Source organism: Coloeus monedula, assembly GCF_965178545.1.
Source record: "Coloeus monedula genome assembly, chromosome: 10".
NCBI classification, from domain to species: domain Eukaryota; kingdom Metazoa; phylum Chordata; class Aves; order Passeriformes; family Corvidae; genus Coloeus; species Coloeus monedula.
The window spans coordinates 25,979,193-26,101,088 of record NC_138790.1 but is presented as its reverse complement, the minus strand read 5'-3'; the positions used below and the strand labels follow the sequence as shown (position 1 = coordinate 26,101,088).

General features: G+C 51.1%; 2 protein-coding genes across 9 annotated transcripts; both read left to right on the top strand.

Moving 5' to 3' along the window:
- Positions 1 to 1,740: 1,740 nt before the first annotated feature.
- MBNL1 (muscleblind like splicing regulator 1) lies at positions 1,741 to 75,706 on the top strand. 8 transcript variants are annotated; one of them, XM_082288105.1, is made up of 9 exons: positions 1,741 to 1,878; positions 18,259 to 19,164; positions 51,771 to 51,941; positions 53,962 to 54,162; positions 60,028 to 60,285; positions 62,087 to 62,240; positions 68,347 to 68,441; positions 71,471 to 71,545; positions 72,405 to 75,706. In XM_082288105.1, the coding sequence occupies exons 2-8, from the start codon at positions 18,991 to 18,993 to the stop codon at positions 71,525 to 71,527; spliced, it is 1,110 nt and encodes a 369-aa protein (XP_082144231.1). In that variant the 5' UTR covers positions 1,741 to 1,878; positions 18,259 to 18,990; the 3' UTR covers positions 71,528 to 71,545; positions 72,405 to 75,706. The 8 variants fall into 8 exon arrangements, with proteins under 8 accessions (XP_082144231.1, XP_082144236.1, XP_082144237.1 ...); XM_082288106.1 differs by lacking the exon at positions 1,741 to 1,878 and adding an exon at positions 2,051 to 2,131; XM_082288112.1 differs by lacking the exon at positions 1,741 to 1,878 and adding an exon at positions 67,622 to 67,657 and having other exon boundaries at positions 18,168 to 19,164.
- A 24,085-nt stretch (positions 75,707 to 99,791) lies between these two features.
- Positions 99,792 to 105,943, top strand: P2RY1 (purinergic receptor P2Y1). Its single transcript, XM_082288245.1, has 2 exons — positions 99,792 to 99,926; positions 100,395 to 105,943. Exon 2 carries the CDS (start codon positions 100,463 to 100,465, stop codon positions 101,552 to 101,554), a length of 1,092 nt encoding a protein of 363 aa, XP_082144371.1. The 5' UTR covers positions 99,792 to 99,926; positions 100,395 to 100,462; the 3' UTR covers positions 101,555 to 105,943.
- Positions 105,944 to 121,896: the final 15,953 nt, after the last annotated feature.

Sequence of the window (121,896 nt, the reverse complement as noted above, 5' to 3'; positions counted from 1 at the left end):
AGGAAACAGAAATCGAAACTAAACGTTTAAGGGAAAAGGGAATAACTGAGTTTTTTTGGAAGTATATGCAGTGAGATGTGCTCAGCCTTACCAGTAAGATGCCATCAGCCTTATCAATAAGCAGTTGCTTCATATGCTAGAATACTTGGGAATAAAATACTAAGCAAGATGTCTCCAGGAATCATCACAAATATTTGTAGGTTTTGGGTGTGAGTTTGGCTCAGACACTGCTGCTGCCTAGACAGCAAGGGACAAAGTCAGAGAATGCTGCCACTGACTTTATTGAAATGGTAAAATAGAGAGAACTGCAAACCAGTTTTCAAAGGCACAGGACACTTTTATGGCAAATGGCACAAAAATAAAAGAGAAAGGATGAACAGTGTAGGAGGTTATTGTGAGCCTGGGGAGGGACTGGGCTGCTGCTGTAACACAGAAATGAGATCAAACAGTGTAAACCTGTCAGGGCCAGGGGAAGAAAGAGCTGGAAGAGGGACCACAGAAGGTCACTTTATCTGTTCCCTTGCCCCAGGCACGGTGGAAGGTACCTGAATCACTCCTCCAGAAGAGTGCCTAACCTTGATTTAGTACCTTATCAGTCCTTTTTTCCCCTCTCAGTCCAGCCTTATTCTCTCTCTCCCTACAGTTTAAGCCCATCTTCATGTCCTCGCTGCCATAAATACAAGGAAAAAGTGTTCCTTGCTCTTTATAGTGCCCTTAAATTTCAGGTTATCATTGCTGTGCTTCAATCATTCTTGGTGCTGCTTCCAGCTCTTTCCATGCTTTCACCCCCACTGCTGTCCGTGGAGCTCTCATCCCACTGTCCGTCAAGCCAACACCGGTGGGACTGGACCCGGCGTTCCCCATGCCCCCATACATCCCCTTGCCTGGCAGCCCGCCTGCCTCTGCACATGCTTAGGGGTGTGTCTCTCTCTTTTTCTGTCCTCTGGGTTAATGCAGAGAACAGTAGATAACCATCAAGTTTATAATGACTTTTTATAGGCAAAACAAATCAAATGGGTTCTTTCTTAGTCGTCTTTATCAGCTCCTCTTGCCATGGTAAGTCGCGTTTTTAAATCTCATAATTTTTGCCCTTCCTTCGAATCTTTTCAGTTTGCTTATGTCTTTCCTGAAGTGTGGTTAGCACTACAGTGGCTTGATGAGCCTCCTTTGCACGTGGCCCTGTGTGCGTGTCCTAGCAGGGGACACACTGGTACACCTCTGGCTGATCTAGACTGTTTGTGTCTCCTTTTCTGCACTCTCCTGTCAGTGTCACCCACACGGCAAGACCGATACCGGCCCTGTGACACGGGGCAGAGCTGACCTGTTGCCTCGGTGATGGGCCTGCAGCTCTGGAGGGACAGAGAGCGGTGCAGGTCCTCGGGGTGGGTGCCGGGGGAGCCGCATGCCACCCCCCGCAGCAGCCTCCGGGCTGGCCTCGCTGGGGCCACGCCGGCAAAACCAACCGCTCTGCAACGGCTTCTCTTGCTAAGATGAAGAAAGAGCGGGAACCGGGAGCAAAGCAGGCTCCTTCTACCTGCTTTGGGAAGCAAATCTTTAGAGGATCGTGTCGTCAGGGACGGCGTTTGGGGGGTCTGGAGCAATCGCGCTGGGTGTTCTGCGGACACGGCCGGGCCGCGGGCAGCGCTGCCCGCCCCTAGGCCGCCCCTGCCGTCCCTCCCCCGGCCGGAGGCGGCGGGGACGGGCACGTGTGCGGGCCCGGGCTCGGGCTCGGTGACTCATGAGGCGCCGGCCGCTCCGCCGCGGGGAGGATGAGGGAGGGCGGCCCCGGGGGAGGGCAGCCCGCCGCGCCGCCGCCCCGCTCCGCGCCTTCCCCTCGCTCCCGCGGTGCCCGGAGCGCGGAGGCCGCACCGGGACTAGGTGAGCGCGGCCGGGCCGGGCTGGGCTGGGCCGGGCCGGGCCGGGCCGGGCTCCCCGCGGGCCCGGGGCTGCCGGCGGGGCCGGGGCCGGGTGGCGCTTCCGGGCGGGGCGGGGGCGGCGGCGGAAGCGGGGCCGGGGCCGGCGCGGGGAGCCCGGGCCGCCGCTGCCTCCGCCCGCCGCGCCGGCGGCACCGTCAGCATGAGCCGCTGAGCCGGGCGGGCCGCGCCGGCAGGGCCCCGCCGGCAGGCCCGGGGTGAGTGCGGCGGCGAGGCCCGGGGCCGCGGCACGGCCCGACGGCGGGGGGAAGCGGGCGGCGGCCCTGCCGGGGCGGCTCCGCGGGGAAGGGGGGCTCGCTCGGCTCCGCGGGGAGGGGTGGGAGCGGTGCCGCGCTCGGCGGCCCGGGAGCAGGGGCCGGAGCGGCGGCCGGGGCGCGGCCCCGGTGCCCGTGCGTCCTTTCCCCGGCGGTAGCGCCCGGCGCGGGGGCTCTGCACGCGTGTGCCCGCCGGGAGCCCGGAGCCCGCGGGGCGAAGGGCGGTTCCGCGGCCGCTCGGGAGCGCCGGGCCGGGGGCTCGGCCGTGGGTCGGGGCTGCCCGGTCGGCTCCGCGCTGCCCCGGGCAGGCGGGTGCGGGGTCCGTAAGGGTCGGTACCGCGGTGAGGGGTCTGCAGCAGGCGGGGACCCCGAGCAGGGCCGGCGGTGCGGGTGCAGCGCACGGCGGTGAGGGCGGCATCGCCCTGTGCGCACTCAGCGCACGGCCTGGCCTCGGGAGCTGCCGCGTTATCATGGGGGAAAGAGAGCTTTTTGTTTTCTTTTTACGGAAAGTTCTTGAATTCAGAACTTTGGTTTGCGGCTGCAAACAAGTCAGTTTGTTAAGACGTTGGTATAATGGAAGAGAAAAATGCAGGAATGTTTGTGTAAAATGGTTGTCTTGGAAAATATGTGATTGTTTCTTTTAGAAAGAAATAATTTCATTTGATGATTTTTTTTGAGGTGGGTAATATATGCCCCAGAGCAAGAGAGAAGCAGGACACGGGTGACAGAGATAATGAAGTGCGGGAGAGCAGGTTCAGGGAAGGGATGTAACGGGAAAGAGAGACGGGAGTAATGAATAGTAACGGTGCATAACTTAACTGGGTTATGTCTTTTTTTGGCACTACGGAGAAAAGGTTCTAATGAAACGACAACACATTCCAAAGTGACAAGGAAATGATTTGCATAGTGAATAATTAACCGATGGCACTTGTTGCTGCAGGGGAAGTTTGGGGTGAGAGCTGAGGAGAGACTGCAGGCTCTCCTCGGGCTGGCTGCATGTGACACTGACCCTGGGCAGGCCCACTGGCATAGAACAATATTATGATAATTTAAAGTAGATAAAAGAGGAAGAAATGAAAGGCTTGGCAGCCTCATGCTCACTGCAGTGGTGACAGGACCGCTGCATGTGGAAGGCTGGGATGTGCCACTGCAGGAACCAGAGGTGTTGGGAGTCTCTGCCTGTAGGGTGCTGCAGGCTGAGCTGGAAGCACTGTCTGGGAAGTGTTCTGGGGTGCAGGGTACCCAGCAGCTCGTCTAGCAGGGACAGGGGTGCTGGGTGACGCTGAGCTGAGCTTGATGGTTGCAGTGTGTGCTTCTGGAATTGAAATGTTGTGAGGCCTGTGTCTCTCTGCTTTCCTTAGCTCATGCCAGATCAGGCATAGACTGTAACACTATAGATTGGAATTGGACTTCACTGAGTTTAAAAGGCCTGGGTTTAAAAGCTCAGGGCTTCTGAGCTGCAAAACTTCTCCAGGCTTAATTAAACCAAAAGCTGTTTAAATGGAAAAGTTATGGCAATGACTGAACAGTCTATGTTTCACAGTCTCCAGGCTCGCAAAAATTTAGAAAACTTTTTGCTCTGTGTGTTGGAGTTAATAGTAATTGTGGGGTCTGCCTGGTTTTTATGACACATAAAAGTCAGGATGGTGCAATTGTCATTTACTTGGGCTACTGAGGAAAAATATACAGAAGCAGAATTCCTGGTCTGATGTATGAGAGTGAAAGTAGTGGGGTGCGTTTATTGTCTCATTTCCTTAAAGCCATAATTGGATTAAATTTATTCTGAATGGCTGGAAGAGGCTGAGTCTGTGGAGGCTTTGTGGTACTGTGAGGCACTTGAATCAATGGGCAAAACTGGGGCATCCTGTGAGGAATCTGTAATTTCATGTCAATCAGCAGCAGTGCCAGAGCTGCCCTGTGAACCCCTGGGCTGCAGTAAAGAGTATGTCCACGGTTTCTATCCATCCCCTGCTCAGTGCCAGCCTTCCCTGCACTGGGAACAGCCTGACTTTGTGTTTTCTTTTCATTTACCCACCAAATCCTCCTCTCTGTTCACTGTCTCTGGAGTGTTGGGAAGCACAGCTGTGCCATGTGCCAGGATAGGCATGAGCTCTCTGTTTTCTGGGCTGAAAGCAGACATGGGAAATGGCCAGTTCTGGTGTATCCCACAGCTGCCTCCAGCCTGGTCCCCCCTGGATAGGTGTCTGACGACCTCCTTCACCCTTGGGGCAGGAGGTGTTAGATGGTTAGATCTGGTGGATTAGCAAGGTAATAGATAGCGTCCATCTGCAGAACTATCTACAATGAAATTTAGTGGAAGCAGGGAATTTCTCTGGTGTGTTATTATCTAATTGTGGAAGTAATCATAACTGGGAGCAGTCTTTACTGAAATGGTTTTCTGTAGGCAGTCAGGCCAGGGAGTTGTTCTTTGGGTGCCTGTCTGTGGCAATGTACACAGGCTGAGGGTACAGGGGGAGCTCCATGAGGGACACACAGCTCTTGGTGGTGTGCTGGGTGGGCCTATAAAAATTTCAGTTTTGGCTGGTTTTTCTAAAAACTGGAAATGCTGTTGGTCTGTTTTGCTTTGGAAGTTCTACAGTAGAATCAGAAATAAATATTTGAATCAAGTTGCTTCAAGCCTTAAATGTAGACATTCCTGTTCAGTTGTGGAGCAAGATAAATTTTGCTTTGCATTGCTGTACCTCCTGAATTGTTCTACTGTAGTGCTTCACTAAGTCTCAGGTGCTGTTCATAATTTTTTGGTATTACTAGGTAATTACTGAGTTATCTATACTCTCCTTCCTATAGCAAAGCCAAGGATTGAATAACATTTTTAGACACATCTGTGACAAATATCACACACCGATGAGCATTTGGAAGTAGTAGGTGCTGCTGTTGCTTTCTTTTAAAACCCGTTTGGTTGGCATGGAGGTTTCTGGTGCTTTTCCAGTTTGTTTGTCTTGGGACCACTGTAAATGCTCCTTAGCAGAATTTCAAAATTTCATCTGTGGGGAAGATCCTGCTGAGGAGAATCTGTACTGCAGTCCTGCAGTCTGTCCTCCGAGGGGTCTGTGGAGGGCAGGTGAATGCCCCATTCCATGGCCTTGGTGTGATGTCCCAGCCATGTCCCGCTGCATCCCTGTATCAGGTGCTGCTCTGATTTCCCTGTCCTTGGAGCCACCTGTGTTGGAAGCCTGGAGTATAACTGTGGGGTCCAGGAGATGGTGATGGATGCCAGCAAACAGCTGGGCACACATTGGCCTTTGGAAGGGTGCTGCCCCACAGGGCCAGGGTTTGGCTGCCCAGAGCAGGCAGGCTGTAAAAGCCGCGTGGTTTGGGCCTCACTGTCCAGGAGGGTTTCTGTGGCCACAGGAAGGTTCTTACGTGTGTGGTGTAGATGAAGATCTCACGGCCAGCTCAGATTAAATCATAGGCTTCCCTCTCTGTTTTTATTTCCTTTGAGTACTTGTTTTATTCTGGTGCTTCAGCATCAGTGGGGAGGCGGTAGTGACACAGGGATGCCTGTAATTAGGGGGATGAGCCTTAGCACCTCTTGATTCCTAAATAGTGGATTATTTCTTCTCAGGATGATTCCTGCTCAGGAACTGGTGGATAATCTGCAAACATCACTTTTTTGACTCTGAGGAAGTCACGCATGTTGGGTTATAAAAGGCCTTGTGGTAACTCTCCGTTACTTTGAAAGGGTTAATAGGTGTTTTCCCCAGGCATATTTTCAATGGGAATGCTGTAAACAGCATGTTAGCTGGGCCAGCTTGTTAAGGTAAAACTGCAGGAAAAATTCTGTTCCCATTTGTTATGATTTATGTTCATGCCAAGGATGATTTTTGCAACTGTGAGTTTATCAGCAAATTCCTGCTACTACTCCTGTCTGGAGGGAAGGGAGAAGGGGGGATCTGGCAGGGTTCAATCTCTTCTCTGGGAATTCCTACACTTCAATGTGTCCTGCTGTGCCCAGCCCTACACGGGGGGCTCTCCTTTCCCATGCATGACTGGTGGTCTCCACTGTTTGTGTGCCTTAGGGATTAGAGCAGTTACCTGTGATTATTATTACTTTATTTAATTTTATTAACAATTATATACTGTAAACTTAGTTTCCCAAGTAATGCAGCAAAGTAAACAACATTTCTTTCCTCCTACCCCATAGTTGTTTACCAAAAGCATAAACATGTAAATATGTTTGAATGCTGTCCTCTGTGACATTTGGAGCCTGCTCTGCTGTGAATATGTGCAGTTGCAATTCCATAAGTGTCAAAGAGAGTTCCCAGCAATTAACAAGGAAAGAGAAGAGACTATTAAAACCGTGTTGTAGTTGTGATGAAACTTCAATACATCCCAAGATAAGGAAATACATAGTTAATGTGCAGAGTTGCGAGGTGAAGGCTTTGTGTGGTTCCTGTGGGGATGCTGGAGCCCACTCTCCCTTCAGCAGTCTGTGCAGGGGGAATGTCCTCGTCAGTACTTTGCTCAGAGAATAAAGCCAGTGACAAATGTTGGTTTATCCTGATCTGTGCATTCAAAACCAGCAGTAAGTTCTCCTGTTCTGAAGATGCTCTGAAGTCTCTTCAACAGCTTCAGAAGCAGCGACAGGAGAGTGACAGCAGCGCTCTGAGCTGGGGCAGGTCGATGTATATGAGGTTACCTATGCCCATTGGGCAGTTTGGGGGCTGGTTTGATGTGTGCTGACCTCGGGGTGAAATCCCACTATCAGGAGAACTGCTTTTCCTAAGGGGTCAGTTAATTTTTTTAAATGTCTACTTTCTGTTAACTCCTACCCTGTGAAATACTCCATGTTGCAGATTATATGCATGTAGTTGTTATAGAAGAGTATTTTTATCCAAAACATCTTTGTTTTATGTAGCTGGGAAGAAATAAAAGTTTGCAATAGGTATAGTCTATCCTCAGTAAAATCTAACTCGCGTTCTCACAATTCAGCTTGACTAAGCTTGAATTTTTGAAGGTAAATTTGCTGTTGCTACAAATTAGCAAGAGCAGCCGCAGTGTGTAAGGTGACAGCACTTCTGTCATGAGGGTGCAAAATCCTGCAGTTTGAGTTCATTTTGGTTTGAACCTATAGGTTGTACAGGAAAACTGAGGCAGCCAGGCCTGAGGAAAATGCAGCTGGGCCTGAGTTTTGTGTAGCCAGATTATAATTCCCATAAGGCAAGTGCATGACCAGCGTTAGCCCAGCCTGGGGCATGGGCCCGCTCAGCCTGAGTCTGTCTGTCCTTCCACACCCCCACTATCTCCTGGAGCTGCCCTGATCTGTGATAAAATGTATGACTCCTGTGTGCTCATGGGACCTGTGCTTTGGGCTAATAGGCCAAATAGTTGTTTTCACAGAAAAATATTTTGGTACATAAATATACAAGCTGTATATGAGCAGTTGAATCGAGTGAATTTCCGCACGATAAAAAGCAGTAAGTACTAGACAGGTTGAAATATATTCAGTCCTTTGGTGTTTTGAGCAGAGCTTCTGCACAGCCCGCCGTGGTTAGCCTGGCTGGGTTGGACTCCCTTTATCAGTCCTTCTTGTGAATGTACAGGTGGCAGTTCCAACGTCTGCAGAGTGTCCAGGTTTTCCTGTGGGAAGCGTACCTTGCTGTCCTCCCTGGGGCAGGCTGCTCTTGTAAAAGGAATTTCTTTTCCCTTATGTAACTTGTTGGTAACGTTACATCCAGAGTCGGCTCTTGCAAAAGTGCGTCAGTCTTGCTTGCAGTGGCACAGAAAAAACTTACCAGAGCGTGCACTGAATTCCCCCCTTATCTCTCTATAGCACATTTTATGTATCTTGTAGTGAGATGTTTTGTTTCTACAGTTTCAGACTCCGTGTTTCAGAAGATTAATAGACTTAGCAGCCCTGTTTGCTCAGCTTAGCAGCGATAACAATGTAATAAGTCATGAGACGGTCGCAGATCATCTGGCAAGGCAAAATATGCCTTGGACTTCAACTTGGAGCAGGTATTATTTGCAGAGAAAAGTCAAATGTTGAAAGCATTATAAATAGCGTGTCCTGACTTGGGTGGCTGTGGGTTCAGGTCTGCCTGCAGAGCCTGCACAGGAGGCAGCTGATGGCATCTGCATTCCCCCTTCGGAGGGACCGGGGAGAGTGAGGGCAGTGTTTGTACCGTACATGGCTGGCATTTACTGCAGCACGTCCGGAGCCCTGGCTGAGCTTGGGCGCAGGCTGGAGGAGCAGGGCTGGGCCCCAGGCTCCCAAATCCTCCTGCAGCGGCTCCGCGGATTCCTGCTGCGTTGCTGCCTCCCGCGCCAGCAAGTCCAACTGCGAGCAGTGAGTAAGGACTTGGGAACCCAGAGCATTTTTGGGCTCTGGGCCCAATCCTGCTTCCAGAGAAGTTAATTGGAATTTTTTCCTTCTAAAAAAGGGAGAGCAATCAGAACTGCCCAGCTTGGCCCTGCAAGGCCTCGGCGCTCCTCTCTGTGTCATGTGTAACCCCAGGCTGCCCGGTTGCCCTGGGCGGGGATGGGCTGTGGGCAGCCAAAGCCCCCTGTGGGGTGTGCTCCTGAGGCTGCTGGAGCTGTGGCGCTGCAGTGGCGTTATCTGCACTGCAGTGACAGTACCCAGCACTCGAGGAGATAAGCTTTTCCTTTAAAAGTAAGTAAATTGCTGTGGGAGCACATGGAGTTTGCTGTGTCAGTTGGTTCTAGATGCACCCAAGGTCTCAAGCCTTTGAACTCCGCACTCCCCGGGCACCGTGAAAGAGCGAGTGGGCTGCGGAGCACGCTGCACCAGGCACGTGTGTCAGGTTTTCCGAGCAGGTTGCCAAGCTGAAGGCACAGGCACCAGGCCTGGATTGGCCATATAAAGTAGGTGTCTGGGTGTGCGCAGGCGCCGCGAGCCGCTGGCAGAGGTGCTGTGCAGGGCCACCCACCCTTCCTCTTCCTCGCCGCTCACTGGCTCTTTCAGTGCTGCCTGTGCCTCTGGCTTCCAGGGAGGGAAGGTCCCGTCAGCTGCACGCGCTGATAAACACGGCAGGGCTTTCTTGGGAGAAAAAAACCTCTCAATTTTTTCTTCTGTGACTCTCTGAAGCTTGGAATAAAAGCCGAACAAAAATGTGTATTCCAGTGTGTGGAAGAGTTTATTAGTGCCTGGGCAGCTTTCTTGACTTTGTGTGGCCACCCCTGGTTTTCAGTGAAGTCTGTTACTCTTTACCTGTAATTTTATATAGGAATCCTTCCATGCTCCGAACATAGGCACAACTTCAGTGGACTTTGAGCCTTCTTTCAAGCAGTGAAAAATCAAAGGTAGTGAGTTTGTGATCCCGATAATGTAATTATGTATGTTTCAGCTTTTTGATGTGTAGCAGTTAAAAATGTTGTTCTGGGAGTGCAGGCGCTTGCTGTGGTGCTGGAGCTTTGCAGGCTGCTGGGGAGGAAGTCTATGGGCAGATATCTTGTTTGCTGCTTATCAGCGTTTTATTGAGCTCCTGTATTTATGTGCAAATATATTCAATAAATAAATCTTAAATGATGTGATTTTTGTTGTGAAAAGTAGACACAGCTCTGTTCAATTCTTCTAATTAAATACAGCTAATGGTGGAACAGAAATAGCATTAGAACTTCTTTCACTCATTTCTCTGCATGACCGATAAAATTATTGCTTTGGATTTGTTTTGTTTCCTACAACTTCTAAGCATGCTGTCTTTAATCACCATTTTTATAAAAGCTAGTTTTTCTTAAGTCATTTCAGAAGCTGTTTTCCAAATATGCCATGTTTTTTGTGTAAGGGTAGAAATTTAAACTTTCATTATTGGTGTTTTAAAGTGGCTTTTAGAAGTAGGAGGGAAAATAAAGGAAACTAGTAAACTTCTGAGGTTTTTCCAAAATTCCTTCATTGCATTCAATTTGGGTAGCTTGCACTGGTGTGTTAATGAAAAAGGGGACACACTGAGGAGAACCCAAGTAGAGGATAGGGTATTCCATGTGAGGAATACTGTGGGACAGTGTCAATGGCACCACTGCTGTCACGTGCACAGGGACGAGCCCAGCTCAGGAGCCCCTTTGTAACTTGTGCCCTGTGTGGTGGAAGCTCTCCTGGCTGAGGTCGTGTGCAGCAGAGGCTGTTCTGAACAGGGGCTGTTAGAGGGTTGTTTCTCATGGTTATTGTTAGCTGTGTACATATCATGATTCAAAATGAACAGGCATAACAGTATACTAAAGCAAATACTGATTAAAAACTTGTCGCAAAGATATTTTCCACTTCTTTCCTAAAATAAAAGTCATGTAGTTTTTATTACTTCTTTTTAATACCAGTGACTAACTTGGAGCTTTTGCTTGGTATCTGGAGACACATGTATTTATTTAGTTTGCATGAGGTTGGTCACGATCCAAAATTAATCACATCAATAAGTGTTTCTGTGCTGCTGAGCCCTGTATATGTAGGGATCTCTATTAAGTCAAGGAAGGCATCTCCTAAACTGGTTTCATTTTGCTGTGTATGGAAAAATTATTTTGTATTTAGTGGTAACAGTCATCTCTGATACCTCAGATGATGACAGAGCAGAGAGAGTTAAAAATCCCATTCTCTGTGGTTTAGATTCTTATGTAACTAATGAAATAGATTATACAGGTTCATTGTATTTTCTGAGAAGTTGTACAAGTTTTTATTATCCTGGAAGGATGTTATTATAAACATAAATTAAATATAAGGCCAGAATGTATCAAAACGTCGAAAATGCTCTATTTTGGGTCTGAGATTCCCTGAGAAAGACAGCTGTGAACATGAATGCAGTCGGCTGTGTCGCCTGTCTCACAGTGGATGCTGGAGTGTTTTCCAGGACTGTCCTTGCCTTGTGATTCATGTTGGTGACTGGAGTCGGGCAGTGTCGTCATTGCACTGAGCTGGCAACGCCTCCCTGCTCCAGGTGTCCCCAGCATGGCAGTGCTGCCACTCTGGGATACTGGCATGGTTTCAGAGGTGTGGGACTCCCGGCCCTTCCTGGGGATGCTGTGCCTGGCGCTGCTCGGCCATGCTGCAGAGCCAGTGTGCTGGTTTGCCCCTTCAGCAGCACTCCTTCAGTCCAAACTGAACTGCACTGATGAATCTGCTTTCCCTCATTCCTGTGTAATTTTCTGGTCCTTGGGGAGAAGCCTGTGATTGTCCCTGCATTGCCATAGCTCACCATGACTGAGCTGAAGTGACCAGTTCTAAGAGCTGCTGCAAGCAGAACTCAGTGTAACAAGTTCCTCATTAGCTGGACTCATGTCCCTTTTTGGTTGCCCTTGAGTCAGATGCAAGATGGAGCAATCCACAATTACCATAACTCCGATGGGCCTGGCTGGGAGTGTGCCTGTTACGCAGCAGGCAGAGAGCAGCAAGGTGTCCCTGTGGAATTGTGCCCCACTGTGGTCCATGTGTCCGCAGGGCCAGGAGAGCTGCTGGCACTGTCACCGGGAGCGGGACGACACACCAGCGTGGAGCAGGTGACACGAATGGCCTGTTCTATTCCTGGTAATTAGGTTCAGATTTAATCTTGCTACTTAATGTGATGTGTGCAGGGATGTGGTGGCTGCATCCAGGCTCCTGATTTGAAGTTACTGTCCTAACAAAGTGGTTGTCATGTGAACAGGCAAGAACTTTGAAATCCGGAGTTTTTGCTGTGGGCAGACATGGGAGGGGTGGCCCAGCCAGGGATGAGTTAGTGAGGCCAAGGGGAGGAGCTTACTGTCTGGAGGAAATGCTACTATTCATAAATTAATAGTGTTAGTAATAACCATGAGTATGTCCTGATCCATCAGGTGCTGACTGCAGTGGTCTCAGGACTCCTTTTTCCCATTGCTTTATCCCTGCTGTCTCTGGGGAAGAAAAAAGCCACCCTTTGCACCAGGGCCACATGGCAGCTGCATTAGGAAGGGAAGTGAAAATCAATTAATAAGTGGAAGCCTGAGCAGTAATAAGGTGCTGGTCTGTTTTCCCTTGCAGTACAGGAGATGTTCAGGCATTAGACCCGCAAGAAGCCGGGGTGGGTGTCTGCTGCACCTCTCACCAGTGAGAGCTCCTCCAGGTCACTTCTCCCTGAAAGCACAGGCATCAGCTGAATTTGATGTCAGAGGGAAGCAGTTCCTTCCCTTCCTGAGTCATGGATGTGGCTTTTTTTTGTAGTGGTTGTTATTACGGATGGTGCTAATCATCATGTTTATATAAATTCATACACACGTGCAGTTAGAAATCACCTGTCACTATGGGAGTGTTTCTGCCTCTCTGCTACTGCTACAGGTGCCTCCCAGCTTTGAATCTCAGCTGTGGATCTCATCCTGGGCTTTCCCATATGGCTGTTCTTGAGGACAACACCCAGCACCCGCTCCCACTGAAACAGGCACGATAATGAGCATGAGAGCCATACCTACATGGTGCAGGAGAGAGTAGGGAAGGTTTTACAGGTGAAATGGTCTGTATTCGTGCACCCTGTGCTGCCCCGGGGAGACGCTGGGGTCGGGGGGCCTGGTCCTGGGCTGACCCCGCTGCTGTGGGTCATCTTGCTGCTCTCCTGCCTTGCTTGGCTTGTGTACATTTGCAGTTAATCAAACAACATGTGCAAGAGTCGGATTAATAAATAGCTTGTAGTTTTTGGAAGAGTGCATAGTTGATTTATTATGGCCTCTCAAATGTCTTTGTATAGAAACAACATGTTTAAAATTACTACTAGAGCAAGAAAATAAAACTGATTTTAATAAAGCAGGTTTTGGTTTTTTCAATTCAGTTTGCTAGTTCTTGGAATTTTAAGTTAAATCACTAGATTACTGTTATTTTTAAAGATAAACAACTTCTTTTTAGACTTGCTTGGGCAATGTCGCTTCTTCTATGGTTGGAATTACCTGTGCCAGGATAATACAGAACTTCCTGTTCCTAAAATACATTATGTGAATGTTTTGGTAAAGGAATTACAGTGTAAATATGTTTTTGTTACCAGAAATAGTATTTGCAACTTCAGTGGTGGGTGGGGATGGATATGTAAATGCTTTGTAATACATAAATTGATGAAAAGTGGATTAAAGGGAGAGTAGTCCTTCCCCATTTTGTGTCCCTGGCTTAAAGTTGCAAGAACAGAGTAACAGCTTGTGTGCCGCGTCCTTGTCCAGGGAGAGGGACTGGCCTGTGCCTGTTCTTGCTCTTAAATACACATCTAGCTAATGCTGCCAAACTGTGAATCCTGCGTGTCTGTGAAGTCTCAAATTTTGTAAAAGCAATTGATATATACCCCAGGTTATTAAAAAAAAAATTCAACAGGCATGTTTCTTGACTTGAAAAATGTTTAAAATTACAGCAGGAGCAGTTAATCCATAACCGACTGCTCCTTAAAGGAAAGAGGGTTTATGGAATTTGCAGTGTAACTTTCTGACTTGAAAATAGCATTACTGTAATCTAAAGTAAGAGAGGATTGGGCTGTGGGATTTGTGTGTCAGTGCCCATGTGCTGCTGGTGGGAATTGGTTTGCAGTTTGATTAGGGACGGAAATCTTGGAGCAATACCTGATTTCTGCACATGGTTGGGGCATGTAGTGTACAACATGTTGTCTCTTTTTCCATTATTTATCAAGTTTTCATGAACCAAGTACACTTGGGTGTGTTAAATTCAGATGGAATGTCACAGTTAGGTGGTTCTGCTAAAACAGTTTCAGAAACTGTGAAATAGACTCAAGATAAAACCACGTCTGATGGGGATGTGCCGGAGGAGCCACTGTAGTCAGTGGGAGGTTGCACCAGGCAAGTCTGTCAGAGCTAAAACAGTACAGAAAAAACCTTTAAAACACTATTAGTAGTACTAAAACTATGTGTATCATGCAAAATATCTGGGTCATAGAAGCAGTGTTGGCAGTTATTTGATGAATCTGGCGTGGCACTTAGTAGTTCAAAGCTAACGTGTGCTTCTAGTTTTACCTGGCTCTAGGTCCCAAGTTGCTGGGCTGGGGAGCTCTGAAATCCAGCCCAGGGTACAGTACCCCAGCAGTCCTGTTCTGTAGCTGGCTGCTCTTTGCTCCCGTCCTTGCACTCTCATTTTTTCCTGAAATATACAAAAATACAAAATTGAAAGAGGAGTCGTCTTGCTTTTCCGTGCTGTCCTATGGGAGCAGGGGGTGCAGCCCTGAGTGTGAGACAATTGGGTTCTTCAGCTGTAGTTTACTAAAGAGTATTTTCCTTTATCCAATCCTATACTGTTATGTGACAAGATACTAATTAGCTCATTGTTTCAGCTTAATTTTGTGACAGTGATATAATTATATCCCTCAATTGTGCCATGGAGTAATTGCTGTATCTCTTCCAAATTTTATAGTGAGATATGTTACTGGTAAACTTTGCGTTCAGCAGAGGTGTTTTATAAATACTGTAAGGCAGTCAGTAATTTTGTGTTCCTTGATTTAAAAGACAGCCATTTGGCAATTTCAAGCTTTGAGACTGCCCTATCAGTGTAAATAGAATATTGATTTTATTCCATTTCCTATCTCATTAGAGTCATCGTCATGAGGATGAATTCACGTTGTGTAATTATCTGTTCTTGCTGACAGTTCTCATGTCACTGAGACTGGTGTTTTCAGCTTCCACTTTCTCTAAGCATAAAAATAGCATTTTTCCCTGCCATCTTCTCCTTCAGTGTTGGGCTTTTTGCCTGCCCAGCTTTCTGTATCTTTCTTTGAGAGATGTGTGTGAAGTAAGATAGAGAAAACAGGGATGTCCAGCAAACCCAGTTACAGGAACAGTGAAAACAGTGGCTCTTTGGGAGCAATTCTCAGTGCAGGGAGACACCTTATTTTTGTGTCAAAGATGGTAATGAGGAGGAAAAATTCATCATTAACCTGTCTGTACATTTCTTTATAGCAATAAGGGGAAGTAATAGGAGTCTCTTCTGTGTCAGATTCACTTTCTTGGACATTTCCAGATAACCTTTCCATTGATTCGTGAGGCTGTTTCTTAATCATTTTCATTGACCCAGCTCAGGAGACAACGAAGTCATCTCTGCTACCCTCCTAAGGAATGACTTCTGTCTCTTCTGAGAATCACTTTTTAATTTGCTTTCAATCCTTGTATTCCTGATATTCAATGAAGGCAATGTTCTGCTTTGGCCAAACCAATGTTGCAATATTCCCAAGACAAGTAGCAAATGCTTCCAAATTTCAAAAGGTGAACCTTAAAACCCACCTGTGGATCAGAAGAGTCTTTAGTACTGGCTGGTCTGCTAGGTGGGGTCAAGAAACTGTCAACCCCTAAATCAATTTTAATGAAATAAAACCCAAAAAGTTCAATCCTTTTCCTGTCCTGTCCCTCTGGTTCTCCCTCTGGATTTGTTGCAGTCATTCCCATCTTACCAGAGACAGCCCAAAGGAGACATCACATGTATCAGCTGGGTTTTGCAGACCGTGTATCTTCTAGCATGTGAAGCTTACTGGGGACTCCTCAGTGACTTAGTGAATATCACAAGAGAATTTCAAAGTGAGGGGAAAATAGTTCATGTAGTTAAAAAAAAGATAATTCTATGCTAACATCTTCCTTTATTTAGTGGAGATATTGAAGATAAACCTCTGGTCTGACATCAGTCTTTATTTCTGCTCCAAGGCTATTTTTAAAGCTGACATTTCTGGCTGTTTTCAGGTAGATAACAAACTATGACAACACTTTTTCTTCAAGTAACTGTTTATACAAAATATACATCTAGTATTTCTTTTTGTTCTGAAGATCTACCTTCGAGGCATCAGCTCCTCTGAGTAATATTTTTCTTTTTGTGGCTGGCAGCCTGAAGAAGGAAGGGTGGAATTCAAGCTCAGTGCAGTCCCAAGTGTGTCACTGACCTCAGCAGGAGCAGGATTTCTCTCCGAGTGAGTGACTGTCCAAATCCTAACAGGAAACTTATCACAAACGTAGGAGTAAAACATGGTTTGGGGAGTCTTACCAGGAATATTTCTCGTGTCAGTACATGTGAGCACAAAAGCTAGTTTTCATCTGTTTTCATTTTGGGTGCTGCCTTCATGGTCTCTTTCATTTCTTGTTAGGGGTGACTACTTGTTAATGACAATGAAATTAAATATCTTGTTTGGAAACAGTGGCCTTCAACTTGCATTGGCTTTAGCGAATAAAATGCATCAATTTGCTGCTCTAACTCTTCTTGGTGTTTGGAAAAATCAATGCTTGGTATGGATTGGTTACCAAGCTGATGAACAGGAGAAAACCCTGCTTAGAGCTGTTCCACAGCTTTGTGGCAGAGCCCTTCTTGCCGGCGTTGGCAGCGCCCTGCCCTGAGGGTCTCACAGGAAACAAATGTTCCTAACAAAATAACACTCAGAAGTTATTTTGTGCAGTGCAGGAGTGATGGTGGGAGGATGCAGATCCAGCTCTTGTCTGTGGAGGACAAGTTGCAGTGCACCTCGACTGAAGGCTGGGAGATCTGTTTAGGCTTCCAAAAGCGCTCTGGTGTGCTGGCAGTCCTGCATGAGGCTGCAGGGGTGCCTGGTGGATCTGGTGGACCTGCTGGCACGCGGCCCCTGCAGCATGTTCTCTGCTTTCAGATCTCTTGGTGCTAATCTGTCATGGCTGGGAAGCGTGGCGCAAGTGCAACAACCAAACTGGTTTGCCCGGACACTTGTTACAGAATAAGTTTTCAAGACCTAAGTCATGAATATCCCAAGCACTGAGGAGTAGTGACTGCTGGTGCGGGATGACCCCCTACTTCAGTTTTAGGCAGTTGAAGCAAATGAGTATCTGTGTTTACCACGAAGACACTTAGTTGTTAACTTGTGTTTGCAAGTAATTATGCAGTTGTTTGTCTCTTGCTAGCAGGGATTAAAAGTGTGGCATGATTTCAAGTGTCCTGACAAAGAACCCAGGGTGCCTGTTGTAATCTCATTAGCTCTGTTAGGAGTGTTTTCCTTCCCCTGCAGTTGGTTGTTCTGATCACTATGCCTCTAGAAAAAGACTCCGTAGCTTTTTCTCATCTGTTCGTTTGCATCCACGCTGACAGCATCGCTTGCCAGGGTGTGATTCTGGTGACTGTGTCAGTGACCTGCATTGGAGGGTGGTGGGAAACAGGAAGATGATAAAGCAGCATCTTTAGAAAGACAGGGATGGGAATAATCTTCCCCTTAGCGCAGGTGGAGGATGCTGTTGGGGTTGCAGTGCTGGCAGGAGAATTCCCGTCGTTGGTGTTGTCAGTGTGTCCCAGGCAGTGCCACGAGGGTCCCTCTGCTCCGTGCTCTGGGCTGAGATGCTCAGGTAGGGACAGGAGCTGCAGCTCATTATACTAGATTCGTATTTGCAGGTGGCACCGGGCTTCTGTGGCAGAGCTGGGCATCTGAATCGCGGCTTGGAGGGAAACCCACCCAGCCCACCGAGGGGGAAGGTTTTCCGTCGTTCCCGGGTGTTTTTGCGGCGGCCCGTAGCGCTCCCGCAGCACGGTGCCGGGCGGGTCGCTCCGCAGAGCGCTCCGCCCGTCGGGCAGGCCGGGTCGGTGTCCCCCGAGCTCTCGGCTGAACGCGGGGTGGCCCCGGTGCCGGTGGCCGGGTCCGAGCGGGCGGTCAGGCGCCGCTGGGGCCGAGCCGCTCCGGGGTTAGCGTGTCTCGGGTCTGTCCTCACGCCGGGCGGGCCCGGCGGGGCGGTGCCGGTGCCGGTCCCGTTCAGCCGCCGGGTTCCGCACGCCGCTACAGCCGAGCCGCACTCGGGAAGCCGGGCGGTCAGGCGGCGGCGGGCCCGAGCCGCTCGGAGGGCCGGCGGGTGCTGCCGGCGGGGCGGTGCCGGTGCCGTTCCCGGCCGGGTTCCACACGCCGGTACCGCCGGGCCGCACGCGCGTCCCCCGGCGGGCGCGCTCGGGGCAGCGCGGCGCGGCCGGCGTCTGACAGGCGCGACCTTTCATAAGACGGCCCCCGCCATTGGCTCCCTGCCCGGAGTGTCGCTGCAACGCTCGCCGCGATTGGCCCGCCGGCGGTGCTGCCGCCCGGCCCCGCGCGGGGACGCGGCCCCGCCGCCCGCAGCCGTGAGTGCCCTGCGCGGGGCGGCGGCTCGCGGGGCGCCCGCGCCGCCCGCTCGTAACGTGTCTCTTCTCTCTACAGGTTGGTACTAAGAAGTGCCTTTCCTGACGTCGCTGCTGCTTGGGACCGCTTCTAGAGCAGCCGCTGCTTTTGCCTTGCTTGCTGCCAGCTAGACTGCGACGACAGCGCTCCGCCGCTGCCAGCCCCGCGCCCGCCGGGAGGAGGGTCCGGCGCTGCTCCCCCGCCGCCGCTGCACTGTGCACTAAAGTGTGCCCCGAAGGTCAGAGCTCTGCTGCCCGAAAGCCAAGGAGAGGAGGAGAAAAACCCCAGCCCAAACCCAGTGTCGGTCGTTGCTCTAAACTGCTGCATCTGTCTATGCCAAACTAATCGATCCCGATTGCACCGCAGAGCCCGCTGCGAGCCCGCTGCCTGGAGGCACCTGCCAGCCGCCGTCCCCGGGAGCAGCTCGGGAAGCGCTGCCAGAGCCCGCCACGTTCCCATGCTTGCAGCGGCCGCACTCAGGACGGGATGCTGAGCACGCGGGGCTAGTCCCGGCCACTCTCCCGCAGGCGCACCTGGCTGGCGGTCCTGGCCTTCCCCCGAGCCCCGGTAACAGTGCCACGCTCTGAACTCTGGTGACACAGCTCTTCCTCGAGATTGCAGCCACCCCGTTTTACACGTACTTATTTTAAAATAGGGAGCGGGGGGAAAAAAGTGTTCTGGAGGTGGCACTTTCATCATTTCCAGTTTATCAGTTCAGCTACTCGTTTGCCCATTTTTATTGGAAATTTTAACTACCTGTAAAATCTAAAGATGGCTGTTAGCGTCACACCGATCCGGGACACAAAATGGCTAACGCTGGAAGTGTGTAGGGAGTTCCAAAGGGGGACTTGCTCGCGACCAGACACGGAATGTAAATTTGCACACCCATCGAAAAGCTGCCAAGTTGAAAACGGACGCGTAATCGCCTGCTTTGACTCATTGAAAGTGAGTAAATATTACATTATTTTCAAGGATGTGTGGTTAATGAAAGAAGCAGTTGTAGCTACAGAAACCCTGCAGCCGAACAGGAGCAAATGCTGGCTGCCAGCAGTGGGGTGTTTTGCTGATTTTATTTTATTGATGCTTGTCGATTTGTGTTGCTGTTTTCCTCAGGGGAAGGGGAAGGATGTGGGGAACGAAGGGAAAATACATCTGGCAGGACTCAAATCCTTCAATATGGCTACAGGGGCTCATTCTTCGCCTCCAAATTATTCCCCGCCTGTAGCTGGAGTAAAGGGCACTTCACGTAGAAACAGCAAAGTCACTGTGAGGATTCTTTGTTTTTAATAGCACAAACCACGTAAGCAATATGAGGATTTGTTTCCATCTCGTAACTACCAGCGGGTTGTTGGTGTCTCTGGACAGCTGATGGTGAACCTTAGAAGAGTGTTTTCCTCCCTGGGTTATTCGGGTGTCTGTGAGCACCCTGCATGCCTTTCTGTGGTTGGCACTGGTGTGGTTATCCCATCTTTTTCCCAAGTGCACTTGCTTAAGGGAAGGACAGCACTTAGCAAAAGGCAAGGTGCCTCTGGACATGTAAACATGGTGGGAGCAGAGAGGGTTTTCAGGAGGCACATCCCAGCTAGGCACTGTAAACGTAGGGCTGTTGTTTCACTGTAGCTGTAGTTTCAGTGATAGGTGTTAAATGTGCGGGCCCCAGCTCCTTCCCTTGATTTTTCATGATTTAAATAACCTAATGTATAAAATACCCATACCGCAAACAGCAGAGAATTAATTCAGTGGAGTCATGAAAATATCAAAACTTGGGAAGCAGAAATTTGTCTGTCAGTTTTTTCTACAGTGTAATTTTCTCTTCCTGGGCCCCGATCCCAGGAAGCGGAGCCGAGTGCGTGGAGCTGGCTGCTGGCACTGCCGTGCTCGGGGAGGGAGCTGGAGCTGGAGCAGGAGCAGCTCCTGCAGGTCATGGCCCAGCCGGGCCCCGGCGCAGTGCGAACGGGGCAGGAAGTGGGTTACAGCGGGTTTGTGTAAATCCTGCAACGTCCCGAGCTTGAAAATTTGTCTCAGGTCAGGGGACAGGGTAAAGCTTTACAGTGCTCTCAGGCCTGAAATACCCACCCCATCACCCCTAGCCATGGCTTAACTTGCAGATATTGAAAGGGTTTGTTTCTGTGTTGTTCAGTTTATTTTTAAATACAGCAATTACAATGCATGCAGGGGTATTAAAGTGTGTAAATAAGATGTTTTTATGCATTAAGCACGTGCTGGAGGTAGGAGCAGAGCCAGGGCTGCCAGTGCCAGTGGGGAGTCCCAGCCCCGCGGTGTCATCGCGAGGATGCGGTGCCACCACGTGTGGACGAGGTCGGCGGCGGCTGTGCGGCCTCACTGGGGGGATGACGGTGCTGCCAGAGCACAGGCCTGGCCCCGGAGCCTCTAGCCTGTTTCTGAGTGAGGGGCTGTGGGAGCCACGGTGGGTTTGCTGGTGCAGCAACACCCGCAGTGTCCCCCGTTTGGTTTCCCAGCAACGTGTGTCTGGCCACCGTGGCCCGACCCCACTGGCCTTGCCCTTCTCAGCACAAGGATCTGGCCGAAAGGCTGGAAACCAGCCACTGGAGTGAACCGGACATGATGCCAGTGGTCACTGGAAGTACCCTAGTATCTCAGCGCTGGATGGGGGTGCTGGTGGTGCTGGAGCCGGGCGGCAGCGTGGGCTGGTGTCTGTGTAAGAGGGGATGGACCGGGGCCTGGCCTGGCTTCCCCGGCCCCGGCAGTGTGACTGGCCCTTCTGCTGCTGTCAGCAGGGCTCTTCGCTCCCTTTTTTAATGCAGGAAAGGCTGACCTTTGCCAAGCACTGCAAGGTCCGTGGGTGATAACTGTGGGTAACGTTACAGCGTTGCTGCGGATCCTCGGAGGAGAGGAGTGTGCTGCTGCCCTGTGGAGTCAGCGCAGTGGCCGAGCTGGGAGCTGGGAAAGAATCTGCTGTTTAAAAATACACTGCTGACCAGAGCTGTTTACTTGTGCTCATGCTAAAAGCTTTGCCAGTGGCTGAGCTGCTGTGTGCTGGAGAGGCTCCCGGGGATCTGGCCATCCCCTCACTGCAGCCCGGGGCAGGATCCCGCCGTGTCCCGCCGTGGGCCTGGCGCCTGTGGCTGCCGGTGGCTCCCCAGCCCCTGGGCAGGGGTGGTTAGTTAAGTAGCTGTATCGTGTACGAGAATACCCTGAGTAAACAGAAAATGGAATATCTCCCTTCGGGGAATTCCCAGTCCAATCCCCATTGCTGAAGCCATTGCTCAGTTTTGGTTTTGTTTCAGCTCTGCATCAGTTTTGGTGTGTGCTGAGCTCAACCAGCACTAGTCACTGAGTTACCTTATCTGCAATATCCCAAACTTTAGATGTTCTGCAAGAACAATTTAGGGAAATGCTGCACCAGCTCTGTCTGGACCTTATAAGGTCAGTCAATACTGTAGTACAGATTAAAAAAGGTTTTTGGTTAGGACATTCAAAAGTAATTTTTAATTTTTCAGTAATTCAATATGGATGTAATGTCCTTGTTCTTTACTAAAATAGCAGTATGCTGAAAAATTAACCTTAATGTTAAAATATTTGATTTCTTATTAATGTATATAATACTAGTATTAATTAGACAGCTATTCTTGCATTATCTCTTGGACATAAGACAGATACTTAGTCACTGAATTTTTCTTTACAAACTCCTGCATCTTGGCAGGAGTTGAAATGAGGCGACCTTTAAGGTCCCTTCCAGCCCAGCCCACTGTGTGATGCTGCGATCTGTCACTCCGAGACTTGGTGTGAGTGCCTTAGGGGTGACTGCTGTGTGGAGCTGACGTCAGGCAGGTGTGAGTGCTGCAGAGCTGCAGCCCCTGGAGCAGGACTTCTCTGAGCTGGAGATGGCCCGTGTGCTCTGCTATATTTAGAACATAAACAGGCAGAGCAGATACTTGGAGGGGACCCTGTGAGTGGCAGTGCCCTTCGCCTCTGGCCCTGGCCCAGGTGTCCTCTGCGGGCGCAGGGGCAGAGCACACCGAGTGCGCAGCCGCCACAGCCAAACACCATTGCCCTGCCCTGCCCTGCCCTGCCTGGAGGAGGCAAAAATAGATGCCAGAAGTGAAACTTTAAGCTTGGGTAAAGCAATTAAAAAAAAAAAAATTATTTCCCCTTCCACTGAAATGAAGGCACAAACTGAGTGTAGGGCTAGAGCAAGGAAAGCAGTGTTGCCTCCCGAGGTTGTCTCCTGTGCTGTGTGGGAGCAGTGGCACAGGGCTCTGGACACCGTCTCTGGTTGGGAAACACGTCCTGTGGGTGCACCTGGCTGCTCCTTGTTACCTGCGAGCAGGAACACGCAGCCGCTGGCCCGTGTTAACCGGGAGCGTGGGGAGCAAAAGGCAGCCAGGCCCGTGGCTGTGACCTCTGTGGTGCTGCAGGAGGTCATGGCTGGGACAGCCCCGGCGAGATGTTATCATCCTGCTGCCTAATTGCTGCTAATGAAACCTGCAAGGCTGGCCTAAGGGAGCGCATGAATCAAGATGAACGTGTGTGGGATAATCTGGCCCTTAGATATTAGCAGGATAATTTTAAACCAAGAATGATTATGTAGTGTATTCAAATTATGCGCTGGAGCGGCTGAGTCAGCTCCAGCTCTGGCTTTGCCTTGTTTAAATGCCGTAGGATTTTTTTCCTAAATTTGGATGCCTATAAGCCTGTTAGACTGTCTACAACAAAAATAAGCTCGAGTTCCTAAATCAGGAAACTGGTTTGCAACAGAAATTTGATTTTTACCATAATTTTGAAACATTTTTCTTTTTTTTTCCTTGGAAAAATAAGCCTAAGTAGAACTCGTTTCTGAAATTACGTTAGCTTCGTCAGATGTTCCGATAGATGAGTCATCCGTGTTTCCTGAAAGCTGAGATAAAGATGTCTGAACAATGGGGAGATGGATGTCAAATGCAAATGCAGATGCCGAGGCCGTGCGCTGGGCAGGGCGGCAGGGCAGGGGCTCGGCACGGCTCCGCACCGCCCTTCTGCGGCGTGGGGGCTGCTGTGTTCCCAAACCTGCTGCTTCGAGCTGATCTGAGCTTCAGCGGCCGTGGTGAGCAGAGTCACACACCGTGGCTTTGGAGATAACGTGCGCCACGGGCGCTGCAGCTTCCTAATCAATTTTTGCTCTCTTAAGTTATGCTCCTGCTACGGCAGCTCCTTCATGTTCAAGCTGGGTGTCCCACTGAAGTGTGAAAGCTTTTTCTACTCTTTCTTCAACAGCTGGAAAGTCTTAAACTTCCACATTTCTCTGCTTTTTTTAAATTCTAAGGAAAAGCTGGAAACTAGAAGTGTAAGTCACTTCACTGATGATGTGTGAGGTTGAAGCTCTGGTGCCTTGTGTCTGAGACCCACTAGCACTTGTTATGATAGTATTTTATCTTCTGAGTAGAAGTTTGTTTTTTTTTTTTTTAATGAAACTCCTGAACTCTGTAGAAGTGACTGCCACTTTTTAGCAAGAAGGCATAAAAATATATAAGTGTAGTAGTATTATTATTGCTGAAATTGGTGAGCATCTTATTTCTTCTACCTCAGAGATGTAATTGGTAGTTGTTCAAGTCTCTCTATTTTGTTGCTGCTTAAAAAAATACAGATTTTTTTGACTTGTTCCCCTTTGTCTGACACCTAAGGGTGTAGAGTAAGAACCTTCTTTTTCATTTAATACAAAGGAAAGAAAATCCTGTAAGCATATTGCACTAATCATGTTGAGAATGGCAGATCATGGGTCTGATTCTTCTTTAATTTAGGTGAAAGAAGAAACCCAGAACATTTGAGCAGGTGATTCTTGGGTGATTTTACATGTGTGGTATCTGGCATCCCTGGAGCACGAGGCAGTGACAGGACTCTGGGTGCAGAGATGAGGTGAGGCTCAGGCTGGGAGGCAGATGGACACATGGCTGATTCCAAGGAAGCTCGTAAAGCAGTAACCCTTGGCAAAAAATGAAAACATAAACAATGTTCAAATTCCTACGGTCTGATTTGCCATTTTTCTCCTCTCCAGCCTGTGCGTCTGCCAGCAGGCTGAGCTCCAGAAGAGGAAGCAAAGGGAAAGCAGCAAATATATCGGGAAAATGGGGCAATTGTTAGGCTGAGTGGCAAACAGTCCATTAGCAAACCAAACAATTGAAAGCACGTGTGTTCCTCTGTGGGAAGATAGATGGTGTTTTGAAATCTTATCAGGTCCTCGGACAGAAGAGTTACAACTAACTACAGCCTTCACAGCTCATTTTACAGCTTCAGCTCTGCCTCGGCAGAAAGAAATTAAGCAGAAATTAAAACATTGCACTGCAGCATTTGCACTGTCATTTTTTAAAGGCTGTGCGTTATAGAAACCAGCGTGGGCTTCTGTTACAGTCAGGAACTCTGCTGGGTATAGTCAAAATCAGTAAAATTCTGAACTGGTTTGTAGGGAAGATGTAAAGAGGCATAAAATAAGAAAACCTCATGTCAAGAACATTCAGACATTTGTCCCAAGTCTTAACTGAGTGATCAGGAGCAGCCTGTGAGGCCTTTCTCCTTCCCAGGATGACCCCAAGTGTCTGTTTTTCCAAATACAGATGCCTTGTTGCCAAGGCTCACTGAAATTTATTGGAAGCAACAAATTACATTCAGGACCGAATGATCACATCTGTTTTCTGACTTTGGAGAAATGCTGGTGTTTCTTTGTTGGGACCGTAGAGCCGTATTAGCCCAGCTGGATGTTATTTAGGAACTACTGCCCCGGGTGCTGCTTAGGAGTCTGCGCTGCCTGTCAGGAGCTGCTCCCGTGTCCGATGCCTGAGAATGAGCCTCTTCTCCAGGTGAGCAGCCAAAGCCAGGGTGAGGCCGGTCCAGACAACCCTGCAGAGAGAGAACTAGCATAGGTTTGGGCTTTGTCAGTGTCGGGCACCTCCGATGCTTTGTGTTTGCTTGTGCTCCCGGCAGTGCCGCGCTGGCCCCTGCCTGCCTCAGCCTCGGCAGCTGGGGGTCCAGGCTGCTCCTCCACCCAGGGCTGCACAGCAGCACTCAAACCGGTCCCTCTAGGAAATAACAAGAGCTGCTTTTATCCTGATTCAGAGGTCTGTCTTGTTCCCTGTTTCACGGTGCCACTAGGAGGATTACCGCTGTTGAAATGAGATTTAAGCCGACACTGAATTGTCAAGTCTTGAAACACAGGATTATGCAAGTAAGAAAACCTTCAGGTTCATGGTTGAATTTATTGAAATACTTATGACTTATCCTCTTCATTAGGAAACATCTCGGGATTTAACTGATGCACAACACATTCAACATTGAGGTAGTTGAAAGCAACTGCAATGTTTTGATGAAATAAAGGAAAATGCATCTGATTAAGTGGATTTTTAAAGGAGAAGAAATCCAGTGTAGTGCTGCTGGAGGGCTTCACCCTGGCACTGGCAAGCTGCTTCCTCAGATTGCCTTTTTGTTATACTCCACTCACTGGATAAACTTCTCAGCTCTCAGCCTTGGAGATCCCAGAAAGTTCTCTGTCTTTTCAGAGACGGGATGGTGGGCTCGGTAGTGCTGCTCCAATGGGAGAATGCTGATGCTTCTGAAGCTTGCTGACAGGAGTGGCGGTGCTGGAGGGGGACAGGGGCCGGCTGGGGGAACAGGTTTGGATCCAGCTTCATCTCAGAGCACTTCAAGTCCCATCAAGTTCCTGGAAAGACACTCTTCGGCTCCAGATTTCTCTGGACCTTTCCTAACTTGGCAAAATAGCACAGAGAGTTAGCAAAAAGAGAGAGTGCTGTTTGAAAAGAGGAGCAGTTCTGGGAGGAAGCGAAGCTGGTTACTTTTTGTTGGTGCGATTTCACTGAATTTGCGTGGGTTAATTCCAGGTTTACATAGCAACATAAATGGTTGTGAGATTGAGATTTAAATTTGAAACAGAGGAATTGCAAAGTATGGAAGTTGTCCTTCATGTATGTGCATGTTGCCCACCCTGCTGTGCCAGCTGCATGGGAGGGCATGTGTCCATGTGTGCCCAAGGGAGCAGGAGGCAGCTGGCATAGAGGAGGAGCTGTGAGGATATGGAAGGTGGGTGGCTCCGAGGCCACTTCTGTTGAGGGGACATGCCTGTGGGGACCAGGAGGAGCAAACACTCCATTGAATCTGAGGTGGAACAGGGCAGTTTGTCGTTGAGGCAGGTCATGGGCAGGAGTTGGCTCAGGTCTGAGGGGTCTGTGGTATCCCTGGGGTATCATTCGCTTGTGGACATGCTGGAAAATCCCCCAGTCCTGAAGCAGCCAGCAAAGCCGGGGTAGCTGCAGGTGTAGTAGGTAACTACCACTTTGCAGGAGTAAAACTCATTGTTTTCTGCTCTTCTCAAGTTTTTCCTGTCTCCTGGCCATGGGTGGAGCTGCTGTCCGAGGGCATTACCCACATGCTGAACTTCAGGAATATCAAGAGCCCTGTGGCATTTGAGCCCCTAGCAGTGTTAATGCTGCTTCAGCTTCCAGCTTTTCCAGTGTTGTTTTCCCTTTCCCTAACCCTTCTCTAGATGTTTTTAAAACATCCTCACTGTTGAAAGCAGAAACATAAGATGGTCATAAACATCATTAGTGTAAGATTGCAAGGAGACACAAGAGTGGGTTTTAACAAACATGACTAGTCCAGGCTTTGTATATGCAAGGAGAACCTGAGGAATAACCATGTGTGGAAGCATGCACGCAAGCAGGCAGAAACCCGTGGTGAATTTGTAACAGTGGGCACACTCTGGGAGCACAGACTGATAATGGAAGAAGGGAATTTCTTTATCCTGGTGGGATTCAGTCTAAAAACCTGTACAGGTTCAGTGCTGGTATTCGATACTGGGTGAGGAGGAGGTTGTTTTTTATTAATTTGGGAGCATCTTTTGAGCCTTGTCTGGCTCAGGGAGAGGTTTTCACTCCCCAGGAGCCTGGCAGGTTTTTAGGTGTGCAGTAGCCACCACAGCAATGTCAGGAACAGCACAGTTTTTCTTCATTTGTTCTGTTGTATTGGAACAAGAGTGTGCACGTTTAACTGAGGTCTTTTGAGAAGAATAGGCAGAATGAAAGGTTTTCTGGGTCGTTGGGGCTCACTATAAACTGACACTGGTGAAGCAAATACTGAGTGGAAAAGAAAGTGGTTACTTGGTTGGGCTCTTTGTGCAGAATTTGGCCGTCAGCATGCAGCAGCTTGGAGCACATCGTGCCACCAGAGACAGGGTGAGCTGCAGCTGGACGGGCTGCTGCTTCTACTGACCCTTCCCATTTTTTACAGTGCAATCAGAGTTTAGAGCCATTTGTAGATGGGAAATTGTGCCTGGAATTCAGCTTTCTGGTTGTAGGGCGTGTTGAGAAAATCATCTGCATTGACATACCCTTGCTTGTCTGGTGCCCTGGTAAAATCTTCCCTGCAGTGAGCTGAGTCAGGAGATAGCCTGGATGTCTGCAGTGACTGTAACCAAATAAAAATGCAAGTGAACTGGGAAAGCCCCTGACCGAGCAAACTGAAGGATTAAAGAGCACTCACTAAACACTCCTTAGAAGAAACAGAAGAGTCAGATCTTTGTATCTACTATGTTGTTATTTACTCCTGTTGTTGGTTGAACACTGGCTGAATCTCATGTCTGTGGAGCAGAGTGGGGTGCTTCCCTTGCACAAGGCATGCAAGTGATGGATGGATGGATATATATGGCAGCTTAAATTCCAAGTAAAGTACCTTAGAATGCAAAGCTCTTGTTGACAGTGGAGCACAAGGAATTGTTTCATAGAAAAAAAATTAATTTGTGATTTAAATATTTCTGGGTGATACTGGGCGGGTGTGGTGGGGTTGGTCAGTCCAGGGAACACCTTGCCAGGCCAGGCATTTGTTGCTCAGAAGTGACTGTGTGTGGAGCTGCAACTGGCAAAACAGATGTGCAGCACAGGGTGAGCTCACTGCAAGCAGGACCAAGGTTTGGGGTTTTTTCTGTGGCTGCACTGAACAGGAGGAAACAGGGCAATTTTTATGACAATAGTGCCATGTAGCATTGGTTAAAAGTGGCTTTTTTTGGAAATGATTTTAAACTCTTGGGAGCACAAATCTCCAGACTGTAAAGTCAACTCAGATTTCATTGTGATGGAATTAAAACTACCTCATATTCCTAATGGCACCAGCAAAGGTTAGGGTTGAACAGTTGTTTAAAACATTGCTGGGAAAAGTACTTAGAAGTATTTAAACTTCTGCTCCCCCTGCCCTCCCGCCAGTAACTTGTATTAGCTTATTTGCAAATTGTATTTTGTGTTCAGAAAACCCTTCTGGTGATCAGTCCATGAATGTGGAGATGGTACAGTGATGAGAGGTCATATCCATGCTCTCACCTGCCAAAGGCTGGAATACATGGAGCAGTGTTGGTGCTGCAGGGAGACAGGTTTGCAGGGAAGCTTAGTGAACTCTTTGGGAAGACTGAACCTAAAGGCATATAAAATGTGTGAATGTTGGTGAGGAAGACACTTTCCTGCATGGAATTGTTAAATAAGCAACAGATCAGCTCAAATGTGTGTTAAATAGGAGGAGATGGATGCGTTAAAGAAGGACCCTTTTCCACAAGTGGAAGAAAGGTCTGGGGGGAGGTACCCAGAGGTAGCACAAAGGTCCCAGGAGAGGCACCCATGGGTGAGGGGCACATTCAGAGCACACAGAGATGGAGATATCACTGGGAAATAAGAAAAGAGCCAAAGGGGAAGAGGAGATGATGACCACTGGCATTCCTCAGCACACTGAAATAAAAGGTGATTAAGTCTCTTAGAAGAGAAGACAAGGCAGAAGAGAGAAAGAAATTAAAGGGAGGGACAGAAGAGAGACAAAAAGGCATGAGGCTGAAGAGGTCAGATGCTGTTACACCACCTGGCAGATAACACAGGAGGGAGGGCTCTGTTTGAACTGTGAGCAGATGGGAGGGGAAGGGGAAGCAAGAGAAAAGCACAAGACACAGGAGATCAGGAGATACCGGAGGATGTAGTGTGCAGACAGGCTCCAAGATTGCTTGACAAAATGTGTTTGTTCCCAGGTTCTGCCAGCTTTTTGCAACAGATCTTGTGCACCTAGATCCAAGCATGGTTACTGGTGAGATTAAATATATCTGAAGAGAAAACTAACACTTGTTGATGGATTTATTTTTTTTTTACTGTGGAGGAAAGCACACCTAGTTTTTCCTTGATGGAATTCTTTTGCATTTGGCTTCATTAAGTCCAGCACTGAAAATCAGAAGGGAAGTGAGGTCTCCTGTTCATGTTTAGTCCACTGGCTGAAGACACTGTTAATGTCTGTGACAATGTAAAATATTTCTACACAGCATTTGTCACATATTTATGGTTTAGATGCTTCCGGTGGTTTTAGATACCTACGTGGTTAGACACTGAAAAAGTAGCAACAGTGGAAGGTTGAAGTTACTTGTTATACTTGTCAACTGTGTTGCTCCGGGCTGTGCACACACTGTAGACTGTGTGTATGTGTGTGCTCATTGTATATTATATATAATATATGTTTGTATGTATATGAGCATCACAGATAAGTGACACGGGCAGGGTTCCCTCAAGCCAGGCGAGGGACAGGAGTTGTAAACTTTCAGAGCTCATTTGAGGTGTTTGTGGGGGCTGCTCTGTGCTGTCCCAGCAGTGTGGGATGCAGGAGCCCCATCCCCGTGGCAGCAGCTCTCAGCAGATGCAGGGTGTTGGCCTCCTAGGGTGGCTGCGGTGCCTCCACTGCACCTGGATGGAGCCCAGCCTTGCACCCTGGCGCTGAGCTGAGGTGGCTCCAGATGCAGGCAAATGTTTTTCAAACTGCTTGAAAGGATCTTGGAGTTTCAGTAGATGTGATATCAGAATTGCTGCGAGGTTCCCGCGATGGGTTTGGGTTGCAGTGACAGTGTTTGGCACACACGCACGGTGCTGGTGTTCCTTAGCTGTGAGCAGACAGGCCTGTAGTGCTGGGGAGCCTGCACACGTGTGCCAGTGCTGGTTATCTGCTGTACCCTGCTGTGTACTGGGGAAACTCACCAGTTTGCACTGGGGAGGCCCCTCCTCAAGTGCTGTGTCCAGTTCTGGGCCCCTCACTGCACAGAGGACCTTAAGGGGCTGGAGCGTGTCCAGACCAGGGAACAGAACTGGGAAGGGTCTGGAGCCCCAGGAGCATCTGAGGGAGCTGGGGAAGGGGCTCAGCCTGGAGCAAAGGAGGCTCAGGGGGGACCTTGTGGCTCTGCACAAGTCCCTGACAGGAGGGGGCAGCCGGGGGGGTCGGGCTCTGCTCGCAGGGAACAGGGACAGGAGGAGAGGGAACGGCCTCAGGCTGGGCCAGGGGAGGCTCAGGGTGGACAGCAGCAGGAATTTCCCCATGGAAAGGGTGCTCAGGCCTTGGCAGGGGCTGCCCAGGGAGGTTTGGAGTGCCCATCCCTGGAGGTGCCCAAGGAATGACTGGACGTGGCACTCAGAGCTCTGGGCTGGGGACAAGGTGGACACTGGGCACAGCTTGGACTCAATGGTCTTGGAGGTGTTTCCCAGCCTAAATGGTTCTGTGGTTCTGTGTATTGGCATAGTGTAGGTAGCCAGAGGTGTTCCAGCTGGTAGGTGATTTACTAATCACAGTGTGTTGCTTGCTCCTGGCTTTCTGTCTATATTACATAAAGTCAGGCTGGTTTTCAAGTTTTTTATGCACTTGCTCTCTTTGGCATTGTTTGACCAGCGCAGACACCAAGAGAGTCCCCCATGAGCACATGGGGCAGTGGAGGTGCCCCTGTTTTGCTGAACAGGAGCCGGGCTTTTCGGGAGAGTTTTGTTCCCTCCAAGGATGTGAGGGACACACCAAGTGATTTCATTTTGATTTCTCTTCATGTTCTTTTCTCTTATTAACTGCAGTGGTTTGAAAAATAGCTGAGCTTGGTATTAATCTATTTTATTTCAAATGACAGTTTTTAAAAATTAAACTATATGATGTAAATTACGTAAATGATGTCAGAATGACTTTCTAGGTCTTGCACTTTATCCCCTGCTGATTCCGATAGGGCTCTGGAGGTGGAACATCCCTTCCCTGTCTGACTTTTCTGTCTCTCTGCAAATGTTCTGATGTAGCTGTGGTTGGCCCAGGGGTTCCCTTGGTTTGGATGCATGACAGGTGTTACTGCTGCACACGTTTTTGCAGTACTTTGATGGTTTGGGTGTAATATTTTCTGGAAAGCAATGTTCTCCTAATTCCATTCCCTGTATATACTGGCTTACACTGGAGGGGGCTGCCAGCAGTCTTTGAGTTGTGTGACAGTGCCACCTTCCCAACACCTGGAGGCACGTCCTGGAGGGGCTGGCAGTGGCGCTGGAGCTGTCACGGCTCAGGCCTGGCAGGGGGGCACAGCTCTGGGGCTCCAGGCTGCTTCATGAGGTGTCACTGCTCATGGGGACCTCTGTGGGAATTCCCCTCAGCACGAGAGCTTGGTTTGGGACCACAGAGAGTTGTTATCATCATGGTATACCCTGTGACCCTGCCTGCAGCAGGGATTTAAAGTGGCCTTTAGACACCAGCAATTTCATCCCATGCCTCTCGAATCCTTGGCATGCTGTGGATTATTCCAGTAATTGCAGCCGCTGGTGCCGAGGGACTTCTCCAAGTTTTTTTCAGGCTGTGTGTTTTGTGTGTTGACTTTGGGTTTGTATGCAACAAGGAGCCTTCAGAAGCTGCAAAGACCTTTTGTGAATTAAGAAACTACTTTATGCTTAAACAAATTTAAAATAGTAGTTGCTAAAAATACGCCCATATTGAATATTTAAAATCTGGAAAGCATTGCTGGATTTTGTCGTTGTCTGGAGTACAGCCATGGGTCAGTTGTCCAGCACCATCTGTAGTTGTTCCATTCTTTCCTCTCTGTTCTGTTTAAATGACAAATAATTAAGTGTTACTGAGTGACTGCTCAAGTTCTGTTTTGATCACCTGACAAATTACTTGGTTCAGCTTCTGCTCCTTAATGTTGTGTAAAAGCTGTCAGAGCCCTGGGAGCAGCAGAAGGCAGGGACTCCCAGAGGCAGTGGTGCCACAGAAGAGCGGGATCGGCTGTTGGGAACAGCGCATCCCCAGGTCCCCTGGAATGCTGGGGTTCTGAGGTCCTGGGTGTAATGGTGAGCAAAGCTGTCACCTTGAACTTGTTTCTTTGTAGGGAGGTTGTGGGGTAGAAAAGTTCCCATTTGCTATTTCACTACTTTCATGTTTTACTACTTTTAGAGTGGGTCAGGTCTCATGTATAAAAAAAATGGTCAGGGGAAAGAGAGGGATTCAGTATTTGTTTCATTTCCTTTTAATACTCAGAAATAAGTTGTTTCCTCTCGTAGATCTAAGTGAAATATATTAAAAGAGAATTTAGGTTTTTGAAGAGCGAGCACCTGTAAGGCAGCCCTGCAACCCAGCCCCAAGGCTGATGCTCTCATCTCTGGAGCTTTGATTCTGCCTCACACATGCTGAACTTGGGGAAAAAGTGCTTCTGCAGTGAGATCATGATACACCAGTCCTCCCTCTGAATGTTCCTGTTTGTTTCATCAGCTCGGTTGGCTCCCACACATGGAAAGTTTTTCATTTCCCACCAGCTATGTGGCTGAACGCTTGAAGTGAGAGCATTTGAGTCTTCAGGTCATGGGCATGTGTTTGAGCTCACACACACACAGATAGTATCTGCAGAGGTGGCATTTCCTTCAGCTCAGCATGCGCCAAGGGTAGTGGCACTGCCAAAATGTCCTACAACGACAAAAAACTGCCAGTAGAAGAAATCACAGAATCATTTAGGTTGGAAAACACCTCCAAGTGTGTCCCAAGATCATCGAGTCCAACCTGTGCCCAATCCCTACCTTGTCACCAGCCCAGAGCCCTGAGTGCCACACCCAGTCATTCCTTGGACACCTCCAGGGATGGGGGCTCCATCACCTCCCTGGGTAGCTCCGCCAGTGCCCGACGCCCCTTTCTGTAAAGAAATTCTTCCTGAAAATGCTGCTTCCTGCAGAAGGTCTGCATCTGTAAACCAAATACTGCTCCTCTTTCCTTTTTACCACTGGGTTGGGGTTTTGCATCTCCCTCCTGGGGAACCTCCTGCCTGGCCCTGTGGCAGCTGCCGGGATGGGCCTGGGCACCGAGCTTCCCTCTGGAGGAGCGGAGCGCTGCCGCCGTCTGCACAGCTCTGCTTTGGAACAGGACATTGCAGTTGTCAGTGCCCATGTGAAAATAAACAATCAAAGGGAATTCTGACCGCAGAGCAGTGTTTTGGCATGTTTGGTGATTATTTAACTTTAGAAAAATAAATCCTGCCACCTGTGTTTCCCACTAGTCCGTGTGCACTGACCTGCTCTGTTCACAGCTGAGGCAGCGCGGCAAGGGCAGATGGATCTGCACCTCTGTGTTCCTGCATGCCCACGTGCTCTGCAAGGCCTTACAGACACTGAAAAACAGCTTCTGCTGTTTACGTGTTCTTTCTGCTCCTCTGGTGTCATTGTCGCATATTTCATAAGCTTTTCTGAGCGTTTTTCCCCTCAATGTGTGACTGACAGAGTTGAGCTTTTCAAGACTTTTGCATCAAATATTCACCCTGCAGCCGCATTTCTGAGTACACAGAGGCTCTCACCTGACCCATATTCCTACAGTGCAGGTTCTCTGCTGTGTATTTGTTCTAACAAAGAGTTGCATTTTTAAAAGTAAAGCCTATGCAGAAGCTTTAACAGAGAGAGGCTGGAGAGCTCCTGAGAGCAAGCAAAGCTTCCTGGTAGCTGTAATTATATTTGCGCTGCGCTGGTGCGCACAGAGCAGATAGATACTGTCTTTATTTGCACACTGCCTTACAGTGGGTCTTTTGTTCTGTCATTTTACTGTCATTTTGTTTCATGTGGAAAGTGAGCAAGGCTAAACCTCTGGGGTAGAAGGTAGCAGGGGTGCAGAGTGTGTGATTACAGCAGCGCTGCCTGTTAGAGACACTTAAATGAGTGCACACATCCATCAGGCAGCTTTGTCTTTGTGAAATATTGATCTGCAGTATCAGTGTTAGGAGGCCTGGAAAGCACTTAGTGCAGGAAATTATTCCTGAGCTGTATGAGAAAAAAAGCTGTGGCTGATCCAGGGCCTGTTGAGCCCTCTGTCCTGCCTTCCCCCGCGCCCCCAGCAGTGCAGCACAGAGCTGAGCAAGGAATTCAGCATCGGTATGGGCTGAAACTTCCAGTTTTGGTTAATGCTTCTGTGTCCGATGTTAATGATCATTGGGTCACGTCGTGGGCGTGTCGGTGGTGGAGCCGGACACTGACCCAGGGGCATGGGGGCTGGACACTGCGCTGTGTGGTTCCCCGTGGGGATGGCGAGGCCCGGCGGAGCCCCGGAGCGGGCGGTGCAGTGTCCGTGCTCGGCGCGCTCGCCCGCAGCCCCGCCGTCCCTCGGTGCTGCGCTCGCTTCCCCGGGCCGCGGGAGCTGCCCTGCCCCGGCTGGCACGTCCTCCCCTCGTTCTTGGTTTTCCACCGGGCTTGTTAAGTGCTCCAGGGCTGGGTTTGGTTTAGCTCGGTGTTTTTTAAGAAACGTGGCAAGTGTGTCCTCGAGGCGCAGTGGGAGTGGTGCTGCCTGCGAGGTGCCCGTGCCGCTCCCGGCTGGCTTCCCGCACGGACTGCAAGGGCGCTTATTTGGTTAGGAAGCTTTTACTGTGCCTCAGTGCACCCTTGCAAGGTAGAACAAACCTGATGTGTCAGCCTTTGTTTACCCACCACACTTTCCCTTTCATACCCTTGCTTGCTACAATTTGTTCTTTGTTAAAGACTTTTAACTCTCCTTTTGCCTTCTGATACAAAATATGTCAATATTTTTTGGTATCTTTTTTTTTGCCCCTGAAGTCTGAATTACTTAAGATTGATCCTCACTGTAAGGATTTTTGAACTGTAAACTTAGTTTTAAGTTTTTTATTTCTCTGCTGCTGTACCCTTTGTTATTTATATCCTTTTCTTCGCTCATTTGCCTAAGCAGTAAAAAACTATTACTCAAGCTTGTCATCAGTTGGCCATGGTTTGGTGGCTTTCTTTATCTAGCTTCTAATTACTTAAAATTTGCCTTTTCTCTTGACTCTCTGGATAATGTTGTAAAATCTTGGAATTGTGTTTTTCTAGTCCCTTTACTAACACCCAGTGCTGTTACCCCCTCATCAGTGATCAGGGCAGACCATATTTCAACAGTAATGGGTACTTTCATTGCCATCAGGGAAATCTGATCTTCCTTTCAACCTTCCTCCCCACTCCTGAGGCTTCTGCAAAGTGACTCTATGATCTGAATACCGACTGGCTTGAGAGCCACCAGAACAATGATAATTCCATCACCAGCTCAGTGTTCTCCACGGGGCTGTTGCTGGTGTTTTCTTGTCCATCCCAAGCTGGGCAGTTGGGGTGTTCTCCGTGCTGAGGCAGGCAGAGGAGGAGCTGGTATGTGGGTTAACGGGGTCACAGTTGGACTGGGGGAGCCTGTGCAGGATCCTGCTGGGTTTGTGCAGGGTTTGGTGCGCGGGGCACCCAGGACAGTCTCCTCTGGCCAGTGCAGTGCCCATGGCATGTGCCGTGCCTGCCCTGCCGGTGGAGCCGCTCCGCTCCCGGCCCTCCCATCCCTGCCGGTGTTCCGGCCCCTCCCCTCCCCTCCGCCCCACTCGCATGCTTGTTTTTGTCCAGAAGTGACTAAGCTTCCTGTTATTCCACTCTGTCAGTTTTTCCCCAGTCCTGCTGTCGCGTTGGGCAATATTTACTTGCCAGCAGCTTCCTCTGCCGCTGTCCCGCTCCGTCCTATTCCCACATACCTCTCACTTTGTTATTTGCGGCCCTCAGGGATGTTCACATTCACTCCGTTGGACTTGTTTCCATTAAAGCTGGGATTTTTAAAGAGCCGTGAACGTAGGAGAGTGTTAACTGGATACTGCAGGAATGCACTGTGGACCGTGTTTGGTCTGTGGAGGAAGAGCTGCACTTTGGTTCACGGTGTGAACCCACCTGGCATGGGTGCAGCCAGGATGGCATTGCAACGTTGTCCTGAGCTATCCCAAGCTGATGGGTGCTGTTCATGTGTAGAGGAGTTGTTTCTGCCTCGTTGGAAACCACAGACACACTTTGATTTATCAGGGATTTCCTTCAGATGATGGGAAATCGAAGGAGCTGCTCAGGAGAGGGTTTTCCCTCTGGAGCTCCAAGGGCAGCCTGGAAGCATTGGCTGATGCTGTGGGGAGGTGGAGGGTGACTCTCCGTGGGTGCTGGGCTCGGCTGGCAGGGTGGGCAGCGGCTGAAGGTGTCTCTCATGGATCCCCTGAGTCCAAGGACCTGTCCCAGCCCCACACTGAGCCCTCTGCACTGAGGCAGGGTGGTCAGGTGGGGTAGGGACGTCCCCGACCCAGCACCCTGCAAGGCTCATGCACCTGGCCCCACCACGTGCCTTCACTGGGACCGGTGGCAGCAAACAGCCACGGCAACCCAGTACTGCTGGTGTAAAAATAATACCTCAGGAGGAATAAACAAGTTATTTTTGTGTATTAGGGGTGGCCATGCAGAGCTGACTCAGGGCCTTGCCTTTCTTATTCAGACATCCTGAGCATTTAGACCAGCTTGAGGCACTTCCCTTGGTGTTGGGAGGGTGGGATGGTGCCAGTGGGGCCTGGGAGGTGTCAGTGCCCCGAGAGGGGCTGCTGGCTGCCAGGCAGTGCTGCTGTGTCACAGAGCAGTGGACAGCCGAGTGCCAGGTCCTCAGGTCCCACAGCACCATGGGCGGGTCCTGCCAGAGCCGCTGCCCGCTCGGGTGGTGCTTGTGCCCAGGTACAATAAATTACACGGCATTGCAACAAGTGGTGAGGGAAACTTGATTTGGAAGCAAACAGGGTCAGAGTAGTAGGAAATGAATAGTGCATGGCAGAGATTGGGTGTGAAAACTGACACATAAATGTCACAGCATGAAAAATAGTTTCTCATATGTAGAATTAAACCACTCATGACCCCCCCAGGCTACAGCAGGGCTGGGTATGCCAGGGAAAGAGCATCTCTCTTCTGTTTTACTTTTTCATGGCACTTTATCATGATAACAAATATTAATTTTAATTGTTTTACTTTGCACATGCTGAATTCTGTCAATTACTGAATTCCAGGGCACCGTACCCATTAGGCTTCATGGGTTTTATGGTGGTGACACATGCAGAAAAAAAGACCAAGGCTAACAGTTCTACTTAGGTGATAATTATGACATGGTAGAGAGTAAAAGGAGAAGAGTTGTGTTTGTTGTCTTGCGCATTTAAGGAAAGATGCAAGGCTAGTTTTCTGTCAGCCTAATCTTTATATTTTAATGATTGTTCTTTGATATTCACTTCAAACCAGACAGTATGAGCTTTAAAAAAAACCTCAAAGTGACCAGAGGTATTTCCTTTTCAGCCAACAGAAGCGAAGAGGAAAGGTGTGGGATATGAGGGTGCCTTGGGGTGGGATGTGGTGGTCCCTGGCAGGGGCACACAGCAGTGCCCTTTGAGGGGGGAACTTGACAGTGTCTAGAGGGAACGTGGCGGTGCCCTGGGGCGGGCACAACAGCGCCGGGGGCTGTTGCTGATCTGGGGGTGCCTTTGGGCATGATGCTCCTGCGTTGCCCTCATAGGTGAATGTGGCTGGGTTTGTTAATTCCTCTTGAATTGCTGATTAAGTCGTGCAGAATCTCGCTGCCGTGGATCTCTTGTTCATTGCAGTGCTGTCAGGCTGTGGGAGGGCTGGAATTGTCTGCTCGCAGCCCAGGAGGGGTGAGATGTGTGAGGAGCTGGGTTTCCCACTGACCGTGGGGCCGGTGGTGTTGCTCACTAATTACTGATTCATTAGCGTAGGAGTGCTCAGAGCAGCCCCTGCCAGTGCCAGCCCCGGCAGCGCAGTAGAGTCATCACACAGTGACACTCGTCAGCTCGGCTGGGTGTGCAGGCCAGCTGCTCTCTGCATCTTGCTCCCAGTGGGAGTGCAGGTACAGTAGATACCTGCTTTGTCGCTGTGTGTGTGCCTGCCACCACAGGTACGGTTCTGTGGGCTCCAGCAGTCCCTGCCCACTGGCCTGAGGGCACGTTGGGGTGCGGAACCGGGGTCATATGAGCGGCTGTGCTCTGGGGGTGGACTGTGTGCCATGGGGGCTCAGGGGTGCAGGAGCATGTGCCTGTCCCAGGAACGTGTGCCAGCCTGGCATGAGCTACTGCTCACACTGCTGCTTTCTGCCACTGGTCCTGGGGAGCTGCGCTGACTGATTTTGAAGGGGTGTTTTGTAGGAAATCACTGTCTTGTCAAAAGTTCCCTCTTGTGGAAAACAGGTGGAATTTTTTCTTAGATGTTGTTAAAGATTCCCTGGGGGGGGTATTGTTTTTTTTTTTTTTTTTTTTTTTTTTTTTTTTTTTTTTTTCAAAAGAGAAATTCTTCAACTTTAATTAACTCCTAAAGTTCTTGTTGGACAGGGGCAGTGCTTTCTGCCTTAAGTGCATTTGTGGGTTTGTCCTTTCAGTCACAGTGGGATTCTGGCTGGAAGAGGCATCCACTGGCCTGACATGTCCCATTACTGGAAGCTCTGAGTGGTTTTCCTTCCAGCCCTGTGTGAGCTTCTCTTGTTCTTCAGGTTTGCAAGTCAGGGCATCACTGGCTGGTTCCCCTCACACCTCCAGTCAGTGGCACTGTGGTGGTCACAGCCGTGCACCAAACACAGACCTTCACTGTCAAACCTGTGGGTCACCCCACGCTGCTCTAAGGGGCTCAATACCCACCTTTTACCTGCTGTGACAGACGTTAGTGGTCCATCAGCCCCCCATGGAAATTGATCTCCAGGCTTAGTGTTTTGTGGTGCAGCAACATCAGACTAAACTGCTTTGGAACTCCAGTTCCATGAGAGTGACGTGCACCCTGCCTACTGCAGCAGCCTGTCCTGGTGTGCTGTATTGGCCTGTCTTTTGTTTTACTACTGAATGGACTCAATGGCCTTAATTTGTTTATCATGTAAGCAAACAGTATAGGAAAGCCAGAAGTGTCAAATTTTTGGTTGCCAGAGGCAGAACTTGGTGTCAGCTGCCAAAGGCAGCCTGGCTCTGGGTATGGCACCCACACAAGTCTTCCTGCTGCTGTGAAAGGCTGTGGGTTCTGTAATGCCCTAGAGCCTCTGTCCCAGTCCTGATAGCTCTCCTCATCCCCTCCATAGCCACTGCTCTGGGTTATTTTGGCAGTACTGGAGGTGTGCGGTAGTTAGTAGAAAGGTTTGGGTGTGATCAAGCAGTATGTTTCCATCTTGGGCAGTTTATTGTGTTGTAAAATGTCTCTTACACGTGTGGGGTCATGGACCTGGAGCTGTTTGCTTTCCTGAAAATCAGGTCACTTCTCCGTGCTCCTTTCAGGGATTTCACAGGATGCCCTGTAGCCCTGGTTTTCCACCCTCCCTGGTGGAGCGCGCTGGGTTTGTTTTGTCAGGTGCCAGCCAGCCCTCACAGAACCACACATTAGCAGCAGAGCACGTGGCTCAGCAGAGACTTCAGCGTGGCATTGCTGAAAGGGAGTCAAGATAATTTCTCATGCTGCTAATTCAAACTTGTGATCCTTTGTATACTCTTGGGGAAAGTTCTTCATGCTGAGAAAGCAGCTGTTGGCTTTTCCAGGTGCAAACAGTCACTGCTTCCCACAGTGCCAATAGCCTGCTCTGGTACCTGTGCTGTTGCTGTTCACCTGGGCAGGGTTCACTGTCTGCTTTCCACATTCCAAGGAAAGTGGCATCTCTGGGCAGGGCTCAGGGGATTCATTTGAAATCATATCTCCAGGCTTTGGTATTGATCCCCTGAACAGTTCCCATTTGAGTGGGTAACCTTCATTTCAGGGAAATGTTTTATTTATCTGTAAGGACAGGTACAGGCAAATTTCTTCTTTCAGCAGAAATTCTTCCCTGTGAGGGTGGTGAGTCTGGTGAGGCCCTGGCACAGGGTGCCCAGAGCAGCTGTGGCTGCCCCTGGATCTCTGGAAGTGTCCAAGGCCAGGTTGGATGGGGCTTGGAGCAGCCTGGGACAGTGGAAGGTGTCCCTGCTCATGGCACGAGGGTTGGAACTGGGTGATCTTTAAGGTTACTTTCAACCCTAACAAGTCTGTGATTCTGTGATTCTATGAAATTTCTCTTTTAGAGCTTTTCCTCTCAGAGTGCTTTGTTTCGTTTATGCTCAATTGTAAACTCAAATCCTATTTTGAAATGAAGTTTAATAAACTTCCCAAATTTCAGTCAGAATTTATCATTTAACTTCCCTTGAATAAAATAATGTTTTAATAATTACTTTCCCCACCAGTGTTAGGGAATTCATTATTTTTCAGTCAGTAACATATTTGCCTGACAAATGTATTCCAACTGTATTTAAGTTCTATTTAAAACAGCATGTCAAGATGCCGTACTTGGCAAATCAAGGGAAAAATACACCTAAAAGGATAACAAGAAAATAGGGAAAGGTATAATTCTTAGGTAAACCCTGCCAATAAAAACCCCAGACATGTGTGTGTTGGCATTTCAGGATACGATTCCAGCAGTGATTTCCAGCGTCTGGGGTGTGGGACTGCAGTTCTCAGTAATGCTTTTAGAGCAGCCTCTCTCCCATAAAAATCCAGACATAAAAACTGACAGCCATTGACCTTCAGCCTGCCGGAGGAGGCCGTTGGTGTGCTGTTGGGCAGCAGAGAACAATTTATCGAGGTGACGTTAATTTTTGTTATTCAGCACTGCCCTCAGCCATAACTGCGCGGCTGGCAGCGCCCGCCCGCTGACGTCTGCACCAGAGCATTGCAGTCCCTGTCCTCGCGTCACCTGCGGCCTCAGCCCTCTGCAGCCAAGGTGTTCCGTGGGGTGGGGGTGGATCAGAACCTCCCGAGGTTTCAGTGGGCCGTTTGCTCAAGCATAACCTTCTGGGGCAGCCAGTGGGAGGTTTCAGAAGGAGTTAAACACCACCACTGTGAAAATACACTGGTGAAAGTCCTGGGTGTTGCGAGGGATAAGAGTGCATCAAAGTTAAGGGATCGCTTCTCTTCCCCACTCTTCCAGCTAGTCCTTGTTTGGGAGCTTGTGTACCCCAAGCCCTTGTACACATCTGGAAGGGGTTGCTCTGTCCCTGGTCACATCCAGCTGCAGATGGGGGATGCGGGTCCTATCAGAAGAGCCATGTGTCTTGTCTGATGGGGCAGGGGGTGACACCAGGCTGGGGGTACGCTGTGGCCATGGGCATCTCCGGGAGCTAAAGGCACCCATCAGGGGTGCCCAGGCTGGGGTCCCTGTGCAGTGGGTGCCCATGATGGGCTCAGTCCTGAGCTCTGTGCAGAAGGATCAGCACAAGGATGGTGCCTCACCTCTCTCCTGCTGCTCGTTTGCCTTTTCTGTTCCAGGGCAAATTTCTTGTGAAGATTCTGTGTAGTGCTCTATGTCATGCCTGTGCAATTTGGGGAAGAGCTTTATAACTGGAGCAGCAGAGTGGCACCACTCCAGCCACAGAGGCACAGCTGGGCTGTCCCACCTCATGTCCCACCTGCAGCCAAGCACAGAGGCAGCAGCAGGGGATGGTGATTTCTCTCTTGAAATCAGAAAAGCGAGATGTTATTTTTAAACTACAGAAATTCCATTTAAATATGGTTCCACTAATGAGGAATCATCCTGCACAGCTACACGTGAGTGAGAGCACCGGTGACCCAGGTGAGTCACCTGCCACCACCTCCCTGTGCACCAGGCAGGAGAGGCTGAAAATTTGCACTGTGCTGCAAAACCAGATGAAAGCACTTACATCTCTGGGGTATTTTACCTGTGCAAATACCTGCCTCAGAACTCAAGTTTGATAAGTAATAAGAATACTCTGCTTGAGCCAGTGAGACAGTGAAGCGCGTGCCCTGGGCAGCAGTGACAGGGACAGTGGGAACAGCCCTGCAGCCAGTCAGGGCAGGTGCTGAACCACTTTTAAGTTACATCAATGATATAAAAAAATCCATGAGGACATACATGGTGCCCTCCCTCATGTGGGATTCCCTTTTTAAATTTGCCATAAATAGCGCTGGCCTGTTCCAGCGGCTCTGCTGAACAAGGGCCGTGTCCTTTTTGTTTGTTCCTCCAGTTTAGATGCAGCGTTTGACAACATGCCCACTTTCTGCCATACCACCAAATACACTAAACAAATCATAAGCCTGAAAATATTAAATATTAATTATGCTGCAGCACACCCATTAAACAGCTGCAATGACAGACCTTATGCTCACAGCTGGTTTCAGTCATTCCCTTGGAGCTGCTGAGAGCCTGAGAGCGGCAGCAGGAGGCAGAGGGGCTGGTTTCAGATGGAGTCACTGGCAGGGGATTAAAGCTGTGAGCAGGAGAGTGGATCACAGCAACCCTGGTATCTGCTCAGCACCGCACTGTTCCGGCCCTTCCGCTGGGCACTGCGGGACTCTGCACCGATAAATAGATTAAATCTCCCGTGTGTTTGACTTGATCTGGACATAAAGGCATTCATTCTCCTCTTAAATTGTGAGTTATTACACGCTTGAGTGAGGATTGTGTGGATTACTAGAGATTGCTCGAAAAGGATTTGGCGTCGTTGGAAGTTCAAGGAGCAGCTGGAGCTCTCGCTGGGAACAGCTCGTGGTTCCCAATGGTGCTGTGACCCACGTGCTGCCCCTTGGGCTGGGGGGAGGCTGCTCTTTCTGTACCTGCTTGGAAAAACGTAATTCCCTCGTGTCCTGGGATACAGCACTGGCTGGGGGCAGGTGGAGGGGTGCTTGGGAGGAAACGTAGTATTGCTCAGTTGCAGGCTGCAGGGTTTGCGTGTCCTGGAGTGTCCTGATGGATTGATACATACATACACTGTGTCTATATAGACATGTGGATATACAAATATTTGTAATAATACCAAGATCAACCACAAATTGTATTGAATTTTTATCTAAATTTTAAAATACATAAATATAAATAAAATTTATAAAAGTTAAATAATTTATATAAATACTTGTACATCCATATGTGGTTGATGCATTTGCTAATGCTGTTATGAAATGAGAATTGGGGGTATCCCAGCAGCCACCTTACCCAGGGTCAGAGTGGCTAGGGCTGGACAGGTGCTCAGCTGACATCGCTATGGGTGCAAGGAGAAGTGGCACAGCTGTGAATATCCCCATCTGCATCCCTGTCCCCATCCCCATGCCGCTGTTCTGGCACCGGGGATCATTCTGTGCTTCCTCGGGGCTGAGGAGGAGGAGGGACCCGCAGACGGCAGGAGCAGCGGGGAGGGTTTTGCTGCTGAGCTGGTGTCTTTCCTTCTGTTTAGTGCTGGCAGTCTGCTTGCCCTGTTTGCTTTTTTCTTTCTTTTTTTAAATCCCGTTGTATTTCATGGCAGTAGGACAGCTCCCGTAGGAGTGCTATTAGCTGTGCAAGCCAAATGATCCATTAGAGGGGTTGAGGCTTTTATGTACAAGAATCACGCACAAAGACGTCATTAAGTGGTCACTCTGGTGTGTTTTCATACGAAAGAATTCACTTAAAAGTGTCTACAGAATGCTGCCATCAGTATCCCTGTGCCACAGCAGCAGCCCTGGAGGGAGCTGAGGGGGCGTCACAGGGGAGATGCCCTCACTTCCTTCCCCTGGAGGTGTGTGTTTTCCCCCAGCTGGCATTCTGCTTGCTCGTGAGAGTTGTTTGGGAGTGTCCAAGCCCGCAGCACCTCCATGGCAGGCTGTGAGCTGGGGCGGCTGCAGGGCCCGGCGGGCGAGCACCGCTCCCAGCTCTGGGTTTGGCCCTGGACCAGCCGCTGGGTACGGTGTGGGACCAGCTCTGGAGAGAGGCACCTGTGGTCCCACAGCATCGGGCAGTGGCAGAGCTGGGGTGCAGGGACCCCTCCAACAGGTGTTAGGCGTGTTTCCAAACAGGCTGTGCATTCAGCTTTGTGTAGAGCCTTGGTAATTGCAGTCCTGCCTCTGACTGGCTTCAGAGGCGTAAGCGCAGCCACTGACTCGTGGGATTGCAGGCTGCGTGCTTCAAGGCAGTCAGAGAGGCCCTGTAATATATTAAAAAAGTTTCTGTGAATGTGGCAGGCAGCCTCAACACGAAGTGCCTGCAAACAGTTTGTTTTTAAAAAGGACCATGGCTTACATGGAGTTAAATGTTTTCCTGTAAAACACATGGGCATCAGGATAAATAGTTTTACCATTTACAGGCAATAGTTGATGGTATGTAGCAGCCATTCTCCTGCTCGGGTTCAAACGCGCCGGGTCAGGAGGAATTTGTACTCCCTAACAGAGGGAGGTGTTTGTGTGTTTGTTTTGGATCAGAAGCATTCCGTGTGTTCCAGCTGCACTGTTGAGCTGTGGCTGCCGGTTCTGCAGCTTCGGCATCCTCAGCACAGGGGGACCAGCCCCAGGCAAACCCGGGCCGAGGGAGCGCCGGCAGAGCGGCCACAGCTCCAGCAGCAGCCAGTCGGTACCACAGCACCGTCAGAACACCCAAAAGTGTTTGAAGTGATTGAATATTATGTCAGTCATTAATAATTGCTACATAGTGATGGGGTAGTGTGTGTTCACGCAGGGTAGGTGGGATGCAGCACTCACTGGAGTCTCTGCTGGCCATAAGGAGATTTTTCTTTTGTCTTTAGGATGTAGCCTGTTAAATGTTAGAGGGTTGTAGGTCTGACTACGAATAGCTACTTAAAATTACAGAATCACAGGCTCAAACATTGGTTTGGGTTAGAAGGGACCTTAAAGCTCATCTTGTTCCACCTCTCTGCCATGGGAAGGGAGCTTTCCACTACACGAGGTTGCTCCAAGCCCTGTCCAGCCTGGCCTCGAACACTGCCAAGGATGGACATTCATCCATCTCTCAGGGCTCTGCTGGCATAGAAATGCTCCAGGGAGCCCCTCCAAGTGCTGCAGGTGGTTACAGGCCATGGTAGTTGCCCAAGACTGTCAGCAGAAATTGCAGCTGCTTCTGTTCAGTGCTTTCATGTTTATAAGCCAGATTCTTTGCATCCTGAGGCCTGGAAGTTCTCTTCTGGATTCAATGGTAGCAGCAACGGCAGCAGTGCTGCATGCAGGATCACAGATTTAACCGTCAGCTCAACACGTTTGCTTGAAATCCAGAGCAGCCCCATGGGGCTGCCGTTTGTTTCACTTCAGTTTGAGTTTGGAATAGTTGGAAGCAGAGTTTAGGCCACCGTGTTTTCCTGGGGCACTGAAAGACTGGTTTTACCTGGTGCAGAGGGTGCCCCACACACATTTCCATCAAAGTGGGGGTTTGGCGCTGGCTGCGGGCAGAGGCAGTTTCTGGTGCTGTCACAGGGATCCTGCGTCTTAAACTCTGTCGCTACACAACAGCTTTTAATTGGAAATTAATTTGGCTCCAGGGCATCCTGAGCAACAATGTATACTATGAATTTGAGTAGAAAGGTTGTTGCATCAGTGTGGTCGAGGTGATCAGCACCCATTGGTGTCCGCACAGCACCAGGCTCCACACTCCTGCTTGAGCCGTGCCAGCGAGAAGGGCGGCTCTGCCTGCAGTGATGGGGCTGGCACTGGGAGCTTGGGGAGAGCCAGGGCTTTACTCAAGAGACCTCAGGGAGAGCCAGGGGTTATTCCAGTGATGTCTCTGCATGCTGTGAGCAGCATGTTCCTGCTCTCAACTCTCTTGCCCTGGACTTCCATGGAGATGCTTTCATGGCACGGTGTTGGTGCATTGATGGAAACCAAGAAGCTTTCCCGTTGTCCCTTGAGCAGTAGTTGGTGTGGGAACTCGCAGAGAGAGGCGCTGCCAGTTCTGGGGAGCTCGGGTTGTGCTACTGCAGTGATACAAAAAGAGCGTAAATAAACAGACCCAGCGGGCCGGTGCAGCTCAGAGCAGAGGCTTTCCCAGAGCAGCTGCATTTCTGACAGCCGTGCGACCCTCAGGTGCGCAGAGGGCGCCGGGGTTACCTCACCCGGCAGCGCAGGAGCCCCTGTGCAGCCGCACAGGTTGCCCTGGGCAATGTGGGATCAGCGCCAGCTGGGGGGCAGGCAGTGAGGGGCACACAGTGGCCTGCTGGCTCGGAGTGCTTGTCGTGGGTTTGTGCTGCTGCAGGAGGATGACCTCAAGCAGCGACTGCAGGATTGCTGAGCTCCATGTGCACTCCCGTGTTTATCTGTGACAGCAGTAACTGGGATCTTTGTTTAGACTCTGTCCATACAAAATCCTCCTGTATTTCTGCTTTGGCTGAGCTCGATCTGATGATGCTCCCCAAACCTCCAGCCCCTCCTGCAGAGCATGGCCCCTCTCCAGAACCGTGGGCTGCATCCCAGCACTGTCAGTGTGTGATCAGCGGACAGGAGCAGGAACGCGCACTCAGCACCGCTCTGCCGCGCTCCCTGCCAGGCCAACGGGGTGGGACCGCGCGTGTCCCCGCGGCTGGGGGTGTCCCCGTCCCAGCCCAGAACCCCTCGGGGTGGTAGAGCAACGCTGACAACAGCGACAGGTATCCTGCTGCCCACCGTGTGTCCCTGGGGAAGGAGCCAAGTGCAGGGTAAGCCCAGCCTGAGGTTCAGGGGTGCTGGTGGGGTGCTGGGCTCCCAGGCTCCTTCCGGGCGAGGAGCTGGGTGTTGCACTGGGTGACAGCACGGTGGGATGCTCTCGGTCCTCCCTGCCTGCTCCACCCCAGGAGCACTCAGGGTGGCGAGTCTGCTCGCCGAGTCTCCAACGGCATCAGGGCCCTGGCAGTGCCCTGTGTGGGGCAGACAGAGCTCCCACGAGTCCCTCTCCCTGGGGTCCTGACAGGTCAGGTCATGCCCGGGGAAGTAACAGCCCTGTGAGAGCAGTTTGCTAATTAGATCTAATTTACTGCATCACCAGGCTGTGCTTTCCAAGAAAATTCTAGGCTGAAGTGCACCAGCGTGATGAGTTTGCTGCTCTTCTGTTTTGTGGCAGATCAGATGGTGTTTTTGAGGAGGTGTTGGTAAATAATTAGTTTGAATTTGAATTAATTCAAAGATTAGGTGGATACTGAAAGCTGTGGATGTTTGCAAGCTCTTAAAATCGTTTTGAGGGCCTAACAGCTACTCCAAGTCAGGCCCCTGCCTTTCAGCCCTGGATGCAGATACCTGCACTAAGCCCTGGAGCATGTGCAAAATTGGGGTTCATACGCACCCCACTGCAGCAGAGGCAGAAGGCAGCAGTGCCAGGACAGAGATACTTGGGTCACAGGAACAGGAGCAGCACCCCAGCCTCAAATTCTTGTTAATTGGCTACTCATTTCTGCTTATATTTCCTTTAAATATTCCCTCAAGGAAAAAATAAAAATTGTTAGTATCCGCATCACCTGAGCCATAGCTGCAGCGGGTAAAGGAGCTTGCAGGCTCAGAAGGGAATCCCAAGAAAGCTTTTCCATTATTAAATATGCAATCAGGGTATTTTCTGGAGATTATTACCAGAGAGCAAAAATTGCAGTTGTATTCCTAACATTTAGTGTGGGATGTTAAAAGAAGGGCGTGCTGTGCTTCCCAGAAAACTGGTGTTGTGGGGAAGAGCCTGGTGGTGACCACACAGAAATGGGCTCACTCCTGTTTACCTGTGTGCAGGTCTGAAAAACCCAGGTGTACTGTCACGATCCAACACACTTGTCAGAGGATCCAAGTCTTCTAGAAATACCCTGTATTTTCAGAATGCAGAATTTTGGGAGTGATTTTTCCAAGGCAGGATTGGTCAGTTTCTTTTATCTGAGTTTTCCATAATTCTGTAAGTGTTCACACAAAGTGCCTTGTGCTTCTTGGGGAATAAAGCCACAGTGTGTAGCTGGGAATGCTTCTGCCCTGTGGGAAGGTGCCTGGGGACAGGTGCACGTTCCTGCTCCCCTGAAGGCAAGGGGAAAAATCCTCCCAGTCCGACTCCTGATCACCAGACCATGCTGAGCCTCGTGCTGCACCCGATGAGGTGTCACAGGCGGCTGAGCACAGCAAGGTCAGGCACATCCTGCTCCCAGCCAGAGTGGGTGGCATTTCTTCATTTCTGACAGTGAAAGTGAGCCGTACAGAGTGGGAAACAAATCCATGTATTAAACACAAATAAAACCAATGGAGAGGCTAACGTGTGTGTGCTTGCTGCCATGCTTCAAATAAGAGTGAAAAGTTCGTGTGGCAGCTGCTGCAGACACGGTGCTGTCTGAGTGGTCGGAGGGGCTGGCGCTGAGCTCCGCCGGGCGCTGCTGACACTGCTGAGCCCCGAGTGGGGCAGAGCACCACGTGAGAGTGGCTGGGACGCTGAGGGACACAGCTGGCCCTCTGCCCCTCACTCTGCTGGCCTCGAGGGCCTCTGCTGAGGGGCATGCTGGGGAGCCTCGGGGGCATTTCTCCTAAATTTTAGTGCAGCAGGATTGTGTTAATCCCGCAGCGTGCTGGTGCAGCCCATGAGGACACTGCAACACCCACTGCCGCCTCTGAATTTACTCACTTAAAATATTCCTTTTGTAATGATTTGGAAGAGGGTTCAGAAAAGGTTCAGGGAGATGAAAATCTGCCTTGAACTCTGCTGACTGCAGTTAGCAGGACCCAGTGACAAGGTAATTAGGAGCTGCTCGCTGCAGGGTCAGGGGGATGAATGCTGCCCGTGTTCTGGTGAGATCCAGCCTGCCGTTTCCAGCTCCTGGGCGCTCTGTGGACCACTTGTAAAGGTCCATGGAGTAAAAGTGAGGCAAGAAACCCTGCTCCCAGACAGACAAGTCTGCATTTCTTTTGGGAAAGTCGCTAAGGTCTGTAAATTAAAAAAGATTGAAGGTTAAAGGTGCCCTGGGCTGCAGAGCTACATGCAAACGAGGAGGATGTGTTTTCATAGTATCTGGTGATAGCTAAGCATAAGCACAGTTTACCTGGGGCTGTGGTATATTCTGGTAGTCTTTAACTCTGAGTAAATAGCTTTCCTTAAAGACCATCTCCTAGGTGGATAGAAATGCTAGTCTCAGTGGGGAAGCAGCGAGGCTCCTTGTTTCCTGGGAGCCAGAGGACATTGCATTAGATCACAGGAATGATTTTTTATAGCTTTAAAGCATTTGGGTGTATGAAGTACATTAAGTGGTTGGGGTGTACAACACGTACTGCCAGGCTTTGGATCTCATCCAGAGAGTTGTGGATCAGCCTAAACCCCAGCGCTGAAATAAGGACATTGAGTTTAATCTGGATTTCAGAATCAGGTTGGTTAACTGCTCCTCTGATTCCAGGCACACATGTTGTAGTTCCATGTTACTCATTTAGCAGTAATTGGCTCTTTTGCATTGTGCTCATGGAAGATCTCATTTTCCAGGTATCTGGTAAATGTGTCAGCATGCCCCATGTCCTCAGGGGTAACAACATCTAACATGGGGTTAGTGTTGAGAGAAAAACTGACTTAATTATAACTGTCCCAGGCCTTTACCTGCCAGTGCACACAGGGGTGAAATGCTTTCGGGAGCTTGGGGATGCTGAAATGAGTTGGTTTAGGTGTTAAAGGAGAGAACTGGAGGTCATTTTCCCAAAACCACCCCTAGGGCTGAGAGCTGCCTTCCCCGAGTGAAGGTTGCTGGGTGCCAGACTGGTGGGAGATGTCCCACGTGTCCTTTCGGCCGGTCCAGCCCAGGCTGGGCTGGTCCCTGTGCAGGTCTGGCCGCTGCTGACTGGGATATCCGGTGCCAGCTTTGGTCCCCATGGCAGGGACGGGGCAGCCCTCTGGCACTGGGGGTGTCCAGGGTGCACCCACGGGTGGAAGAGCCACCAGCATATCCAGCTGTGTACAGATGTGCATCCACACTGTAAAACACTGCTGCAGTTAAAAGCACAACGACTACAACTCTCCATAAGCACTGATCCCTGCTCCCACCTTTTCTGCTAATGAACTGTCTGGTTTTTACTGAAGTATCCAAGTCCTTGTTTGCTCTAGGAAGCTTCTTTCCCCTGTAACAAGACTTCCTCAGGCAGCACATGTTTTTTCCCTGTCTTATCTGCAGTTATTGTGCTCTTGGCTCTGTAGACGAACTTTCTTTTCCATGCATTGCAGTCGTGGTCTCCACAATCTCCGTAAATGCTTTCCTTAACCATGGTGTGTTGCCTGAAGATACCCACAAAACTTTAGGTATTTTTCTTTGATGAGGTCTGTCTTCCTCTGCAGGATCAGATGTCAGCTGAATAACTATGAAAATGAGTTTTAAGATGGTTGGAGTGTCAGCAGGAGAGACAGACTGGGAGGGGAGCAGCAGCAAACTGTTTGTCCCACCCTTTAGGGGAGACAAAAATTATCCTACAAATTAGATCTCTGGCAGATTGTTTAACAAGGATAAATCTTAACTTTCTGAGCAAAATTGCAGTATAAGGTCAAGCTGTATTGAATCAATTTGTTTCCTGATAAAAACCGTTTCTTACTCAAACTAAGTTTGTCTTTTGCCTTGTCATTGTTCTTGTTTGGATTTATTTCAAAGATGAATGAGTAAAGAAAAAAAATGTAATTTTAGGAATCTAGGTTTTTTTCAGAAAATAATTTAATTGTCCTTTTTAGTTGGGTTCTTTAATTTTTGGTTTTGCTATCCCTTTAGTGAAAGTACGGGCTTGGTGTTATAACTTTAAAGAAGTTCCCCAGGCGGGGTCTGTGTTCCCCAGCAGAGGGGTCTGTGCTCCCCAGGAGGGGTCTGTGTTCCCCAGCAGAGGGGTCTGTGTTCCCCAGCAGAGGGGTCTGTGTTCCCCAGGAGGGGTCTGTGTTCCCCAGCAGAGGGGTCTGTGCTCCCCAGGAGGGGTCTGTGTTCCCCAGCAGAGGGGTCTGTGCTCCCCAGGAGGGGTCTGTGCTCCCCAGGAGGGGTCTGTGTTCCCCAGCAGAGGGGTCTCTCTCCCCCGATCCCTCTGCCCACACTCCGGGGCTGAGCACCCGTGTGAGCAGTGCCTTTGCTCCCGCTGGCCTTTGGCTTTAGAGGTTTTTCAAGCAGCTGGGGGCTTTGGGGCTAGTTCTCAGCAGTCACCCTTGTGCTTTGCTGGCCCCAGGGAGGTCCACCAGGGTCTGGGTGTGCATCGTGCACAGAGCTGTTGTTTATTGTTTCTGGTTGTCGATGGTTGTCGTACTGCTGAGCATCCTTTGATCCACATTAAACTGGTGCATGAAATTTGTTTGCCACATTTGAATTCAGTGAAAAATGTACAAACGAGTCAGTTCTGGTTTTCCTGTTAGGTTTGCACAATCACAACGAAAATGCATCCTGTGGAGGAGGCTTCCCTCAAAGATGCTGGATTCCAGGTGTAGTGAAGCACAGAGAGGTGCTGGTTCCCTTCATGGAGCAGGAGCATGTCCCCAAGAGGAACATGCTGTACTTCCAGAACAACTCATGGTCACTCATCTTCAGGAGCTTTAAAAAGAAACTGTGTTTCAGAGTTGTGCTGGGTTAACAAATGGCCCAGCAAAGCCGAGCCAGCAGCAGATAGAGGAACTGTCCGGCGGCTCTGGGCAGCATGTGACAGCCCTTCTCCCTCAGCCTGCAGCCTGCCTGTGTCTGCTTTTGCTCATGGCATAAGGAGCAAAGATGCAGCTTCTAATCCTACTGTGCCAATTCTCTTCTTCAGGGTCGATGTTCAAGGGAAAACTGCAAATATCTTCACCCACCACCCCACTTAAAAACGCAGCTGGAGATCAATGGCCGCAATAACCTGATTCAGCAGAAGAACATGGCCATGCTGGCCCAGCAGATGCAGCTCGCCAATGCCATGATGCCCGGAGCCCCGCTGCAGCCCGTGGTATGTGCACCCCAGGGTTCCCTCAGGGAGCTGAGGGCAGGCAGCACAGGCTTCCACACCAGGGAAATCCCACGAAGGTTGGGAATGGGGAGAGGAATCAGCTGCAGTGAAATGCTCCTGTGTATCTCTTTGTGTTGCTTAATTCTGCCTTGCCTGAAGTAATATTTTTATTTAATTTCAGTAGTCTTGGGTTAATTTAATTTATCTTCTGCAACTTACTTCTCAAAGTTTGGAAAGCGAGTGATCTCTGTGAGATTTTAGTTTCCTTTGCAATATCATGTGCTCTAGGAAACTCCTGGCTTTGAGAAGATTCCCTTAAGTGAAGGGATGTTTTCCCTCACTCAAGGGAACTTTCCCAGAGAGTTGCTTGCTGGAATTGAGCTTTGGTTTAGGGGGAGTTAGGCTCAGCTTGACTGTGGCTGTGCATGAGTCAGTATGAGCCCAGCAGGGAGCTGGGGTGGCTCTGTGGCCCGGCCCAGCAGTGGCCATGTACCGGTGGGGCTGTAGGACAGGGGGGTGTCCCCACTTAGGCCTGTGCAGCACATTGCGATGTGCCTGTGAGCTTCAGAGCAACACCAGGTGGCTCTGATAACATGCTGTTATTCTGCAGTGGTCAAAAGGCTGCAGGGTATTTGTACTGGTGTAAAATAAGCTCAATAGAAACTATATGGAGTAGTCTTTTATTTGGTGTACACAGACACACAGGTGTCTGTTTGAGTGTATTGGGCTGAAATCAAACATCAATATCTTATGTTACACACTAACAGACTGGTTATTTTAAAGTTCATTATTACATAGCTGATAACACAGTAATGGAAAGTGAAGTTAATTAATAGTGTATTTAAGAGTAATATTTAATTTCCTGTAATATTTGCCAGGTTGTTTTTCACTCACATGGATAAAGAATCATAAGCATTACAGAAATTATACCCCTTTACACAGCTCTCAAGTCTGTTTTCTCCAGTAATCCCTCCATGGTTTTGTTCATTATTTCCAATGTGTCTTGCTTCCAAACAATTCAGTCATTTCCTCAGGAATACAAAAACATGTGCTGTTCTGTGCTGTCTGCCTTAAATTGATATGAAACAGAGAAAGAGTTGTGTTAATTCTGTAGTTGTTTTTCCCTCTAAAAATTAGTTGGGGAAAAAAACCTAAATGCCTAGAGTAACTGCTTTATTTAGATAGTGAAAGACAAACACTCCTGGCTGAATTTTATTTGGCAGTTACACTGCATTTGGGGGCAGGAGAATTGTTTAATCCTTGCTGCAGTGTAGCAGCTCTGTGTTGGGTTTTCACAGCATTATTTCAGCTCTACACCCAGTTACCTTCACACCACAAGGGCACTTGACTCTTTTTTGAAAACATGCAAACAAACAAAAAATCATATTTGCATGTGCTCTTTCTTACACTGGTTTAATGTTTTACCCTAACTAAAGCATCTCCCTGATGCAGTGAGTGTCTAAGTATCTGCATGGCCAGCCTGTTGAATTCTGTAAAATTGAAGGATTGTGGCTATGTGAAACTCCGAGTTCCCGAGTCAGCTGTAGCTGCACCAGGGTCAGAAAAGCTTTGCCTGTGCCTGAAGTCAAGTGTGGTTGATGCTTTGTCAGGGCTCTCAGATGCCTTTTCCCTAAGAGCCAGCATTGTACCTGCTGTGGCCATGTCCCCGTGGTAGGCCTGGATTCTGTGTGACCCCACAGAGTGTCTGCCATTCATTATGGCATTGCTGGAGCGCAGATCCACCGGGAGTTTGCTACAGGAGCTGCCACATGCTGTGAGCGTGCAAGGGAGCTGCAGGAGGAGAACCAGCCGAGGCTGGTGGGGTTGCTTGTCCCGTGCTCTTGCTCACGTGCAGCAACTGCACAGGTGTTCCCCATGTCCCACAAACACAACAAATGCTCCTTCCCAGTTAGCAGCAGAAACTCACCTTGTTCAGCTCAAGGGGATGGCCACAGAGTTGTTATGGTGACAGCACAGCAAGCACAAATGTTAAGTGTCTGTTCCCTGTCTCCGATTGCAGCCAATGTTTTCTGTTGCACCGAGCTTAGCCACCAACGCGTCAGCCGCCTTCAACCCCTACCTGGGGCCCGTCTCTCCAGGCCTGGTCCCCGCTGAGATCCTGCCCACGGCCCCAATGCTGGTGACAGGAAACCCCGGGGTCCCAGTTCCTGCCGCTGCCGCCGCTGCTGCCCAGAAGCTGATGAGGACAGACAGGCTGGAGGTAGGAGCTGGGTGATGTAACTTACTCTCACAAGTGCTATCATTTATTTTGTCTTCTAGGTATGAAATGCTTTTCTTGTGAAAGCAAATAATGCAGGTTTCACTTGGGCTGGTAATGTCATATCTTGATGACGGGTAAGAACGAGGAGTGACTGATTGTACAGTAAGTTCAGCCTGGCATTCTGCTTCTGACCCTCCCTTGCAGAAAGAAATGGGAATATTTAGGAATGATCATGGTAGCAGCAAGAGTGCCACGAAGCTGTTAGTGTGTGCCCAGAAGGTGTTAGCATGGTGGGGGCACAGGCACTGAGCGCTTGGGAGAGGTGCAGTGCTTCAGCTGCCGGGGTGCAGGATGACTCGGCCTCTGTGGCTCTGACAGACGGTGCCCACGCTCCCCTGCCAGCCTCCCGCACCTGGCTTATCACCCTCGCTACAACCCTGACAAGTGTTGGTGCTCTTGAGCTGCTGCTCTCCCTTGCTCCAAATCTTTCTTATCTGAAAGGCCCGACAGTGTTTTCGGCACCTTATCGGTGCTGCGTGGGCGGGGAGCCAGGGACATGCGCCGACTGCCACGAGCTCGGGGCACAGCCCATGAGCACAGCCCATGGGCACAGCCTGAGAGAGAGCAGAGCCCATGGGCACAGCCTGAGAGCACAGCCTGAGAGCACAGCCTGTGAGCATGGATCACAGCCTGAGAGCAGAGCCTGTGGGCAGAGCCTGCGGGCACAACCTGAGAGCAGAACCTGTGAGCAGAGCCTGCGGGCACAGCCTGGGAGCACAGCCTGAGAGCATGGATCACAGCCTGAGAGCAGAGCCTGTGAGCAGAGCCTGCGGGCACAGCCTGGGAGCACAGCCTGAGAGCATGGATCACAGCCTGAGAGCAGAGCCTGTGCGCAGAGCCTGCGGGCACAGCCTGAGAGCAGAGCCTGCGGGCACAACCTGAGAGACAGCCTGAGAGCATGGATCACAGCCTGAGAGCAGAGCCCGTGGGTACAGCCACAAGCACGGATTGCAGCCCATGGGCACAACCTGAGTGCAGGTGCTTGGCAGCCCTGCTTGGGTCTGGTGGTTAGAAGGCAGCGATGGGGGAGGCTGGGCAGCCAGGCTGCCCTGCTGTCACCCTGGTGTGTGCTGGACATGGCAGGGCGTGAGGGCACAAGGCCGCTGCCCCCTGCGCGGCTGCTGGTGCTCTCCCTTCTGGCAGCGGGTCTGGTCACTGAGCTCAGGGAGCACGCTGGGAGGAGCAAGAAGGATCTCTGTTTTATGCAGCCCACTGTATTTGTAACTGTTCTTTCTGCCTGTGCATCTGCACTAACAGGATTAACTCTCCTTACAAGGGAAATTAATTCCTTTTCCTTAGCTGCATCCCTGGCTGAGGAGCTGCTGCTCAGAAGGGGTGAGCTGGGAGCAGTGTGGAGGGTCATCTGGCAGCCAGTGTTTCCCACTGCTACGGTCACTATTCTCAGAGCCCACATCACCACAGGTCACCCTCCTGTGGGATCACATCATTTCCCTTTTTAGAGATGTTTTCCCTGGGGGAAGCGTTCCCCAAAGCACGCTCAGGTTACAGGGGAGGCAGCTGTGCCGAGCTCTGAGCTGGCACACAGGTGGCTGGTTGGAATCACCCAGGGATGTTTTTCCCTTGAGGACTCTATTTCATACACCTGCCAGAGGTGGATTAAAACCAAAATGCAATTAGGTAAATTCATAAATAAATCACAGTGGATTTGGAAATGAGTATGGAGAGGAGAATGCCAATGATGGGAACCCTTTGGGTTGTGCTGCCAAGATCAGCTGCTGTGATTGTGCTTCCAGCCCTGCAGTGCCCATGGGCTGGTCAGGCTGGGACATGAGGGCTCAAAAACATCCTGGTCATAAGCAGGATGTACCCATTGTCCCCAAGCACCTAGGGAAGCAGGAGCACCCCTTTGTGTGCACCTCCAGGGCAACCCCAGTGCTGGCTGCAGGCTGTGACCACTGCACAGGGAGCTAATGATGTCTGGGACTTCAGCGTACAGGATTTGGCCCTCTGGACGCTGTATTCTCTTGATATTGCTCTTCAGAGAAGTGATGCACTGCTGAGCCAATCTCCTCTGAATGAGGGGGAGATGCTAGAGTAGCATTCTCGGGGTCACAATACTGTTTTCCCTTTTGCAAATGCAGTTTAAACAGTGAAACATGTAGGTGAGAAGATAATTTGCAAATGCTTCCCAGTGCAGTGGTCATTTGATCTGGAGTATCCAAATTTAATATCCAAACACTAAACAAGCACGTCATTTTTATGAACAGCAAAACATTTGAATGTACTTTATAGGTTACAGAAATGCAGAACGAATTCTGGAGATTCTGCATGATCTGGCTATTACTTCCCAGAGGAGCCAGCAGTGTCTACCTGCTCTTCCAGGGAGCTGCTGCTGTGGGATTGCCATTTGTTTTGGCATGATCAGAGCTTTATAAGGCTCCGCTCACTCTCCCTTGGAATGAACTGTCCTGGAGAAAAATAACCACAATGATGTTAGCATCTAATCTTGGAGTATGATTGGTTCTGCTTAGAATTTTAAATATTTATTTTCAAGAGTTATGTACACTGGCAGGAATTGAGTCAGCACACGTTCTGGGATACAGACCCAGGCTGTTCCCAAGCTGAAAGCTCTCAGTAGGCACACCTGGGGTTTTCAGGCAAACAGGCAGACACCACAGATCTGTCAGGCAGTGCTGTGTCTCCTGAATTAATGTGAGTCTTGGTAAATTAAGGTCGGTGACTGCTACTAGCACTGGGATTGCTTTCATCTGGATTTCATACCGACAGTATGCAGGTGTTGGTTGTCCAGTGCTTTCAGCCACTCCTGTAAGGAATCTGCATCTCAGGATGAAAATGTCATGGCTTGAGGCTTTTCCACAGCTTTCCTCACATTCGTCCCCTGCAGGAAATATCTTGAACAAAGTGTGGTTCTTCAGTGAACTGGAAAAGAAGCAAGAAGGACAGGGAAGTAAGAGAGAAAGGAATTGCCTAACACTTTATCAAAAACAGCTGTTTCTGTTGGAACACCATCATTTTCTATTAGAAGTGTTCCAAAGTCAGCAGTGACCACAGCCAAGCTGCTGTTTCCTGCTTGGTTCTTATATGCCATTTTTTGCCAGAAAGAAGCAACTTAGAAGTTCTTGGAGCTGGTCAGCTCTGGGTGATCAGGACTGTGACCAGTGGGGCCGTGTGTTCGAATGCTCTGAGTGTCCTGGATAACAGCACATCCATTTCCATTGGTTGTCTCAGATGCCAAGGAAGAGCCAGGAGGTGGGATGTGCTCTGGGAAGGGAAGGGTAGGGCTGGCCCTCCAGCCAAACTCTGCACAGTGCTGGGGTGAGGGAGAGGGACTCGGCCAAGGCTGGGAAGTGGCTGTGTCCCCACCCAGGTTGCACCTTGAGTCGCAGCGGGGCCATCACAGCAAACTCAGCCCAAAGCCCAAGCAAGGGAATACAGTGAGTCAGTGACACTGCAGCCCTCATGCAGCATTTTACAGCAGGCTGGAAATGTACCCATGCCTCTTCTGTTTATGTTTCCTAACAAATTGAGTTGAAAAATATGGTACTAATTACAGGGCTATTAATAAATAACTGAAAAAAGCTCTCCAGATCTGTAAGACTAGACAGCACATCATGCTTTTGTGCCTCTCTTTACTGAAGGAGATGAGTGGATATATTGCAGCATGACCATGGCAAAAAGTAACCCCATTTCAAAGCTTGCTTTTAAATAAAGAAGAGTTGGAAGTGTTCTTGGTTGTTACCCTCACAGTGGTTGAAAAGACTGCTAGTCACACCAATTAGAAGGACCAGCAGTCCAGGGTTGTGTCTGGCTGCTCTGAGCCCTTGTCCCAAGATCTGTTCAGGAGCACCAGTGGAAACCTTCTTCACCTTAGTGCAGCTACTGTGTGACAGCTCAGAAAACTTACCTGGACATGCCAAAGGTTATCTCTATCTGCCTATTGCAGTGTTCTGGTCATTCTTCTTTGGTTTTTAACTGGGACAAAATTAGTTCTTCTCTGGATGTACTCTCTCTCTCTATATATAGATGCTTTTATGTATACGTGCACTTATATGGGTTTGTACATATCATTTCTGTTATTAATGGAGTAGTTCTTGCTTACACACGGAGTGGTCTTGAGACCTTGGTTTAGTGGACCACCAATACAAGACAAGGAGCAAAGACAGTCAGCTGCCTTTGGTTCATCCTTTTCTTCATCTTTGGAAGAAAAGGGTTCAGTTTACAGCTAGAACTGCAAATAATCAAAGGAAACTATACATTTCTGTCCATGTGGGAGGCCTTTGTTTGGGTAGAGGACACTGGTTTATGACCCAGGAAGTGTTCCTAGATAATGAAAGAGAACCTTCTTCCCTAGCCCTCCCTGTGTCGTGCTGGCTGGCATGTGTCACTGCAGGGGACTGGGCCAGGGAAGGGATCTGGCTGCAGGATTACCTGGCAGGCCGGTGGTTATTTTCCAGCTGAGGAATTTGCCTGAGCTGTTTCCAGCATGCTGCAGAATCCGTTCTGCAAGCCCTGAGCACGAGAGGCACAGGATGAGCAGGGGCTGGGCCCAGCTCATGTGGCTCTGCTGCAAATACACACCCAGAGTCGGTCACCACATGGAACAAGCCTATTAACAGGATCATGCAGGAATGACCCTGGACAAATGTTTTCACACCTGACCTGGTCCTGGTCCTGCAGCTGGGTCAGTTCATAACTGTAGAGGATGGGCAGGTGGCACTGGAAGTGGCACGAGGGTTAAACAGCAGCCAGAGGACTGGTGCGAAGGGAAACCAGACCACCACCAAATTTGGGTTATTGAAGGGATTGGAGCCAAGGTCCTTGAGGAAATACTGATGATCCAAGCTCACAGGCACCCACCTTGAACAGGACATTCCATCTACTAAAGGCTTTTATTTTTATGCTGACCCGGTTGCTTTTGTCCCTTCATTTCCTATGGCCTTTGGAAAACTGGAATGCTAAGCACACTGGGGAGAGCTGACCGTGACAGGAGCCCACATCAGTCTGTCAGACACAGGCCTTGCATGTGTGGAGAGGGGGCCGGTGTGTGTCACACTGGTGACAGAGCCCGTGTCTGCAGTGCTGGAGTGGCCGGCACCTGGGCTTGTGTGCAGGCTCGGGGACGGCTGGAGCCCACGGGACACCGCAGGGGCTGTCACCCAGGCAGCTGCAGCGTCTGACCCTCCAGCTCTGTCTGGCTGCTGGCGTGTGACAGCGGGAGCAGGGGCCTCTCCGGCTGTGGCCGCTGCTGTTTCCCACCTCCCGTGGTTGCTCGGGGGGATGGCTGGGCAGCACAGGGGCTGTGCCACCACTGTGGGCTGCAGGTTGCTGTTCCCTGGCAGGCACCTGGATCATGGGGGCACATGGACACAGAGTGCCCACCCAGTAGGGCTCTGTGGGGGCGATCACACACTGCCCACTCACTGTAATGAGCACATCGAGTGTGGTGACTCAGCACAGCCAGGTCACAGCCGGGCATGGCCGAGCACCTTGGGGTGCTTGGGTGGTGTCTGAGAGCCGCCGTGGTACATTTCAGGAGACAGAAACAGCCCCCATGGGTGGCTAAGTGGAGCCAGAATGATACCTCCTATGTGCTTGGCTTTGATCACGGTGGGGTTTCATGCTCCTTGACATCAGAATTGGCTCTGGAGAACCCAGTCTCTGCTGCCAGGTCCCTGAGCCCTCCATCCCACTGCAGTGCACCACCTGGGCGAGGCCCCCATCCTCATGATGCTCTCGCAGGCTTTCAGAAAGCTTGTCTCTGCTCCAAGCCGTGCCTGCAACACCCATCACCAAAACTAAGTGACTTTCTTTTCTGTGTCACAGGTATGTCGAGAGTACCAGCGCGGGAACTGCAACAGGGGAGAGAACGACTGCCGGTTCGCTCACCCCGCCGACAGCGCCATGATCGACACCAACGACAACACAGTCACCGTCTGCATGGATTACATCAAAGGGAGATGCTCCCGGGAAAAGTGCAAATATTTTCACCCTCCTGCACACCTGCAAGCCAAGATCAAGGCTGCCCAGTACCAGGTTAACCAAGCTGCAGCTGCCCAAGCAGCAGCGACTGCAGCTGCCATGGTGAGTGTGGGAACACTTCTGGACGTAGACGTATGTTGAGGAGAGGCAGTGGTGGATGCGTGTTTGTCCTTGCTAAGGAGGGTGCGTGTGCTTGGGGACCCTGGTCACTACACAGTGCAGTGAGCTTTCTCAGCATGTGATGCCAGATTTGCTCTGAAGTAGTTCCAGACCACTGAGGTGTTTGACTAATTTTGCCTGCTGATGTACAGAGTGCCTGTGTGTACCTCTGTGTGTGCATCTGGTTGGCTGTATGTCTGTGTGTGGCAGATGTGTATCTATCCAGCTGCACAGATAGATAAATCCATATTTAGTTTCTGTAAGTCCATGTCTGTAGAGGTGTAGTTTGAAGTGGATCTGACCGTGTTACTGCTGTCCCCATCCTGTGTTCCCGCGGGCTGGCGGTGGCTCTCCCGCGCGCTAGTGCAGGCCCGTAGCTGTAGCAGCCACATCTGGGTCCACTGAGGAGCTGGTTTGCTGGCAAGGCGAGGGCAGCACCGGGGGGCTGTGGTGGCGGAGGGTCCCGCCTGTGCTGAGCCCGTGGGTGTGGGAAGCAGAGCACAGCGGGGGAGGCAGGGCCGGCAGGGCGAGGCGGTGGCCACGGTCTCCCGGCGGGGTCCGACACGGGCAGGGAGCCGGCGGCCGGTGGTGGGAGCCCCTTTGCCGGTTCTGCGCGGCTGTGAGCCCCGTGCCCCGCCCGGTGGGGGCCAGGGTGGGGGCGGCCGTGGGCCCCCCCTGCTGCCCCGCTGCCCTGCCCGTCGGCCCCCCATGCATGCCTAGTCTTGTTACCGTTGTACACGGCATCCGGTGATTTGTTTTTATTTGTTTTTTCTCACCTCCCCAAATGCACTGCTGCCCCCATGACGCACCTCTGCTTGCTGTTTATGTTAATGCGCTTGACCCCACTGGCCATTGCCATCATGTGCTCGCTGCCTGCTAATTAAGACTCAGTCGGCTGTCAAATCACTGAAGCGACCCCTCGAGGCAACCTTTGACCTGGTACTATGACCTTTCACCTTTTAGCTTGGCATGTAGCTGTATCGTAGAGTCGAGTTTGGGGTTAATGTGTAGAAATGGAACATCCCGGTTTCCCTCCCCACGTCCCCGGCAAAGGGCGTGTGGGCGGCCGGGCCAGGCTGGGCGCCCTCCCTGCAGCCCCTGCCGCCCCCGCGCCCGCCGGCCCCTTCCCGTCCCGTCCCCTGCCCTCCTGTCCCCATCCCCTCCCGTCCCTCCCGGGTGCCGGCGCAGGGGCGTTGGCATGGCTTCGTGGCGCGTTGGCGGCCGGGGCCAGCATGCGGCGCGCGCTCTGCATGCCCGGGCAGCGCTGGGGCCCAGGGACTGGGGTGTCACCACGGCCCCGCCATCCGCTCCGGACGGTGACTATTAACATGGCTTCTACGTGTGATCCTCATGGAGCTAGCAGTGCTGCTTCCCCAATAGCCTCGCTCCTGACCCAGCCCGAAGCTTTCCCGTAGCGTGGTACTGATGCCGGTGCCCATAGCGGCTGTCCCGCCAGTCCCTGTGCCGCTGTAATGGTAGGCAAATAGTGCTCCCTGGAAAGCTGTTCCCTCGCCTTTTATTTGGTAGTTCAGTGTGCTATGCCGCTTGCTTGCTCATGGAGAAACATGGTGCTGCCTGGTTATTTTGCCTTCTACTGATTTTTCTTTTTTTCCTTTTTCTCTCTCCTTTTCTCCTCCCTTTTTCCCCTCCCTCCCTCCCATCCTACTCCACACCCCACCCCACCCCTTTTTTTTTTTTTTCTTTTTGTTACTGGACTTTATTTTTATACCCATCCACCATTCAGGGAATTCCTCAAGCTGTACTTCCCCCCTTACCAAAGAGGCCTGCGCTTGAAAAAACCAATGGTGCCACCGCAGTCTTTAACACTGGTATCTTCCAATACCAGCAAGCTCTTGCCAACATGCAGTTACAGCAGCATACAGCCTTTCTCCCACCAGGTAAGTGCTTCACTGGTGCCTTTTCAGGGGAGGGAGAAGGGGGAGTTCTGGAAAAAGCACAGCAGGAAACAGCTGTTTGTTGCTGGTGGCAAACGCGGTGTGTGCTGGAGGCCGCTGGTGCTGCACAGGCAGCCCCTCCGGCCCATGGCACAGCAGTGCCCCGTGCCCGTGGGCAGAGGAGGGGCTGCCTGTGGGAACGCTGCCTTCTCTCTGCTCCTTGCGGAAGCTGGGTGGGTGTTTTCCAGTCTAACACAAAATCAGCGTCATGCTCTGTCACCCTAAATCAGAATTTTAAATCTCCTCTGTCCTTCCTCTTTCCCTGGATTAACTGCTCTTCCTTCCTCATCCCTAAGCTGTTGTGCTTTTTTCTCTGTAAGACCCCTTAGCCTTGGCAGTGGTGGCTCCGAGTCACACACTCAAAGGGGTTGATTTCAACAAGGTGCAGTGATCCCAGGAGGCACAGGCAGTGTCACAGGTGGAGAATCACAAACCTACACAAGGAGTCACAGTTTGGGCCTCTACCACTGATGTCTCAGGGCTGGTCTTGGACTGAGTAAAGCCAAGTGCTTGTTCTCAGCCAAGAGTGATCAGCTCTACACTTGGCCTGGTGTAATTGCTGAAGAGTTGATGCCTGTTCTATGTACCAAGCAGAAATCCCTTCGGAGGACTAGTGATGGGACATAAAGTTGGAATATATGCTTTGGTTCTGCCAATGGCACTGCATGAGAAATGATATCTAGTATGTCCCGGGAACTTCTGCCCTTAATGGCACAGCTGAGATTGTTTGTTACACCTGAACCCACACTAAAGCAGCACCAGCATTCCAGGAGGTGTGCAGAGCCCAGCTGATAGACCTGTACAAAAATGGGAAAGAGTCTGTGAGGACAGCCCTTCATCATGCAGACTGGGAAGGGGAAGAAATATGGCTCATCAGTCTTTGCCCAAAAATTTAAAGGATTTTATCCTAAACATTTTTGGCAAGTATGTTCCCAGGAGTTCAGTATAATGCCCTTTACTATTCTGTCTTGATCTGGCATACAACCTACTTGTGTACTTTAAATGTCACCAAAATCAGTTTCATGATCTAGTGCATTTTAATAATGCAAAAATGCATTGCAGCCAGTGAAATGTATCAGTAAATGTTACAAAGCTTGCTGGAGACAATAGCAAGGTGGGTTGAGTAAGCTGTAGGTCAGATCTCTAGCCCACATATTAAAATCCATATAAAAATGTATATGTGATCATGGACTTATGGAACCACAGAATGGTTTGGGTTGGGAAGGACCTAAAGACCACCTCATTCCAAACCCCCTGCCACGGGGGAACACCTTCCAATAAATCAGATTGCTCAGAGCCCCATCCAGAAAGACTCAGAGTCCTTCCTGTGAATGTTAAACAATTCACAGATCTCTTTTGGCACAGCATAACCAGTGGAGTCCATGAACTGCAACTTTCCAGCTTCCATGAAAGCAGCAAGGGGCTGGGTGGTTTCTGGAAGTGCTGGAGCTACCTTTGAGCTCCCCCTTCAAACTCAGGAGCTGGGGTTGTGGTTTATATATGCCAGACCCCATTTGCACCTCATCATTGACTGGGGTCTTTCTCATTGGCTCTTCCACACACCTTACCTCAGCTCTTCCTCCAGCAGATCCACACTGAAACCTCCAGGAGCTTGGCAGTGGTTCTTGAGGTTTCATTAGACCTTTCCTGACCACTCAAGTTTAGTATATTTTGCACAAGAGAAGTAAGGGAGTTTTTAGCATGAGCTATTATAAATTCTCTCTTTATGTTTTTCAGATAGCGGCAGTTTGAGCTTTCCAGTAATCCAGTACTTTCCAAACAGTTTGAAAAATGTCTTTGCCACCGTGCCCTTTTTAGTTTTTCCCACTTCAGATGAACTGGGATCAGTTCCTGTTTGGGCACAGTCACCTGGAAGTAGAGTTTCTCCATCTGTCCCTACGAAGCAACGGAGAGCACTGAGCGTGGGTGCCTCCAGCTCCACGGCCACGGAGCAGGGGCAGGTCAGCTCAGTGGGATCTGAATTAAAGTGATGTTTTTCAGGTTCAGACACCCAAGGTGTAAGTGCTCATTTGTGTTCCTAGTTGCTCCAGGCAGGGTATGCAGGACGGTTGGAGGGCAGGACGCCTGCAGAACCTGCACAGGGTGGGTGTGCCCAGGGTTGGTTCCCTGTGGGGGATCTGTGCAGGACCCTCCTCTCTGCAGGGCACTTCACTTCTCATGTTCTCCCACTGATATTCCAGAAACCTCAAGATACCTCTTTTGAATTGCCAGGCATTGTTCTGGCTGGCTGTGTGCCAGAGATGTGAAGCACATCCAGGGATCATCCATGCCTGGGAATGGACACTGCACTCCAGCATGCCTTAAGTGATTAAATGTTCTTCAGACACTCGTATCACCTCTCTCAGCTAGAGCTCCCTCTGTGCACAGCTCCCCTCTTGAGGTGTCCCCGAAACCTTGGCTGCTGGGAGCTGTCCCCAGACTGAGAGGGGAGTTTAGGGGTGTCGCAAGAAAGAACCAGGACCATTTGTGCTGTTGGAATGAGCGAGTTAGTCAGGCGAGTCAGGAGGCTCTGCATGCCTTGGTGGTGTTCCCAGCTCGGTTTGGTCCCTGGGTCCTGGCTGCCAGCTCGGGACACCTCGGCAGACGCGGTGAACCTCCCGCTGCGGACGCGCAGAGCTCCGGTCCTCGGACCTTTATCTGCTCCATGGCCTGCAGCGACTGGGAGCTGGCTGGAGAGAGCTCCTGTGGGCAGCTGAGTGACATCCTGCCCCAGGGCCTGTGACCATGCTGGGCCTCAGCCGCCTGTCTCCTCGGTGTGCGGGTGCAGCTGTTCTGCCCCGGGGGTGTCTCCCAGGTGACCAGAGTGTCTTTGAGAAGCGATATCCTCCAGAGGTTGGCAGGATGCTCCCAGGAGCTGATGTCGTGATGCAGCTGCAAGGGGCAGGATTGCAGCTGGCAGCTGAACCCCGTAGCCAGCATGGAAAGGCTGCAGCTACCTCTGCATCGTATTAACCCGTTGCATATTTGTTCAATTGCTGCAGCTTCAGCACCAGAGACTCTCTGGGGCTGCTGGGCCTGTGCAAAACCACTGCTCTCCCCCAAAACATTGGGGAGGGAAAGGTCACACACCACTGCTCACCTCCATGGGAGTGCTTGTGCTGTCTGGAATGTTGTTTTTAATTAGGCTTTAGTAGATTGGGCAGAAGAAATAGACTGAGGGGAATAATACAAGGGAGAAAAGAGAAAAAAATAATTAAAACAACAGTAAACATAGAATATTTATAAAAATAGCTTTATTGCACCACAGAAATAATCTGGTTGTGAAGTTATGGTCATTTAAGTCAGAACATCCTCAAATTAAAATTCTGCTTTGTGCCGAACAGCCAGGGAACATTGAAAGTGCACATTCATTATTCATGTGTTCTCATTAGTCAGTCAAAGCTTCTGAAGTCAAGCTGAATATTAAGATCATAGCAAGAATTATTTTTATTACTGGTAAGAGGGTCATATAGCATGTCTGTGTTTGGGCATTATGCCACCCCAGCAAGTGTTCTACTTTCTGCCTCATGTTCATTTGCTTCAGTTCCCTTTCAAAAACTGTGTGCACTGGTCATAATGTTAATGACGATAATTCAGACTGAAATTTGGAGCTTTTAATTGAAAAGCTTTACAGGGATATTTCAGAGTTGTTATAAATACCCAGCTCATGTGTAGGATGTAGATACAGTTGTGCAGGGAGCGATGTACCATTGCAGCTCTCGTAGAGGTGTACAGCTGTGTGACCAGGGCACTGCTGCAGAGGCACAGCTCAGAGCTTCTTCTCTGCACCCCCATTAATGCCACTGAGAGCCCGTAGGAGGGACTGAGAAAGCTGTTTTGCTTACTGTTTGTAGTTTTTAGCCAAATTCTGCTCCGTTTTTTAATCTTGCAAGTGATCCCATTGGCTTCAGCCATGACTTGTGCCTGGGGAGGTCAGGAGAGGTGCCCTTCCTTTATGCTTTCTTTGCGAACATTCTCAGTCTCTTCTATGACACAGAAATAGAGGATTAATTAGGAAATGTGATGATGCCCTTGCCTTTGTTGCCTTACAGATACAGCAGTGACAGAGAATAACCTTGGCCCCAGCAGTAATTAAACTGACCGACTTCTTCCCTGCATAGTTAAATGCTCTGAGGGTGTGCATCCCCTCCAACGCTTGGCACCGGCTGGAGCCGTTTCCTGTCCCCATTACAGTCACGGGATGTCAAGGAGGCAGCATTGCCTGGCTGCCTCTGGCAGCCTGCTAGGATGTTTCCATTTCGATTGCAACCTCATTCCCAGATTTCAGAGTTTATTTCAGTTTCTGCTGTGTCAACCATCATGAACAGTGTTAATGTTATTTGTTAAATTAAAAAGTAAATAATTTATTTAAAATTGATATTCTGGAAGATCAGTATATATTTATCATCTTGGAAGTAAAAATAGAAGATAGTGAGATCACTCTGGTGGAAGGCATTTTGCTGTGTAACGTAGAGAGAATTGCCAACTTGGTGATGCTTAAAAATGATACCAGAATGATCCTAAAAACACCTTCCTGCTCCTGGCGCTGGTTGCAGGGCAGAACTCTCCAGGTGCTTTCTTGTGTAGTCTGAAGGGAGTTGGGGCTGTGAACCTAGGCAGCAGCATCTTAAAATACATCCTGCAGTGTAGAACAAAAGGCTGAACAGGTGCTCTGAGGTGTCACCATGAGCTGCACAGGGCACGGTGACCATTCAGCCACTGCTCTGGGTCGCGTGTGGAGTGGCCAGAGCAGGGGACAGTCGGGATCACTGCCCGAGGAGAGGAGAGGGAGAGGGAGAGGGAGAGGGAGAGGGAGAGGGAGAGGGAGAGGGAGAGGGAGAGGCTCTATCACCTCTGCCATCCATCTGCCTGGATGGGTCCAGCTGTGCGCAGCACTTCCTGAGCGGGCACAGGGACAGGGACAGCTGGGCCTGGTCCCACTGGCCTCGCACCGGGGACCGCAGGCACTAGGCAGGGGTTTTGATCTGAGAAGAGCAGGGAAAGGACCACGACAAGGCTTGTGTCAGAAGGGAAAAAGGTTTAGGGAGTTCTGAGTTAAAGCTGAGGAAGGTTTTTGTGGCCATGCGCTGGGGCCAGCACAGTCCCCACACAGCTCCATCCGCTGCCCTGTCCCCGAGGCCTCGTTCTAATGGATCACTGTGCTATTGTATGGTTTGATTGTGCTGACAGTTACATGCTACTGTGCCCATAATAACAATTTTTCTTCTTTGTTCAAATGAAATTTATAATTACGCGTGTGATGGGTTGTTTTAATTCTTTTCCCTTTCCAAATCCACCTTCCTGTTGCAATGCATGATGAGCAGGCTCAATATTGTGCATGACACCCGCTACAAGTGTTGGTAGGTGCCAGCTTTGTTTCTTGATTATCTTAAACCTGTGGTGCAGCTCACAGACCCTCAAAATCCACTGCTAGATTTAACGTACAGCCCTCGTGCCAGTCTGTCTCCCCGAGCCTCCTGCACTAACACCTGTCAATTAAATGTGATTGTTTTATTTAATTGACATGGACACGTAGATGTTAATTTTGTACAGCAGTTTTTAATTGCACATTGTTCCTTGGTGGATTTTGACTGGACTATGAGTTCCAGTGTTTAGAAACTATCTTGTGTTAACTAAAGACTGTATCTTACCATAGCCATGTAGCTGTATTCTGTCCTTCTGCAAGATTAATTTCTGTTAGCAGTAAATATTTGGGTTGAATTTTTAAAAGACAAAAATTTGTAAATATAAGGGCATTGAAAAAACTCTCCTGTTGTTTTTCATATTGAAATGGTTAAGCTTGTTTGTGTCGATTTTCTTGATTTGATGGTAACGAGCATTTTCCCATTTTTTTTTCTCTTTCATCTCCCTCCCCTCCCGCCCGGAATGTTGTCCTGCTTTGCACTGTGGTTGCATGTCACGCTCTGGCAATGATGTCTCGGGCTTCTCGCTGTGGTAAACCACGCTCAATGACCCTCCCACGTGTCGCTCTGGTCCCATACTGCTACACTCTTCTGTATGTTTGCTTATTTGATTTTCCTTCCGAAAGTTCCCATGGTGCACGGTGCTACGCCAGCCACTGTGTCTGCAGCAACAACATCTGCCACAAGTGTTCCCTTCGCTGCAACAGCCACAGCCAACCAGGTTTGCTAATTTACAGCTTTGTTCCTTACAGACAACTCGAAATCGGTGCTTTAATGAGCATGGGGGTTTGGATCTGACCTCTTGTTGGCCTACACATTCTCTCAAAGAGCTGCAGCACAGCTTAATCAGCCCTTAGCCATGCTCCAAAGGTGCTGCAGTTCCATTTCTGATGCTAAAAATAATTGACAATAGAGTTTCTGACTCAGTCTTGACATTTATGGGCCATGCTGCTTATTTCTGCTCTCAGGGATGCAAAGAGCAAGGGATAATACACAAGCCCATGATTTATTTCCATTTCTGTGGAGCCAACAGCTCCTTTCATTGCAGAACTCAGGCAAAGCCAGGGGAGTCTTTGTGCAGAGGGGTTGCAGGTTCTTACAGTCTGAGTTTAGCAGTCCAAACATGCTCTGACTCTCCTCTTCCAAGCATAAAACAAAACCCCGTGAGCATGGGCCACACAGAAACTTTCTTGAAGCCTTTGTTCCAGCCTTGTGATTCTCTTTTTGGAATGGCCCATTGCTTTGAACAGAGCTCAGTTAAGAAAATTCCCATTAGAGTCTGGGTTTATTTCTCAATACCCACCGCAGTCATTGCCGTGTTTGGATGTATTTCAGGAATATGAGAGTAATGCTTTACCACGTAAGTGATTAGAAGTCCTCCCAGGAAAGCCAGAACCAATGCTCTAAAGATGAGTCCCTGGGCCAGAGGAGCTGCTGGAGCTGCACCTGAGCACAGGACGCTGTCAGAAGGGCAGACTTCTGTACAACACCTGGCTGAAAGTGCAACAATAAAAACGTTTTAAAGAGCCTTCTGTTCCTCTTCTAAAAGCAAATTATTTTTTGAGATTTACTGGGCAGTTAGTTGCCCATGCCATGAAGCCGTCAGTTCTGGTCTGATACGCAGGTCTTGCTTCGGTGGGATCACACGTGTGTCCCGTAGAAAAGGGAACTCCAGGTTCTCCTCAGCGTTGTGCAGGTGTGGTCCTGTGTGTGGGACGAGCTGTGCAGGTAAATGTCAGTGTTCAGGCAGGCTTACCTGAGGCACTCGGCTCCTGGCTCAGGGCAGGTGGCTCCTCAGGCCCTGAGCCCGTGCCCCTCTGTGCGTGGGAAGGGTGGTGCCAGCTCCTGCGGCCTCAGGACACCCAGCACTGCAGAGCGAGCCCCAGGGCCTTTGGCTTTGAGCCTTTGCACCTTTACCTGTCGAGCACTACCATTTTGTGCTGCCCCAGCTGTACACCCCTCGTTAACCTGTCTGCTTCCTCATCTCTGAAAAATACAATTCCCAAATGACACCATTGCAGTGACAGCTAGGCGTGTACATCCCGAGCCTCCAAAGGGACCTGGATATTGTAGAATTCCAAAACCAACCCAGGTTAGTCTGCTCAGCAGGTAGCACATTCTTCTCATGAGAAATGTTTGCTGAATGAACAGGCCACTCAGGGCTTTAAACTTGGCCTAAGAATTGGTGTTTTGAAAAGCTAATTCATAGGTGGGACTACCTCTGCATATGTGCCACCTCAGCAAGCAACCTCCTGTATGCCCAAAGTCTCTTAATACTGCAATTTATTGCACCAGTTACTTTCAGTGTCTCTGTATCCTGTGCATGTCCTGAGGGTTGTGAGAACAAGACAAGCCAAAGAAAAAGTCATTCTTTTTAAATCATCTCTGTTAGTAACCATGCACTTCCCAGATAGATCACAGGGAAAACTTTCTGCTGTAGAATCTGGTCATTTCATGCCTTTCCTCCCCAGAGCCTCATAACACTTAGTGCAGTTCTGCAGCCAAACCTCCATATATACATATATACCCATATATGTATATACCATGTGAGCAATGCTGAAGGTATTTAATGCCACCTGATGCCATGTGCCTGCATGCCAAAGGCTAAAGATCTGGCCCTTCATCTTCCTGCATCGGTGCTGAAGGTCCCTGGTCTGTTCGACAGCACTATCCCTGATGCTGCTCCAGTCGGGTGCCGCAGCCTGTCCTGCAGCAGTAGGAAAACATGGTATGAGAAGCTTCATTCTGCTCCAAGCCCATTTCTGTGGAGTTGGCGATGCTGTGATGTGTGAGCTGCCAGGGAAGGAGAGGGCACACGGGTGGAAAAACAACTGCAGGACCTGCCAATGAGTTAGTTGAGAAGAAGCTCCCCGTTCTCTTTACTGGGCAGATTCACAGGCCAGCCTTGGTGCCCATCAGGAAAAAGGGTCTTCCCAAGTGCCACAGATGTTTGGGATCGTGCAAATCCGTTTTGTGTCCTAGGCCTCAGCACAATTCCCTGTGCCTGGGCACAGCTGCTCCCCCCGGGCGCTGCAGGGCTGCGGTGCCTCCGCCACCCATGGCCAGGGTGCAGTGTCACCTGTTAGTGGCACTGCTGGAAATTGGCTCCCAGTGTGATCCTGGCTTTTTAAACGGGAAACTGAGCTGATGGGCACTTGAGGGGAGCCATGTGCTCAGTCCTGTTTGTGCAGCCGAGCATTTTGGGAATTGTTTCCCTGCTTGGGGAGGCTTTGCTTGCTGGCTGCTCCGCGTGGTGCTGCAGCCACTGTGGGAAGGGCAAGAGCTCTTCTCAAACAGGGATTTTCACCAGCCATGAAAATCAAGCTCAGGGCATTGTAGGTTTGGCATTCAAAACCCCGGACAGTGACAGCAGTGAACACTTCACAAAATCACACTGAAATGAGGCCCCTGTAGAATTCATCATCTGAGACACTGAAAACACAGGATTTTGTGTAGGCCAACAAAAAGGGCTATTTTCAATTACTGCACTGCATGTCTCGTAGGTGTTAACTTCTCCTATTTCCTGAACAACCAATAATACTTATTTATATTTGTCCAGTAGTACTTAACCCAATGTTTTCCAGTTCTAAGTTGCTATTGTAGCACTTCAGTCGACTTTAACTTATAGTTATGATGTAAAATCCACCAACTCACAGCTGATTCTCCCAGACTGATACTCTCTAGCAAATGCTGTGTCTCTGGGTGGGCTCACTGCACGTGTTACTCATTGTTTATATTTCTTACCTGTAGATACCCATAATATCTGCCGAACATCTGACTAGCCACAAGTATGTTACACAGATGTAGACATTTGGTCATCAAACAGTAAGTTCCCAATGTGTTGTTGCTGTATTTTTTCTTACTCTTATGTGTGTAATTTGTTGCTGTAAGGGACAGAATGTTTTTACTTTCTAAGAAAACCAGTAAGCTACAGGGGCAGAGGCTCTGTCCCCCCTGAGGGGCCATTCCTCTCTGAGGAGAGATCCCAGGGGTAACAGTGGCCACATCATGTGTTAGTTTGGTACATGCCCACCCAGCAAAACCAGGGTTCACAGAGGTTGTGTTCTGTCTATGGTGGCCCCAGCAGTGACCTGAGTTGAGGGGCAGATAGAGGGGGAAGATGATTCCATCAAGTTCTCTTCAGAAAGAACGGCTTTTAAATCCCAAAATTTGGAACCCCAGCATTTCCTGGGTTTGGAAATTCATAATTCTCCTGTTGTTGTGAGATCCCCCCCCCCGCAGCCATCCCACCCCAGGACAGCTCTTCATTTGTGTTACCTTCCTCTCTCCTGTGCCCCACTTCTGCCAAGTTTTTATGGAATGCCTTGGCCATAATGGAATTTTTTCTGAGGGTGGGGATTGACCCTTTGGCCACAGTGGGTTTGCAATCAGAGCTGCTCCTTTCAGCTGAGCATAAATGTTGTTAAACTGCTGGAGTGATGCAGGGAGAGTGGATTGCTGAGGGTGGGACGGCATGGGATGGGATGGGATGGGATGGGATGGGATGGGATGGGATGGGATGGGATGGGATGGGATGGGATGGGATGGGATGGGATGCTCCTGCTGCCGGCGGGTTCCTGCGGGGACACAGCCCCCTGTGCCATATAAAACTGGGGCTGCTGTGGTCTGACACCAAGTCCTGGCTGTGCCGAGAACACTTTGTGCTCTTCCCTTCCCTTCCCAGATGGGATCCAAGGCGAAGAGGCCGGATTTGGGTGGGAAGAGGCCGAGCTCATTAGCCATAGTGTATGTAAATACTGTCCAGCAGCACTGGGAACCCCTCAGCAGTGACATCACACATTGCATGTTAACGAGATGAAGCGAGACCGTGGGACTCCACTGCACACTGTTGCCTATATACTTTGTACATTGAATTGATATTTGTGCTGAGGTGATCTTATTGTCTAAACCTGCAGCATCGTCCGCCTTTCCCGGCACGCAGTGCCCGGGGGAAGATGCATCCGGGGCCTGCTCCCCACAATCACGGACGTCACCCCGGAAAGGCCGACGATGCTGTAACCAGAAATCTATTATGTATTGGTACGTCTGTAGACCAAGATATAATTTTTTAAAGTAAGTTTATTTCTTTCAAGGTTTACAAATAACAAAGGTGCACCTTGTATTTAAAATTGCCATTATAGATGAGGGCGTGCATGCACAGTAATTTTTTGTTTAAGAGTAATATTTTTAATGTAATAGATTGTAAGAAATGAGAAGAGAGGAATCTGACAGAGATGAATGTGCCAAGCAAAACCACAACTGTGTATATTTTAAAGCACATCAATGGCTTTAAGTACCATGTTGTTAAGGATTCTCATGAAGTGCCATAGACTGTACATCCATCAGAGTATTATTTCCACAGTGTTATTTTCAGAACCACGTTTTCACTGACTTGATGAGTACTGATCAGTCAAAGGGCACCATTCTGTTTCAAACCAAAGCTGTCTCAGAAATGGCCAATTGCTCCTCACAGCCAGTGGGCAGCACCAGAGAGATGCTCCAGCTGTGCATAACCCTTACGGACAATATTATCTATAAACTCTCCAAGGCGTTGTAGGTCATATTTATGCATATTTACTGTATAACATGAGCTGCGAAAGGGAAAAGCCATTTCTGAGACACAGTAACAAATGTTTGAGGAACTTCTTTTGCTCTATTTATAGCCTCTGTCACAAGTCACAAGGACTATAAATGTTTCGCAGAGATGGGTTTCACTTTAATTCATCAAGTCCCGCGTCCGCGGTGACTCTAAACAAAGACGCAGAAGCACTGACAGCAGATGCATGACAAACCAAAATAGGACAAATGAGATGTTAATTAGTGTAGAAATTGGGTGGGTTAATACTCGGGTGAGTTTTATATGTGATTTTTTTTGTTCAGATTAACTGCTTATAGCCTTAGAAAGCCTTTACAAAATAAAAACAAACAAATAGATGTGCATTCAAGTTTTAAGAATGGATTCATCCAAAGGAATTCTTTTTGTGGTTTGGATGTTGCAGCCAGTAAAGGATATTTTTGCTCTGTTCAGCCAGGGGCTGCCTGGGGCCAGGCCCCGGGTGGGCAGGGGAGGGAGAGGCGCGGGTTCGGTTCTAGAACTCGCCATACTCCGAGTTTACTGCGAGTTTTTATGCTTGAGAGAGATGCTTTATAGATAAGAATGATGTGTTGATTTTCCTGATTGTACTGTACATCTATTAAAGCCTTAGATTATTACATTACGGGTTAAAACCCATACCAATGTAATTTCAATCGTGTTAAGAAAGTATAGGTGACTTCACATGTAATTGTAGTGACTTACCATAGAGAATTTACTTATTTTTTTCGTGTTAAAAGTTTAGTTTTTATTTCTTACATTTATTAGCTCGTTTTCATTTTCTATTACCAGTTGATACCATTTCAGTTTATAGAATTTTGTTTTATTAGAGTTTACTGATGACTTTTTCAAAATACAAAAAAAAAAAGTAGTTTTCTTCATAACATACTCAGTTTGGAATCTACATGTAGTGTCTTATGAGTATTCGTATTATTGTTAACTAAATGATTTCTATTTTACTGATCTAATATGACAATGTAAGAATGTCAGTCATTGTTAGTTCTTGTCTAGTTTTCATTAAAGAACAAAGATCTTTTATATGGATATCTTATAATTATATAATCATTGCTAAGTAAGAAGTTAAGTTGTTGCTATGGCAACAATCCTGGCAGACAATTGAGTAATATTTTGATGATTTATTTTGTTTGTAATTAGTTATGAGAAAAAAAAATCTAGTTCCTAGATATTAGAATAAAATTTATTTTCTACTGTATCCATTTCAAATGTTAAAATATTGTTTAAATATTTTTTGAAATCCCTGAATATCAGGCCTTGTTATAAATAAGCTGCATAATCAATAGATCAAGGGACTTTTTGTTGATAATCCAAATACTCAAAGTTTACGTAACAAGAATTCTAGTGTGTGTGTGCAAACTCTTGAGGGTTGATTATGCTGCAGTTGGGACGTAGAGAGCGAAGGTTGACTTTTTGCACTTCTGTATATAGTCAAAAAAGAGAGAAACCTGTATAATAGTAAGATCTTATTTTGAATAAAAATGTCTATAATTACAAGGAGTTTTGTTAAGGCTAAATAAAATGACAGGCTGAACAAAATTGCTTGCAAAAGTGGCACAGAGTTAGCACTCCATCCCCCTTCCAAAAAGTTGCTTTGCTTTATGTGGACAGCTTGTAGTTTGCCAGGATTTTTTCAGCTGGAAAGATCTGCCATCCTTCCGAGATCTCATGACTGACAGAAGCTCCACTGGGTCAAATCTGCCTGAAAATCATTATGAAAAAAAAAATTAAAAAAAAAAAAATAATAAAAAAAAAGCAGGTACTTCAGCCCATCCAGGGAACCATGGCTCAGATATTCCGTACATTATTCAAAATCTACTGCATGTTTAAAGTATCAAAATATATTAAAGATATATGCTATTCAAACCAGTTTCTGACAATTTCAGTGGTTTCTTGTTCACAAAAAAAGATTCTTCAAAACAAATACTGACGTTCACAGAGTTCAACCATGGACAGGCAAACGGAACAGCACCCGTAGCTGTAGGGTAGGGGATTATTTTCTCGCTGTAGTGGTCCTGTTCTTTTAGCAGGTGAAAAACAACCTGGGAGATCTTCCCTTTCCATGGAAAGCGTTGCAGGAGCGTGGTCATCCTGTGTATGCCAAAGCTGGGAGCAGGCGGGGGGCCGGGCTGCCCGGTCTCGGAGCTCACACTAATCAGTAATTAACGAGTTGCACTCGTGCAGCCCCCGGTTCATCTGCTGGAAGGACGGGCGCGCTTGGGTTTGCTCTTACGTAACCACAGACTTACTTTCGCTTGTAGTTGCTCCAGTTACGTACTCTGTCCTGGGCTGCAATTTGGGTTTATGCTTATTTTATTATTACTGCTATAGTTGACCTTGCTGTATGGAAAAAATAAAGTGAAATTGCCCTAATGAAAGTTCTCTTTCTTAATTATCTTTTCCTCTATTAGGTTAAAAGTGGCTCCACGGGGTTGTGTAGGCTTGAATGTGTCTGAGCACTTGTGGGACTGTCCACAGTTTATTTGGTACTGGGGCTTTTCTGCACCAGCACATGTTCCCTCTGCAGGATGTGTATTAAAATGTGAATATCCCGCCTGCTCGGGATATTCCTGTCAAATCCGGGATGCTCTGGATCAGCCCCAGCTGCCGTTAGCCTCCTGTGGCAACACTTCTGAGATCCAGAGACACACTGGGACCCCCAGCCCCTCCCTCTGCAGGGAATGGGGACACAGGGAACTGAAGGTGTGGGGAATGGGGGCACAGGGAATCAGGGGAGTGGGGAATGGGGATGCAGGGAATGGGGGAGCAGCGAACTGGGTGCGCAGGGAGCTGGATGATCAGGGAAATGGAGAACAGGGAGCTGGGGCTGCAGGGAAGTCAGAGTGAAGGGAATGAGGGGAGCATGGAATTGGAGGACAAGGAACGGGGAGCAGAGACTTGGAGGGGCAGGGAATGGGGAAGCAGGGAACTGGGGACACAGGGAATAAAGGGAACTGGGAAGGGAGGTGCAGGGAATGGGGCAGCAGGGAGTGGGCTGCAGCCAGGCAGTGGCTGACATTAGAGGGAGCCCTGTTGCCACGTGTTGCAGTTGCTCCATCTGTCTCCCACAAATCACTGATAATCAAAATTTTTGATCACAACATCACAGCTTTAATTGATTAAAGAAAACACTGCAGGGCAGTTTTTTCCAGGGGGATTCTGGGTGTCTCCTGTGACCCCCACCACTAGCTGGCCTTTCCCAGACAAGGTCTCTTGGCACTATTTCCAAGCTCAGCACACCTGGACATCCCATTCCTGCTGGCCGAGCACCCACTCCCCTGCACGCCCTTTGCCCCCATGCTCAGGATGACACCAGCGTTTCATTTATCCCCACATTTAGCTGCCTAGGGAAAAACAACGCGTCGAGCAGTGCCAGTGTTCAGAACCGGCAAAAATAGCCCAGCTCGATTTTCCTCTGTGACTTCGAGGGCGGCTGCGGTGGCTCCATCCCGGGGCTCCCCCAGCCCTGAGGGACCCTCCGGCCCTCCTGTCCTGCGGCACCGGCTCTGCCGGGGCTCCCGCGAGTGAGAGGATGGCGAGCAGCAGCTCTGCCCCCGCGGGGCTGTCGCTGCAGAGGGAGGAATCAGCAGCTCGGATGCTGAGCAGAGCCACGAGAAGGAGCTGCTGCCAAAGCGGCTCGGGAAGCTGCGGCTGTGGCACCTCGCTGTCCCTGCCACCCTCTGGGATGTGGCACCTCGCTGGCCAGGGCCGGGACAATGACAGCCACGGGGGCAGCAATGAGAGCTGTATCAGTTGTGAAAAGCAAAATAAGAGAATTTTGTTCCAAGGATCTCCTATGTGTGCAGCTGAGAGGCTTTTCTGAACTGGGGGGGATTCTGGGCCCTCAGGGAGGGAGGAACAGGAACCTGGGAAAGAGTTTGAATCACCTCTGCTCCCTGGGCAGGAAATGGTGGCAGGACGGAAGAAACAGAATAATTCTGAGGGTGTTTTTGCATCCAAATGTTAGTTGTAATTTTTTAAAAAGTGTATTTCCTGCCCGAACAGAGCCGATCACACCCCTCTCTGTGGTCCCAGCTGTGGGTGGCACGATGTGCTGGGCACAGCTCGGCATGGGGAGAGGCGCCGGGAGGGCTCAGCTCTGCCCACTGCAGTGCCCGGGACACGCAGCACAACGCGGAGCCGGGAGCGTGGCAGGGCCACCACCACTGGGTGCCACGGGCTGCAGCAGCTCCGGACCACGGGGAGAGCAGGGGAGAGAAGGGAGTTTGGAGAATGGCACAGGTGCTGGGGCTGAGTGGCCCCAGGGTGGGTGGGGATTTGATGCGGCTCAGCCGGGGGAAAGGGAAGGGTTGGGGCGAGTCGGGGCTGCGGGAGGGGTCTGGAGCTTCTGCGTGTGCAGGGAGGAGCTGGTGCAGCGTCGGGGGAGCTCCCGCGGCCACGCACCCACCTCGGCCGGGGGCCGGGCGCAGGGAGCTGCTGGTCCGGGTAGGGCTGGACACAGCGGCTGCATCCCGCCCACAGCCCCTCACCGCGGGATAACCACAAAACCTTGTTCTGGCGCTGGCTGGAGCGGGGAGCCCCTCCCGGCGCTCCTGTGCTCGCTGGCACATCCCGGGGGAGCTGCCCAGGGCTGTGCTTCGGGGCAGTGTCAGGGCACTGAGCTCCGTGACCGCGGAGGGGCTCTGCTGGTCCCTTCCCTCCCGTTCCCACACCCTTTTTTCGATGCCGGCCCTCACCTTCCGCATTCGCCTTTGCTGCCCGGTGCTCGCCGGCTGTTTGGGCAGAGACACATTTAACAGCGGGCGCTCTGGGGGCCGGGTCTGCCCTGAGGGGTGGCAGCGGTGCCACAGCCCGGGCTGCTGCCAGGGAGAACCCGACACGTTGGTGGCCAAGGGGCCTGTGACTGTGGTCACCGTGCCCATGGCATCCACAGCCGTAAGCAAAGGGGGAAACACGCCCAGTGTCACTCACCGGCTCTGACAGCTGCTGCTGGCTCCAGCCCCTCAATTCGTGGTTTCTGGTGCAGAGGAAAATGATGTGAACAGATCGTTACTGCATGAAACCCGGTTCTGAACATCTGTGCTGAAGTGAAAACTTCATCCGAAAATAGATGTACAGACAGGGAAGAGGAGCAGCTCACAGGAGAGAGCTGGAGGGAATTCACAAAATCCAACTTGCCCTACAAAATTTTGGGGGGGGGGGGGGGGGGGGGTGCGGTCTCTGAGGCTCTACCAACATTCCCTCTCGAGGGTCACTGCTGCCTCCCTGTATTGACCTCTCCCCATACCCAGTATCAGTCACTTTTGGTCTGTTCTCTAAAACACCTCTGTGCTGTTTGGAGGACCTGTCTCTGCAGTGAGATGCACACACTGGGTCTGGGTCGCCCTCTCATGTCGTTTTTCCATGTTATTTTCCTTTGGAGGAGCCTCCTGTAACCCGTGTTGGCAAACACGGGCGCTGGCCTGGCACTGCCGGACGCCCTCAGTAGCGAAGCTGCTGCCGGCAGCGGCGCCGCTGGGGCGGTGTTTGCCATCACTGCTGGCCCTGGGCAGGAAATGCTGAGCTGTTCCTGCGAGCCCCCCAGCCACAGCCATCCGTGACAGGCCCCTTCCTGGCAGTGGCCGTGTCACCAGGGCAGGCTGGGGCTGGAGGGTGCTGCTGGTTGGGGCAGCTCTGGCCCTGGGTACCTGGCCAGGACTCGGGTGCCAAACCCAGCCCAGTGCCGTCAGAATTCCCTGCCCTCGGCAGTGGTGTGGCTCAGGCCAGAGCCAAGCCTGGTGTGTGAATTCTCTGCCAGATGAGGGAGGGGTGGTCCCCCAGGGTCGTTCCTGGCTCCTCCGGGTACCCCTGTCGTGCAGCCACTCGCTGCTGAGGGAGCGTGCTGGGCCTGTGCTTTCTGACTCACCAGCAGGTGCATTGAGCAATCTTCTGTTTCCCAATCTGTTTTCTTTCTCAAGAATTCAGTCATCACTTTTGCTTTCAGGGCAGCAAAAACATAATCCAGCTGCGAGTTCACACACGCGGCTCTGCTGCTTGGCAGATGCCGGCAGAACCCCTCGTTTTTCGTGGGAAGGAAGAGAGGGTCATGTCCAGCGCCCACTGCTGAGCCCCGTGGGGCTGCCACCAGCTCCCCTGGGCCCCACCCTGCAGCCTGAGCCACCTCTGGGGTCCTGCAGCCCTGAGTTGCTCCCAGGGTGAACAGGGCAGCTGGGGGCCATGAGCCACCAGAGCGCTGGGGCTGCTTGGGGCCGAGCGCTGCCACCCTCCCGTGGGGATGGGACAGGACAGGACGGGATGGGATCAGACGGGATGGGATCAGACAGGTTGGGATAGGATGGGGCCGGCCCCATACCCCAAGATGCCCTAACATGCAAGGTGCAAAGCCAACGACCCACAGGCAGCACCCAGTGTTGGAAACTGCCAGAACCCTGCTCTGTGTTTCACGTGCCTCTCCCGTGTCATTCCACATTTGCCGCTGGAACCTGGGCCTTTCCTCTTCTCTGGATATTTCCTGGCATTTTGCATTTCTCCCTGCTGCAGCACCTTGCAGTGCTCCCCTCCCTGGTACCTCCCAGCCCTGCTCCCGGGGGCAGTGCCCACACCCCACTCTGCCCAGCAGGTCGGTGTTCGTCCAGCCTGCAGCCAGCCGGACAAACAGCAGGGAAGGAAGACATACTTCCAACCCGTTCCCCCTTCTTCTTTTCTTCTCTCCTTTTTTTTCCCTCCACAGTCCTGGGCAATAGTTTGTGATGCTGCAGTTTGAAGGTTCCCACTCATGACAGATGGGCAACGTTTTCTTGTACTTGATTTGGAAATCCTTTCCCGATGCAGTGGATATTAATGATTACACAAACCAAACTACTGCTTTCCAAGCAGCACCAGCTCAGACTGCTGCAGGCCAGGAGTCGGTGAGGGGCCTGGCAGCCTGTCCGAGTGTGCTGTGACAGTACTCCCGGGCAAACAGAATTTTCTACGAATTTTTTAAACCCTCCCATCCTCCCCTTCTGAGCCGAAACCTCATTCTGGGGAGAAATCTGTTAAACCCAGCACATGATTTCTCGCAGCCTTGCTCCGACGCAGTTTTCAATGGGAACAGGAAGAAACGTGTCAGCAGCTTCGTGTCTCTTCTTGCCTGGGGAACAGGTCCCGTGCCAAGCTGGGAATGCCTTCGGCAGAGCTGCTGCCTGCCGAGCACATCCCGGCGCTGCGGGCACCAGCTCCTTGGCTCGCTGCCGGAGCCCCGGGGCCGGCGATCCTCACCTGGGGACCAAGGTGGGGCCGAGCCCCGCGGGCTGCGGGGGCACGTGGAGCCCCACGCGCGGCTCCCGCTGCGCCGCCGGGAGCTGAGTCATCCCGGCTTCTGCTGGTCCGGAGGAGGCCCAGCTGTCTCCTCGCCAGGCGTGGAGCGGCTCCAGCCTCCGTCGCGGTGCCTTCCCACCGCATCCTGCGTGCCGCTCCTGGGAACGGCGTGTGCCGGTGCGGCCGCCCCGCTGCCCGGGGCGCTCCGGGTGCCGCGTGTGTCGGAGCGCCTTAACGAGGGCAAACACGGGGCTGTGTTCCACCCCCAGAAAGGAGAGGAGAGCAGCATTAAAACCATAGCGGAGCTTGTACTTCGTCCTGCGTCTTCGCAACAGTTGGGGCTTCTCGTGCCTCCTCTCCTCCCGGACTTGCCCACGGGTTGGATCGGGGTGGTTCCGCTTCAGAGGGGCTGCGGGAGGGGTGGGCTCTGCTCGGAGCTGCCGATAGCCCGCACTCTGCTCCGAGTGAAGCTCACGGGTGAGTGTGAGCCGCCGGCCCCGAGGCTGTGCGGTCACCCTGGCTCTCGTCCTCCACGCCAAACCCGCACTGATGGGATTTGGAAGCAGCCTTGGCACGGGGACGGGGCCAGCGGGGCGCTCCCACACGGATTCCCCACACAGTGCTGGGCCCCCAGTCCCAGCAGGGACGGGTGGCGCTGATCCCGTAATGCCTGAGCCCTTCTGTGGGCATCACCCCGGCGAGGTGCTGTTTCTGCAGGCAGGTTGTTGTCTCTGCACGTTTGTGCAGGGTTAAAAAAACCCCGGAGATCGCAAAATGAGCAGATATGTGCTCCGGAGCTTTGGAAGTGGATGAGGATCACCACAGCATCGTACAATTCATTAAAAATATAATTCTGATACACTGTAATTAAAAAAAAAAAATTGCAAACCACGTGGGGATTTGCTTTGATTAAACGTTCGTAGTCAGACTCACGCTGTGTTACAGAGGCCGGGAGAGCGAGTGGATCTGTTCATCAGCCCAGGAGCTGCCCCGGCCGGAGGGGGCCAGCGTGGGTGCAGGATGTGTGCTGGGGCCGTACCCTGCTTGGAGCCTGGAATCTGGCGGGGGGAAGAGCGCAGCAGCTTGGTTTGCTGTGCCTGCAGGCAGCTGAGGAAGTTAACATTTAAAAAACGCCAAACCAACCAACCATCCCAAGCAGAGCCCAGACCAGGCCCGGGGCTGCTCCAGCCGGGCTGGGCTGGGGGTCCCGGGGACAAGGACGGTCCCTGTGCCCGTGCGGGTGATGGGGCAGCGCCCGGAGCGGTGTCTGTCTGTCTGTCTGTCCGAGGGGATGCACAGCAGGCACCCAGCGTTCCCTGGAGCCGCATTCCTGAGGCGTGCTTTGCATTGCGCTGGGGCAGAAATCGCTGCGATAACACAAAAATGTGCGATGCTTTATCAAGGGGAGGAAACAGAACCACCTCACCGGCCGTGCGGGGAGGCTGCTGTGCTCAGGCTGCTGAGGGGATGCTTTGAGCCGAGGGTGGGGACAGTCCCTCTGTGGGACAGCCGTGGGACAGCTTCAGCCTGGTAGCAGTGGCTCTGACTGCCCTGCTGGCTTTTCCCCACCCAGGCTGAATCCCAGCTTTGCCATTATTTGTCACTAGCAGGGGAGTAAATGCAATGAGAGAGGAAAAATTCTGTCATTCACTCTGCAAAACTGCACGGAACTGGTACTATTTTAAGAAAGGGAAAAAAAAGGTAAACTTTCAAAGGTCTTTTAATATCAGGGTTAAACAAGGAAAGACTTGGAGATGAGAATTGAAGGACTCAGATAAGCTTTGCTGAAGAGAGGTTTTCTTCCCTGTTAGTTTTGCTTATGGGTTTATGCCAGTTTTATGGAACTGTACAGTATAATTCATCCAGTCTTTCCTATTTATGGGTACATTTCAGAGTAGAATGTTGTTAGCAGCTTGAAGCACTGCCATGCTCCAGCACTTTGGGTTTAACACTACTCAATGTGAAAAAAATTAATATTTCAACTCAAAATACTGAATAGCAACTATGAATGTAAAAACTTTGCAGCTCACTTCAAAACATGTCAAAACGGCCCAGGGAAGAGGAATACTGATGTGTTCAGTTTTCCGAGGCAGCTCTGATGTCGCCCGTGAGCTGTGCTGGGTGTTGGCAGCCGAGCCCGGCCAGGGCTGCCTCGGTTTGCAGGGCAGCACCCCTCGATCTGTCCCAGGGGCACTCCAAGCTCCTCATGGGGAGAGCAGATCACCCTCGGGGTTTCTTTTGTGGGCAACAGCACTTTCAGGTGTGGCTGTCTCAGTGTTTGCCATTTCCAACAGACATAGGAGGGCCTGCGGAGCTGCCACGGGAGCTGCTGGAAAACCCCAGCACTGGGTGACTCTTAGGCTTGGTGGCTTTTTTAAACATCCGCTGGTTTTTCACGGCTGAAAACTGTTCCCCAGAACTGCAGGAAGTGGCAACCTTTAAAAGAATGTGTGACCTTCCAGCAGGAATGAGAGTTTCCTGGGAGCTGGCTCTGCCCCACAGCCGGGAGACAGCACTCATCTCCCAGCTCCGGTCCAAGCACAGGGTTGGATTCCTTCAGTGCACCAAAGGAATCCATACAATATTCCAGTAAATTTTAAAAATGTATTAATTATTAAGCAGGCCTGTATCTGGGGGCAGTAAGATAACTCAGCCCGAGAGATAGCAAAACTGTTTGTGTGGAACAGCTGTTTCCGCAGAGCAGCCCATGGTGGAGGGAAGGAAATTTATAAACAAAAAGGTTACAAAATGTCAACAAAGGCTTTGGCAGGAATGGCCAGAAGTTCAGATTAAAGGGGAGCTATTAAGGATCACTTTTCTCAGGCCCTGAAAACCACTTGGGAATTTCCAGGAGTAAAGATTGTTTACCAACCTGTGAGCCCCAGAGAGATCCCAGCCCCACGTCCGGGCTGGGGTGCTCCAGGCTCCCCCATCCTGAGGGCACCGCATCCCCCTGCCCACAGCCATCCCGACACACCCCATCTCTGGAGCAGAGCAGGAGCAGAGCCTGGCCGTGCCCTCACTCCATCCAGGTGCCAGGCATCCGGCCGTGCCAGCTGAGGAGAGCGCAGCAGCAGCTCCTGCCCTTTCTCACCTGTGCAGCCGAACCCCTGGCAGCCTGTGCCGAGTTAGTGCTGCTGGGCAGGGTGTATACCCCAGCTTGGAGCCCCCAAGGCAGCAGTCAGGCTCCACAATATCCAGAAAATGCATGGGCCAGCTATGGCAGCGCTGCAGAAGCTTGGCTGCAGGCAGGAAAGGGAGAAGCTGCTTTTCAGCGCCTGGGGATGTGGGAAAGCCCCACCCCAGTGCCCCAGTTCCCAGCCTTCAGCCCAGTGTCCCCACTCCCCTGCTCCGGTCTGGGGGTCAGCACAGGCCCCTTTCAACCCACACACCTGGCTGGGCTCAGGGGGCCTGGCCCATGGCACAACAGCAACTTCCAGAGGAAAAGTGAAAGGGCACGAAGGGAGTTAGCTCAGCAGCACAATTCCAGGCTGAGGGAGCTGTGTTGCACAGCTCAAGCCACGTTTCTGCCCTCGCTGAGGGGATGGGCACCTGCAGGCAGGGTTGCCAGCTCTGTGAGGAGTGCAATCTTCTCTGTATTGTTTAAATAATAAAAACTATGTGCTTAAACCCCAAACCAAACAAACCACCACCCCAAACGGTTGCTATTGAACTCCTTCACCCGGGATAACAGGGAAAGAGCAGAGAGCATAAAGGCTCTGGTTCTGCTGTACTTGCTTGGCTCAACCCCCGACTTCATTCAGGCTGTGAGGGGGGAGAAGGCTCCTCTGCAGCATGAACTGGCTGTGATTCCGAGTCAGATCAAGCTCATGTGCATAACGAGATGCAGTTTCCAGCATTAGCTGTGTGATGGCAGGACCGGCAACTCTAGTGGGGAAGAAGTCGGCATCCTGGAGGTGCTGAGGGGACAGAGAAGGGCTTCTCCGGTGGGCTGAGCAGTGAGTTGAGCCTCTTGGCTCCTGCTTGACTGCTGTGTTTGTGCCTGGAGTCTGGTTCATTTGCCAGGTACCCTGGGGTCCTGTCCCGGGTTTGGGGTCTAATTACAGCCGGGCTCAGGGAGAGCACTGCGCTGCTCACCCGGGCAGTGCCCTGCCGGGAATTGGTTGTGATTCCCTGTGGAAGACACCCACTGAATTTTTGGGGGTGGGAGGGGTCCCAAGGGATTTTCTGGTGCCGGCTTGAGTAGAAAACAGATGCTGCAGGGGGACCGTGCTCTCCCCTGCCACCGCCGTGCTCTTCCAGCTCCGGAGGAGAAACACCCGCCCAGCGCTTGTGGTCAGGCTGCAGCAGAGCAGGAGGCACCAGATAGAGCCAGATCCGCTTCCTGCCCGGTGCCAGCCGTGGCCTCTCCGGATGCTCCTGTGGGGAGGAAGCAGAGGCGAGGGTCTCTCCGTCTCAAAACATTTCAGCACAGCTGAGTCCTGTCATCTCATCCTGCCACTCACCCCTCCTCATCCCCACCAGTGCCAGCAGCAAGGGCACTGACACCCCGGGGAGAAAACCCAGAGGATTTGGCTGCACACACCCTGAGGCAGCCAAGGAGAGTTTGAATGAGCTGACAATGCTGTTTCCTTATTTTCAAACTGGACTTCTGAGGATTCTTCCTCCTCTGCTTCTTTGTGACTCCTCCTGCTGTTCCTGTCCGAGGAGGTATGAGCATTGCCCTCTGCCCGTGGCTGGAGAGTCCCCCACCACGGGACCCCAATCCATGTGTGTAGCTCTGAGCTTTGGGGTCATTAACAATTACAAAGGAGTTTTAAAGTTCTATACTCCTGCTGCTGTAGATTCAGCTCTTTTACAGGCCTTTTCGGTTCTAGATTTCCAAGTGTTTTACCAGGCTGGTTAATTTGGCTTGTCCTAGGAAGCTGAAGCAGGGGCAGGTGAAGGGATTTGCTCCCTGCAAATGGCCAGGCCTCTGGAAGCTCCTGTCTCCACTTTTTGATTGCAACAGCCTTCATGGCAAACCTCACCAGAGTTAATTCTGCTTTTAAATGAATCATGCTAAGAAATTCATGACATGTGAGCAAAAGGATTATTTTTCAGAAGCAGCCTTGCTTCTGTCATGGATGCTGGCAAAGTGACCCCTGATGTCCCCACTCCTGCTGCAGCAGAGCCCAAGGCAGTGAAACCCCACCTGCCCCCATGGAGCCCCGGGCTGTGTCCCGAGGTGGCTGCGGGTGACCCACCCTGCAGTGCACGGGGGGAAGGCTCTCAGGCCCCTGCCTTCAGGTAAAGCTCAGTGTTTTGTCTGCACCTCACCCTATTTGCTACCTGAGGCACTTTGCTGCAGCGACAGAGGCAGCAGGGAATCCAACAGCAACACCTTCTTGAACGTGGAGCTGCAATTCTGCTGCTCTGAAGGAAATTTGGGCAGGGAAGAGGCAGAGCTGCCAAGTGCTGGCAGGAGTCCTATGCTGTGCCCTTCCTCAACACATTGCCAGGGCAAAATGTGAATGGCTTGGGTTAAAATTCAACTTTTTCCTAATTTGCCCTAGCAAAGAGAACTGGCTCCAAACTGATCTTTGTTTTGATTCAAGTCTTAAATGGTTTGTCCAAGAAAAAAACCAAACCAAACAAACAAACAAACAAAGCCACTGCAGTAGCTCCTCCTGCGTAGGGGGTGGAGAAGCGTGTAATGGTTTGTTTTCATAGGAAAATCAGCCTTTGTGGGGAGCATGGTTCAAACGTGTAGGGACTGGGACTTGGATGAGTTTCCAGAGTTTAGCAATAGTTTTGCAACGTGTGCGTGATTTTTATGAGCTGTGTGACCAGAAGTGACCAGGCTGCACTGGCAGCCCTGGAAGGGCTGTGTCAGGTTTGCCAAGGCCCTGCCCCTTGCCAGAGCTCCGTAGTGCAAGGGCTACCTGTGGCTTGAACTACGTACATTGTGAAGTAAATAACATCATTTCTTGGAGAGAAGAGTCTGCATTTACCTCGGGAAATATTCCCATCAGTATTTAATGGGGAATCTTTTTATGGATGGTGTGAATGGGGTCCCACGGGAGCCAACACTGGCATTTGTAAGGACAGAGCTTTGTGGGCCAGGTGCCAGAGCCCCTGACAGCCACAGGTGCCTGTGCTGTCCCCTGTCACTGCAGCAGGGCCTCCTGTGCCGGTGGTGCCAGGCTGGGCCACGTGGCCACCACGTCCTGTGCCAGCAGTGTGGCAGCAGCTGAGCTGCTGGGGGGTCTCAGAGGGCCTCTGGACAGGCTCTGTGTGTGCTGCTCATTCACCCTGTTTCTTGACTGCTTCAATTTGCTTTGAAAAGCATCTTGCACCCGGGGCTCCTGCTCTGTTTTTCATCCCATCCGTGCTCACCCAGCCCCTGAACATTTTGCCCATTCCCAGCAGTTGCTCTCAGGCCCCCAGGGATGCTGCTCCTCTTCCTCCCCACCCTGGCTGCTCCGTGGAGTTTCCCTGGGAGAGCCCATGTGTCACACTCGGAGCTGGTGTGGCAGAAAAAGCCAATTTTTCAGCCTTTCTTGACAGTAGCACTGAAGGAAGGGAGTGGGCTAGTGAGTGGACTCCCACCTGGAAAATACCTTTTCTACCCTCCTCCATTGAAAACCATTCTGCTGTGAGCATTAATACTTTTTCTGCAGTTCTAGGAAATACAATAATAGGTTGCACATTCAAACCAGCTGCTCGTTTATTTTTTCAACTGCCTCTGAAAAATGCCTGTAATTAGGAAAAATCTATAGCAAGAAGTACAAACAAATCAATGTCTTTCATTAGCCACAAAGAGTCGGCACTCTGCCTTCACTGCGGCTTTATTAAATTAGAATAATGAAGCAGAAGCCATAGAAAGCAAAACAAGAGCTTTGGAAAGGGCTGAAAATACACAGACGTCAGGTTAGAAACACGTTTCAAATTTAAGCGTGAAGCTGTAAACACATTTGCTTGTGCTGTTCTGATCCCTCCTCTGCAAGGCTGTGGGAACCTTAAAGAGTATATATATAAGGAAAAAAAAATTATATATTTTCTCCTATTTCCCTATAAAAGGGATTTAATCTCCTCTGCCAAAACGCTTTGCAGGAGGGTGTCAGGATGTGCGCCCGGGAGCTGGGCAGGGTGAGGAGGGGGAGGACACCGTGGGCTGGGGGGAGGGTCCCAGAGCATCTGCTCCATGTCACACCTACGGTGAGACTGTCCAACACTGTCCCTTAGGTCTGACTCCTGCAGGGCAGGTGTTTGCCTGGCCCCGGTGCAGAGCAGGTTCGGAAGCTGCACATCTTCCCTTCTTTGCCTGGGACTGTCCCTGTTCCCTGCAGTGCCTGGGCACACACAGAGTGCTGAGGATCAGTGGTCCCAGGGACAAAACACAGACAGGCTGCTCAAGGGCCTTGCAAGCACTAGAATAAGCCAAATTTGATGCATTTTACTGTTTCAAAGGTCATTTTTTCCCATTTGTTTCTGCCATGTGGAAGTTTGTCGCTTTCAAAAACAAACCAAAACCAACCTTTTCATTATCAGCAGAAAATACTTTCAAAAACCTTCACCTGTGTCTTTTCTAATGTGGAGTTGCAAGCTGTAAAAATAAGTCTTGCCCTTAATGCTCCTTAAATGGAGGAGCTGCGGGGCTGGGGCAGGGTGGGCACAGCACGGCCAGCTCGGCAGGGCTGGCTGGAAAGTAGCTGTTAATTGCTTATTCCTGGTTTATTTAAACCATGATTTCCGAAGCCGTGTGTTCCTGGGTCGGGTGGGTTTGCAGTGCAGTATCTGCATCACCTCGCAGGTGCGTGGGGGTGTGAGGCAGCGCGGGCTGGAGCTCCGTTACCGGGCAGGGCCCTGGCTGTGGGAAGGGGGTGAAAAATTAATGGGGTTTGGAGTTCAAGCCCACATTGAGCAGACGAATCTGTGCTCTAGTTCCAACTAAATTTATCCCCTACAAAGCTTCCTCTGCCCCTGGCTCCCAGAGTTGGGAAAGGTGCCTTGGCCTGTGGCATGTGGTGCTGGAGGGCCAGGAGCACTGGGAGCATGGAGCACTGGCCAGCCTGGCCCTGGGCAGCCACCTCTGGGAGTCAGCTCTCCCAAGGAATGTTTGTTTTATTGCTTTAGCACCAGCAGACAACACCACAAAACCCCCTAACCCAGGATAATTGAATATTCATCTCCTGCGAATTCTATTAATTCTGCATTTCTTGTTCGGAAGAGCAAAATAATTGCTGTAATTTCATTTCAAAACCAAAGTCAATAACCACGAGCCTGTCATTTCTCTGTGCTTTCACTGAGAGACGATTCGCTGCCTGGTCTGTGATCACTGCTAGAACAGCACATTTATTTGTGCATTTCTCTGCTAAAGCCCATTTGCTCTAAGTGGCCCAGTTAACACCACCAGAGAATCCTTTGCCCTGGTTTTAAACAGCCTTTTAAAATCCTGCATTATTTTAAACAGGAAAATAGAAATTAAATTATGTGGTTTGGTGCACTTTAACGCTTCCCCCCACCCCCGCCAAAGGCTCTGCATATTCTTTAAACAGCCCCTAAGAAGATGTGCTTTGATATTAACCAGTGCTAAAAAAAACTTTAAAAAATCAGGTTTTACCCACTAGAGAAAAACACAGAAAAGGGATGAATAGACATGTGGCATTGGGACCTGGCAGGCAGGGCAGGCATGGGGAAGCTGCTTGTCAGGGAGCTGTAAAAAGCAGGTTTCATGCTTTCTACACAACCTCCAACGTGACGTGAGGCTCCGTATCTGACCTTTCTTCGTGCCCCCTTATCCTCTCATCAGTGTTTACCAGACACGCTATTTTCTCATGAAAGAGCAGCTTCTGTTTTAGGAATCAGGGTCGCTGGGTACCGCTGCCACGCAGGAGCTCCTTCGGGCAGGGGCCTGCGCCGGGGTGAGGGAGCGCTGGGGCCCCTGTCCGAGGGCCCTACGGCCTTGGAGTCGCTGCCTGGGGCGGAAGGGACCTTATGGAGCTCGCAGCTCCCAGCCCCCAGACGCCGCTGGGAAAGCCCAGTGGCCACGCTGGGCCATGTCCCGGGCTGCTCCGGACACGGGGCTCGGTCAGACCCCTGCCCACCCCTGACCCCTCCTTGCGTGGGCAGTGGGAAGGCGAAGCCGGAGCTGATGCTTGCCCGGGTCCTGTGTCTGCCAGGGAGGTGGCAGCTGCCTCTGCCCCAGCGTGACCCAGCACAGCAGTGTCACCAGGACTGCCACATCTCCCAGCTCCAAAGGCTCTTCCCTGTGGCTGGCTTTGGCACTGGCGTAGGGTCCCCCGGCGTGTGCCGGCTGCGAGAGAGGGGACTCAGGCAAGGCTGTCTTCCCTGTCAGGTTGCTTAGTCCAGGCTGATGTGCCAGGCAGGAGAGCTGCTGCCATCCATCCAGCACTGATGCCCTGTGGCCTGGGAGCAGCGAGGCTGGCACAGGGGTCCCTCGGCAGCGAGGAGGCTCCTCACCATGCTCGGGATGCTCCTCGGGCAGCAGACACCACCAGACGTCCTCAGGGGCATCCTGTCACCCAGTGGGTCAGTGTGTGACCCTCACCTGCAGCATCGCCACGTACCAGGGCAGCCACAGGGCACAGGGGTCTGGGGCTGTTGGGGCAGGAGGACCCCCCAATAGCCACGGCTCTGGAGTGGAGAGCAGGACATGTGCACCCCCGTTTTTTCTAGAAATGGCTCCAATAATTAGACCTGTCAGTTTACATAGAATTATTCCTGTTTACTGAACCACCAGATTTTGACTTCGGAGATTTGATCTCATTATTTGGCCAGTGAGCTGGGCAGGATGATCCCACTCCTCATTACTTTACAGCAGTACTAAGCCCTAGCTGTGGCTGCTACTTTCTTGGCTGCAGCCAGGCCAAGGGGATTTGGCCGAGTTCCTGAGGCAGCTTCCTTAGCCAAACAGATGAAGCCTCATTAGCACCTGTACCAGGGAGGTATTTATTTCCATTAAGACAGTGTGGAGCGTGCCTTCCTGCCAGGCACAGCACAAACACAGCGGGAGACAAAAGCCCTGCTCCCCTCTCCTCAGCGCTCGCTCATCACTCACATCGTGTTCCACCGGCTGACCCAACCAGACTGGGCTGAAAACAAGCAGGTTGATGGCCCTGCCCTCCCCTTGTGGTGCCACTGTTGGCACCCAGGCAAGCCCCAGGGATGAGGCTGGGACAGGGCAGCTGCAGCACCTCTGGGACAGTCAGCATGCCCTGACCCTGGAAATCACAGAATCCCAGACTGGTTGGGAGAGACCTTAAAGTTCATCCAGTCCCAGCCCTGCCTTGGGCAGGGACACCTTCCATTATCCCAGGCTGCTCCAAGCCCCAATGTCCAGCCTGGCCTTGGGCACTGCCAGGGATCCAGGGGCAGCCACAGCTGCTCTGGGCACCCTGTGCCAGGGCCTGCCCACTCACACAAGGAGCAATTCCTTCCCAGTATCCCATCCAGCCCTGCCCTTTGGCACTGGGAAGCCATTCCCTGTGTCCTGTCCCTCCATGCCTTGTCCCCAGTCCCTCTCCAGCTCTCCTGGAGCCCCTTTAGGCCCTGCAAGAGGCTCTGAGCTCTCCCTGGACCCTTCTCTTCTCCAGATGAACACCCCCAGCTCTCCCAGCCCAGCTCCAGCGCAGAGGAGCGCCAGCCTCCGAGCATCTTCAGGGTCTCCTCTGGATTTGCTCCAGCAGCTCCATGTCCTCCCTGTGTTGGAGGCCCCAGGGCTGGATGCAGCGCTCCAGGTGGGGTTGCTGCTGCAGAGGTGTCACTTCCTGCTCCTCCTGCCTGTCCCCATTTTGGGACTAAATTAGAACTTAATTCCTGTCCAGCCTGTCCATCAGGCTTCTCACCAGAACACGATAAAACATCTCAATCTATAGTTTGCAATGGAAGTGTCAAGAATGGGGGAATCACTCTACCAAGGGAAACCCAGTGAGCTCTGTGCCAAGGTGCTGATTCTTGGCATGACGGATCTCAAGAAAATCCCCATGATACGGAAATGTTTGGTGTTGATCCTTATCAGAACCATCCCTGCACTTCTGGGGTGCAGTTCTTTTACCTGCCCCATTTATAATTGATTTTACTTCATTTAGAAATCAAAGCAGCAAAGAGAAGCTCACAGAGGAGGTTTTGCCTTCCCACCCCCCGGTTTGCTGTGGTTCTAAGTCAGTGCTGATCTTACCCCCCACTAAATAGGAGCCATTAAAATCAATCATTAATAGCTTTAAAAGGTTTGTACACCAACCAGACTCACTTATGTTTGAACATTAACAGATGTATTTTTCCTTAACAGTGGGCTCTTTTAGTCAAATTTTAGAGGTTATAAAAAGGATTATCTATGCCAGTGATTTTTTTTTTCCAGTGCGTTTTTAGACTGGGCTCGTGGAATAAGCTCCTGAAGCTACAAATTGAAAAGACAAAGGTTAATCCCTTAAGAGCTGGATAAACAATCATTCATTAAGGGATGGAAAGCATTAGCACAGGGCAAGCAGAGGCTGAAGGGCAGGAGGGGAAGATGAGGCACTGGCCTCACCTGGGTGTGGGGTGCCAGGATCCTGCTGCCACAGGGGGTGTGGGGGTCCCACTGCCATAGCAGGGTGCAGAGGGCCATGACTCAGGAAACAAACCAGACGAGTTTATTTGTATTTGGAATTGTAATAGGGAGGAGGGAACGTGGGGACAGAGGAGCCTCTGCAGCAGGGCCACCCCCCCAGCACTGCAGAGCTGCAGCTTGTGCAGCTCCAACTAAAGCTGTGGCTTCAGAGGCTACCCCTTGTATTGGAAATGGCCTTGGTGAGGAGTCCCAGGGGGTTTGCTTTCAGTGAGGGCTGAGCTGGCATTGCTGTCCTGCAGGATCAGCTTTAGGGGGTTTTATTTCAGATGTGTCTCTGTGTTTGTTCCTTGGCATCACCTCCTTCCTCATCATCCCTGGGAGCTGCTGAGTTTCACCTTTAGCTGTCATGTGCAGGCAGAAGTGTCACTGGGGTCAGGGTGGAGGTTCCCACAGGTGCCCAGGTGCTCTGAGACAGGAAAGCATTCATCTGTTGGGCTTCAGCCCAGAGGCTGCACCGAAACCAGCTGAGAGCATGTGGGTCATGAGAGACAGGACAGGAACCAGCCGAGAGCATCCTGGTAATGAGGGGTGACTGCACCCCACACAGAGCTCCGGGAGGAAGGAGGCCAGATCAGCTGGAGAGAGAAAGCTGCAGGATAATGACGGAGGGAACAATAGCTGGAGAAGGGATAAAAAGATCTGGCTGTGGAGATATCAGTGCAGAGGTGTTGCTCAAGGTGCTCCTTCCCCCATCAGCTTCAAACCTGTTGGAAGAGAGCTCAGAAAAGGGGGCTTTTAATGCTTAGTTTAAACTCCTGACACTTTGTCATTACTGCATTTTCAGATATTCCAAAAATAAAATAAAAGCGAGAATTGACATCAGGATAAAAATCCAGGATTCATTATGTGGCAGCACTAAACGGAGCAATTTGATTTCCATTTCCATGACTGGTATTTTCGAGGCCCTTCCTTCCCCTAATTAGACCCTTTGGGCAGGAATGGGAGGCAGTGAGGGAGGGCAGTTTGCAAAAAGGCAAACCAGTGTGAGGAATGGGCAGGCAGAACTGGTGCTGTGGGCAGGAAGGGCATGGGGGCACCACCACCCAGGACCACTTGGGTTTCATCCCTGGCAGAGAGGGACGAAACTTGGGCAAGAATTGCACCTCACCTATTCTTGTTCCACTACCAGTGCCAAAGCAGGTCTTTGGATCCATCAGACAAATCACTGATGGATCATCACCGGGAGCTTTGGGCCCTCGAAGTCAAGCACAAATGAAACAGAAGAGGACTTGCCAGGGCAGTGGGGCCGGCAGAGCCCCTCGGGCAGGCTGGGCAGCGCGGGGAGAGGGGCCACTGCAGGGAGCGATGCGTCCCCGCCTCGGCTCCGCGGTGTAACAGCGCAGGAAGCACAGCGCCGTGCGTGGGTGTGCGGGGTGTGCCTCCTCTGCTGAGGTCAGCTCAGGTACAACTGGTCGGGAAGGGAAATGTGGGCAGGGAATAAAGAAAAGCGGAAGGATGGCAGCTCCAGAGGGCTCCAGCACGTGGGTTTGGAAAGAGCAGCAAGAGCCACCTCCACGGCTTTGGATTCGCGGTTGCAGCTGCCATGGAAAGGCAATATTCTGGGCTTTCACCTCTTATTACATTACTGCCATCTGATCTCATGGTCTTAGCTTTAAAAAAGTCTCTCAGATCAGTTTTAACATCTTCTTTATGAGTTTAGCACCTGAAACAGTGCCTGGTTTTAGCTGTTCTAGATTTTGAGGGTTGACAAGACTTATTTTAACCAAACAGATGACCTGATCAAATCTACATTAAAACATCAAGAAACAATTTTACCAACATTTAAACAAGTATATAAAGAAATACCAAAAGGGAAATTTAATTGAAAAATATTTGCTAATATTTGCTAAACATCAATAGGGGATGTTGGCTGTGATCTGATGGTGATGCAACGACAGGTGTTTTCTGAGCTGTATTTGACTTCTTCTGTCCCAGGCTTGGCCACTGCCCTCATTTGTGCCTATATGAGGAGCCTTGCAGGGCTGGAAGGAGGCACCTGCAGGGCCCCACTGATTCCTCAGTAGCACCCTGCCAGTCAGCCAGGTCATAGCTTTGGTCACAGCACCTCAGAGGCAGTGCCACGTTCATTCCCCCTATGTATTAGGTAGCAAATTCTTAACTGAAATATTTAGTCTCCCCAGGTATGCAATCTTCAGTGTTTCTGACCTGTTTGTCTTCCTGGCCATTTGAGGAAATTGAATAATGGGAGTACTAATGCACTATCAAACCGCCTCAGCAGAATTGTCTTTCTTGGCTGGGAGCTGAACAAAAGAGCTTTTCTACTGAGAATAGTCATTTCAGTTTAGAATGGCAATATAGGAAGAAGGCAAGATTGCTCCCTGCTGTAATTAGAACAAGTTTTCCAGGATCCTGTGTTATCTTTAGACTCTGGAAGTGTAGCTGCTCCACTAGGATTAATAAGTCACCTCCATTAACTCCAATTATTGATGTGCTGTATTGCTATCACAAACCATTCTGGAATACAGAAGGGACTCCAGAACAGCTTCATTATCCTTGTTGGTTTATAATATTAATAAGGCAAAAAGGGAGAAGCAAAGACGTGCAGTAGTCACCCCTATGGGACCCTGTGGGATTCCCATTGGACACTGACCTGGGCCTGCCAGACGTGCCACTCCCGCCTCCCATGTGGGATGCTCACCACATCTCCCACTACTGATTATAGAACTATCATCTTTTCCCAGCACACTACTGTGCCATTCTGCATCCCAAAGCTCACACCCTGTTGGGACTCTCTGGCTCCCTGGGGCACACGCGATGCTGTGTGAGATCCAGTTAATTAGCCCAGGAACAGCTTTTGTTTTCAAGACAGCAAAATGTCAGCTCAGACATAAAAATGCAGAGAGGAGTCAGCTCCTCTTGTGCTGGAGGGGAGGGAGCTGCTGCCCAGGCCACAGCAGGCACTGGGGAGTCTCCTGGAGGGCTGGGGCACAGCACCTCTCTGTCACCCCCTAAACTGCAGGTTGACAGTCCCTAGGGACAGCAGCTTCCGCTCTGCAAGGACAGCAAGCACAGGGCAGAAACACCATCAGAGCTTGGAGTCATAGAATCACAGAACCATTTAGGCTGGAAAAGCTCTCCAAGACCATCAAGTCCCCCTGCACTGCCAAGGCCACCACTTACTCATATCCTCAAGTGCCACATCCGCAGGGCTTTTAAACCCCCCCAGGATGGGGACAGCACCACTGCCCTGGGCAGCTGTGCCAGGGCTGGACAACCCTTTTGGTGAAGAAATTTTCCCGCTATCCAGCCTCAGGGGTCCCTGGCACCACCTGGGTTTGTCTTCCCCTCGTCCTGGCCCTTGTTCCCAGGAAGCAGAGCCCGACCCCCTCCCGCCCTCTCCTGTCGGGGCATTGTGCAGAGCGAGCTCCTCTCCCCGTTCTCCCTCGGGCGCTGGCAGCCGCGGGGCGCGGGCCGGGAGCTCGGCTCAGACCTGCTCCCGCCAGCCCTGCGTGTCCTATCTGCCACAGACACGTCTAATTATTCTTATCAGCCCTTGAGCTGCCATTTCCCCGGTTGTTTTCCGAGGAAAGGCAAACAGCGGCGGCCGAGGCCGGCAGCGCTGGGAGGATCCGCGGCAGGGCCGGGGCCGACCGTGCGCTCCCGCTGCCCTCTCACCTCCGCACGGGTGCCCAGGGGACACGAACTCCTTTCTGCACCAGAGCAGCTCCTGTGGTGCACTAGGCCACAGAATCCCTGGGGCTGGTGCAGAACTAACCACCGGAAACCTGCCCTTCACAAGGGAAAAAGGGAATATTGTAAAGTATTTTACACACTGCAGGCAGAAGTATTTTAAAATAAAATAAATTGTATTTTTTGGGTTCCCTGTGGAAAGCCTGCAGGGTGTATAAGGAGTGCTGGAAGAGATGCTGTCTTCTGTGACACACGAAAAAGGAATAAAAGAAGCTTCAGGGACTGAAGAAAGAAAACAGTGTGGTGAAGTGTTGTTTGACCTAAAGAGTTTCCTAAGGTGAAGGTGAATGAAGCTCTCCAGAAGCCAATAGGTAGGTCACAAGCCAATTGAGGTAAAAAGTGAAATAGGCATTTTTGCAGCAGGTAAGGTGTCCTGTGGTGGGGAGTTGAGAGCAGCTCAATCTCCAAGCTCTGTGCTCACCCTCCGAGCTCTGTGCTCCCCTGTCCTTTCCAGAAGCACTCCCGAGCGAGACGCAGCATGCCTTAAATCCTCTCTGTGTGTGCATATATGTATATATTTTCCCTTTCTATAAGCAGGCATTGTGATGACCATTTACAAGGCTCCCTTCCACCGGTTCTCAGCCTGCACCTGGTTTGGGTCCCTTGTTTGTCCCAGCACACCTTGAAACACTGACATCTGAGTCTAAGTCTTCCTGATAACCAGCAGCAACAGGTAGAAACAGCTGGATTCATGGTCAGCCTGTTCCCTTCACACTCCCCCACACTGCGACAGCTCAGCCCTAATTGGACTGACTGGGAATTTCCACTTGTGCTCCAGCACAATTTCATTCCTTGTTAGGGATAGATCACCCGTTTGGGTTAAATCAGCTGTTAACGGAACAAAACATTCAGTTTAATGGAAATCAGTGGTATAAAATCCCAGATTTTGCAGAAAGTGCATTAAGAGGCAGAGCTGGAAGGAATTCAGCTCCAGCTCCACCAGACAGAAACCAAGTCAGCTCCAGGCATATGCTGGAGCGATGGAGGGAAAGGTGCTAATGCAACATGCCTCATGTTGTGCTCCAAAATAAGAACAGCTCGGCATGGCAAGCAGGAAGGCACTCGTTTGCTGGCTGTGGAAGAAGGCATGGAACAGTGTGGCTGTGAAAAAATCTGCCTCGTTCTCTACTCATGTGTTTGGACCTTTTGCAGCTGAAGCACTGCAGTCTGAATGTGAAAACTGTTGTACCCAGGATGTGAGATCTCTATTCCCGGTGCCGGCAGGCTCAGAAGGGCCATGCTGAGGTGCAGGCTGCCCATGAGGCAGCAGGGATGAGCTGCCTGGCCAGCACAGGCTGCACGGGTCCAGAGATTTACCATCGGAAACTGCCGGGGCAGGGAGGCAGCTTGGTGCCTGTAATCAATGTCAGCCACGTGTCACAACCAGTGTCTGCTTCAGCAGCCCACCCTTCCAAAGAGCCACTGATAAATGAGATGACACTCAGAAAAAGGTTACAGAGATGAGTCAGGTATCTTGGAAAATCCTGCCCTGACATGGAAGACTAAATAAATTGTAGTCTCTCAGATCAGATTATAAATCTGACCTTGGAGTCTTTAGTTACAGATCAAGAGTCCTGCAGCTGAGGGATGGGAAGGATGGATCTGGTACAGAGCACTCCCGCCTTCAGGTATTTGCACTTTTGTACTCATCCTTCAGCATGAACACTGGTACCTCAGGAATGTCCTGCCAGTCCAGCTGTCACCTCTCCATGCAGCCACGGATTCCCCAGGGGTGTCTCTGTCGTGTCAGCGTTACCCCTGAGGTCGGTGTGAACCGCAGGTGCCTGGGCAAACCCAGCACACGCAGAACATCCCACCCGGCAGAACATCCTCCTCCCGCTCCTGCTCCCGCCTGGCTCCGCAGCGCTGCCAGCGCGGCAGCTCCCCACGGCCCGCTCCCCGTGCCTGGCCTTGCCTGCACCTCAGCCTGGCTCCGGCACCAGCACAAATCCCAGGAATGCCTCCTTCCCCGGCAGCTATGTGCTCCCGGAATTGCTGCTCCAACCTTTTGTCTTTCCAGTTTGGATTTACAGCGCTGCTTAGGTAACCGAGGGAAACAGGCTGGAGTTCACATTGCATATTTACTGATGCTTATCGGCCCGGCTTCGGCATGACTCAAAATTTGCTCAAGACAGGAAACTCAAGGAAGCTACCACGAGAAGCTGCAGTGGGCAGTGGCACTGAGAAGTCACTAGTGAAATGGTACTTACAAAGGGAGAGAGAAACTAAAAGGTTTCTCCTCTACTAATAGCATCGCTTTGCATATTTTATTAATTTTTTACACAATAATCCAGGTCATTCATTAAAATAAATTCTGCTTTGGGTCATGCAGCTGATTCTCAGAGGAGCGAGATGGCTTTTCCCTAAGCTAGCATGGTAGGCTTGATATCATTGTACTGCATTTGCCATGTGTCTGGCTCATGGGTTGGGTGTTTGCTTTCCTGGGAATATGAAGACTCGGAATTTGTTTTCTCACTGCTCTCAAATCCTAGAGGGCACCACAGAACATCTCTGCGAACCGGGTTTGCTGTACAACATGGATTTTACAGGTGTTACTCTTGTCTCCTTTTTCACTGTCCTTTCTCCTCACATTCATTTTGTATTAAAATTTAAAAGAATCTTAAAGTAGTGAATAAGCAGTTGTAAGTGGATGAACACAGAAGGGAAAAAAGCCCTAACATACAAGAAGGAAAGGTATTATATTTACAAAACTGAAGCGGTTGCTTTGACGTTGTAGCTTGAGTTGTCCCAAAAGTGAAGCCAGGCTGGCGACTCCATCTGCAGCCACTTCCATATTCCCACGGGGGTACAATATGCAGCTGATTTCCCAATTAAGCTTTCCTAGCAAAGAAGTTTTATAATTTAAACAGACTCAAAAGTTTGAGAAATGAATACATATTCATGAAGGACTAATAACACTCTGTCTAGAACACAGCTTTGAGCTGAGAGCAGCTCTGACTGGCTCATGTCTCACCCACCACACTTAGTGAAAATGGGAACGAGGAAGAAATGGCTGAAACCAGCAGATTGTGTTTTGCCAAGACAATAAATAATAACCATATTCTGACTCAAGTGCCAAATGTATAGCGCTTAATTAGAGGTCAGTAGAGCATATTTCTGCTCAGCTGTTCCATTTACAGCAATTAACATGTTCGTGTCACTTAAACTGGGTTGCAGAGCAGATTTCAAAGGGTTGAGTGAAAGCAGAATCAGGGAAGGGCTGTTCCACCCCTGGCAGCAGCTCGGGAGCAGCACCCTTGGCACCCGCCCACTGGCAAAGACGTGGGACAGAGAGGTCTTAGCCCTGGTGCAGCACCACCCCGCCCCATCACTCTGAGGGCTGAGGGAAGCCTGTCCCATCGCTGCGGGAGCTGAAGTGACCCTGCCCCATCACTCTGAGGGCTGAGGGAAGCCTGTCCCATCGCTGCAGGAGCTGAAGTGACCCTGCCCCATCACTCTGAGGGCTGAGAGAAGCCTGTCCCATCGCTGCGGGAGCTGAAGTGACCCCGCCCCATCTCTGTGAGGGCTAAAGGGATCCTGTCTCCGGCCAGCGCTCACTGTCCCGCCTGCCCGGGCTATGAGGTGACACCGTCAGACACCGGTGGCCGTGCCCGGGCTCCACGCCCGCCGCACCGCGTGGGCTCCACCGCCGCCTCCTCCCCCGCGCCGGGGCCCCCGGAGCTCCGTGTCGCGGGTGCCTGGAGCAGGGCAGCGCCGGTCCCGTCCCCCGTCGCGCAGCTCGGCCCCGCGTGCCGGCGGCAGCGGCAGCACCGCCCGTGCGGAGGCGGCGCGGGGGGCGGGCGCGCCGGGGCCGAGCCGCGCCTCGTCCCGCCCGGCTCAGTCCGGCGGGGCCGGCGCGCTGTGCCCGCCGAGGGGCCGCGCTCCGCGGCGCTGCCGCTGCCAGGGCGCCCGGAGCCGCCGCCCCCGGCGCTGCCCGGCCATGGGCGCCGGGGCAGCCGCGGCCGGGACGCCGCCCCCCGCGGGCGGGCGCTGCCGGCGGCGCGGAGCGGCGAGCGCGGGCTGAGAGGAGGAGGAGGAGGAGGAGGCGGCAGGTGGGGCGGCCCCGGCGCTCCTGCGGCCGGGCTGGGGGGCGGCGGCGGCCGGGGACGGCGCGGGGAGCGGGGCCGGGGGCGGAGGTGACTTCGCGGGCAGAGGGAGCCGGGCGGGAGGGCGGCGGGACGGGGCGGCAGCCGCGGGGGCGGCCGGAGCGACGGCGATCGCCGAGGGGCGCGGGTGGATTGGCCGCCCCCTGCCCCCGTTCGGCCCCGCTCCCGCCGCCCGTTCGGCCTCGCCGCCGCCCGCCCGTCCCCGTCGCTGTCGCTGTCCCTGTTCCTGTCCCTGTCGCTGTCCCTGTTCCCGCTCCGGCCGGGTCAGCCCGCGGTGGCGGAGGCGTGCGCGGCTCCCCGGGAGCAGGGCGGGGAGCGAAGCGGGGCCCGGCACCGCCGCTTGGAAACCTCCGAGGAAAAGCAGGGCAGGGCTCACCTTCCAGCTCGGTTTCCTTTGCTCTCTTATTTCTTTAGATGCGTTACTGTGCCTGTAGAGACTTCGTTGCTTCGCCTCAGACCTATGTGACTCTGGGGGAAGGATCATGACCGAAGTCCTTCTCTCTGCTGCTCTGAACGGAACTGAACCCAACCTGTTATCCAGCGGCAGCTGGTCTGCGGGAAACGTCACCACCAAGTGCTCCCTGACCAAAACCGGCTTCCAGTTCTATTACCTGCCCACCGTCTACATTTTGGTCTTCATCACTGGGTTTTTGGGCAACAGTGTGGCTATCTGGATGTTTGTCTTCCACATGAAGCCTTGGAGCGGCATCTCGGTTTACATGTTCAACTTGGCACTAGCCGATTTCTTGTATGTCTTGACTTTGCCCGCCCTCATCTTTTACTACTTCAACAAAACAGACTGGATCTTCGGAGATATCATGTGCAAGCTGCAGAGGTTCATCTTCCACGTGAACCTGTACGGCAGTATTCTGTTTCTAACCTGCATAAGCGTGCACAGGTACACAGGAGTGGTGCACCCCTTGAAGTCGCTGGGGAGGCTGAAGAAGAAGAACGCGGTGTACATCAGCAGCCTGGTCTGGGTCCTTGTGGTGGCTGTGATTTCTCCAATACTCTTCTACTCGGGAACAGGGATAAGGAAAAATAAAACCATAACGTGCTATGACACAACAGCTGATGATTACCTGAGAAGTTACTTCATTTACAGCATGTGCACCACAGTGCTGATGTTCTGCATCCCCTTCATAGTGATTCTTGGTTGCTATGGGCTCATCGTGAAAGCTTTGATTTACAAAGATTTGGACAATTCTCCTCTCAGGAGAAAATCGATTTACCTGGTCATTATTGTGTTGACGGTCTTTGCAGTGTCTTACCTTCCCTTCCACGTGATGAAGACCTTAAATCTAAGGGCCAGGGTGGATTTTCAAACCCCAGATATGTGTGCCTTCAACGACAAGGTTTATGCCACTTACCAAGTGACGAGGGGCCTGGCCAGCCTCAACAGCTGTGTCGACCCCATCCTTTACTTCCTGGCAGGTGACACCTTCCGAAGGCGGCTTTCCAGGGCGACCAGGAAATCATCCAGAAGGAGCGAACACAATGTGCAGTCCAAAAGTGAGGAAATGACTCTCAATATTTTATCAGAGTATAAACAGAACGGAGATACCAGTTTGTGAACAAATGCAGAAGATTTGGGAACAGTTTGAAAAAATCTTCTGCTTTGAGGCACTAGGAGACTGTAGGGCTTACAAGTGTGTGAGGAAAATCTACCAGTCTCAAATTCTTTTTTAGGTAAAGCCTCGTTTTTCTGGTCTTAGAAAATGCTTAACAAAGTCAGTGGAAGAATTTTAATGGAAAATAATGTGTCAAAATTCAGCTTTCCTTCAGTAGTTTCATTTATTTCTGACTTGTGTCAGATATCTAAGTAAAATGAAGTAAATTCCCTAAAGGAGGAGAGCAATCCAAGTGCATCTGGCTTAATGACTTAGTCTCCCACGTTTGAAAATGTTCTCAGTCAGCCTGTTTTTAAAAATAGGAAATAAAAATAAGAGCAGTATCTTGTCTTCTGAGGCTCAGTCACAGACCAAGCTTTCTGCTCACTCGCTGTTGTACGCAAGGATTTAAATCGAAGTCATGATGCAGTTATCATTTTCAGTTTTATTATTTTTTCATCTACTTCTAGTGCTGATAATTACTTGATAGTTTGGTGGCATTTATGGTTCAGTCCTCTTTCAGTGCCGGTGTTTTACTCAAGGTAGGCTTTACTGGTGTGTGCATGGTTGTGCTTTCGGATTGCAATGGTTGTTCACGACAAACCTGGCCCCCCTTCGCGGCCAAGGGCTCCCCGGTGCCCGGGCCCCTCGGGAGCGGAGGTGTCCCCGGGCGCTGCCGGGCACGCGGGCGCTGCCAGGCGTGGGGAGCGAGGCCGTGCGGGGTCACGGCTCTGGGCGGCCGAGGGTCCGGTCCCGTCCCTGTGCCCAGGGCAGTGGCGTGGCCTGGCTGGCCGGGGAGCGCCAGCCGAGCCGCCCGGCCCGGAGGCTGCTGGCACCGCGCTGGCACAGCCGCTGGCACCGGGAGCCTTGGGCGGAACGGGAGAGATGGGTGTGCTGGGAACAGCTGAGCCTTGCAGGGAACGCGTGCTCTGGGTACCTGCCTTTGGTACCAGAATGGTTCTGTTCCTGCAGTCCTTACAGACGACACAAGAGTCGTGTCCCGAGAAAAGTAACTATTAAAATGGATAATATAAATGGATTATATATATATTATATATATATAATAGTAATTGGGGGGAATTAATTTTTTTGTACTTTGACAAATACATTGCTGTATTAACAAGATGTTGCAACATACTACAGACTAAATCCGGCCCTTTACTATAGATCTTCTCCAAATGTGGAATAGTTCATCCAAAATTAGCCAAACTGCAACATTGTGTAACACAAGAGCTAGTGATCAGGCACAGATGAAATTCTACATGGGCAGTCTCACTCGTTTCTCAGATTTTTAATAAATGTATTTGAAAATATTTTGTGCTAAAAGCGGTATAAAAGCATGCTCTGAATTATGAATTTAGTGTACAAAATTAAGTTCAATGTAATCCTAAGGGTGATTTTTAACAGATCTTTGTTCCTCTGGTCTGCATCGTAAGAGTAAAATATTTATATTTTACTTACCAATTTCCAGTGATTGGTTACAAATGAGAGTAGCTCTAGTTATTTTTTGACAACATTGTTAAGCAGCTTCTGTTCACATGTACGGCTTCCTCTGCAGAGTCCCTATTTATTGAACTTATTTATTAGAATGCTAAATGTAAAGTTTGTAAAGTGTGGTTCTCTGTGGTCATATTCAGAATTGGGCATTAATGGAAAATTGAAGAGCATGTTTCAATCACTGTAATACTGTGTCTTCTAACAGAGCACCTTTATAATAAACTCAATTCCACCCTGACTATTCACTGCTGATATGTAACCTAGTGATAAATTAAACTACTGATTTATAGCCTAGAGGTAAATGAAGCTCCAGCTTAGGAAGCCTCTTAAAGCAATGTGGAGAGCTCATTTAGCCCTATGAAAAATGTAAAGGTAGTGAAGAAATCTCAAGCAAGGGTCAATTGCTAATTAATTCTGACTGACAAAGCCTGTGGAACAGCACAGACTATTTATATACCACAGAAAGAGCCTGATTCACAATAAATGACTTCTCCTATTATGTGATTATTTGAGGCTTCATTCAGCTGAGGCACATCTTGTTTGGAATGGCAGATGAATTACACGGAGAGGGAGCATAAAAATAGGATATTCTTTGAATCTGCTTCTCTGTGTTGAAAATCCTGTTCGTTTCCAAATGCTTCGTGGTCAATTTCTTGCTTTCAGTTAGGAAACAAAATGTTCCACTAATTCACGTCTGACAAAAGGCCCCAAGCAGCCCCAGCAGAATGCAGGCCCACACGGCCAGGTCGGGCTTTGTGCAGCTCCTTGCAGTCCTTCTGCTCTATGGCTCTTCAGCGTGGCAGAGCTGGCCAGCTCCTGCTGGAGCGCACGGAACCCGGGGCCAGGGCCAGGAAGGGCGGCGGGAGAGACCCATGTCCAGCCAGGCCAGGGAGAGCCACGCTGGGGAGCTGCGGGTGGCCCTGGGCCTCGCACACCTGCGGGTGGCTGCGCTCCCACCGGGGCTCGCTCCCGGCCGCTGGCCTGGCCAGAGGGAACGGTGCAGGTGGCCGGATGATCCACCAGGTCATCGCCGAGGTCTGTTCGGACACTTCGTTGCAGGAAGGTCCCCGTCACTGCCGAGCAGCCATGACAGGAAGCAGCACTTGCAGCTTCCCAGGCGGACGTGCTCAGGAGCCTCCCGGCGCACGCCGAGCAGGGTCATTAAACGCGTTGACACGCAGCTGATTTTCCACCTCGCAGCTCCTGTGCCCTGCAGAGGTAACACCTCCCTCCACGCCCTGTGTGAGTCCCAGCTGCACACACCGAGCTGCCACAGCCACTGCTGAATCCCACTGGGCTGTGGGGCTGAGCCTCACAATCTCCTGTAGAGCTCCTTTTCAAGCCTTGCTGTATTTGGCATGGGGTAGTTGGAGCCATTGCAAAATCCCACCAAATTCCTGTCTGCTCTCACACCTCCTTTTTACCTGGAACATGCCAGAACCATGTGTTGGATGTCCCACCTGAGAGAATGCTGGTCAGCTGGGGGGACTGGGCACCCAAGCAGATCTCCAGGCAGAGCAAGGGCTGGAGCCATGAGCTCCTGGGGAACCCCGAGAGTCTGTCATTAAAGTGACCCCTTCTATGTTGTATTTGTGGAAGGCAATCAGTCCACCAGCACTAGGGGCCCGAGGTGATCCCTGTGATTATCCATAAACCTCAGAGGTGGGTGTAGTTGAAGAGGCCTTTCCCTGAGCCACTCACTGGAGTTTCTAATCCATCCATATGCAAAGAGAACACAACTGCAGCTCTGGCCTTTGGGCTGGTAATTAATAATCAGTGACAACGACGGGTTGCGATTACCAGGGACAAGACTCAGCTCATTATCTCACTACTGTGACCACCTAAAAGTTCCACCTTCCTTCATGCTATGCAATCTTTAACTAGCAAGAGAGATTGAACCTGTTCTGATTTTGTGGTCATGCTTGTAACCTATTTTCCCTCTGGGTATGTTTGGGAATCTTCTAACTACAAATTGTTCACTTAAGACACCACAAAGTTTCAAGTAAACAGTTATTTAGAGCTTAACATTTGCCAGATCCATGCCAACACCAATTCTCATTTATGAGCTGTATTTACTTCCTGCAGCTCATGGGTTAATGTTTTCTCCCATTTATGCCCAGTAACTCTTACATATCTTTAACACAACATGAAGTCAGTATGAAACCCACACGTGAACTGCTGTCACTTTGTACCTTTGCATAACACAGCACCGTGGACTTTTTTGTTTTAATCCACTTGATATAACACCAAATTAATGAACTCATGAGCAGGGTGGGAAATAAGCAGCACCTGGCCCTGCTTTCGGCAGGAGGGTGCACTGGCTGTGCTGGTGAGCCTGGTGCCCACCCCTGCCCTGTGTGGAAGGGGCTGGGGAAGCTGCAGGGCTGTTTTGGTGGCTGCCAACCCTCGTGCGATTGCTGCGGAGCATCTGCTGCCTCTGCACCACCAGGGACACGCCGAGGGTTTGGCTCTGCAGGGAGGCCCCACAGCCAAACCCCAGCGCTGGGCCACAGGAGCCCCAGGAGGGGTCACGGGAAGCTCCTCTGAGCTTGGTGTCCTCCTCCTTTTGGGTGAGGAAGGACATGGGGATCCAGGCACTCCCGACTGCATGGGCGCAGCAATTTCAAATGCTTCGAAGACAAAGGACTTACGACTTGGCATGTGGCTGTGAATTACTGTGTGTTCCAAGGGCATCTGTGAAAATGCTTCTTTTTCTGGTGTGTTGTGATTTTAGTATTGTTAAGTTCAATTTTTTTGTAAACACTAGTGAAATCTGACTGTGACATCTGCAGGGACAGTGCTACCTTTTATTTACACTCAGGTTATGTAGCTGCTTTAATTAAAGAGTAAAAGATCTTCTTATTTGTCTATAATTTTAATGAACAAAAATATATTTGGGTTTGAAGTTGGAACTATTTTTAGTGGCAGCAGAAGTGTGGCCCCAGCGTTGCTGGCGCTGCACCACCGCACCGAGCAACTCGTGTTGGAGCCGCCCCAGTAACATTATGAAACACTCCTTCTGCCTTTTGTGTTGTTAATTCATGTTTCCAGGAGATTCTTCCGGCAGTGATATGTCTTTAAAAATAGATAATAAAAGGCTTGCAAAATATATAAAATTTAAAACCTTGAGAGGAACCAGGCAGACCGAATGAGAATCAAAATAAGTGAATAAATGAGTGAGGCTTAGCCTTCAAAGACAAAGGAGGCATGTAGAGAGACATGTGGTGACAGAACAAGGGGGAATGGCTTTAGGCTGAGGGTAGATAGAGATTAAGTATTAGAAGAAAATTGTTCCCTGGGAGGGTGGGGAGGCCCTGGCACAGGGTGCCCAGAGCAGCTGTGGCTGCCCCTGGATCCCTGGCAGTGCCCAAGGCCAGGTTGGACGGGGCTTGGAGCAGCTTGGGGCAGTGGAAGGTGCCCCTGCCCATGGCAGGGGTGACACTGGGTGAGCTTTAAGGTCTCTTCCAACCCAAGCCATTCCATGATGCCGTGATGTTTGGGGTCAGCATGTCCACAGGGGGCACAAACAAGGGGCACAAACAAGGGTCACACCTGTGGAGTTCCAGAGGCAGCAGGCTGACTTGCTGCCCCATTCCCACCCACTCCAAGCCCTCTCCCACTCCCACTATTCAGCCAGAGATGAACCTGCTCCCAGTCCCTCTCCCTGTACAGATCAAAGCTAAATCTGTCCTACAGAAGCTGCCTTTTCCCCTCTGACAATGGCTGCTGTGTCTTGTTTTCCTTGCAGGATGTTGAGTGACTGTTCCTTCCCAAACAGCTTAACATGTGAAATCCGATTAAAACATGGAGCCCCTCTGTTAGCTGTGCCTTCCCTGCCATGTAGGTATTTCGGGTTTTATGTTGGGCTGTATTTCCATGCCATTGTCTCGTCTCACTGCCTGCAGCTGCCTCAACTTCACACCATGTGCAGTTTTGTTCTGTTCCCTCCCCATCATGTGGGATGGCTGCGGGTACATATTGGTACTTCACTGATTTCACCTCATTTATTTTAAGATTTATTTACCTTTCTCTTAATTTTCTTCCTCTAAATTTATCTTTTCCCTTCATCCAAAAGGTTCAGCTACCCATTAAAATTATTCCATTAAAATTGTATTTTCTTATCAGTAAATGAATTCTGTCTTCAACAAATCAAGCTGTTCCACGCCTTTCCAGAATTTCCTTTCCATTCCAAAACCTGCTGAGGCCCAAAGGCCTCGTCTTCCCTCAGCACATAAACCTTTAAATGCTCCAAGTCAGGCAGGTCCGGGGCCCTGCTCTGGCTGGTTGTGTTTGACATGAGCAGACACACGCAATGTGTGAACACCAGATTTAATATCTGAGCTGACTGTGCATTTACCTCTGGTTCCACAAAATCACAGAGTAATTTATGTTGGAAAAGGTCTCCGAGATCAACAAGTCCAACTACAATGGCTCCCTTTAACCCTGGCCCAAGCGGGCAAAAGTAGTTTGTGACCCTGGCAGAGGTGAGGCAGTGCATGGACCCGGGGGATATTTGTTTCTAAAGTTTAATATGCAGCGTTTGGAAAGCAAAGACCAGCCTGTGGCAAGAGGCAATGGGTGGAACAGGTAAATAATTAAATAAATGGGGGTGCAGCTTGGGTTTCTGCTGGCAGCACCAGGCCCTGGCTCCGCTGGGAGTGGGAGGGAGATGCTGGGAATGCTGATCCAGACCAAGCTGAGCTGGGGCAGGGCTGGCAGCAGGGCAGCGCTCGGAGGCCGCTGGCAAAGGGACACATCCTGTGGGGTTCCCCCCAAGCGGTCACGGGCAGTGACGTGGGCAACTGGGGCATCCCCACGGGCTGAAGGTGCTGGGGTGGGGCAGGAGAGGCTCGGGGCCGCTGGGGCTGAGCCGTGTCTGCGGCAGCAACACAAACACCCGGCGCCTGCTGTGCTCCGTGGCAGCTGGCAGTGGGTGTCACCAGCAGCAGCAGTGCCTCTGTGTGAGGCACCAAGAGGACAACGAAGTGTTGGGTGTATTTTTATGGCCCGGGGCACACAGCCCCACACAGTGCTGCCTGGGGAGTGGTGTTACCCCTCTGTGAGTGACCCATGGCCTGCCACAGCCACCAGCACCATGTCCTGCAGCCCCAGTGCAAGCTGGATATCCCAAATGAGATCTGGCAGAGACTCCCACTAGGAAACCCATTCCTAGGGCCCTGAGTGACTGCTGCCTGCCCAGGGGAGCATCCTTGTGTCCCTAAGTGATCATCCGAAAATCTGCTCATTTAAAGTGCTGGAAACACCATTTACCCTTCCTGGCATTTCCGTACAGCTGAGGAACAGCAGAGCTGTTTATGTTAATAATTCATAGAAGACTTCTCCTTTCAGTTTATGGCTCTTCCACTCAGCAGCACCAGGAACTGCCCTGCACCCTCCTCCCCGAGCTGGGGCAATGACCTGGAATGGACTGAGATCCATCAGAAAGAACTCTGCTGCTCCCAGGGACCTTCCCCAGCAGGGCGAGAGCCTCACTCTGCTTTGATTCTTAACCAAAGCCAAGTGTCCTACCTTTTATGATGAGAGCAGTATAGCCCTGGCACAGGTTTCTCAGGAGGCTGTGGCTGCCCCTCCCCTTGAAGTGTTCAAGGCCAGGCTGGTTCCTGGTAGGTGGCAGGGCTGTGCCCCGTGCTATGCTAGCATTCAGGCATGTACCAACAGAGATTTCCCCGTGGAAGCCAGGCTGCTTGGTCACAAATGCTTTTCTTTCACTGTGAATAATGGCCTTCTGTAGGGAACTGATTTTTCTCCAAGACAGTGACTGAGAAATGACCCAGCTGTGGAGCCAGCAGCCAGCTCAGCACACTGGGGCAAGTGTCAGGTGCTTGGGCCAGACAGAGGTGCGGAGGAGCTGTGCAGAGGCAGGGGGACACCCACCCTTGGTATCACCCAAACAGACCCAAGGGACTGGCAGAGGAGGGGAAGGGATGCTCCTGCACGCAGCCCCACATCCCAAATGCACACACCAGAGGCTTGGGGCACAGCCCTGGGACCAGCAGATGAGGGCTTGCTCACTCGGTCTGTCTGGGACCCAGCTGGGAAAAGCTCTTGCAGATTATAACACAGTTTTTGTACCAAATATCACGTTATTGTCAATTTCAGAATTAAAGAGTACTTTTAGGACTCCACAGAAGTTAAATTCTTATCCAACTACTGAGTTTTAATATCCTCAGTAAAAACACTGGAGTAGTTCAGTCATACATTGAAGATAATTAAGCTCTGCATTGTAGAAGGCAAATTGTTTATTTGTTTGGTATTACTGGCCCATCACTATCCCCATCCCTGTCCCCATCCCTACAGTGGGCTCTGTACAGGGCCACAGGACCCAGATGGGTGCAGCAGGATGGGTTTCACCTCTCCCTGCTCCCCTTGGCTGCAACTGGGCAAATCCAACAGGAAAAATGGCCTCGCAGGGGTTTGTAGCAGTTTCCAACACAGGGACAGCAGCCAGGCCAGAGGGAAGCAGGTCCCGGGTGCTGCCTGTGCTCCCTTGGCACTGCAGCTCTCCTCCTCCACAGCAATGTGTCAGGACACGTTTGGCACAAATAAAAAGTTGTTGTTTAACATTCTTGTGTATTTGTGAGCGGTGGCAGTGATGCTTCCTGTAAAACAGAGCTGCGAGCGTGGCAAAGCTGTTTGATGTTACAGCCTTATTTAAACAGCATTTAGATAGTAAAAGCAGTCATTCCCCTCATCCCCACATACCAGCTACCCATTAAAATTCCTTCTCATGCTCTTGCACAAAGACTAATTTTGGCAGAAGGCTGACTTGCCCTAGATTTTTAAAAGACTACTTGTTTTAAAACAAAGTCCTTTGGGGAAGGGAGAGATCTGGGTGAGGATTGTGCCCTCCCCCTGCCCTCCCCAGTCTCACCACCCTGACCACCCCCCATCCCATCACCCCTGGTCACCCCCACCCCACCACCCCCCACTCTGTCACCTCCCAGCCCCAGAGGGTGCAGTATCCTCCTCCTCCTCCTCTTCCTCCTCCCCTCCCATGGAGGGGCTCCTGGCCCCTCAGAGGGTGATGGAGGGGAGCTTTGGGCACAGAGCAGGAGGAGCCAAGGGAAGATTGAAAATCTGTCATTCACCTTGACATTGACACACTAAAAATAAAGTTAAATGCTTTTAAAAACAAATTATGCCAATATTCAGATATTACTTAAGGGACTCGACTTAGAATAAAGCTCTGGGTTTTCAAGCTGGCTCTCACTACCATCAGAAAAGCTTTTCACCAAGATATTCCTTTGTTTCTGAGTTGTTTCTTCTCCTTCAGACTCTGGGCAAAGTGGCACTTGATTGAGACAACTGAGAACAGCAAAAAATCAGAAGAAACCTGACCTGCAGGTGTCCTGTAGAACCCAGAGCAAACAGGTCCAGAGAGACCCACAGAGGCAAATCAACAGCCAAACCCTCCCAGGGAGCAGATGGAGGAGCTGACTTGACTGTTTGGCTGTGATTCAACGAAAATGTTCTCTACCCTTCCCTTTCTGCATGGGGATAAATCTGCAAAGGAAAACATTTCTCGGTGCTGTGTGCTGGCAGGGCTGGTGCCACACCAGCAGGATCCAGCACTGCCACAGCCCCTCGGGCACGTTGCTTACTGAGTGCTCTGAAAGCTGCTTTGCTGCGGGGTCACCAACAGGTTCTAAACCCAAGAGAGGTTAAATACCAGCGAGCCCCAGTGGATCCCACTCCCCAGTAAATGGCTGCATAAGCAGTTGCCCCTAGTGCATGTACCTAAGAAAGCAGACCTGAATTTTTGGCTGAATTTAGCAACTCTCTGTAGCTGCTGTCACCAGGCCACGGTGACATCAAGGAATGGCTCCACAGAGGGATGCTGCCTTTGAAACCCCCGTGGGGACTCCTGGGTGCCCTGCCCACAGCGGGGATGGAGCTGGGCCGTGGCTGCAGCCCCCCCGGCCCCACACGGGGCTCAGCCAGGGCGGAGGGGCAGGGCTGGTGCTGTGCCCCGCCGGACGGACCCGCGGCTGCTGCCGCCGCCAGAGAGGCTCCAGGTCGGCGTCGCGGCCCCGATCCTTCGCCCCCGGGTTTGGCCACCGGCTCTGCTCGTTTAAGCTCTCCTGTAACTGATACTGGAAGGGATGACTCAGCCCTAAGTATAGTTACCTGCACCCAAAATAGAGGCGAGCCCTGCAGCAGCTCGGGGCGCCGGGTGCAGGTCAGCCAGGGAACGTCTCCTAAACCACTGGGAGCTGGTGGTGTGACGCAGGGTGGCACCACAGGTAGCCATGGCTTTTCACCTGCTTTTACCCTCATTCCAGGAGGGGATTCCAAAGCAAACCCTCAGAAATTATTCCCCTCTATTGAATGTACAGAAACACAAACTTTTGGTTGTTCCTTTTCTTGATCAATTCACACTGACCAGAGCTCATGAACTGGATCAATTTACACCACATCTAAAAATACACCATCAGCTACACACAGATGGATCTAAGGGGTGTGTGTGTGCGTGTAACTATGTGCATGTGCACATGTCCCTAAAACTCTAAGATACACCTGTAGTTCACACAAATTCCTGATACTTTCCTGTAAAGGATAGGGAGGCAGAGAACACAATACCCTGGCAGTGCACAAATGGGGCCTTTGTCCTTTGCCATGAAGCCCCTGCACCCACAAGACTCAGGAGCAGATCCAGAAGCGTCAGTAACTTCACATTGATGGGAAACCTTCAGAAGGAAAGAGGAGCCAGAGCAACTCCGCCCCATCGTCCTCACCAGCACCCAACGCCAAGAGCTGAGGGGCCGCATTCTGGGCTTTGCTTTGCCTCTTTGGCTGAACTGTTTAAAACAGCAAACAGAAGAATTTGCCTCTCAGACTAAGATAAACTCGTTAACTCATGACAGGATCTACACAGCAAACCCCAGGAACAATGTGCACATTGCGAAATGCTCCCAGATCTCACTGGTGCGAGCTGTGTGCTGCCTCGCAGCCACACCACTGGTCCTGCCTGCTGCAGCCAGTGAGCACAAACTCCAGGCTGAAGCACTGCACTGTGAACAACCCCGCTTACCACCTGTAATTAAACACCAGACTGATGCTCTGAAGCTGCACAGGTGACAGGGCAGGAACAGAGGCCGCCCGGAGGAGCCTTGCTGGGGCACAGTGGTTCCCAGATGGGTTTTGGAGCCAGGGTGCTTTCAGCAGCAGCCACAGCTCCCCTCTTCCCACACCACGGATGTGAGACTGGCTGCAGACCCAGCTGGGGGCTCTGCACTGGCTGGGGCTGAACAGGGCTCTGTGCCCCAGAGCCGCCCACAGGAGCAGGGACACGCCAGGCTGGGGCTCCTCCAGAGGCTTCTGCTCCTCTTTCCCAGTATCATTGTAAGGGTATAAACATCCACATGGAATCACTGAAAATGACTCATATTTCAGTGCCATCTAATTATTAGATATTGTACATTATATTTGTCAGCTCGTGCTGTGAACAGTTACTTTACATAACACCTGGAGAGGTGTGTCAGGCTCCAGTGGTTTCCAAGGTCTCTGCTTTGAAAGGAATTGAAGTGTGGTACTCCTTTTCATCAACTCCAAACCTGTAGAGCTGTTCACATGTTGTATCCAGTTGAATGAGGTGCTTTTTTGGGCAGGTGGCAGTGATACCTCTGAGAGAGGATGAGGCTCTGGCAGTGCCATTTTCCTCTGCAGGATGCTCTGAGCCTGGCTGGGCACTCCCTGCCTCACCTAAGGGTCACCAAAGCCTCTGGTCACTGTTGTATCTGAACCTTGGTGCCTTTAGGATCTGCTTCTCCCCCAGCTGCCCCCTGGGCTCAGGGAATGGTGCCATCAGGACAAAAGGGTGGCAAGGAATGGTGGGGATACCCCAAACCATGCAGGAAGTGTGGAGCAGCAAAGCACTGAGTCAGAAGCACTAACCCCATCAGCTCTCTGTGAAAGCCACTTAACTGGGATATAAAGTTTCCCTGACAAATCTAATACATTTGTCTTGGTGCCAAGTGACCATTAAACAAACAGGATCCAAAAACCACATTAGCCCATCCTAATGTGTGGGTCCCAGGGATGCCAAGGGGCAGCCAGCTCCAGTCCCGTATGTGCGAGCTTCAGCCTCTCCAGCTCAGGTACTGGAGCTCGTGGTGGACAGAGCAGGTTCATCCTGTGGGAGCAGGGACTCTCCCTCACAACCAGCAGCCCCAGGATGATGCTACAAGGCCTGATGTGGCCAGGCAGCACTGCACTGGTGCCAAACCCGGGGCACCAGCACAGCCCCTGATTCTCCTGCACCTGCAGCATGGGCAGTGATGCTCAAGGCAATGACAACAGGTGGCTCCTGCCACTGCACAAGGTAACAGGAGCTCTGGACAAACCCCTCTACAGCCTCTGGATAAGGAGCAGAGAGAGGGGCTGAGGAGGGGAGGTGAGAGCTGCTGGCATGGAGAGCTGCCCGTGCCTGCTCCCGGCTGGCACCCGGCACTGCCTGCGACCTTGCCCTCCTTGCCTTCTGCTCCCGCACAGCCCAGCCCAGCCATGAACCGCACAGCGATCCCAGCCTGGCGCTCAGAGGGCTGCGGAGCGTTCCCAGCCGGAGCGCGAAGGAGGAGCTGCGCTGCCTTTCCTGCGTGCACTTTCAGCTCCGGCAGCGAAGCGTGAACTGGCGGACGCCTCCTCTCCAGCACTCCCAGTTCCCAGCCTCCCTTCAAAACCTCTTCCCAAACCCTGCTGCTGTCACTGCTCCAGAGCTGTATTTAGCCACCGCGCTGTCTCCGAATCGCCTGGGTTGAGGGATGTAAGGTTTCACAGGTAGTTTACAGAGCTGGGTGAACGCCTCCGGCACGGTCACTTGTCCAGAAGGCCCAGCAGTGGTGGCAGGAGCTGGCACACCTGTGCCCATCTCTGTCCTCGATGGCACCACCAGGTGCTGCCGTTCCCCCGGGCATGCAGCACGTCCCCAGCCAGGAAAAACCATGATTTTCCTTACTTGGCTTGCACTGGGTGCAAGAGCTCTATGGGGCTGAAAACTGCCCCGGGCAGCCCCCGGAGCAAAGCTGCCGTGTACGAGACACTCGCGAGGCAGAGAACATGTGCAGGTGGAAGGCAGAGCTCCCTCTGCAGCTCCAAGACGTGACATTCCTCCCGAACCAGCCTGGCATTCCCGCTCCGCCGCCAGCACGGCGCTCCAGCAGTGCCAGGTGCCTCTGGGAGCTCAGAGAGCACCGAACACAGCCAGAAACACAGGACAGGGATTGCCCTGGAAAGCACAAAAGTACGGCTGTCCTATGGACATGGTCATTGACTCTGAGGCTCATTTTGGAAAGGGTGTATAAATACTGATATAAGTGTGAGCTCCCTTTTCAAAGCCACTTAAAAGACTTAAAAAAACCCCAGCCAAAATACCAAACAAGTCCTATTTCTTTAGCAGGAAATTGACAGAAGCAGAGCTGATGAAGTGCAATCCACTGTCTTTCCATCTACTTAATTAGAAACAGGACACTGCAGGAAATTATCATACTACTTAATTTCAGTAAAAAGCTTTTCAATAAAAAGATTAAACATGTCTCTAACGTGTGAAGATATGCAGGTTATAATTACTATTGACCTCACTTCATCAGCAATATTTAATTGATGTCAGGGTCTTTGTCTGCCTGTGCAAGTTAATCAGCATCCCTGGGCCTCCAAAGACCACATTTGTAACCTCCTAAGGAAGGAGGAATCTTGCTGGGTTTATTTCTCTCTTGGTTTTTTTTCTCCCTTCCCTTCCACATGTCTCTGAGCTGCTGCATCTCAGCTCTGCCGGGGCATTCATTGCCTGGGGCTTGAAATCCAACTCTGAAATAGCTGCTCCCGCACCCTGTGCTTCCCAGACACTTGCAGCAGGATCCCTTTTTCTGGAAATGTGATTTCACACTTTGGGAGAGAGCTGTTCCCGAGTGGGCTGCAGGGTCCTGCAGGGAGCTGCACTGACCCTGGCAGAGCCTCTCCACGTCAGTCCTGAGCCCTGCTGCCCCCAGCCCTGCGCAGCAGCGAGGGGCTGGCACCGACCTTGTGCTTTCCTAGAGATGCACATAGCCAGGGGTTATAAATACTCCAGGAGCCGGGAATGCATATGGAAGGGCTGGAGCAGCACGGGAGGGGGGCGGGTGCTGCTCCGTTGCAATACCCATATTTATCTGCAAGTTTATTTAAGTATCAGGGTGGTTTTTTTCCCCTGCCGGCCACCAAGGAGCTGCTGCAGTGCCCAGGCTGCTCCCAGAGCGATGCTGCAGGACAGGATGCATGCTGTGAGCCAGGGCAGGGAGCTGGAAGCACACAGAAGCTCATGTCCAGACTTTAGGAAGGAATAATTATGGTCAAACTTTTGTAAATTCAGCAGATGATCTGTTTATACCAGAATCAAACAGGCCAGGACCAGGACACATCCCTGTTTGCACTGATGTGCCTTTACCATAAAACCTGTTCTGGAGAAACCGCAAACGCAGCAGCGAAACGTTTCCCTTGGCTGTGAGCAGGGAGCTCAGCTCTGATGGACCCCCCAGCTGCTGCCCTGGGGTCCCCATGTCCATCCCAGGTGCGTTGAGTCCATGGGGACCCCCACCCAGGGAATGTCCAGCACAGATTGGGAAGGACAATGTGTCCCTCTACATCTCCTTCCCCTCCCACTGCCGACACACAGCTTTGGAGACGGCGCCCTGGGGTAATTCCACAGTCAGGTCAGGATTCTGAGGTTTTCTAAAATTACAAAGCAACTTCTCCATGGTGTCTTTCACCGTGTTAAGCTGATTAGTACCATTTAAAAAGAAAAGAAAAAAAAAAGTAGCTTAATTTTGTATCTTAGCAAAGCTTCTTTGACAAATGCATTGAGGATAAGAATTCCTCTTCCCACAGGAGCTGAAACCATTAGGGGAGATTTGCTGCTAGAGCCAGTTGCCTACAACCACTGTGTGTTCTGCACTTGTTATTTATAAAAACTCAGGGAAAATATGTCAGAGCTGTAAGGAGCTGAGGCAAGGAGATGTCAAAGCAGTTCTGTGTCACCTTCACAGACACAAACCCACTGCTGGTTTAGGCAAGTCCCACTTAGCACAACTGACGGGTTTGCATCTCTCCTGCTTAGAAATCTCCTGCATTTTGCTGATCTCCAGCTGGACTTCATGAGAAGCAGCAGCTCTGCCAGGAAAACTCGTGGGCTGGAATCAAACCTTGGTGCTGGATTTCATATGCCACGAGCAGCCCCCTGCACTCCCCAGGATGGGCTGGGCATGGTGCTGGCAGCTCCCAGCTCTTCCCAACCATTGCCATTTCTGACCTCAGGCTGACAGAGCCCAGCGCAGAAGGGCTGCGAGCTGTGGGGCCTGGCAGGGGCTGTGGGCACCAGCTGCCATGGCAGCAGAGGGAAGAAACCTTGGGAGCGTTGGGGATAACGCGACGTGACAGAAAGGGGAGGGACACCAAAGGTGTGTCCGAGCAAGCGGGAGGTGACACGGTGCAAAGAGCCTGTCCGACCCCAGCGGGGAGCGCAGAGCCCGCACCGCGCACGGCAGGATGAGCACCGCCAAACGAGGTGGGTGGAACGGGCTGAGAAAGGAGTCGTGATGTTTGGGAAATGCAAATTAGAGCTCTAGCAGCACACTCAGCAAACAGCGATCCGATGTGAAAGGAAATCCATTGGGATGGAGCAGGGTAAATGTCACATTCTCTAAGAACCCTGGCAGGGTAAGGGAGAGGCTCTGGTATCATGGGCTGTTCACGTGTGTCAGTAACAAGAAGTCACATTAAAATCATGAGGTGTTTTATTTTTGGAAAGATGATGTATTGCTCCTCCTGATCTTAACAATTTCCTAATCCCTCTAAAAGAATGATGGTCTTATGATGTGAGCTCCTAAATAATGTATCACAAGTCAATTTACAAATACACAACAAAGCATCGTTTAGAGCGGAGGGGTTTTACTCCCTGTAGGAATGGTGATGCATCCCTTGGCTTCCAGTGTCTCAGGTACTGCGAGTGCCTGGTGCCTCTGCCCACCACTCACAGACGCTTGGCAACAGCTGGGCTTGTTGTTTCTGATGGGCCTGTGCCTTCCAAAGCTGATCTGTCTTTTGCAGTGAGGGAGTTGTGAGAACGACAGGTTGTTTTGCAAGTGCCACTTGCACTCTGGTTCCCCTCAGAATCTCAGAAGCAGCCCAGGAACTGTGTTAGGCAGTTTGAAGCAGCATTATCTCCTTCAAAGGGTGGACAGAGAATGACATTTGTCACTATTCCACGGAGCTGGTCTCATCCCAACTCAGATTTTCCCTGTGTTTAGAACAGCACATAGTGGTGTGTTCCCCTTCTACAGCCACTGCAGGCAAATATCCCATGTGTAGGTCTCATGGCACTGGAGACCTGGATGAATCCCCAGGATGAGCTCCCTTGCTGAAACACCTTGGAATGGGGTGGCTCAGGGAGGGATGGGAAAGCCCCTGACAAAACTTTCCAAACAGAGGTAATTGCTGTGAAACCTGTTTTAGAGATTCACCCCTTTATGGGAAGCACAACCACGTGCAAAGCCTGTGAAGGAGCTCCCGCTGGCCCTGGCTGCTTCCGCTCCTGAGCAGCCCCTCGTGGAGTCCGCGAGGCTGGGACGGGCAGAGCTGCCTCAGGGACGAGGGGGCTCTGAGGGACGGGCACGGCTGAGGCGAGTTTGCCACTGGCACAGGCTGGAGGAGAGCCAGCACCCGGCTCTGAGCTGGGCAGAGCAGGCGGCTCCGGCAGAGCCCGGTCAGCGCAGCGCTGGGATGGATATCCACCAGTATCCAGGAAGAACAGGAAGGGGATGAATGAAAATAATAATTTAAATAGAAATAAAAATTATTGCTAATAATTTTGCTGCAAAGCAGCCTTTCTCTTCCTCTGCATTTCCCCCGAAGGACGGCCCCGGAGCTGCCGGCATCTCCATGGTGACTGCGCGGCGCAGGCTCCCGCAGGGTGCTCGGCTGGCACCGGGGCCGGACGGGCTCCGAGGGCCAGGCAGGACCCGAAAGGAGCACATGGGAAGATGGGGTTACCTTCCCAAAGGGCTGCCATGCAGAGCCCCAGCCTCAGCACCCAGGAAGGCTCAGTGCCAACCCAGATGTGCAGGGGCAGAGGTGGCTTTGGCCTTGGTGGTGGCATTGGTCCATGGTGGTGAGTACCACACCAACACTGCCCTGCCATGGTGGCTGACCATGGTCACGGCCCCTCCTGTGCACCCCAGAGCTGTTCGTGAGAGCCGCAGCCTCATTTATACCTATTTTTAAGTTGGTGATATTGTCTCTGCACTGGCTAAATATAAAAGTCTTGTACCGTGTGGTGAGTAACGTTTGGCGAAGAGCCACAGCCAGGCTCCGAGGGCTGCAAACGTGGTGTGGGGGACGGAAAATCACCCAGCACCCAAAGTGCTGGTTGTCACATCCTGGACAGACGTGGGAGTAAGAGCTGTGCCCAGGGGTACGTGGGGATGGAGCAGGACAGCTCCCAATGGATCCCTGTCTCCGCACGGGCAGCGCACGGACCGTGCAGGGCTATGCTGGTGCGGGTGGCTCTGCCAGACCCTTCGCATTTGCCAGGTTGTCCCCACGGCTCTGCTGCCTCTCACCCGGCCCCGCTCCCATTCCTTCCCGATATCCCATCTAACTGCCTTCGTTCCTATTTCGCTCTCCATGGAGCCAGGACAGCCCAGGAGTGCCGAGCCATGGGACAGACCCCCGCGGGGGTGTCTCCGGCTCAGGACACGGGTCACGGTGCCCACGGCTGTGGATCCATGGCCGGAGCGGAGCAGAGTGTCCTTGGCGTGCCACCCCCAGCCCAGCGGGGGCAGAGACCCCTGCAGGGATTCTGGTCATGGCAGCATCCACGGGCAGTACCAGGCACAAAAAACGCTCTTCCCTGGCCGGCTTCTGCCCTTTATGGTGAAATTCTCAGCGTGAAGGAGTTAAATGCCATCGGCTTGTGGGATTGGGAAAGAACCCCAAATTTTAGGAGTTCTGGGTTTCCTTTTGAAGAGACCCGGCTGCTCCCGCCCCGTGGGACAGGCTCCCCGTGGCACGCGTGGAGGTGGCCCGGGGAAGTGGGAGTCTTTTAGGCAAGGATTTACCCCCCAAACCATGAGTGTGGCGCAGTCCCCGCGCCCGGCCCCGGCAGCACCAGGTGGCGCCCGCGGAGCCCGCACCGGCCGGGAGGAACGAGGGGAGGCGGGACGGCAGCGGGCACGAACGGCAGGAACGGCACCCGCGGGGCGCTCACGGGGGGTGCTCATGGGGCGAGGATGCTCATGGGGGGTGCTCATGGGGGGTGCTCATGGGGAGGTGCTCGTGAGGGCCCCACGCGTGGCGGGACAGGGACGGGGGGCTGGGGACAGTGCAGTGGGTCCGGTCAGAGCATGACTCTGTCCCTGCTATCACCTTCCGTGCTGCCTGAGCCCCCGGGTGTGGGAGGTATCAGGAGAAAAGAAGAGGAGAGCTTAGAGCCCCTTCCAGGGCCTGAAGGGACTCCAGGAGAGCTGCAGAGGGACTTGGGACAAGGCATGGAGGGACAGGACACAGGGAATGGCTTCCCAGTGCCAGAGGGCAGGGCTGGATGGGAGATTGGGAAGGAATTGTTCCCTGGGAGGGTGGGCAGGCCCTGGCACAGGGTGCCCAGAGCAGCTGGGGCTGCCCCTGGATCCCTGGCAGTGCCCAAGGCCAGGCTGGACATTGGGGCTTGGAGCAGCCTGGGACAGTGGGAGGTGTCCCTGCCCGTGGCAACAGAAACCAGTCTGGGATTTTGTGATTCCTTGGATTTCAATGTCTTTTCCACCTCAGGACCTCGAGGATTTGTTGCTGATTCAAACGTGCTTTGTCCCCTCCTGGCCCAGGATGTGATTCATCACATCTTGCACAAGATGGAGCAAGGTTGATGAGCCCCTGCCCCCCTGGATGGGGTTGTTCAGTGCCTTATCTCTGCAATAAAGAGCACGAGACACTGAGCTCTGTAACTTCCAACAATCGCTGGGTTTATCACTTCTGCTGGTTTGCACTTCTACTTGCTGTAGAACCAAACCCAGAAGGAATCACTGAAGGTTTCCAGTCTGACCTTCTCCATACCATGAACTGCAGCACTTCTCCAGTGCATCCCTGCTCTCCTGTGGCAGCTCCTGCAGGAAAAAACTCTGGTTTCACAAACCCTGGAGGGGCAGAAGGCTCCTTCCAGTCCTCGGGAAATTGTTCTGTGCTGGGTTATCCTGACTGGTCAAATTTGTCCCACTCTGTCACTCTGGAGCTCCAGCCTGCAGTCACTGGCTCCTAAATCACACCTCTCTGCCAGGTCAGGCAGACCTGCAGCCACTCATGTTCTTGTTTTGGTGTAAGCTGTAATCTAATTACTGTAATGATCTTTCTGTTAAACCCAGCAGGTTAAGCTCTTTAGTTCAGGGTGTGGAATGCTGTTTAAAACCAGACCCTCATTTTTGATTCCTCAGCTACCAATTCTGAATGAGGAGAAGCAGCAGCTTGTTTGTGGGGTCTTGTTCTTTTCATTTTTAAATATAACTGAAACTCAAACCCATTCCAGACTCAAATTAAAGGCAGAGATTTTATAACATAAACAGAAATACACTCATGGCATTGCTGTGCTAAAAACGTTCAGAGGCTGCACGCAGGCTGTTTGTGCTGCCCTGCCAGAGAGCACCACGCCAGCCACCCTCACACCAAGGGTCCATCCCACAGGTACCCAGGAGCTGGACCCAATGATCCTTTCGGGTCCCTTCCAACTCAGGATACTGCACGATTCCATGGAATCACTGAGCTAACACAGATTCCTGTGCCGTGCACTCTTGCCTTGGAGCTGTGTCCATACAGTGGGGATGTAATGTCCCCCCTGTGCCCAGGCTGGGGCTAAAAGTGGAGCAGAAGTCTCCATGTGTTGCCATTTCCAGCATCCTGGCCCCAAAAGAAGCCCATCCTGGGCAGCCCAGCGTTTAGGATCTGTGACCCCTCCCAGTGCCACGTTGCCCATCCCGACCTCTCCCGCTCCGAGGGGCCGCAGCCAGGAGAGCGTGGGAGGAAGGGAGATGCAGGAGGGGTGTGAGGAAAGCAGGAGCAGGTGCCCAGCAGATGGATTCACGGCATGGGGACCTCCGGGGCGCTGGCTCCCCACACATCACACCAGCACCCCCAGCAGCAGTGCTCACATTCCACTGGGATTCCTGCTCCCGCTGCTCCCGCTGCCCCCAGCCCTGCCTGCCCCAGGGAGCTGCTTCTGCTCTCCCAGCTGTGCCACCTCACTGCTTATTCTGAGTGATACTGGCACCATCCGGGAGCTGAAATCTCACCAACGGTCTAGACTTGATATTTTGCCCTTAATTGAATCTCAGACATTTAATCAGTCCAGGAAAACTGTAGGGAAACCAATTTTTTTAAAAAATGAATTATAGATGAAATGTAAGTAATGGGTCAGGAATGAACTTCCGTATGCAAAGTCAGAACTGTTGGGGCAGACCAGCCCCACATCCCTGTTAAACCAGAGCTGCACTCGAGAGGAAAGGCCAGAGCTTTTATCCACTCTGTTCCCAAGCCTCTGGTTTGAAGCAGAAGGATAAACCCATCTGCTCAGCAGCAGCACAGGGGAATTGAATCAATTAGTGCCACGATAGGTGGCTCTGGAACCTTTATGCATTTGGAGGAAATAATCTGCATTTATTCCTTGCTTAAGGAAGTAATGCTACCTCTGGCTTGCTTGCCTAATGATTATTTTTTCCGTTTGGTTCTGTACTAATGAACAAAGCTCTGGCTTCCCGGTGGAGGCAGAACCTGGCCCGCCC

Excerpts from the sequence above, each read along its gene's own strand:
- MBNL1 (XM_082288112.1), top strand. The coding sequence starts at position 18,991 with ATGGCTGTTAGCGTCACACCGATCCGGGACACAAAATGGCTAACGCTG. Across the intron at positions 19,165-51,770 it reads CCTGCTTTGACTCATTGAAA|GGTCGATGTTCAAGGGAAAA; the intron begins GTGAGTAAATAT and ends TCTCTTCTTCAG. Across the intron at positions 60,286-62,086 it reads CAGCGACTGCAGCTGCCATG|GGAATTCCTCAAGCTGTACT; the intron begins GTGAGTGTGGGA and ends TCCACCATTCAG.
- P2RY1 (XM_082288245.1), top strand. The coding sequence starts at position 100,463 with ATGACCGAAGTCCTTCTCTCTGCTGCTCTGAACGGAACTGAACCCAAC.